Source organism: Onychomys torridus, chromosome 9 (genome assembly GCF_903995425.1).
Source record: "Onychomys torridus chromosome 9, mOncTor1.1, whole genome shotgun sequence".
In the NCBI taxonomy this organism is placed as follows: Eukaryota; Metazoa; Chordata; class Mammalia; order Rodentia; family Cricetidae; genus Onychomys; species Onychomys torridus.
Window position 1 is genome coordinate 43,179,379 of NC_050451.1, and position 141,400 is coordinate 43,320,778.

At 47.9% G+C, this 141,400-nt stretch overlaps 7 protein-coding genes across 9 annotated transcripts in view; 2 read left to right on the plus strand and 5 right to left on the minus strand.

The window, feature by feature from the left end:
• Positions 1 to 1,553: 1,553 nt before the first annotated feature.
• Psmb5 (proteasome 20S subunit beta 5) lies at positions 1,554 to 2,036 on the plus strand (the record flags this gene model as incomplete). The annotated part of the gene is made up of 1 exon (XM_036199708.1): positions 1,554 to 2,036. A coding segment is annotated over one exon (315 nt), but the record flags the coding sequence as incomplete, so codon positions are not given.
• Positions 2,037 to 2,731: 695 nt separating this feature from the next.
• Positions 2,732 to 11,764, minus strand: Cdh24 (cadherin 24). Its single transcript, XM_036198497.1, has 12 exons — positions 11,265 to 11,764; positions 9,500 to 9,817; positions 9,031 to 9,325; positions 8,728 to 8,847; positions 8,487 to 8,654; positions 8,128 to 8,315; positions 7,397 to 7,650; positions 6,435 to 6,571; positions 4,016 to 4,137; positions 3,823 to 3,934; positions 3,219 to 3,467; positions 2,732 to 2,790 (listed from the first exon to the last, which is right to left on the minus strand). Exons 2-12 carry the CDS (start codon positions 9,698 to 9,700, stop codon positions 2,732 to 2,734), a joined length of 1,905 nt encoding a protein of 634 aa, XP_036054390.1. The 5' UTR covers positions 9,701 to 9,817; positions 11,265 to 11,764.
• A 460-nt stretch (positions 11,765 to 12,224) lies between these two features.
• Positions 12,225 to 56,655, minus strand: Acin1 (apoptotic chromatin condensation inducer 1). Its single transcript, XM_036199754.1, is given in 19 exon segments — positions 12,225 to 13,074; positions 13,666 to 13,766; positions 13,852 to 14,176; positions 14,310 to 14,417; positions 14,514 to 14,621; positions 14,907 to 15,052; positions 15,369 to 15,507; positions 16,369 to 16,521; positions 16,619 to 16,752; positions 17,791 to 17,833; positions 21,221 to 21,362; positions 28,996 to 29,111; positions 32,975 to 33,193; positions 33,759 to 35,033; positions 37,508 to 37,596; positions 48,432 to 48,551; positions 48,935 to 49,046; positions 54,870 to 54,935; positions 56,344 to 56,655. Coding segments are annotated over 19 exon segments (4,032 nt in total). The 3' UTR covers positions 12,225 to 12,750.
• C9H14orf119 (chromosome 9 C14orf119 homolog) lies at positions 56,093 to 60,830 on the plus strand. 2 transcript variants are annotated; one of them, XM_036199756.1, is made up of 2 exons: positions 56,093 to 56,528; positions 59,973 to 60,830. In XM_036199756.1, the coding sequence occupies exon 2, from the start codon at positions 59,974 to 59,976 to the stop codon at positions 60,400 to 60,402; it is 429 nt and encodes a 142-aa protein (XP_036055649.1). In that variant the 5' UTR covers positions 56,093 to 56,528; position 59,973; the 3' UTR covers positions 60,403 to 60,830. The 2 variants fall into 2 exon arrangements, with proteins under 2 accessions (XP_036055649.1, XP_036055648.1); XM_036199755.1 differs by lacking the exon at positions 56,093 to 56,528 and adding an exon at positions 56,725 to 56,993.
• A 215-nt stretch (positions 60,831 to 61,045) lies between these two features.
• On the minus strand, positions 61,046 to 66,849 carry Lmln2 (leishmanolysin like peptidase 2). Its single transcript, XM_036198498.1, is given in 14 exon segments — positions 61,046 to 61,238; positions 62,377 to 62,553; positions 62,716 to 62,945; positions 63,525 to 63,776; positions 63,863 to 63,959; positions 64,037 to 64,106; positions 64,424 to 64,595; positions 64,677 to 64,825; positions 64,923 to 65,007; positions 65,179 to 65,430; positions 65,536 to 65,745; positions 66,184 to 66,235; positions 66,312 to 66,405; positions 66,528 to 66,849. Coding segments are annotated over 14 exon segments (2,328 nt in total). The 5' UTR covers positions 66,823 to 66,849.
• Positions 66,850 to 78,381: 11,532 nt separating this feature from the next.
• On the minus strand, positions 78,382 to 80,334 carry Cebpe (CCAAT enhancer binding protein epsilon). Its single transcript, XM_036198583.1, has 2 exons — positions 79,608 to 80,334; positions 78,382 to 78,888 (listed from the first exon to the last, which is right to left on the minus strand). The coding sequence occupies exons 1-2, from the start codon at positions 80,115 to 80,117 to the stop codon at positions 78,556 to 78,558; spliced, it is 843 nt and encodes a 280-aa protein (XP_036054476.1). The 5' UTR covers positions 80,118 to 80,334; the 3' UTR covers positions 78,382 to 78,555.
• A 9,928-nt stretch (positions 80,335 to 90,262) lies between these two features.
• Slc7a8 (solute carrier family 7 member 8) overlaps positions 90,263 to 141,400 on the minus strand; it is a 59,573-nt gene continuing 8,435 nt past the window's right edge. The window contains exons 1-11 of one of the 2 annotated variants that reach the window (XM_036199187.1): positions 140,275 to 140,418; positions 128,916 to 129,120; positions 127,761 to 127,912; positions 105,996 to 106,121; positions 103,978 to 104,131; positions 103,129 to 103,252; positions 101,503 to 101,606; positions 96,583 to 96,679; positions 94,034 to 94,183; positions 92,580 to 92,757; positions 90,263 to 92,089 (exon numbers count right to left, since the gene is read on the minus strand). In XM_036199187.1, coding sequence (XP_036055080.1) covers positions 91,926 to 92,089; positions 92,580 to 92,757; positions 94,034 to 94,183; positions 96,583 to 96,679; positions 101,503 to 101,606; positions 103,129 to 103,252; positions 103,978 to 104,131; positions 105,996 to 106,121; positions 127,761 to 127,912; positions 128,916 to 129,120; positions 140,275 to 140,317 — 1,497 coding nt within the window. In that variant the 5' untranslated portion in view covers positions 140,318 to 140,418 and the 3' untranslated portion in view covers positions 90,263 to 91,925. Of the gene's footprint in view, positions 92,090 to 92,579; positions 92,758 to 94,033; positions 94,184 to 96,582; positions 96,680 to 101,502; positions 101,607 to 103,128; positions 103,253 to 103,977; positions 104,132 to 105,995; positions 106,122 to 127,760; positions 127,913 to 128,915; positions 129,121 to 140,274; positions 140,419 to 141,400 lie in introns of those variants that run through there. The other variant, XM_036199186.1, reaches the window with a different exon arrangement.

Consider the following 141,400-nt stretch of genomic DNA (forward strand, 5'->3'; position numbering starts at 1 on the left):
GGTGGCGCACACCTTTAATCCCAGCACTAGAGAGGCAAAGCCAGGCGGATATCTGTGAGTTTGAGGACTACAGAGTGAGTTCCAGGAAAGGTGCAAAGCTACACAGAGAAACCCTGTCTTGAAACCCCCCCAAAAATTTCATGAATATATATATTTTAAACTTTTAAAATTGTTTTAGTTTATGTGCATGGGTGTTTTGTGTGTATATATGTCTGTGCATCATAGTGCATGCCTAGTGCCCAAAGAGGCTAGAAGAGGGTATTGGATCCCCTGATCTATAGTTACAGACAGTTGTGAGCCACCACATGGTTGCTGGGAACCAAACACAGGTCCTCTGCAAGAGCAACCAGTGTCCTCTTACTCATGGAGCCATCTTTCCAGCCCCATTTTTAAAATTTATTTCCTGTGTGTTTGTGAGTTCAAGGAAGCACACATCACAACACATACACTTAGAGTTCAGAGGAGAACTTAAGGGAGTGGGTTCTCTTGTTCTGTGAATCACACTCAGGACACCAGGACTAGTGGTAAGCAACAGTTACGTGCTGAGTCTCCTCTCTGGCACTAATTTTAAAAGCACAGAGAAGCCAAGTGATATACAGCTGTGGTCTTAGCAGTAGGGAGGCTGAAACCGGAGGTCAAGAGTTTAAAGCCAGCCTAACCTATAAAGCAACAGGACAGCCTGCTCCACACAGTGAGAGTGAATCAGAAATAAATAAAGCTAGTGGAATTGGTTTATAGTTAATATAAAATTCCCAAACTGTCTCTCAGGACCTCAGTACCATTTCATCTCTTGTGTTGATAGTAAAGCGCAGCCTTATAGATACCATTTCTGTTTCATTTAGTCTTTGGCCTAGAGGGAGCCATCTCGTGCAGTGCTAGGGCTAGATTTTACGTGGTATCTTCCACCTTGCCCAGAGTCCTGTGCTTGCAGTGTCCAGCATACTTGTCTTTTGGACTTGCCAAGAGGACAGGTGGGGTGGTTTGTGTAATGTGAGGGGAGATGGGTGGTATGAAGTTGTGAAATCTAGATCTCAGCAGTAAGTGTGATCTTGTCTTTCTCCAGTTCTTTAAGAAATTATTTTGTTCCTTTGTGAGTTTTTATGTGTGTGTGTTTGCATGTGTGTATGTTACAGACAGATGTGCGCTAACCTGTGGATACTGAGAACTGAACCTGGGTCCTGGACAAGAGCAACAAGTATTCTTAGCTGCTGAGCAATCTTTCTTGCCCCTGTTTTGTTTGGTTTTGAAACAGGGTTTTAAGTAGCCCAGGTTGGCCTCAAACTCAGTACATGATTAAGGCTAGCCTTTAACTCCTGATCCTCCTGCCTCCACTTCCAAGTGTGCTGAGATTCCATTTGGGTGGTGGTGGTGTGTGGTTGTGGTGGTGGATAGAAATCAAACCTAGGGCCACCTTGCACATGCAAGACATTTTGTATATATATATAAAATATATACACACACACACATTCTTCTGCAGAGCTACATCTCTCTTGAGGAAAATGAGAAATTGCCGTGAAGATGAATAAGCTAGAAAGAACTGATGGTCTTTTTCCTTTTTTCCCTGCTCATGTGCTTTTCCAGGCCTCTACTATGTAGACAGTGAGGGGAACCGGATCTCTGGAACTGCCTTCTCTGTGGGTTCTGGCTCCGTGTATGCTTACGGAGTCATGGACCGAGGCTACTCCTATGACCTAGAAGTGGAGGATGCGTATGATCTGGCTCGCCGAGCCATCTACCAAGCCACCTACAGAGACGCCTACTCTGGAGGTGCCGTCAACCTCTACCACGTGCGGGAGAATGGCTGGATCCGAGTCTCCAGTGACAATGTAGCTGATTTGCACGACAAGTATACGGCACCTGTCTCCTGAAGGAAAATGACTGGCTGTTGGCACCTGTTTGGGTGGCTCTCCTTGATTATAATAAATAATAGCACCCCATCCCATAGTGAAGGCCACAGTTCCTTCAGTACCTTTGGTAAAGCTCTGTCTAAAACATTGGTGCGTGTGTTAGCAGATGATGAGCTCCTGGCTCATTAGCTGTTTCTTCTACTGCAGATGTTAAAATCTACCGCAGCCTCATCTAACTGTACTCGTGTTCTGTCTACCGCACCTCAGCCTCATGTTGCTAGCTATTATCTGTCGCACACAATGGTCCCTGCGCCCTTCCTCAAGTCAACTCTAGCGCAGTCCTAGTGTAATGCCCGGCAGCTGAGTCGGTAACAATTCTGATTGAGACAAGTATACTCGGCACTAGTGTATATTACACGTGGTCCTCTTACAAGGACCAGTCACGCCGCACGCTTCGTTTTGGTAGTATTAATACGTGACTTCAATGGCGCACTCTGTCAGGGCTGAACTTTCTGTCATGTTGCTAGCATGTCCTTCACTCAGATTGACTGAACGCTTGAATTATATCGCCACTAGCTAGTGCACGTGATCGATCTGACCGGTCAACGCGTGGGTCGATGGACTGAGACGGAAGCTTCCTGTCATCATCTAGTTCCTGCCATAGATGTATATGTAGTCAGTGCTCGGAGATAGATGAACCAGGAGCGTTCCAAGCCAGGGCTGCAGAGGGAAAAGCTCCTACCTTCTGTTGGGAGGGGGAGGAGGAGGCTATCTGCAGTGTAAAATGATAAACAGTAAATCTGGAACCTCCCCCACCCTCACCCCGAGAGACAGGGTTCAGATCTGTTCTGTATACGACGGTCACAGTTCGCTGGCTTAGCCTCTTAGACACTCGTTCTAGAGTCCAGGCTGGCCCTCAGGGCCACGAAGAGCACCACCAGGGCTGCAGAGGGACACACAGGCCACCGAGCCAGCTGGTTCCCATGAGGGGCCAGATGAAGGCCCAGGCAGTGTGGCCAGGGGTTGCAAGCCCTGGATCTGACACTGGGCAAACCTTGCTTTGATTTCTGCCTTGGCCCTCTGCTTTGTGTGAATTTATGTGGGAAAAAGTTTGATCTCCTTAGGTGTTTGAAAGACTTAAGACAAAACATTCGTGATGTGCCCAGCACCACAGCTGACACAGAGTCAGAGCTCTTTACCTATATAAGGCTAGTGACTATCATGGATTTGCAGGTCCACTGTATGAGACCAAATGCTTTCTCTTGGACCCATCAGGTAGTGGAAAATCCAGGCCGAAGCGGGTCAGTCATGCCCTGTGTCTAGACCCGCTTCCTCCCTCCCCACATCTTGTCCCACTGTGGCCTGACTCACCAAGCAGGGTGCCCATACAGGTGACAACGGCAAGCAGGGCCCCAGTGCTGAGACCGGTGGGTGAGAGCTGAGCCTCAGGCCAGCAGGATGCCATGGAGCCATCGGGCCGGCAGCGGCACACGCTGACAGTCACCGTGGCAGTACTGCTCAGAACTGGCTGTCCCCAGTCCCAAAGTTCTATAGGAACCAAGTAGGGAGCCTGGCGTGGTGGAGCAGGACGGGAGGGTAGCAGCAGGCTGGCAGAGCCATCTGTGGAGAAAGGGGGGTTGGTTGGGGCACTGTGGTGATATATTGTGTACTCTAATAAACTTGCCTGAGGACCAGAGGACAGAGCCAGCCACTAGATTAGACACAGCGGTCAGGCAGTGGTGGCACACACCCTTAATCCTATCACTCGGGAGGCAGAGATCTGTCTGGATCTCTGTGAGTTCAAGGTCACGCCCAGGACGTAATATGGCTGGGCAGAGAAAGGTATATAGGGCTTGAGGAAACAGGAACTCACTCTCTTTAGGCCGAGGATTTCATAGAGGTAAGAACCAGTGGCTGGGTCTGTCCTCTGATCAGGGATGTGGGAGGAAGAGGAGGGAGACAGGAGGCCACCCACCTCGGTTATCCCGGACTGTAAAGTTGGCATCAGGGCCCACAGGACCTTGAAGGGAGACTTGGCTACTGTTACCAACTTCATCTCTGTCTAGAGCCCGGATGACCTGAATCAACTGGGTAAGATGGCGGAAGACCTTTCAGTGGGATGGCTGCCAGAGGCCTTGAGAGTGCACCCCTCTACCTCAGCTGCTTACCTGGCCAGGGGCTGCAGAATCACACACAAAAATGTCATAGGGCTCAGCCAGCTGGGGAGCATTGTCATTTTCATCCAGGGTCTGGATGGCCACTTGCACACGGGAGGACTGCGCAGAGCTATCTGAAGCCAGAATACCAACATATGTACACCATACACGTACATACACCATACATGGTCCAGAGGCATAGATACCACACAGCATGCACACAGAACAACATGAGGTAGCCTGTAATACACAAGCAGCAAACCATGTTTTAAATTAAAGTGGGTGGAATTATACCAAGTGCATATGTGTTCACATAGTACTTAAGTTTTTATATATATACAATATATATATATATATATATATATATATATATATATATATATATATTACAATACACATGCAACAACAAATATATCGAACTGATGATGTACACACACAGCAAACCCATGCAAGATAAACACAGCATATACATAAATGAAAGGTAAGTAGAAGGCACACACAAGGTGTGCAGATATAAACCAAGAAATAAATAAAGTCATACTATACATATAACATGTGAGTGTGGAAAGCAAATCAAACTCACACAGAGCAGAGATGAATAGTGAGTGAAGCATTAACCCCCATCTTACCCTGGCCTAGAGAATGAGTTTTCATGCACAAGTAGAATGGACACACACACACACACATACACACACACACCATCAAAGGTCTGGGAAGCTGTAATACAGAGTAATCTGTATCACTGAGCGTTGACCTTGTACAGGGAAGAGCCCCTCACAGGGTGTAAGCCTAGGCCCCACCCTATGTGGCTCTCTAGCATTTTCTTACTTTGTCATTCTCTGCGGCATTCAAGAGGGAATGCTAAGTGTACTGAGCTGCCCGACTCCTTGAGTCTTTTCTCTAGGCTGAGGGAGAGCTGGCTGGCCCTAGTGAAAGGGGCTGAGTTCACCGCTTGGGGCAGGGCAGGCTGTACCGGGCTGCCTGGCCCTAAGGTCGGAAATATCGAGACAGAATGAATGAGTCTTTCATTGCGGTAGGGGCCAGGAGCCACTAGCCAGTATCAGGGTGGGGTAAGAACAGGATTTGGCAAGAGTTCGAGAAAACAGTGGGGCACACTCACACACACACACACACACATACACACACACACACACACACACAGAGCTACAGATAAACAAGCAACCAGACACAGTGTAGTAATGTATGTGATACACACTCATACACATAAAGTCATTTCTACAGATATGCTTGCAGCTACAGAGCCACACTGCTGCCGGAGAGAACACAGCCACCCAGACAGATACAGAGCAGGAAGGCAGAGGAGACAAGAGCTCACTCTAACTGACTGGGTCAGACACCTCTGCCATTTATTTTCTGTGTGACTTCGGGAGGTCACTTAACTTCTCTTTATGAGTTTCCTCACTTGAAAGCAGGGGAATCATCATATCTCCCTCATCAAGTTGTAATAATTGAATGAGTCAGTCCATTTTTGGTACTTAAAATAGTACTTAATACACATAAGCCATAACTCATCTGTCCACAAATACTCACACATACGAAGTATTACCTATAGCTACTCATGTACACCACTATTCAATCACATGCACAAATACCACAAATATAATTCTATGCAAACACTCAAGTGTGAACACATATTTCATTATAGACCTATGTCACAAGTATATGTGTACACATATATATTTATGTATAAGATAGGGTCTCTTGTACCTCAGGCTGTCCTTGAACTGATTCTTCTGTCTTAGCCTCCCTAGTGCTGAGATTACAGGTGTGTGCCACACAGCTGTATACTTCGCACATATGAATTATATCCATTCCTGAGTACACGTCCATATGTCCATACACATACAGCTCTTTGGTGACATGTACTGACATCTATACACACAGCCATAACGCTGATGTACCATTTAAAGACAGCAGGAACGTGAGGAGGGGGCATAAGGTGCTACTTACAGAAGAATTTCCCTGTCTCTCCAGGGCAGAGAACTGAATGAACCAGGTGCTGGTGTTGGTGGGAGGCACCAGAGAGGCTCCATACGTGGGAGCCGGCCCACACGCCCTAATTTTCAGCGTGTGGGGGCAAGTCCTTGCAAACGTCCTAGAAGGGCTCCCTTTTGGGGGCTGCTGACACACACTCCCACCTAGTCCTTTTCTGGCCCTGAGCAGTTTGTTAACACACAGGTTGGGAGGTACAGTCCTGGGTCGAGCCAATCAGCTGAGGCATGAGTGTTAGGTAGGGAGTCTGCTTAGGCAGACCCTCTCTGCCTGTTTCATGGTGAGGCTCCAGGCTGCGGGCCAGGAACTGAGCAGACGTGGGGGCCACGGCTGTCACTTCCCCTTCCCCACCCACATTCAGGGACGGCATCTCCGCCAGAACGCCGCCGCTGTCTCCCGAGGGCCCGGGACGCCTCACCCAGCTCTGTGGCTAGCACGGTGAGGTTGTGCCAGACCCGAGCTTCACGGTCCAGGAGCACTGCTGTTCGGATGGTGCCATCTTCGGGCTCGATGGAGAAGCAACGCTCTGGATCCGAATAGGGGAGGATGGAATATCTAGAGAAAACGGGACTGATCTGGGAGCCGCCACCTCTCGGGCTCCCCTTTCCTCCCCTTGGGGCTCATCTTGAGCAGAGCCTTACTCAGAGCCACTGGTCGGGCTGGAGTTCCCCGGGAGGCCCTCCGAGTCAGGGGGACTGGATGGGATAGGAGTTGGTAGATGAGGAGAAACACTACCTGTGTTTCAGACTTGGAGGCTCTGTTCTGGGAGCCTAGGGACCTGTGTTTCATCCCTGCTCTGCCTCAGACCAACTGTGTGACCTTGGGGAAATCATTTGACCTTGTTTAATCAACTGCAAAATGGGAATGATACCAGCACCTCCCTCCGGGAGCTGTGTCGGGGATGCTGGGCTGGAAGGTGGAGGAGCCGTGGTTCCGCAAGGTAGACCACGCCAAAGCTGGAAACTGGCTCTGTCACTCGCAGTGGGCACGCCACTTAGCCACTCACGGTTGGCCTCTAAAACAGCCGGCGATGGTGGCCCTACCTCATAGGGACATTGTGAGAATTAAATGTTAAGGAGTGGGTAAAAGAGTTAGGGTATGGTCCACAGAGAACCATTCAGCCGACCAGAGTCCATTTGCTTGTACCGCCACTAGGAGGCGCCACTCTCGACTACCCAGGGAAGGAGGTGGAGGGCTGGGCTGTGGTCGGTCAGGCCCTCCAGCGTTCCTCTAGCACCTAGGCCCTGCCGACCAGCATAGGAAGTGAGACCTCGGCCAAAGAGAAATGATTTGCCGCAAAGACGGCACACCCTATGCATAGCCAGCCTCTGTGATCCTCTAAGGAAGCCTTGTCCTTCCCCAGCTCACAGTCCAGCTAACCTGATTGGGCTGGCCGGGGAGTCCAGGTCACTGGCTGAGATCTGGCCCACCAGGGTCCCAGGAGCCTTGTTTTCAGGGACTCTCAGGTGGTAGGTGGCCTGGGTGAAGGCAGGTGGCTCTGGGGCATCCTGCACAGCCACTCGCACGGAGGCCACGTCCTTGAAGGGACCTCGCCGCAGGTAGGCGGGGTCGATGAGTGTGTTGGTAGCTTCTACCCGGAAGGTGTAAGAGCGGCGGGTCTCGAAGTCCAGGGCCTATGAGGAGGGGAGACAGAGAGCGATGGATTGGAAATGGGTGGGCCCAGCTCACAGATGCAAAGTCTCTACCACTATGTGCACCTAGTGCCGAGGAGGGGGGACACTGGAGAGGTGTGGCCTCAGTGGTCACAGTGGGTGAACACTGCAGAGCTGGAGACTTAAATAACCTTGAGACGCTCACACCCCACTTCTAGCTTTCAGAACCTCATCTAAAAGGTACGACGGTCACTGTGACCTCCAAGTTCTAACACAGGGGTCCTAAGTGTGGTTCTAGGAAACTAGTTGAAAGTATGGCCAGTAGGTGGGGTAGAGTGAGGTACAGCGAGCCTCTGGTGCAGGAGCTCTATTGTTTTTTTTTTTTTTTTCTTGGTGCTAGGGATGAAATCTCAGCCTTTGGGCATGTTAGGCAAGCTCCTACCACTGAGCTTTCCGCCCCGAGCTGAGTCTGCGGGTGTGAATGGCTGGAAGACTAACCTTCCGGACAGTAAGGAGCCCGTCCTGACCCTGGGAGTCTGTGCTGATGCTGAAGGCCTCTGATCCTTCCCCATCCAGGATGCTGTACGCCATTAGGGCGTTGTCCCCCAGGTCTGGGTCCTGGGCCTTGAACCGGCCCACCAGGGTTCCCGGGACAGCTGTCTCCACCACAGAGAACTGGTACAGACCTTAGGGGGACAAGGAGGGAAGATGTGTTCTTAGAGGTGTCTCCAGCCCTCCCCTGCCAGCACTTCCTTTTTCCAGGGTCTGGCTGGGGTGGGACTGAGGAGGGGTGGCTTCTCTAGAAGCTGTGGGGTAGGGCAATCAAAGGGGTGTATGGGCACAGACTGCCCTCTTACTCTGAGGGAACTTGGGGGGGTTGTCGTTGACGTCACTGAGGGTGACTGTGACTGTGGTACTGCCTGACAGCCCCCCCATGTGGCCACCCATATCCTTGGCTTGGATCACCACCAAGAACTCCTCTTGGGTCTCCCGGTCCATGTTGGGGATGGCCGTACGAACCACTCCTAAGGGAGAGACACTGGGTCAGGGGTGTTTGTCCCCACGGCTGCCCCACAAGGTTCCCGGGTCCATTCTCACCCGTCTGAGGGTCCACAGAGAAGAAAGGCAGTCCATCCAGCACAGTGTATACCAGTTTGGCGCTGTTCCCATAGCTGGGGTCATCAGCGTCGTGAGCTGTCACTTGGATTACAGATGTCCCTGCCGGGGGATTCCCGTATCCCATTCAGCGGTGGGCAGCCAGGCCAGAAAAGAAGAGTCGATTGAGGGACCCCCAATGTGAAGAAGGCTGAGTTAAGGGGTACTTCTGGGGTAGACAACAAAAGGGGCAGGAAGGGCGAAAGAGCTCCGGGAAGCTAGGGCATCCAGAGCTGGGGTGCTCACCCACGTTAGACATCTCGGGCACCGTGGCATGGTAGGGCCCAAGGGGAAACACAGGCGGATTGTCATTGATGTCCTGCACTTTGATGATGAACTCTGAAGGAGGCTCCAGCGGCCGGTTAGAGGCTCGGTCCACAGCTTGGGCCAGCAGCACGTACTGCGCTTTCTCCTCCCGGTCCAGACTCTTGGTCACGTGGATATTGCCCGTGGCCTCATCAATCACAAACACAGTGCCTGCCCCCTCCCCGGTCAGCAGGTACTTGGTGCGGCCCTCACCCCGGTCCACATCTGAGTGCAGCTGTAAGAGTCAGGGGAAACAGCAGGACGCTCCAAGCGCAGAGCCACGGGTTAGAGACTAGGTTTGGGTTGTTAGGAATGCCAGGGGACCAAGGTCATTGCAGAGTGATGGAGTTGCAGGGTCTAAGGGCCGGACAGACCAGGCAGAGAAGCCATGGGAAGGCTTGATTCTTACCTTGCCAATAAGGACAGGCTCTGGACCAGAATATTCCTCAATGACAAAGAACTGGTTCCAGACCCAGCTCCTTCGGGTCCGCAGCAGGGTAGGACCTGAGTGTCCCCGGGACCCGGCCCAGGCTGGAACCGGAGCTGCCAGGCGCCCCATGCAGCCCCAGCCACCCAGCCAGGCCAACAGGAGCCTCACAAGGCCCCACATGCTTGTAATCCAGCCAGGGCTCTTGTTCACTGGCCCCAGGTGCTGAGGCCGGGCAGGGCTAGGGGGCCCATGAGCTGGTTGGGGAAGATGCGTTGAGGCTACCCCATGGATCCACACCTGTAGGACAGGTAGCGGCTCAGGATCAAGGCAAGTCTAAATCCTACTCTTCTCCCAAATTAGATACTGAAGCCTAGATCTCTAAGAAAGCAGACACCCACCGCCCAGAACCCAGTCCAAGGCAGACAGTTGGATCCTTCCACCCAGCTCTGCCTGGATTCACCTCCAGCCCTCCAAGCCCATAAATCTCAGGGCAGTCAACTCTGGAAAGCTGAGGAGGAAGAAGCAAAGCGGACGGATGCTGCAGGGACTTGGAATTTCAAATGCTGTCCTGTCCTTCTACCTTGGGCACAGAACTAGGAGGGTGCCAGGGAGGGAAGGTGGGCTGACAGAGAAGGGCTGAAAATTAAGAGGTTGGATTCACTGACACGTAGCCGCCGTCCTTATCCACAGGGTCAGGTTGGGACTTAGAAGAGCCCCCCACCCCCCCCCCCAGGAACCTCACCTATCCAGACTGTCCCCAGCCCATTCTGCTAGCTGCAGTCTTTAAGGGGAATTGGTCTAACGGAGCAGAGTGAGCTGGGAGAATCGGGAGCAAGGGTTGCAGGCAGTGCAAGGAGACTGAGGGGAGCCGAAGTGGAGGCTGATCCAGGGGCCAGAGACAGTGGTTGAGGGCTCTGGGTCGAGAATCGGGAATGAGAACCTGGCACACAGGGAGAGCAGATGAGAAAGACAGATCACAGAGAGAGAAGGGCCGGCAAGAGGGCAGCAAAGACACCAGGGAAGCAGCCTGGGTATCTGGTAGGAAAGAGTCTTAGGTACTAGGCATGGGAACTGGTAGGGGCAGAGGAGCGGTCAGGCTGCGTGTGTGTGTGTGTGTGTGTGTGTTTGTGTGTGTGTGTGTGTGTGTGATCAGGCCTCGGGAACTTCATTCTGGTAGAGTAAGCTACCAGGAGCAGTAGAGGTAGGGAGGGGCTGCGGGAAAGGAGCTAGAGAGAGGACCCTTCCCCTTTCTCTCCCTTCTCCTGAAGGGGCCCACGGTCAGGTAGCTGCGCCCCTCCTCCTTCCCCAGAGCAGACGTACACACCTGACAGGCCATTTGCTCCCCAGAGAGAAGAAGCCAGAGGGCAGCAGGGGACCAGGGAGACAGGCTCGGGACGAAGAGCAGAGAAGGAAGGAAACGGGAGCGGGGACCAGGAGAGCAGGAGGAGGAGAGGAGAGGAAGGCAATGGGAGAGGGAAGGAGAGCGGGAAAGGGGAAAGGGGAGGAAGGTGGAAGAAGAAAAGGGCCGAAGAGATGGGAAGAGACAGGACAAGAGGGACAGAGAAGGGCCAGAGAGGCGGAAGGGTGAAGAGAAATCAGGAGAGGCAAAAGGGAGAGGTGTGTAGGAAGGGAGAGAGCAGAGCGCGGGAGAACCGAGCCGGTACGGCTCGCAGCCAGAGCGCACCGCAAGCTGCGGGCCCCCGCTGCCCCCGCGAGGATTCCCGACCCGGGCAGGCGCCCTTACCTGGCACTGCCAAGGGGCTCGGGACTGCGATCAGCGCCCCGCCCGCCTCCGTCGCCGGCTCCCGGGGGCGCAGCCCCGAGCGGCTCCAAGCCGGCGCCGCGGCTCCGCTGCAGGTCTGAGCGGCCCCGGCGAGAACAAGGGAGCGAGACGGAGGGGGCGGGGGAAGGAGGCTCCGCCTGCGGAGGAGAGGCGGCTCGCGCGGGAGAGGAGAGCCCTGCCTCCGACCCTCCCCGGCCAGTCCCCGCCCCCGCGGCTCCGGGGCCGCCGGGCGCATACAGATGCGAGGCCCCTCCCGGGCCGGCCCGCAGCGCGGCAGGGTGCACGGGCAGGACGGCCGGCCGTTCGAGGGCCCCCGCAGGCCCCAAGCACGCACGGCCAGCACGGCACCTGCGGAGGCACACCGTGAGGTGGGGCCCCGGGAGGGAGCACTGCGGAGACCCCGCTTCGCGCTTTGGGGCTGGGGTACGGCTGCGAGGCTGAGCACAACAGCGAGTTGAGTCGGCTAGGGTGAGCTTAAGGGGGGCAGGGGAAGCGGGGGTCTAGGGAGCTCGCCAGAGACAGGGGCACGACATCGGTGGGGAGAGAATCTTTTAGGGAAGCTCTTTGCAAGGATCTATTCTAGAGTGCTTGCGCCCCCTGGTGGCAGTTGTGGGATGAATCTTGTGGGTGCCCAAATGCCTAATTGGGCAAGGGACTGGGAGGCCGACCCTGCCAGCTGTTGGGGTTCTACAAAGTAAGACAGGACACACTATTTCCCAGAGTGAAGAAGACATCCAGCTTTGGGTTGGTTAGAGCCAAGTGGGGATGAGGATCCCTGAGGGAGGCGGCTGCTCCAGAAGAATGCAGAGGCCCACCATGCTCATGGCCATTCAACTTGTCCCTTTCACCCCAAACCCTTCCCAAAGAAAGGCACTCAAATACTAGTTAAAACTAAGTCAGATTTTTATTTTTTTCCATAGACCACATCATTTAATAATAAAAAAAATAAAAATAAAAATTGAACAAAAGGAAAAGGTGGATATAAAGTGGAACCAGAGGGCAAGAGGCCGCAGGACAGAAGAGGCTGGGAACTGCAGGGGCCCTGGGACTCAGGAGGAGAGGCTGATTCAGCTCATAGGTGACCCAGTCCCGGCCCCGGCTGTTCCCAAAAGGCTGTGTGTGAGTACCCAAGGGAGGTGGAAAGCAGGATGGAGGGGAAATGAGAGGTCTGGGGCACTTGGCTATTCCTTCCCACGTCTGGCCAAACCTTCCCTCCATAACCTAGCTCTTCCCCCTCAGACTGAATAGGAAGAAAGGAGGAGGGCTAAGTTCCAAGAGTTAGGTTGGGGGGAGATCGCCACTGCTCCATTTGGTATGTGGGGTGGGTGGCAGTTACAGTTCAGCAATGGTTCCAGGGCGGTGGTGATTGTACCTATCCCTCTGTGGCCTTTAACCTCCCGGGGCAGAGTGGCAGGTCCCTGCAGCTCTCCCAGGGCTCTCCTCTGTGCTAGCGGCGCCCACCCCGGTCCCGTACAGGTGTGCTTCGACTCCGGCTTCTGCTGTGGCGCTTGGCGTCTCTGCGATCCCTCTCCCTGCCCCGGTCTCGGTCTCGCTCCCTCTCGCGGTCTCGGTCCCCCCTCTCCCTGTCCCTCTCCCTGTCCCTCTCCCTGTCCCTGCTATGATTCTCTCTCCGCTTCTCCCGTTCCAGCTGTCGGTTGCGTTCCCGCTCAGCCTCCTTCTCCCGCTCCTTCTGCTCTTCCTCTTCTCGTTCCTTCCTCCTCTTCTCCCGCTCCTTGGCCCGTTCAGCCTGCTCTGCCTCCTTCTGCACAATCTGCAGAGGGCAGAGAGAGAAAGCCCATCAGTCCATACCCGGAACGCCTAGCTCACAAGGAAAGGGCAGGCAGGGGGGAGGGGTTGTGCCTTTTATACACGGCAGGGGCTGCCACCATCCATGTGCAGCCTCTTCGGTATCTCCCTACCTTTCACCACTCTAGATGCAAACAGATCTGAGTAGCATTAAGCCCAAAATCCCCCCAAATTTTAATTCCCAAAATTTAAGGGGCCAGCAAGATGGCGGACTGTATGAAAGCCCTTGCTGCAAAAGCCTGACAACTTTCACCCCGGAAATCCACAGGACTGCCCCGACCTCCACAGGAGCACCATGGCAAGCACACCCCTTCCAACAGCTACACTAAGAAAATGCTTTAACATTCCCCCGAAAGAGCAATTCTAGACTTAAGAAGCAGAGAAGACTTGTATAAAGACTTTGTAAAACATGCATTTCTTAGCTAATAAGTCAAGTTTCAAGAATATCCTTCGGCCAAGGCCAGGGCCCACTCACTTCCACAGTCACATTCATCTGGGTGCAGTGAGCACTTCTGTAGTAGTGCTGTGCCACTGCTCAGCAAAGGACAGTACTCACCTGGCTCTCGGTCAGTGGGAGCCAGTAGATGCAGGGAGCTGCCTTAGTCTTTCGGAAAAGGTCATCCAGCAGTTTAGCAGGAGGCTCCTCCTGAGCCTTTTCTGTGGTGGGAGGAAATCACCATCAGATGCACCAAGCCCCGACCAGGAGGCCCGAACACCCTCCCTCCTCCACACAGCTGGGTACCTTTCTTCTCACTCTTCTTCTCTTTAGACTTGGCACGCTCTCTGCGGCGGCGGTCCCGGGACCGGGAGCGGGAGCGGGGCCCCTCTCGAACTTTGTCCCGGTCCCACTCCCGCTCAGACCGCGTTCTCTCCCGCCGCTCCATCTCTCGCTCCCGCTCTGCCCACTGCTCCCGGACAGCGCGTTCCTGCTCCCGCTGCTCTGCCCGGGGGTGGGGTGGGGGCTGGACTGGGGGGGGGGGGGGGGGGTGCAGGGGCCTTGGTGCTCCCGGGTCCTCTGTCTTAGTCTCAGAGGGCCGATCAACCAAGAGTCCCCGGTGATAGTCGAGCTGTGGGCAGAGGGACAAGGACAGTCACGACAGGGAGGACCCCATCCCCAATGCAGCAGCCCAGGTACAATCTTAGTGACTGAGTGTGGGGACCGGCTCCGAACCCACCCCTCCTTTCCCTTAGCTTCCTCACCTCGTCTTGCTCAGCATAGTCAGCACAGAGGAATTTGGGGTTGGACTGGGGCCACTTGACTCCGTGGAGAGCTGTCCGGGTGGCCACGGCTTCCTCTACTGTCGAGTACTGGCGAGGAAGAAGCAGAGGCACAGGTACCTTTAGTGGTCTCCACTCCTACAGTGCTCTCCCACCTGCCACACACCAGACAGTGCTCGGCCTCACCGTTACAAAGCAATGAGATTTGATCTTGTCAATCCAGAAGGCCTCTTCTACCAAGGTTCCTGTCCGCCCCAGTAACTCCTTCAGTTGGCCTAACGTGAAGGGACGCACCTGCCAATGGAAATGAACTTTCAGGGTCTTGAAGGTTAGCACCACCTAGACATCTAGCATTGAGATTTCCCAAACGGGGCTGGAGAGATGGTTCAGTGGTCATGAACACTAGTCTTTTCCAGAGGACCCAGGCTTGAGTCCCAGCATTCACACGCAGCGGCCGAGAACTGAACTCAAGCCCTCTGGAGAGCACTACACTCTTAAGTGCCGAGATCTCTCTCTAGCTCCCACCCAAAGTGTAAACCCTAAAGAAAAGGAGCCCACACTATGGGAACCATGACTTACCAAGTTGGAGATATGGACAATGTTACTGATCTTGCCCCTGGGTGGGGAGGGCACCTGTGCGGTCCGGACTGGGTCATCAATTGTAATGGAAACTCCAGACTTCTGCTGGCTAATGGACCTCCGGGTTAAGGTATCTCCTAATGTTACTGGAGAGAGAGCACAAGAGCAGCTTTCGGAAGGCAGCCCTGCTGGCTCACTGCCCAGGGATCTCATGGCTCCCTTCCCGATATCCTCTACTCAGCAGCCCCTCTCCCATTGAGCCGTGCCAAGGTGCAAGGGCAGACTAGTCTCCTCATCGTGGAGATTTGAACACTCTAAGACTCAAACCCAGTCCAAAGCAGTACCAGGAGATGTCAGGCCCAGAAAAACATTTGCCAGGTAAGGCAGAGGGCATCAAGTGCCCAAATGGTCCACATGTGGTTGGTCCTTAGACAATTCAGACGGCAGTTACACCTCACCCACCTTTCTTTACTTCATGCTCCACAGGTGGGGGCAAGGCCACCTCTACTGACACCTGGGGAGGTCCAGGGGGTTCTGCTTCAGGCTCCTTCTCTTCTTCCTCTTCCCTCTGCCCATTCTCCTGGCCCTCTGCAGGTACCACCTGTCAAGACAGCAGGAAACAGAGGTGGTCTGTCACCACGCTGGCATATTCTCTTCAGACTCTGGCTCCCAAAGAGACAGTAGTAGTATCAACCTCACACATTCCTTCCATTGAGGGAGGTTATTCTCGGTAACTCTCAACTCTTGTTTTATGTGTGTTCTGAGACAGGGTCTAAGGAGTCCTAGAGAGGCGTATGTAGACCAGACTGGTCTTGAATTCAGAGAGCTCCTTGCCTCTGCCTCCCTGGAATTAAAGCTGTGTGCCACCATGCCTGGCTAAAACACTTTCACTGAAAACAAAAATAAACATTGAATTATTTGTGTGCCTAAATACACAATAGCCTCTGTGGAAGTCAGGACAACTTTAGGAGCTGGATCTCTCACATGGGTCCTGCAGAGGGCTGTTAAGGCCCCTTTACCCACTGAACAATCCCGCTGGCCTGGACTTTTTTTTTCTGCATGAGGCAAGAAGTTCAACTATTTTAGTCTTTAGTTTTAGAGTAAATGAATTGGTGTGGTTGTGTTCTAATAAAATGTTCTTTGGGCCGGGCAGTCGTGGTGCACACCTTTAATCCCAGCACTCGGGAGGCAGAAGCAGGTGGATCTCTGTGAGTTCGAGGCCAGCCTGGTCTCCAGGAAAGGCGCAAAGCTACACAGAGAAACCCTGTCTCGAAAAACCAAAACCAAAACCAAACAAAAACGTTCTTTGCAACTGGCAATGTCTGGCATAGCCCTAGCCCAGAATGTGTATCAATTAACCCAGGCCTCAGCACAGGAGTCACCTTCTAGGACTTTACCTTAGCTCCTCAGTGGTGCTTTTACCTACTGCCTCACTCCTGATGCTGGGGTGCAGTACTTTTACCTGAGTGACTGTCCGGCATATTTTCAGTCCTTTGTCGTGCGTTCCATCATCACCATTACGCTCTGTCTCATCCTCAGAGATTCGGGAGTCGTCAGCATGAAGATCCACAACAGCCTCCTGCCCCGCCAGGGGTTTGATGTCGGGGATGAGGCTCTGGGACACAGACATCCCCGCCACCCCGTTACACTGGGCCCGTGTCTACTCCCATCTCCAGGTCTTCTCCTCCCTTCCCTGGCCCCTCCCACCTCACCTTGAGTGACTCAGTTGTGATGCTGATGGAAGGCTTCTTCTGGGTGGTGGCTGTGCTGGCTCCCCAACGTCGTTTTCGACCAGGCTGGCCCCCCTCTGTGTCACTGTTTCCAGCTTGCACCCCCTTGGTAGCTGCTGTCCCCAAGAAATAGGACCCAACAGTTAAGTTAGATGGCCTCAGGCTCCCTGCTAGCTCAAACCATAACACTTATTGCTTTTGGCTGGAGTTTTAGTAAAAGGTTAAGAAAATATTTTTTCTTGGGGGCTAGGGGCCTAAGGCTAAAGAGTAAATAAAAATGTTTCTTCCTTATAGATGAAAAGGATTTGTCTGTAAAAGAGAAGGGGGTAACTAGTTGGATGAACACTCAGACAAGAGCACATTGTAAAACTAGGAGCTTCTATGACCGTCTAATAAACTTTTGCAATAGAGTTCCTTAGGGGGTGAGAGGTGGAGAGTGGGGGCTTGGGTTGGGTATGGTGACAAACACCTTTAATCCCACCACTTGAAAATAGAGAGGAATATCTGAATTCAATCAAGACTAGCCTAGTCTATACAGCAACTCTCAGGCCAACCAGAAAACACTACCTACTTACCACCACCACTCGGGGCAGTCATTCCCTAGATGCGTGTTAGAATAAAGTATAAAACGGTAAGCATTACCCGGGAGAGCCTGACAAATTCAAGACCAGAACCCGAAAGAACAACAGTCCTCTAAGAGTCGGGAATAGAAGCAGATACCAGTAATCCCAGCTCCTTGAGAGGATGTGGCTGGCCCAGTCTGCAGCCGGCCTGGTCTACAGAGCAAAGACCTTGTCTCAAACCTAAGTAGCAGAAGAGGATAGACTACAGCTGGTCTGAGGCACAGCACTTTCCTTAAATGTGGTCGGAGCTGAGGAAACTGCTGTGGTATTGCTTGCCTAGCATGTGCAAGGTCCTGGATTCGATCCTCGGTAACACACACACCTACACACGCACAAGCGCACACACAGGTAGCTGGGGAAACAACAGGATTGGTTCAAGGGGAAGAGGAGCCTACATGTGTAGGGAAGGCTTGGTAGGTGGAGGGCAGGGGAGAACTGCCCCCACCAAGAACACTACAGGGTAGAAATGGGATTCTATCTGTCTGTGAACAGTTTGTATAACTCTTGCCAGGGATTTGGGGCCAGACTTACAGACAACGGAGATTTTCCTCTTGAATGATTTGGGCATCGAACTCTGTATGGAGAAGATAAGGAGAAAGAGAGAGAGACACCCCACAGAGAGGGGGAAGGAGGTTAAATGGGGCAATCTTAGCATAAATGCCAAAGACACACAGAGACAGAGAGAGAGACACCAACAGATAGAGACCAAAACAGAAGCAGCAAACGGCAAAAAACGAAGCAGAGTCAATGCAAGTTAGAGGGAAAAATGAAAACCAAACACCATAGGGAGCTTGTCTATTCCATTTCACATCAGAGTATTAGCTTTACCAGAAATAAGCCGGAAGAGGAACTCCACAACCTCCCAGCTATTTAATTTTGGGGTTCTTCTTTTTTGAGACAGGGTCTCACTCTGTAGCCTAGGCTGGCTTCAAACTCACAGAGATCCTCCTGTCTCAGCCTCCCAAGAGCTGGGATTATAGGCATGAGCCACCATGCCCGGCTCCCTCGCAGCCCTTTAAAGCTGCTGATTATGCCCCCTTCAACTGTATCTAAGGGATGAGGCACCAAACCCAACGAGCTATGCTCAGACAGAAAATCAACTCCTGAAATGGCAACTTCAACAACTTTCCTTTACTCCATGCCCAGTTTGACATCTTGACAGGATCTGGGATGCTTGAAGGCCACTCAGACCACCACCACCATGGAAAAGACTTTATTAGGTTTACTAAAGATGAAATTCCTGAGCCAACAGCTAGCAGAGAACTGAAAAGAACCTCCTGTGTAAGGAGGTTCTGGTCAAGGCAGGCAACCTCAGCGAAAGCTTCAGCACCTCCAGCTACCATCCTCCTCACTACAGCACAGCCTAATGTTATCCTTCCTATAAGACTCAAACCCCGGGGCTCAGACCAAGGACCAAAACCAAAACCGACCCCAGGAGACAGATTTGGGCAAACCTCTTCTCAGACACTCAGTGGGGGCAATATTACAGACAGAGCAAAAGTGTGTGGGTGTGGGGGCGGGGAGGCACACTTTTAGAGTTAGGTGCTTATTTCTGGAAAAACTAAGACCTTCCTACTCCCACCCTTCTAAAGGGCAGGGCAGAATCCTCTTAACCGTTCCCACCCACCCCAGCCCCGCCTGTGTCATCTAACCAAGTCTCCTTGGTTTGTTAAGGGCCAGCCTGATCCCTAGCTGGGCTGCTCATGATGGGTAAGTTAGTGAGAAAAGGGGGAAAAAAAAAGTCTTAATTAAAACAAGAAAAACACGAACCAAATAAATAAACCCAACAAAGAAATCAGAAAAATAAAGAAAAAATTAAAATAATAGATTAAAGAAGAAGTAGAAAATAAAGAATAAACTAGGAATATGACAAATGTTCCAGGTACCATCTCACACCTGGGATCTTCAGTTCAGCCAATCGCACCTCACTGTGTACTGTATCTAGTCAACCGCCGGTCCAATCAGAATGAGCCCTCCCTGCTAGGCGTTGTGCAATTGGTGGGGGGTTGGGTTGGCAAAAAAGGTGGGCGCACAGGCGTGGTAGTCAGCGCGGCACTGCCAGAGTCCTCCCAGGGGCGCAGGGGGGGCGGGAGGGAAACGTGTGGGGGGACGCTGCCCAGTTTCCAAGATGTCAAGACAGTTCACTGGCGATGGCCAGCCTCAGCGAGGGGCAGAGGGGGATGGGGGCAGAACATCAGTCCTGGCCCTGTGGGGCATCGTCTTGTAGTCCCTGATGACATGGCCTGAGTAGCAGGAATGCTCCTTGCCTTTTATGAGGCAGGCAGGACCCTAGTCCACCAGTGGCAAGCTGCAGCAATACCACCACCCAATACTTGGAATCCAGGTGATGACTCCAGTCCCTTCCTCCTCTGAATGTAACTGGGGAGGGGTCCTTTCACCGAGAAGGATCATGGAGCCTCTGATGAAGGTAGCCTGGGGCAGTAGTAGATGAACTTCCCCAGCACCTGGCACACATTCAGCAGCAAGATCAGAATATGTGTCTTCTGGGTTGTGGTTGGCATCTCCTCAGGGACTCCAGCTGAGACAGTGGTTCCAGTCAGGTGGATGGATGAATGAGTCCCTGCCTCCAGGGATGGAGGAGAAGTTGGAGCAACCAACGTGCTGCTGCCCTTCACCATGGACAACAGGGACCAAAATAAAGTCCATCTGATGAGCAGTAGTGACACATGGGTTGGGCTGTCATCAGCTTTAAATCCCTGGGGTACAGAGCCTAGACTTCTCTGCAGGGTTCCTAGTCGGCACAGCTTAAGCCATGGGTCCCACTCAGTGTTTACAGCATGGCACTGTTATCACAAACACTGACCCTCTTAGGTTTCTTGGTCCCTAGATGGGGATCCCAACAGTTTGTAGCAAACAAGGCAACCCAGTCTTTGACAGGTAAGGGCATGTGGGCAGGCGCCCCAGCACTGGCACAAACTCTTCTTGGGGTGTCCCAAGTAGGGAGATGATTCAAGTCCACCCCCTTCCACATGCTTTTGTTTTCTCAGTATGAGTCTCTCCAGAACAGTGCTCTTCTTAGCCCCCTGATGTAAGCAAGACAGGGAGGCAAAGGGGCCCATCACAGGAGCCCATACACATGCCCCCTCTGGCCAAGACACCTGGATAGCAGACTCGGCTCTGATTGGGCGGCTCAGTAGCAGCGGGTGGGTCCAGAGGTAGAGGCGGCATCAGCGATTGGCCAGTTGGGCAGGGTTATATTTTACGGGCGGATTACCGTACATGAGGTACTTGGACAAAGTTTTACGGGGAAGAAGGACCTTGTAATAAATAATATTCTGCACATCAAATCACTTTCACCGGCCCCCACCCCCGCAACACACACCAGAGAAAGGCTACACACACAACAGCCCCTCCCACCCTGTAATAATACCGCTCCCAAACCCAGCTATTCTATTTCTTCAAGAGCCAAGAAGACTTCGCTGGCTCCAATGGGGGACACCTCTTGAACTGGGTACAGGAAAAAAGGTAAAATACACGCCAAAAAAGGAGACGGGCCTTCTGGATCGCCCCAGTGCTGGCTTATGACAAGTGTACCCCTGCCATGAGGCCACTGGGGGCAGAAGAGCAACAAAAATTCCTCAGCGCGGCTGATCTGGTAAGAGCCTCCAAAGCCCACTAGGTGGCGTGGAGTGCCATCAGGCCTTTTTAAAAGGAGGGAAAGCTCAAGTAGTTAGTTAGCTTCTTCACACAGGCAGGCTTCAGAGAAAGGACCTTTAACAGACTTCCAAATTAGGAGCCTGGTCTGCCTGGAAATCCTAGGGCCCTGTCCCCATCATAAGGGGTATCCCTTGCTAAACCAGCGACTTCTCCTGCTCCAAGGCCCTGCCTTGTCCCCTTGTAAGTCATCCCACTATGTAAGAGGGATCACCAGGATGGTCTAGTCTCCCTAGGCCCACGTGCTGCCCACCCACCCATGCCATCAGGTGGCTTGGCTAGTTACCTCTTTCTTCTCCTCTTCTTCAGCATTGCCCTCTGGGCGGTCATCATTGCTGCCGTGGTCTGCGATGGGCACAGGAGGCTCTGGAACCTCATTGTCAGGTCTGTTCTCACTTGTGTCCATGGTCACTTCCTCCTTCTCTTCACTGACAGTTTGGAAGAGGTTGAAGGAAAGGGCAGGAGAGAATGAAGGGGAGAGAGAGCAAGATGTCAGCTTCGGGGCCATAAGATCCCACTGTCTCCTTACTTGGGTGGGATTATAATAGCTACCTTTTAGATCAGACTAGAACTCTGTCACCACAGGAAAGTGGGAATGTTTTCCTTGGGGAAAAAGCATGGATTACAGTGATCATGGCCACCGAGTACCTAGACAGGGCAACATTGCTCTGTCCATGTGGGCACCCAGAACTGACAAGAGTTCTTAGGTGCTAACTCCACAGTTCCCTTTCAGGAAGCAAACATCCTCCTCTAAAAAGGCTTTCAAAAGTGACCTCGAGTTGTCCATCAGTCTGTGGCCTCCCTATCCCCTGGCTGCAGGTACCTTTACTTTACATCAGAATCTAAAGGAGGCGGCTTCCTTTATTAAACACAAGACAAGACAAGAGGGCATGCTGTAACAGACGATCCCAACCTTGTGTTTAATCAACTGTTTAATAAGCAAGGGCCCAATGAGCCCCCCCCCCCCAATCTGGGGACAGCAGAATAGGGGAGAGTGAGGGCTCAGGGAGAGTCTAGGGTTGGTGAGCATGCCCACTTCTAACACTGCTCCAGTAGGAAAGCTTAAAGGGTCAGGCCACTTTCACCTGCTCAGTCAACCTTCTTACATTCGACTCTTACCCAGTCTCTCCCACTCCCTCATCCCAACTTTTAAGAGATAGAGAGCAGTCCTCCCAAGTCAGTACATACCCTCCCCCACACCACACAACTCCCCCCAAACATGGAACCCACTCTCCCACAAGTTAGCACCCACTTCAGACAAAGAAATCCAGAGATTCCACTAGATAAAATATCTTCCTACCTTTTTGTCACCATCCCTAACTTCTAATCCCACCCCACCCCCATACTAGGTTTTAAAAAAAATAAAATCAAGATGGTCAGGGCCCGAGTGACAGAGAAGGGAACCAAGCCTCCCCAGGCCAACCAGCACCAGAAAATCCGGCCTTCCCAACAGGCTGTCTGACCCACAAGGGGTCAGAAAAGCCTCCCTAGGGAGCAAGGGCAGATGCAAAACTGAGGGGGAGGGGAATCAGGACGGGGCCCCCAGCTCACAGGCCCCCACACGAACACGTGATTTGTCTGCTTAAATCGTGAGAAAGGCTTATCAAAAACCAAACCCAAACAAACGACCTATTTCTCAGACAGGGCAACTGGGGCCAATTAGGAACCGAGCAGGAAGGACAAAGGGAGAAAGCGGAATGCCTGCAAACAGCAAAATGAAAGACAGTGAAAGCCATGAGGAAGCTGGGAAAGACGACGAGGCGGGCTAGAGGTGGGAAGGGACACATGGAAATGTGTGCTCTCACCCTTCTTTGCTGTCTGATAACATCATTTTTTTCTCCCCCTGGAAGTGCTGTTTATCCCTTTCTGGAATGGAAGAAATAACAAAAACCAAACAAAAAAATCCTAAAAAAATCAAAACAAAAAACCAAAACCCCAAACCAAACAAACCACCTTCCTTGTCCCGAGATCCCACCACCTCCTCCCAGCCACCCGATCCAGAGAGAGAAAATCAAGATGCAGCAACTGGGGATCCAAAAAAAATGGTAAATGGAAGGGGAGGTGGTGGTGGAGCGGGGAGGCTAAAATAGATCTGGCTTTTAAGAGATAAGCGTTTAAGTCCTCACGGCAAACCCTGAGTTCGGCTGGATTGGTCTCTCTGGAGGAAGAGGAGGAAGAAGGCCAGGCTGCTGGTAATAGCTGGCTCTATTGTATTGGCGAAGCGGCAGCGATCAGCCGGAGACATGCAGGGGAGCCATCTTGCCACTTACCCAGCAGCCCGTGTGTGCGGATGGGGGAGGGCCCTGATGCAGCAGGGGAGGGGAAAGAGGGAGGGAGCTGAGTGAGCAAGGTTCTTATCCTCTGGCAGGCCACAGGGAGTCAACTGGCTCCAGAAGCTAGGCCTTTTCCCTTCTTTTCTCAGGTTACAACAGCTACAGAGAGAGGGCTAGAGCCACAGGGCCAGGGTGCTTTCTCCCAGACTTCCCAGGGGGCAAAGAAGGGGCCGGGTGGGGAGAACACACAGTTAGAACTGCCTAACTGGAAGACATAAATTTAGTGAAGTAAACAGCAGAGCTGGGAATGAGAAATGATTAAAAGTCAAAGTGGGAAGATTTTAAAGATGGCCAGTTTCTACTCTACCTTCAGAACACCGAGACACAAACACATTTTTTATGTGCCCACCACTCTCCAACCCAAGAGAACTCCCCTGCTGCTCACCCCTGGCAATGGCCACATGTAACCTGTGTCTCCAATGAATGGTGCAGGGGAGTGGATCAGCCTGGGACAGAGCTCCTCTCCAAAAGAGAAAAGGTGGGTGTCTCTGGAGGGTTAACAGATGAGTGCGCCCAGTCTTCAACAAGGCCACTCAGCCCCCGGTTGCCTACAACTCGTAAGGGAAAGGCCAGGAGGCCTTGCAGAGCCTCGGAGGCAGACAAGACACTGGAGGTGAGAGGTGTCACTTGAGGCAAGGAAGAATGACTGAGCAAAATGAGACTGGGAGATGAGCAAAACAGTAATTATGGGCATCTTCACGAGATTAAATATGGAGTCGGAAACAGACCTGAACAAAAGGTGCATTCCTGCCAGACATGGTGGCTCATGACTACAACCCCAGTACTAGAAAGACTGAGGCAAGACGATTGTTATAGATTTGAGAACAGCCTGTCAACAACAACAAAACAACAAAATACCCCTCCCCCCCAGTAACAGCACACAACACTGAAGAGACTCAACAAGCTCATCTGCCGATTAAAATGTACTCAACTCCTTTCCCTAACAGCAAACCCAACTGTAACACCAGGACAAGCCTCAAAACTTGTCTGCAAGTTTACACTCTGGAGGAAAGGGGGGGGGGGGGCAGGCAAACTGGCCTTGAACTCAAGACATCAGTCTGCCTCTGATTGCAGAGTGCTGGGATAAAAGGTGTGTGCTACCACACCCAATCTCAGTATTTCATTTTGATCAGAGCTTTTAGATAGGAATGGAATTTTCTACATGCTGTTTAAAAATCCCAAACTTACATGCTAAAAAAATGCATGCTAAAGTGATGCTTATACATTTCTTTAAATGTTTCCTTTTACATAGTGATCCTTGTCTGCTCAGAAGGTAAGGCAAGATCCTGTATGGGGTCTGAACCCAGGAATCAGACTGGCCCTACCTTTAACAAATTGTGTGATAGCGGCCAAATTTCTGAACTTCTCCTATTATCCTCTAGGTGTTGCTAATAATAATACCCAGCTCAGTGTGAGCTCTGTGGGCTCTGTCTTGGCAGCTGCAAGCAAATCTAGATAGAAGTATATAGGAAACATAGGCCGAGGTGGCGAAGTCACTGGAGGGGCCCCATCTGAAGCTTTATTTTTTATTTTATTTTTTAAATTCAAAGGGTGGATACTTTCTCTGATGCTAAACATTCAGTGATGGGGATGACAAGTTTTGACACTCTGAACAATAACTAATCATTAGGTCCCTGGCCACCTAACCCCACCCTGCGAGGCTCCTCAGGGGATGGACTGTGTGCTTTGGCCCCTAGCTCAGAGCCTAACACAAACACCCAGATAAGTACTTCTTAATTACAGTGTAAAGATGGGTAACAAGTGAATAGACACACCTCACAAGCATATGTTGATCTAAAAGTTTTTTTCTCTTTGTTTCATGTATATGTGAGGTGTGGGTCCCATGTATGTACTTGTTTGAGCCTGCATGTGGAGACAAGAGTTAGTTGGGAATCATTTTCCTCTTTACATTAGTCATTAAAACAGGGCCTCTGTGAGTTCAAGGCCAGCCTGGTCTACAAACTGTCTCAAAACAAAACAAAAAACACATACACACACAAAAACCCAAACAAAAACAGGGGTCTTTCACTGGGCAGTGGTGGCGCACACCTTTGATCCTAACACTGGAACTGACTATGTAGTCCTTGAACTCACAGAAAAAGGACAGAATTACTTAAATATTAACATCACATTACAATATCAATAACCCAAGAGAAACTAATGGAAAAGGCCAATTCTATAAGCATGTATGTTTAACTTTAGTTATAGAAAATCCTAAGATGCTAAGGACCTGATATGAAAACTTAATAATACTGAAACCTGATCGTATAATTGGAAGGTTTATGCTTTATATAATGAACTTCTCAGTAAGTAAGCACACGCTGATAACAAATTATGCTATTTTGTTTTGAAAAATGTACTATTTGGGACACTGGCACTCTAAGTCTCCTGAGGAGCACCAGACGGTCACACTGGTTTCAAGTACAAGTATCCCCTTCCTTTTCTCAGGGCACAAGGTCCTCGCACAGCACCACCAGTCTGAGGCTGCTACAGCTACGGAAGGCTGTATTTAGAAAAGGTCCGTGGATGGACTCACTGCTACCCAACCTTTTATTGTACCCTCTGAAAAATGGTTTTCTCTTTAGACTTGGTCTCAGTTATGAGCCAGGGCCAGCTTTCAATGCAAGATCTGGGATGGCAGGTGTGCATCCCCCCCCCCCCCCCCCCCCCCCCCCGCCATCCCCTTTCTCTCTCAAACGAGTGCGCACACTAACCCTCTACTGTTTAATATAAAAGGAGAGCATTATTTTTTGCTCTATGAGGAGATTTTTGTTCTATCTACTGCAGGCAGAGGACTAGACTTGTAACACAGCTTGACCGAATTTGAAGTGAGGATTCACAAATTCTTGCCCTGGGAAGGAAAAAAAAGACACTCTACCACTCTACCACTACTCTGTCTCCTTAGACAGTCTCCCTCTACAGCCCTGGATGACCAGGCTGTGCTCACATTCACAGAAGAACATCTGCCCCCCACTCTGTGGGCTGGGATTAAAGGGATGTACCACAGCACCTGGCTCACTTCTTACATTTCAAGCACCTCACATACAATCAAAACAACCAATAGAGAATGGTCTTTAAAGCTGATGGCACAGGCCTTTAATCCCAGCACTCGGGAGGCAGAAGCAGGCAGATCTCTCTGAGTTTGAGGCCAGCCTGGTCTTCAAAGCGAGTTATAGGAAAGGCACAAAGCTACACGGAGAAACCCTGTCTCGAAAAACCAAACAAAAAGAATGGTCCTTGAAGTAAATTCTAATGTTGGCCTAACACTTTACTGCTGTTTTGTGGTCAGATGATACCCAAGAGTTAAGCCATCAATGTTCTTTGCTATTTAGTATTTTTAAATGCTCCCACTTTTTAAGTTGGCAAGGACTCTAGAAGATCAAGCTGCTAGACCAGGAGTGCTGTCAATCAATCAGTTGAAATATAGGAAACACACAAAATTTATGTACCAAATTCTATGTCAGAACAGTTATATGGGCTTCAGCCTGTGAAACATCTTAGGTTGCTGAACAGACTGCCTACCACAGATCAAGACAATGGACAACTTCTTTTGCCCAAGCTATCACCTTCTCAGAATTAACAGGACTGGATTATCTTAGCCATAAAATGAAGGTCAAAATCACCTCTAGCACAGTGAAAACTCTGTATATAACCCTAAGCTTCACAGGCCCTGGAAGTGAATGGAAAAATCCAGAAACAAAGGCATTTCAACAACAAAACAGCTCCTCTTGTTCTTGCTCCAGTCTTAGGCTGACCACCCAACGGGGTGCAAGGAGCGCTGCACACCACTCCTTCTCAAGGTGCACAGCGGGCACTTCCTCAAGGTGTGCACAGCCACTTCCAAACTGCCGGTGTGCAAGAGCACGCTGCACCATCGCCTGGGAAGACCACGTTATGTTTGAGTGACATACAAAGGGGGACTCCGCCCCACTTTGTCACAGATGGTGTGAACTAGAGTTCTGAATGCCTTCCAGAGTCCTAAAAGAAAAAAAACCCTTTTCCCACAGGATAATGAATCCTGTCTTACAATAGAAAAACTAAACCTTTCCAAAAGGAGCAAGCTTCTGGTTTCTGAGTCAAAAAAATAATGGCCACAAGATGGCAGCAGAGGCAAGAGTGTGAGCAAAAAGAGCAGAGCACAAAACCCATTAATCACAGAAAAGAAGATTCTCACACCGATTGCCCACCACCCTCCAAATTAGAGCTAACAGACAGCTGGAAGCTCTCCTAAGTGTGTAAATGATCAGACTACTATGTATAAAGATAATATTGGTAGCAGAATTAAAAACACAAATATGGAACAATAGGACATTTTACTATTTTAAAACTACATTTTTCAGGAGATGTTGAAATCAGGAATTCTGAGTAAATAAACACATAAAAATTTAAAGACAGGATTTCTCACCGTAGCAGGTTGACATCCGATCTTCCTGCCTCCACCTCCAGAGTGTGCTCCACCATGCCCTTTTCTTTCCTTTTCTTTTGTGAGGCAGAGTCTTGGTACTTATCCCAGGCTAGCCTTGAGCTTTCAATTGTTCTGCCTCAGCCTCCCCAAAACTGACTGGGATTGTAGGAGAGCACTGGGGTTACGGGTATGTGCATGATACCTGTCTCACTTCAATAACTTAATTTACAATACAAAGCTCAGAATAATGAACATCTATTCAACTACAAAATTACACATGAATATTTCTTTTACAATTTAAGTACTAAAAAAAAAAGCTCACATTAGCTGTAAGAACGAAGTGTCTAGAGAGGGCCTCCTGTCTGCTGTGCTGTACTTTTAAGGAACCAACTGGTACAGGCTGCTTACTAGTTAGTGACAGGCAGAGATCAGGGAATGCCATGCTCCTATGTGGTTAATCTGCTTTTTGTTTATGAGTCAGGGTATTGCTATGTAGTCAAGGTTGGCCCTAACCTCACAATCTTCCTGCTCCAGTCTCCAAATGTCCAGGTTTGTGTGGCACTCCTTTTTTTTTTTTTTTGAGAAAAGATCTTTCTATGCTGCTCTAGCTGTCCTGTAATTTGTTATATAGACCAGACCAACCTCCAACTCAGTAATCTGCCTATCTCTGCCTCCCTCGTCTGAGATTAAAGGTGTGTGCCATTATGCCCAGCCTAGACATGGGCCTGATATGCAGTACTGGCCTGGAACTTGCTAAATCGACTAGTCTGACCTGGAACTCGTGGTTCCCCGTCTCATGCTTCTGAGCACTCTGTGTACTTATTTATTTCTTTTGCAACAGAGTTTCATCTAAGCGCCTGTCAAATTTGCCATAGGTCCATGAGTTTAACCCTCTTTTGCCTACCTCAGAAATGGGATTACAGGTACAAACCACGACACCTACCTTTTAGACCTTTCTTTATTACACCAAGTTCTTAGGCTCAGATATAGGAGCCTAGTGAATGTGATTAGAACACTGAGTTAGGATTCCTTAATTCCCTTACTCTGTCTTAACCAGAGGGTTACTTACAATCAGGTGTTTATTGCTTAAAGGAGTTGCCTATTTCAGCTCAGAGATCCCAGATGTTTTTCTAATGCCCTGATCACTATTTTCCAAACCACGTTAGTGTTTTGGGAGTTGAGGCCCTACCATAGTGTCTGGCCTTTGTCCATTAAAACTCTGCTTTTATGTTTTAAAAGGAATCCAGAACCGCCGAGTCAAAGAAACCCTAGTAAGTAAAGAATGATCCCACACTTGTCGTTCCTTGTTATATCCTTACTTACACAATGTGATGAATCCTTTCTGATTCTGGTAGATGAGAGATCTGAGTCTCTGAGGTTTGAGGCTGTGTGGCAGCTGGTGGCTCTGCCTCTCCAGCTTCACACTTCTTTGGGCTCCCCTGTTAATGGAAAGCAAAAACAAACAAAATAAAGGATTTTATCCTGCCTGGTTCCTTTTCTTTAACCTAGAGCTAGTAAGACAGGGCAGGACATATATAGTACAGGCAGGACAGACATTCACATATGGCTGTCTTTGTTATTTTAGAATGTGGAATGGGGCTTAAAGACAGGTACTTAAATTTTTGTGGGGTAGGGAGGTTCTACTGCACAAATTGTAAATGGTATTATCGTACAAGCCCTGAGCCAGATTATCAGGGTGAAAGTTGAAAGATCAGAGAAGCAGGGCAAGCCACAGCTACCAACTCTTACCTCACCAACTCCTCAGCCTGACAGAGCCTCTGCAAGAGAGCAAATTCCTGTCTCCTCCCTCCTTATATTCCTTTCTCTGCCCAGCCATATCACTTCCTGTCTCAATCTTCCTAGTGCTAGGATTAAAGGTGAGTGATCCTAAGTGCAGAATTAAAGGTGTGTTGTAGTGGGTAGCCATTCCAGCTTTAATCTGGAAGTTCCAACCCCCACTGAGGCTTTGGTAACTGTCACGCCTACAAGGCAGGGCTGAGAGAGGACCCTGAAGACCCGAGATCCAGATGGGCCGGGCTCTCTTGGTTCCTGGACCCTGGAGGTAGACCAAGCGGAGTTCTCCACAGAACACCACTGGACTGCGCTACACCTTTCCCAGACCCTGCAACCTACCTATCCCTTCACCTGTAAGTTACCCCACAGAATAAACTTCCCTTTTAACTACGTGGAGTGGCCTTAATAATTTCATCAACAGTGTGTACCATCACTGCCTGACCTCTGTGGCTAACTCTGGCTGGTTCTGTCCTCTGATTTTCAGGCAAATAAAAAAAAAATTTTTATTTGGTGCAGGTTCTCATTTTGTAGCTCTGGATGGCTTGGAACTCACCATGTAGACTAGCTTTGCAACTCACAGATACCCACATGCTTCTGAGTGCTGGGATTGAAAATGTGAGCCTCTATGCCTGGCTAAAGGTAGGTACTTAAAGACTTTCCAACTGGGCCAGTGGCTGAGGCCTGGAGCCTCAACACTCAGAAGGCTAAGGCATGAGGACTGCAAGGTATGGACTACATAGGAAGACTCCGTCTCAAAATAAAAAGTAAAAAGAAGTCTGAGGGATATGCAATACTACTACTTTCCTAGTATGTGTATGGCCAGGAGCACTATCTTTAATACTAGGGAAGGCTTTCTACTGGGGCTGGAGAAATAGCTGACATGTACAAGGCCCCAAGCCTCAACACTGCAACAACAACAGAGTGTGAGTGACAAACAGACAGACATTCTGCTCTAGCAATTGTTTTATTATATTAGGGGTGAGGTGCTGCTGTTTGGGGTTTTTTTTTTTTGGTTCTTTTAGAGGCCTGCCACCCAGCTCCCAAATAAATCACACACAGAGGCGTACTCTCAATTATGAATGCCTGGCTCAATTATGAATGCCTGGCCTCAGCTTGGCTTAGTTTCTAGCCAGCTTTTTTATTTTAGATTACCCTGTCTACCTTTTGCCTCTGGGCTTTTTCTGTTTTCCTACTTCTGTAAATCTTACTCTTACTCTGTGGCTTGCTGTGTAGCTCCATCTTTTCTTCCTCTCTTTCCCAGAGTTTTCCTATATATCCTCTCTGCCCGTCCATCAGTCCTACTTATCCTTTCTCCTGCCTTGCTATTGGCCATTTAGCTTGTTATTAGACCGTCAGGTGTTTTAAGACAGGCACAGTAACACAGCTTCACAGAGTTAAACAAATGCAATGTAAACAAAAGTAACACAGCTTAAAATAATATTCTACTATAGTGAGGTACTTAGGATTAAACCTAAGGAAGTATGCACTCAACCACTGAGTAAACACTTCCAAACTTCTGTAGCCCACAGCCCCTTTTTTGAGACAGGGTCTCACTATGTAGCTCAGATTGGATATGAATTGAAAACAATCCTCCTTAGTACTAAGACTATAGATCTGTACCATTATGCCTGGCTCTAGTCTAGAATCTTCGTTGTTGTTGAGACAGGGTCTCTCAGTCAGCAGCGGTGGTGCACATTTTTATTCTCAGCACTTGGGAGGCAAAGGCAGGTGGACCTCTGAGTTTGAGACCAGCCAGGGCTACACAGAGAAGTTCTGTTTTGGGGAAAACGCGCGCGCATGCGCGCGCGCATACACACACACACACACACACACACACACACAGCCTCCTATTGTAGAACACTATTTTAAGATGTATTACATCTGTTTATTCTATGGAACATTTGTTTAATGATGCAAGGATATGTTGCATTCGTTTATGTTGCATTTGTTTAACTCTGTGAAGCTGTGTGGCTTTGCCTGTCTAAAACACCTGATGGTTTAATAAAGAACTGAATGTCAATAGCGAGGCAGGAGGAAGGACAGGTGGGACTGGCAGGCAGAGAGGATAAATAGGAGGAGAAATCTGGGAGAAGAAAGAGGAAGAGAACAAGGAAAGGAGGACGCCAGGGGCCAGTCACCCAGCCAGCCAGAGTAAGAAGTAAAGAAAGGTATACAGAAATAGAGAAAAGGAAAAAGTCCAGAAGCAAAAGGTAGACAAGATAATTTAAGAAAAGCTGGTTAAAAACAAGCCAAGCTAAGGCCAGGCATTTATAAGTAAGAATAAGCCTCTGTGTGATTTATTTGGGAGCTGGGTGGTGCCCTACAACCCTCCCAAAAGAGTAAGAATAAAAAAACAGACAAAGCCGGGCGGTGGTGGCTCATGCCTGTAATCCCAGCACTCGGGAGGCAGAGTCAGGCAGATCTCTGTGAGTTCCAGGCTAGCCTGGTCTCCAAAGTGAGTTTCAGGAAAGGAGCAAAGCTACACAGAGAAACCCTGTCTCGAAAAGCAAAAAACCCAAAACCAAAACCAACAATAGCCTCTTTTGGGGAAGCTATCTAGAGATTAAAATTGCTGTTCAACTTTACACAGAGCTTTGACTAACCATGGAGGTTAAGAAGGTGTATATGCACACTATGGTGTGTACACCTATATACACAAAAAACAAGTATGTTACGAAGAAAGGGCAAAGCAAGATGGAGGGAGCTGAAGAGATAAAAAAAAAAAAAAAAAGTGGTTAAAAACACTTGCTGCTCTTGCAGAGGGTGAGCGTTCAGTTCCCAGCACCCACATGCAGCTCACAATCATCCTTAGTTGCAGTTCCAGAGGATTGGATGCCCTCATTTATTTGCTTTCAGTCTGAATACATTCATGCAGGCAAAATACACACACACATAAAACAAATCTTAGAAAAGGTCAGCAAGATGACTCAGTTGCTGATGACCTGAGCTCTGTCCCTGAAAACCACAGTGGAAGCACCAAAACTTGTCCTCTGACTTTCACATGTATGCCATGGCACACATGCAAACCCCTAATCAATCAATCAGTAAATGGTTTGAAACAAAAAAACCCAAACCAAAAAAAAAAAAAAAAAAAAAAAAAACCCCACAATTAAGAAGTGTCCTCAATGCTCTGCATTTCTTGACTCTTGTTTAGAGAGAATTTAAAAGTTTTTTTTTTCTTTTTTTGGTTTTTTGAGACAGGGTTTCTCTGTAGCTTTGGAGGCTGTCCTGGAACTCGCTTTGTAGATCAGGCTGGCCTCGAACTCATAGAGATCCACCTGCCAAGTGCTGGGATTACAGGTGTGTGCCACCACTGCCCGGCGAGAATTTTAAATTTTATAGTGAAGACAAATGTGCTGGGTACAATGAATGGCACACACCTGTAATCCTAACACTTGGGAGGCCAAGGCAGGACCTTGAATTTGAGGCTGGCCTGGGCTATAAATTGGGATGCTGTGTCAAACACCAAACAATGGGAACTGAAGCCTAAAGGACTGTAGCAGCCTACCTGCTCAGGCTGTAACCTCTGGATCACATGCTTCTGCTCTGGCTCCGTTTGGCTCAGCTGCCTTCCCCGGATAGAGGCTGAGGACGTGGGAGTCTTCTCCTTTGGTTCAAGGACCTGCAGCTGTGGCACTGGTGGAGCTGCAGCTTCCTGACCACAGGAGGGATCTTTGGTTTCAGTGTAGCTGGTGTTGCTGTCTCTGGAGACTCCAGGGCTCAGAGACTATAAACACAAGATAAAACATAAAGGAAAGTCACTTTCTATGGCAAATACTTGGGAGGGATATGAATGAATGACGGATATTCAGGAGACCACTGACTTTTCTAGCTTTTGCTCACCCAATACTCTGGTCTTTTTTATTTTTTTGATAAAGAGACTTAAGTCGCCAAAACAGGCATTGAATTTGATATGTAGCCTAGGATGACCTCTACCTCCCAAGTGCTAGCATAGTCATGGATACTTAACTTTCCTCTAGATCATTTTGTCTTGTGTCTACTCCTATTTAAGTGAATGATATCCAATTACTTATCCAAAAAATTTACTTAGTTTCATCCAGGGGCCTATGCTCTTCTCAAGTAGCTTGTGTTAATGAAAGAGACATGTATTCAACATGCTTTGTACTCAAAGGGTTTAGAATGGACAGGGATCCCAGTGACTCATGCACCGACTCTGTAATGAAGGGAGGGGACAGTGGTGACTAAAGGAGGACTTTTCCATCCCTGTTAGAAATCATTACAGGTTAATTCTGGGTTTCAAACCCGTTAGAGACAGGATTCTCCATACTCACTTTTCTGCTGCTGCTTGAAGCTGAACGGGAACGGGATCGGGACCGTGACCTGGACTCTGATGTTGACCTGGAGTCCATCTTGGGTCTACCATGAGGGTTGGCATGTACTCGCGCTTGGGCTACATCTCTCTGTTTGGATCTTGGTGAGGACTGTGGGTGGGAGGCTGAACTATCAGGAGATCTGGATCTGGATCTGGAGCTGGAGCTGGAGGAGGGTGAGGAGGACCCGCTCGAGGAAGAGCCGGCTGACCGCTTCAAACTACGGTCTGGGAGAAGAGTGTGGGACACTCTTCTGCCCCCCTGGTCTAAGGACTGCTGGTTCACAGGTTCCTCAGGGGTCCCTGTGGGGGGTGCTAATTCCTCTACTGCTGGAGGGAGGGAGGGAGCAGATTTTTCAGGCTCAGTTTCAAGACCCTTCTGGGCTGAGGATTCAAACAGTGCCCTTTTCTGAGCCAGAGGCAGGACACTTTCATCTGACACTTTCTCTGCTGGAGATTCTGCTTTGGTGTCTGGAGTACTGGGCAAAGGAGACAGGCCTCTCACCAACTGGACAGGATGGGGAGACATGACCAGCTCCCTACTCACAGGATCTGTATTACGAGGCGATAACTGAATGAGGACGGGGGGTGCCGGGCCTTCCACTGGCTCTATCTCTCCCTCGTCCTGGAGTTGCATATGAGTTGGAGGAGATGATGCTTCCTTAGTAAGTAAAGGTGGGGGAGTTTCCTCTTCACTGACTGTTTGCTCAGGCTGCAGCACAACAAGGGCCTTCCCTAGGTCTTCAGTGAGTGGAGGTGGGGAAGGAGACTGTGATCTTTCTTCCAAGCCTTGTGAAGACTTTACTTCATTAGCTTCCTGAAGAACAGAAACGACTTGTGTGTCTTTTTCTTGCTGCTGTCTGGCCAGGTGACTTCTTCTAGCTTCTTCCTGGGATCTTGTAACTCGCCCTCCTTTCTCTAACCCATCCCCTTCCTGGGACGTTATGATATGGGGCTTCTCATCTACCACCTTTTCTGGTTTTGCTCTGGGCATCTCTTCTTCTCCCTCTTCATCCTTAAACTGTTTCAGGATTGGTGCCTCTGCCTCTCTAGATTTCTGTCCCTCATCTACCTCCTCATCTTCTTCCTCCTCCTCCTCCTCTTCTTCCTCTTCTTCTTCTTCCTCCTCTATTTTTAAATTTCGATCTACTCTGACTCTCAGGTTTCTAGATGGTGTTTCTTGATCTTCTTCCTCCTCAGCAGCCTGGCTGTATTCAGAGAGTTTAGCTGCTCTTGCCTGAAAGAAAAGATATACAATGACTTCAAATGTACTTGTTCACAAAGAACAGAGGAAAGAGAGCATCTCTTAAGGTACTGTCAGGAAGGAGAAACTGAGTGACACACTTTCAGCAACAACAGCTAACAGGGGCTCCTTAGGGAAATCAAAGTAGAGGAAACAAAAGGAGCTCCACAAAGAAGCTGCTTCTGGTTTGGTTTTTTAGTTCTTGATCTCTTTTTATGTATTTTAAAAAGATTACTTTATTATTTTTTTATGTAAGTGTACATTAACTGCGTGAGCACAAGTGCTCCAGAGGCCCACAGAGGGATTGGGAACTAGAGCTTCAGATGGTTGTGAGTTCCTACATGGTGCTGGCACCACAACTCCAATCCTCGGGAGAGCAGACAAGGGCTCTTCACTGCTGAGCCATCTCTCCACCGCCAGCTTCAACTTTTTGTTGTTGTTTTGAGACAGGTTTCTAAGTGTAGCTTTGGCTGTCCTGGAACTCACTCTGTAGACCAGGCTGGCCTCAAACTCACAGAGATCTACCTGATTCTGCCTCCCAAGTGCTGGGATCAAAGGCATGCGCCACCACTGCCCATTCCTAGCTTTAAAATTTTAAAGGTTTATTTTATGTGTATGAATATTTTGCTCACATGTATATAGTTACACCATGTATGTGCCCAGTACCTGAGGAGGTCAGAAGAGGGTGTCTGATCCCCTAGAACTGGAGTTAAGGATGGTGGTGAGCTACCATTCGTGTGCTGGGACGTGAACTCAGGTCCTCCACAAGAATAACCAGCGCTCTTAACCACTGAAGCAGTTCTCTTCAGACCTGACTTTTTAACTTCTAAATCTGGACAGAATATCTTAGAAAGCAGAGGGGAGAACTAACGTACTGTTATTTAGTAGTATTTATCACTTTGACATTTTTTTTTCCTTTCTTTTCTCTCTGAGATACAATACCACATCCTGCTTCTCACCTTCCTTCTCTTTCTCTCTAGCTTTTTTTTTTTAAGGTGTGGAGGCCAGAGTCTGGCCTTCTTTTTTTAAAAATAATTTATTTGTATTTTGTGTACATTGATGTTTGCCTACATATATGTCTGTGTAAGACATACAGAAATTACAGACAGTTGTGAGCTGCCATGTAGGTGCTGGGAATTGAACCTAGGTCCTCTGGAAGAGCAGCCAGTGCTCTTAACCTCTGAGCCATCTCTCCAGCCCTCTCTCGCTTTTGAGACAGGTCTCATTATGTTACCCAGGGTGGCCTCAAACTCAGAGCAACTGTTTGTCTCGCAAGTGTTAAAAATACAAGTGATTACTGCCCTCCACTGTCATATCTTTGCACAGTCAATTACATTATGCCTACACTTCCCCACTATTCTTCCTTAACATTACTTCATATATTTTTCAACCGTTCTATGTATTTATTAGCTACAGTTAATACCGTAATATAGTTTTAATTGAATAATTATACCATATCTTGCCTTAAGTATACATTTAAGAATATAGTCTAGCCTATTAACTTTAAATATTTAATTTTTTTATTTTTAAAAATTACATTATTTATGTGTGTGGAGCTAAAGAGGACAACTGGATGGGAATTGGTATTCTCTTTCTATTATAAGGCTCTCAGAGACTAAAGTCAGGTTAGTTACTCACTGAGCCCTCACATTTAAGGTTTTTTTTTTCTGAGACAGGGTTTCTCTGTGTAGCTTTGCGCCTTTCCTGGAACTTGCTTGATAGCCCAGGCTGGCCTCGAACTCACAGAGATCCGCCTGGCTCTGCCTCCCGAGTGCTGGGATAAAAGGCATTCGCCACCACTGCCCGGTATTTTTTTTTTTTTTTTTTTAAAGAATCATTTACTTATTATGTATACAGTGTTCTGCTTGCATGCCAGAAGAAGGCACCAAATCTCATTATAGATGGTTGTGAGCCACCATGTGGTTGCTGGGAATTGAACTCAGGACCTCTGCAGCCAGTGCTCTTAACCTCTGAGCCATCTCTCTAGCCCCACATTTAAGTTTTTAAAAACCACATATTAGTATGTTCACGTCAAGCACAGTAGTAACATGTCTCTAACTCCAGCACTTGGGAAAATCAGATAGCAGGTTCCAGGCAGACTCTATCTCAAAAAAGAAAAAAGTTGAGCCACCGGGCATTGGTGGCGCATGCCTTTAATCCTAGCACTCAGGAGGCAGAGGCAAGCGGATCTCTGTGAGTTCGAGGCCAGCCTGGTCTACAGAGTGAGATCCAGGAAAGGCGCAAAAGCTACATAGAGAAACCCTGTGTTGAAAAACCAAAAAAAAAGTTAAAAATGTACATATTTGCTCAGAAGTCAGAAGGCCAGAGCACATCTAAATCATGAAACACCAGGAGTAACATTAGATGGCTACACAGCCGTCTAGAGACATCAACTCTAGAATCACCTGTGATGGCCAAGGATCCAAAGCACTGTGGGAGCAGCAACTGTGATATAGGGCCTGGATTACCTGTCTGACCCTGGATGAACGCCTTTCTCCTTTCCTTGGTTTCTCATCATCTGATTCACCTTTTTCTTCAGAAAAAGAGGAGCTCTTTCCTATCAAATGAAAGAAAATCAAGTCACATTCATGATATTTCTAGAATCACGACTTTCTAAAATCCAACCAATCATCACCTACAAGCTGTTTAGTAATATATTTCCACACTTCTTTCACATATACGCTTATGACTACACAAGTCCCGAGGGTTCTTTTAATAGTGGATGTTTAGGAATATTTCAACACCTCAAATAACTCTAAAGTAACTTCCAGGAATTTTAAACTGCCCAGCAGGGGTACAGAAACACACATTTTTTAAATGTCTTTTGGTATTCTGAAGCAGAACTTGAGACTTTACCATTCTGAAGCCTAGAATAGTCACTCACACCTACAATGTCAGCCCTTCAGACATTGAGGCAGGAGAAATGCCCTGAGTTCAAGGCCAGCATGAGCTGCTACATGTTGAGTTCCAGGTCAGCCTGGACTACAATGTGAGACTCTGTCTCAAAAACATAAAGCCAAGAAGTCTTCATTGCTTTGTATCCACTTTAAAAATTAATTTATGTGTGTAGGTGTTTTGCCTGCATGTACATGTGTGCAGGTTTTCATCTTGTGTCTTCAGAGGCCAGAAGAGTGCATCAGATACCCTGAAACCAGAGTTAGAGATGGTTGTGACCACTCTGCAGGTGCTGGGTATCAAACCCAGGCCCTTTGGAAGAGCAGCCAGTGCCCTCTACTGCAGAGGTATCTTTCCAGCCCCTATCATCCGTCACTGTTGAAAAATGTGCCTGGTACTATTATTTGTTAGTACCTGCCCCCCTTTACCCCAAACACTGAGAATGAAGCTCAGGACTTTGAGTACCCTGAACAAGCACTCGAGGGGGCTGGAGAGATGCTCAGCAGTTAAGAGTGCTGGCTGCTCTTCCAGGGGTCCTGGGTTTGACTTCCTGCATCTGCATTGTGGCTCACAGCCATCTGTAACTCCATTTTCAGGAGGTCTGATACCCTCTTCTGGCCTTCCTGGGCACCAGGCATTCATGAAGTACACACACACACACACACACACACACACACACACACTCACTCACTCACTCACTCACGCTGGCAGGCAAAATATCTACACATATAAAAAGTGAAAACAAACACTCTACCTTTAAGTATACCCTCAACCCCTCCTTCTGGCTCAAGATGAGGTATTTCTGCGTAGCCTAAGCCAGTCTGGATCCTTCTGCCTTGGATTCCTGAATGCTAGATTTTATATGTGTGAGCCATGCTAGCGCTACTAAGTGTGACCAAAATATTACGAGTAAATATGTCAGTCAATCTGTACAAGCATAAACTCAAAAAATGAGTAAGACAGTTTTCTTTTCTAAAAAGAAGTTAGGGATACAGCTCAGTAGTATGGAGCGCTTACTTAGCCAAGTGTCAAAGACCTGGCCAAAGCTCCCAGGGATTAAAACAGAAAAGATGTCAACAGACAAATTAATTCCAGATAAATGAACAGGGCTTTAGAACTGGGTCCTCTTGACTACGTTTTACACATTGGAGTTCAAGGTAGAAATTTTTCTTTCTTGCTTTAAAAAAAAAAAGAAGTTTGAAAACTACCAATCTAGCCAGGTGGTGGTGGCACACTCCTTTAATCCCAGCACTCAGGAGGCAGGCGAACCTCAGTGAATTTGAGGTCAGCCTGGTCTACAAAGTGAGTTCCAGAGAAACCTTATTTTGAAAAACAAAACAAAACAAAAAGAGAGAAAGGAAGGAAGGAAGAAAATTACCAATTTAGACCATCCAAGGAAATCCACATAAAACTGAAAAAAAATTTTTTTCACATTCTACAAATGAAATTATGGAAAAATCACTTAAGTAATTAGAGTCTCAATATCTCGACTAAGAAAGAGAAAGGCGTGAACTGGACAGTTCTTATTTCTTACCAACATTGTAATACTATATGAGAAGCATAGCTCAGTGGAGAGTGAAAACTTATAGCTCACATGTGGTACTGGGTTGAATCCTCAATGTGAGGAAAGGAGGTATGGGTAAGAACTAGTTTAGAAAATAACATGGTGGCTGGAGAGATGGCTCAGCGGTTAAGAGTACTGGTTGCTCTTCCAGACAACCTGGGTTAGATTTCCAACTGTCAAATGGTAGGTAGCTCACAACCAGCAACTCCAGTTCCAGGTATCTGATGATGCCCTCTTCTGGCCTCCACAGGCACTGCAATGTGGTGCAGACACATAGGCAGACAAAATACCCATACAGACAAAATAAAATTCACAAAACAGTGTAAGGGGGTTGGGGACTTAGCTCAGTGGTAGAGCGCTTGCCTAGGGGGGAACCAGCGTAAGGACAGGGGTGGGAGTATGCATTAGAAGAGTGAGCGGTGTACGAGGAGAGTGTTCGTCCTGCTCAAAGACTGGGTCTGATGTCCAATAGGAAGGAGAGCAATGAGGGTAATCATATCCCAAATACTTAATTAGTTAACACGGGCTTAACTTCAGTTTTTGTGTTTTCTTTTTCTTCAACACAGGTTTCTCTGTAGCCCTGGCTCTCCTGGATCTCAATCTACAGACCAAGTTGGACTTGAACTCACAGAGATCCACCTGCCTCTGTGTCCAGAGTGCTGGGATTAAAGGTGTGCCCCACCACTGCCCAGCTTGGGTTTAACTTTAATATAGTATAAAAGGCATAATTTGGGCCAGAGATAAAGCTCAGCTGTTAAGCAGGCACAAGGCCCTAGGTTCAGTCCTGAGCACCAAGACACCTAAAAAAAGAAAGTTCAAACCACACACAAAGCATAACCTACATGAATAGTACTTAAACTAGGGTTAAAGGATCTCTGAAATGATACAATTTCATGCCTGAGTAAATAATCACTTGCATTAAGGTGTTTTTTGTTGTTGTTTTTACACGATCTATGTGACATACAGTGATAGTCTAGACTCTTGCAAACATTTGAGGCATCCTAAGATGCTATTGGCTGGACTATATAATTCATAATTCAATGATCTCGAATAGGTTAATTTATAAAGTAGACAAAGCTAAAAGAAGAGATGACTGTTTTTCATGCATGTCAAAGCAAACCTCTCACTGGGTGTGGTGCTAATGTCCTTAATCTCAGCACTAAAAGGCAGAGACAGGTGGGTCTGTGGATTTAAGGCCAGTCAGGGCTACAGAATGAGTTCAGGACAGGTGGAATCACTTAATAAAGAGATCCTGTCTCAAAAAGAAAAAGAAAAAAGAGAAGAAAGAAAAAAAGCAAAGCTCCTTTGACAGAAGAAAAGAAACTAATTTATCTTTTAAGCAAAAACAAGGCCAGGTATGGTAATACATGTTTATTATCCATACATGAGAAAAGGAAGGAGGATAAAGAATTCAAGGCCACCCTGGACTTCATGGTGACTTAAGGTCATCTGAGATGGTAAGATAACATCTAAAAAACACAAGGACCTAAGCACTTGTGTGACGTGGCACAGGCTCTGGGCTCAATCCCCAGCACTGTTAGAAACACCAAAGCAAAACAAACCACCACTAACAACAGCAAAGAAAGGCAATAAAGTTGTGTATAAAGTTGGCCAGAGATAAAATGTCTTCAGAGCCAAAGGCAAGTTTTATTAAGTTGTAATTTACAAATTAAACATACACAAGTTTAACAAATTCATTCTCCACCTACTGTAAACTGTAGGTTGGTCTACTGTACATTATTTTGGATACCATACCATAAAACCTCAGTAACAGGATTCTGGTTTTTTTTTTAATCTCTTTGGAAGTACTAAGGGGTCAAAGAGATCTGGGAAAATAGGTAAGCTGATCGGTTCTGACCATCACTGTTTTATAAAGTCATGAAAACTGGAAGGGCCTCAGAATGAAACAAGGAATCACTAACAATACGAAGCACTGTACGGAGATGAAGGCTAGCTTCCTGATTAATGGAAGGTGTTACCATGTGATGCATGCCTGGGACAGGTGATATCTTTCATTATCAATACCTGATCACATGAATGTTTAAAGTCAGATGTTAATACATGTAGACATTGAGCACTCTCCCTAAAGGCAAACCCAATGCTACCAAGAGGCTAATAATGGAAATTCAGGGCTTGAAAAAAAGCTTTTCATTTCCAAGATGTCCAATGCCAGAAACCTTCAGAAGAAAGGGAAAGGTGGCTGCTAGACAGTGAAGGAGGCATTAAAATGAAGACTACATAAGGGCATTTAGGAGAGTAGTTTGGGGACTTTTTTGGATACAGAGATTGGCTATGTATCTCAGGCTGACTCCAAACTCTCCAAATTCCTGTTTTAGCCTCCTAAGTGCTGGGATTATAGAAATGTGCTACCCCACTTAGCTGCAAATTAGTTTGTTTTTATCATCATCATCATCATCATCATCATCATCATCATCATTTAAACTCAGACAACAAATCCCTGGAGAGGATTTACAGGACCCAAATTAGTTACCTATGGCTCACAAAAAATACTACCAAGGTGCCCTTATACATACATAAGCAGCAACAACAGAGACCAAGCAACGATACCAAACCTAAATATTACTCAGCCTTCTAAGGAAATCTGTTGGCCAAATCCCCTCAATTCTCAGCATCCAGAGTGAGAAAAAGGAGCAGGGCTACAAATTCTCTAAGACAAAGACTGGGTGAGAGCACTGGGGCTCTGTTAGAGATGTATGATGGAGGGTGGAGGGAAAACACCAACATTCTCAGCATACATTTGAAGAGGTTTTCACCAGGCGGTGGCGGTGGCGGTGGTGGTGGTGGTGCCACACGCCTTTAATCCCAGCACTCAGGAAGCCGAGGCAGGCGGATCTCTGTGAATTTGAGGCCAGCCTGGTTTACAAAGCAAGTTCCAGGACAGTCAGAACTGTTACACAGAGAAATCCTGTCTTGAAAAATCAAAAAAATAAATGTTTTTCTATTTTTTCCTAGACTGAGTTCTTTAAAAAAAAAACCAAACATCTAATGGGGCTGGAGAGATGGCTCATCAGTGAAGAGCACTTGTTCTTCCAGAGGACCCTGGTTTAGTTCCCAGCACCTACATGGTGGCTCACAACCATCTGTAACTCCAGTTCTAGGAGATCTGATGCCCTCTTCTGACCTCCACAGGCACCAGGCACACATGGACAAATACATGCATGCAGACAAAACACATACCCTTATAAATCTTAAAAACACAACAATCTTTCTGTAGGGTTTTCTTTACAGCATATAAGGAAGAGTTTACTAGGCTACAAGAAGCCACAGGTCCCAATAAAACACAACACCAGGAAACTACTCTTCTGGTTAAGTCATTCATCATACATCAGATTAGTCAAGGAAATTAATTGGGAGATTAAGAAGAAGAAGAAGGAAAAAAAAAAAAAAAAAAAAAAAGCAGAGTCCCAGGACTCACACTCCCCAAGATTCACAGAGCAGGACCGGAATTCATGGTCTTAAACATTTCACAAAAACAAGTAAGTGCCGGGCAGTGGAGGCATAATCCCAGTACTCAAGAGGCAGGCGGGTGGGTGGATCTCTCAGTTAAAGGCTAGCCTGGTCTACAGAGCAAATTCCAGGACAACCAAGACTATTACAAGAGAACCCTGTCTTGAAAAACCAAACAAATGAGCAAACAAAACACATTTAAGTGTTACTAGTGATTAACCAAATGTGTTACTAGAGAACTTATTTCAACCAAAATCTTACTACTATAGAGTAAAATAGAAGAGGTCTGTGGCATTTCTTCAGGTACCTATTAGGTGAGGTGGTACAGCTGAGCTCTCTCAGCCCTAACTCCTGGTGTTCATTGTTTTGGGGATAGAGCATGTCCATCTATCATAGGCCAGTAGACCATGACAGCTTGCTGTTGACCAGAGCCTACTGCCCTGCTACTTAGCACACAGTACAGGGTGGCCTGGAACTTAGGCAATCCTCCTCTGCCCAGCCTTCCTAGCATGAAGTTACAGACCATCACCACTATGTGTCCTGACTTCTTACATGTATTTGTGTGGGTGTGAGCATGCACATAATGGCAGGTGTGTGGAGATCAGAGGACAGCTTATGGGAGTTGGCTCTCCTTCCATCATCTGGGTTCTAGGGACTTAACTTAGTGAACTCAAGGCCTGGCAGCAAGTGTTCTCCCACACTGAGCTCATCGTCTCCCTCCCTTACCCCCACATCTTCTTTGCAATGTTTGTGACTGAACCCAGGACCTGATGATACTAGACAAGTGCTCTGTTGCTGAGCTACATCCCCAGCCCTTACCATATTTTCATCTTTTTTTAATTGTTGAAAATTAGATTTTACTGGCCAGCCTTGTCTAGATAGCAAGTTCCAGTTCAGCTAGGAATTATGTTTTACTTTTTGTGTGTATGTTTAAGTATGTGGGCATGTATATGCCACATGAATGTAGAGGTCAGAAAACAACCTTTGGACATTCTTTCCTTCCATTTCACGGGGTTCAGGAAATTGAACTCAGGTTATCAAGTTTGGTAACAATCCTCTTTACCCACTGAGCGATCCCATGGGCATCACTGAGACTGAGGCTCTCTACTAGCCCTGGTTGTTCTCAAACGTGCTGTGTAGATCACATTGGCCCTGCACTAAAGAGACCATCCTGCCTCTATCCCCTAGGTACTGGGATTAAAGGTGTGAGCTACCACACCCAACCTTATGTTTTGTAATATGAGGTCTTGATAAAGTGGCCAAACCGGCCACAACTCAAGAGTCCTCCTGAGTAGTTGGGATTGATAAGTGCCAACATAACTGGCTGTATCACATCTCCAAGATTAGGAGAAAAGTCTCTGGCATAAACACAGTGAAGAACACTGAAGGCAACTGTTGGCTGTCCTATACTCAGTTCCTGGTTTTTGACTGACTCTTCACCTCTCCCTTCCCTCTGGGTATTCTTTTCCTCTATCAATTATAATCACAGGTAAAGTCCTGCTGAGGATCTAAAACACCCGAACCCGTTATCCTCTCAAAATATTTGCTTTTGAAGCCTCTTCTATTTAAGGATACACTGTTTATTTTTCATTTCAAATTACATTTAGAATGGAGAAGATGTATGTGTGTGTGTGCGGCTGTTTGAGTGCTATCCATTTTGTTTTTCAAGAAAGGATTACTAACTGGCCAAGAGCTTGCTGAGCAGGCTGCTCTGGTTGGCCAATGAGCCTCAGGGATACCAGTCTGCACTCTCTAGTGCTGGGATCACAAGTACACCATGCATTCAACTTTTTTCAGCTGAGTTCTGGGACCCAACCTCGGGTTCTCAAGCACTTTATTGACTGAGCTGTCTCCTAGTACCCCAGAAGATCTTCCGCATAAAACACAGTGAGAAATTTCAGAAGTTCCCTACTTACCTAGATAATTTTGAAAGTTCATATTTACTGGCTTGGCACTTGGAAGACTTTTGTAATATTATTTCAATCTTTTAAAAATTGGTTTTCTAAGTATCTTTGAAAACTAATAACTTTACTCTGGTGGTATTAGTCTAAGTCTGTTGTCCCTCCTTTGAAAATATCACAGGGTGGGGGGAGGGGGAACAAGAGAGGGAGGGCTGGAAACATGGGTCAGCCGTTCAGACCACTAGCTACTCTTCCGAGGACCTGAGTTTGGTTCCCAGCATGCACACTGGGAGGCTCATAATCACCTACAGTTCCAGAATATGACTCCCTCTTCTGGCTTTCTCAGAAACCCAAACACATCTGGAATATACTCACACACACACTAAAAAATTGCAGTACTCCTATCTTTATGTTTTTATACCATCTTAAAAACAATTCTCTTGTCTCTGGGCCAATTTAAACTGTACTGATTTCTAAGGATCGTCTCAAATCTAGACCTCTGCCATGAGGCAATCTCTAATTACTCCAGTCCTGAAATTGCTCCTTTCTTTCTTTAAAGATCTATTTAAAAAAAAAAGATTTATTTATTTATTTATGTATACAGTATTCTGCCTGCATGTGTCCCTGCCAACCAGAAGAGAGCACCAGATCTCATTTCAGGTGGTTGTCAGCCACCATGTGGTTGCTGGGAACTGAACTCAGGACCTTTGGAAGAGCAGACAGTGCTCTTAACCGCTGGGCCATCTCTCCAGCCCCCTCACTTTTTTTTTTTTTTTTAATTTTATGTATATAAATATTTTTGCCTGCATGTATGTCTGTATGCCTGATGCCTGCGGAGGTCAGAAGAAGGTATCAGATCCCCTGGAAAAGCAGCCCCATATCTCTCACTCTTATGATGCGGTTGTATATACCTAAAATATTAAAACTTGAGAGACAGCTGGGCGGTGGTGGTGCACGCCTTTAATCCCAGCACTCGGGAGGCAGAGGCAGGCAGATCTCTGTGAGTTCAAGGCCAGCCTGGTCTACAGAGCAAGTTCCAGGACAGCCAAGGCTACAGAGAGAAACCTTGTCTCAAAAAACAAACAAAGAACAGAATGAACCAAGTGACAGTCAGCTATTTCCCTATTTGGGGGAAAAAGAGGTCCCTGGAGAACTTTTCAATCACTCCAAAATTGTCAGTGTTAAATTTATTAAAAAATTTCCAGGGGCTGCAACACACACATACACATGCATGCATACACACAGGAAGAGAAGTGACTGGCCAGCAAGGTGACGAAAGGTAAAGGCACTGAGACTAAGCCTAATGACTTGAGTTCCATTTCCAGAATCCACACGGTAGAGAGAACAAACTTCTACAAGCTGTCCTATGACCTCCACACATGTTCTGTGGCATGTCCCCCAACTCCCACATACCCCAAATGTAGCAAGGGAGGGGTGGACTACAGAGATGGTTGAGCTGTTAAGAGCACTGGCTACTCTTCTGGGTTCAATTCCAACACCCATACTGGTAGCTCACAACTGTCTATAACTCCAGTTCCACGGGATCTGATCCCCTCTTCTGGCCTTGTGGAGCACAGACATACACAAAAGCAAAACACTCATACACATATTTCAAAGCGACAGAACACTTGCCTAGCATATGCTAGGCTCTAGATTTGGTCCATAAACAAAGTGGGGGGGGGATAAAAAATACATTATCAGAATTTTCAGCTAGGGCTATAGCTCAGTTGGTAGAGTACTTACCCATCATGCACCAAGCCCTGGTTTGATCTTTAGCACTGAATAAAGCAGGATGTGATGGAGCACACCATAACCCACATCTTGGGCAGCTGATGTCCAAGGGTAACTCTTGGCTACTAGTGAACTGGAAGCCAGACTAGACTACATGAGGCTCAAAAAAGGGGCAAGAGGGGGAGTTGGGAGGTGGTGGCGCATGCCTTTAATCACAGCACTCGGGAGGCAGAGCAGGTGGATCTCTGTGAGTTCGAGGCCAGCTGGTCTACAGAGTGAGATCCAGGACAGGCACCAAAACTACACAGAGAAACTCTGTCTCGGGGGTGAAAAACTGAAAACAAAACAGGCATTGTGGTGGCTCAGTGGTTAAGAACACTGACTACTCTTGCAGAGGAGCCAGGTTCAGTTCCTGGCACTCACACGAGCTCACAACTACCTATCACTCCAATTCCAGGGCATCTAATGCCCTCTTCTAGCTCCCCTGGGTACCAGGCATACATGTGATGCACATAAACACATGCAGACAAACTACTACTCATACACATAAAATAAAATAATTTCCAAGATTTCCCTCAAGCACTCAGACTAGGATCAAGAAATATATGGGTTGGGGATTTAGCTCAGTGGTAGAGAGCTTGCCTAGTAAGCACAAGGCCCTGGGTTCGATCCTCAGCTCAAAAAAAAAAAAAAAAAGAAAAAGAAAAAAAGAAATATAGACATTAAGACCTTACTTAAAATTAGCCTCAAAGGTCCTTCATTTTCTTTTAAAAACCTTACATGAAATTTCTCTAATAAATATTTCCGAAAAAATTTATCCTTTTCAAGGAATTCTATGCTAATCAGAAGAGCTGAAAACACATATATCCTAACAGTGTTAAATATGGAGGGACTGTCCATATTTAACAATCCTGATAACCATTAACTGTACTAAGAGCTGAAATATTTGTTCATTTATGCATTGGCTTACTACACCTATCTAACGTCCACCATCACACATACACACTGCCTTGAAAATCCTAATTTTTGCTGGGCCCTCAGGAGGCTAAGGTAGGTGGATACGTGTTTGAGGCCAGCCTTGTCTATATTAATTAGTAAGTTTCAGGACAGCTAGGGCTACATATCAAGACCTATCATAAACAAACAAAATAAAATTAAAATCTTTCCAAAAGACAAAGGTTGTATTTATAGTCTTTTTTACATGAGATAATAGGAAAAATTAGGTACCTAATATTACTATCATGTGAAAAAAATTAATCTTGCTCGAACCAATTACACAAATTAGGTTAAGCTCTTTATAATATGTTCACAAAACAGTGCTTTGCCTTTAATAGCATTTAGCATAACTGTGATTACATAATGATTTTATCAATACCCATCTACTTACTAGACTATAAATTTCCTTAGAGCAGACATCTTTTCCTCTATTATATCCTGGGGTCTAGCACATGCCTGGGATATAACAGGCAGGTAATAAAAAAGTGTTGAATAATAACCAGTAGATGTCAAATCTGAGAGTGGGGGTGACTAGATGTATACATACAACAAAGAGATGAAAGTCAGTTTTGACTGTTGCTACATTTGGAGATATATAAAAGACTGAAAAGGTACAGAGAAAAATCATACTAACTGATAAGACACCGAGTAGTTAACATGTAGGCAAAAATCACATTTCAAAAAAGACATCATTTCTCTCAAAACAGACGTCAAATATCAGCTTTACAGAACTCTCCTCAGGCTTTCATGGAGGCTTTTCATGAAAGGAGGCATCACTACCTCCCCCACCAACTACGCAGGATGGACAAACAGCGCAGTGGGGAGGGAGATACGTACTGGGCGAATGTCTGCTGAGCTCCAGCTCTGGTCTCTCCAGGCTGCTCTGAAAGTCAGGAGGCAGCAGGGAAGCCACTCCCTCAGGATGGATCATCTCGTCCTCCGACTCAGCTGAAGCTTCTGCAAAGTACACAGTGGGTCGGGGCAGGGAGGGAGTGAAGGGCTCAGCATGTGGGATATGTAGGCGTGAAGGACGGCAGGCAAAGTCATAGATACAGACACACACACCAAAAAAAGAAAGAGCACTGAACAAAGAGAAAACACCTTCCTGGTGCTAAGCTCCACCTCACTGATATGGTGCATGACTTCTTTCCACCTCCTCTTCTACTCAGTCCAACTGAGCATCTCTTTCCCTAACACAGTCCAACTGTAACTCATCTGGCATCACAAAACACTGAAAGCAGATGAGCAGCAGTCTCATCTGACTTACTCCTGCCATTAGTTAGACCCATCTACCTGGTGACAGAGACCAAAGACCTTGTTAGAAGTGACAGCGGGCTTACCTTCAAGCTCTGCAGCCTCTCGAGCTTCCCGTTCTAGACGCTGCCTCAGAAGCTCCTGCTGCTTTTCCAGGTACTGCTTTATGAAACTGTTCTGGCTCATTTCCTCCCCAATCTGTGTAGAGATGGGATAAGAGTGTCTAAGGGAAGCGGCTATTAAGTGACTAGGAAGGTCTGAGTGCAGGTAACAGTTACCTGAGTCATGAAGTAAGAGGCAAAGCTAACTGTTTTTCTAGTTCCAACCCTGCCATAGGTTCTTAGTTGTATTCTTTTGTTCTTGTCATGGATAAGTACATAAAAATATATTTAGACAGACAAAGCCTAAGTCCAATGTGGAGCTCCATAGCTTCAGAATGGCTATTCTAACTGCAGAGAATCATGTGCTCATGGCGATGTACATACTTTTGAGTCTGGTTAATTTAGGGTTTCTCTGTAGCTTTGGAGCCTGTCCTAGACTAGGTCTGTAGACCAGGCTGGCCTCGAACTCACAGAGATCTGCCTGCCTCTGCCTCCCGAGTGCTGGAATTACAGGTGTGCGCCACCACCACCTGGAGCTTCATAATATTTTTATAATGAATTCTGTTCTAATGAATGAAAACTTTTAAAAATTTACTTTATGTGTTTTGGCTGTTTGTGTACAGTCTGTACAGCACATGTGTGAAGTGCCCAGGGAGTTCAGAAGAAGGAATCGATGCCCTAGGACTGGCTACAAACATCTAACTCTGAGCTGTCACACGGATTCTGAGAATTAAACCTGGGACTTCTAGAAGAATAGCTAACACTCTTAATTACTGAACCACTGCTCTAACCGAACCTGCCCCCCACCCTAAAAAAAAGAACGCTTTAAAATGCTTATCACAAATTTAAGTTTGATATGTTAAAATGTTTTAAAGTAATTATGGGGATGGGAGAGATGGCTAAGTGGATAAGAACACTGACTAACCTTCCAGAGGACTTGGATTCAATTCCAGCATCCATATGGCAGCTTTAAAAGGTCTGCAACTCTAGTCCCAGGGGATCCCACACCCTCACAAAGCCACATTCAGTCAAAACACCAATGCACATAAAATAAAATTAAATCACTAAAAAAATAAAGATAATTATGAAACATTTTACTAAAAGTAACAAAGGCAAATTACCTTATAAAGAAACATGAATTTAAATAATTTCTATAAGCAATAAAATCTGATGGTTTCTAAACATGTAAGAACTTTTTTAATCTTATGTGCACTGGTGTTTTGCCTGCATGTTTATGTCTGTGTGAGGGTGTCACATCTGGGAGTTACAGGCAGTTGTGAGTTGCCATGTGGGTGCTGGGAATTAAACTGAGGTCCTCTGGCAGAACAGCCAGTGCTCTTAACTGCTGAGTCATCTCTCCAGCCCCCAAGACTTTTTTCTTTTAGTTACATTTAAAAAAAAGAAAACAGGGTGCTAGAGAGATGGCTCAGCAGTTAAGAAACTGATTACTCTTCCAGAGGACCTGGGTTCAATTCCCAGCACCCACATGGCAGCTAACAACTGTCTATAACTCCAAGATCTGACACCCTCATATAGACATAAATGCAGGCAAACACCAATGCTAATAAAAAAAAAAAAAAAAAAAAAGTCTAAGAAAGTATACCAGGGAAATGCAAAGAAACTCCACAGAGCAAGTCTACTCTATGTATCTGGGATCCAAGAAATAGAACTCTCAGAAGGCTCTCATCTCCTTCTTCTTTTAGATTTTTTCAATACAGAGTTTCTCTGTGTAGCCCTGGCTGTCCTCTAATTCACTATGTAGCTCAGGCTGGCCTCGAACTCACAGAGATCCACCTGCCTCTGCCTCCCGAGTGCTGGGACTAAAGATGTGCACCGCCACCACCCAGCTGGAAGGCTTTTTCTATTAAAGATAAGAATAAACAGCACTATGGCAAAAAAAGAAAACTATGTTAACATTTTATTTAAAAATTTCAGTCCAAAGAGTGACGTTAATGCACAAATAACTTAAAAAGAAATAAGAATTCTAGGACTATGCTCCTTCTGGAAACAAGGTCTCACTACACAGTCCAGACTGGCTTTAAACGTGAAATGCTTAGGCATCAGCACCCTCAGTTTACGTAGTATAGGTGCGCTACCACAATGTAGCTGTTGTTGGTGCTTCCCCCCACCCCGTGTGTGTGTATGTGTGTGTATATGTGTGTGTGTGTGTGTGTGTGTGTGTGTGTGTGTGTGTTAGGGATCATACCTAGAGCTCTACCAGTAATCTATATCCTTAGCCTGAATTATGCCTTTTCATCTAAACTTTTATGTAAACTAGAATTTATCTAAAAACAATCTACTATTTATCTTCAAACTGAGAAGAATAGGCATGATGCATGTCTTTAATCCCAGCACTCGAAAGGCAGAAGCAGGCCGATCTCTGGGAGTTCCAGGCCAGTCTGGTCTACGCAGTGAGTTCTCATCTCAAAAAGATAAATGCCAGGCTGGAGAGATGGCTCAGCAGTTAGAAGCAACTGGTGTCCTTGCAGAGCACTCAGGTTTGGTTCCCAGAACCCACACTGCAGCTCACAACCATCTGTAATTCCAGTTCCAGGGAACCTGACTCTCTCTTCCGACCTCTACAAACACCAGGCACAGATAATGCACATGCACAGAAACAAAACAAAATAAATAAACTTTCTACAGAGTGAGTTCCAGGAAGTCAGGGCTGTTACACAGAGAAACCTTGTCTTGAAAAACCAAAATAAATAAATAAATCTCAAACAAATTAAAAAAAAAAAAAAAAAGTAAATCTGAGAAGAAAAAAAGTCCTAGTCCAAAAGATCAAGCTCCACCAACCCAGGAAAACATTTTGTCATATATCTCAAAAGTTCAAGTGCAGGGCTAGAGAGATGGCTCAGCAGTTTGCACTAGCTGCTCTTGTAGAGGACCTGGGTTCAAATCCTAGTGCATGGTGGCTCACAATCATCTGTTAACTACAGTTCCAGTCTCCAATGTCCTCTTCTGACCCCCAACAGCACCAGGCATGGACATGGTATACATACACAAATGGAGGCATAACACCCATACACACAAAATATAAAAAAAATATAGTGTTTAAATGAGTGAAATTAAGAGACGGGGAAAGGAATATACATTCAATCCTTGAGACGCTTGTACTCCACTTCCATTAAAAGACAAAATAAACCACAGAAAGGGGAGTGCAATCATACCTACTACGAGAAGCCGAGGCTGGAGAACTGCCAGTTTGAGGCCAGTCTGACCTACAGAGTAAGTCCCTGCCTCAAAAACTCCAACCCAACCAACAGCTTTGTTTTGAGTAAAAAGAAGTCTTTGGCACACCATGCATTGTGGCGCACACCTTTAATCCCAGCACTAGAGGGGCAGAGGCAGATGGATCTTTGGGAATTCCAGAGTAACCAAGGTTATGTAGAGAGACCTTGTTTCAAAACAAAAAATATCCATGCCCCCCCTCCCAAAAAAAGGGCTAGCAAGCCCAGGGTTAATCCCTTTCCCCCTTTCTGTAACACTCCCAATCATTCTTTCTGTCCTCCAGTCCTTCTTACCTGTTTACAGACCTCCAAAAAACCAAGTCAACCCCAATACTTCCTTGTTTTCTGTCATATTTTCTAACACTAAATACTTATTTTCACCTAAGGTAAAGGAGTCTCTTAGTACTCAATGGACATCGAAGAACTGTGGATTCCAAGTATAAGAAAACAATGTTTGCTGCAAAACCTTTGTTAATAAAAGTAAGGCTTCAAAGTCTAAAATGCAATGATTCAAAATTACAACTGTAATTTGACTTTTTAGTTTCTTTTTTAAATTTTCTTAAAGATTTATTTATTCTCATATATTTAACATCTATGACTTTTAACTGCATAGATGTATGTGCATATGTGTGCTTGGTGTTCAAAGCCAGAAGAGGATATGGGATGCCCTGGAACTGGAGTTATGGATGAGCCCCCATGTGGGTGCAGGGAATAGAACCTGGGTCCTCTAAAAAGCAACAAGTACAGCCGGGAGGTGGTGGCGCACGCCTGTAATCCCAGCACTCTGGAGGCAGAGGCAAGTGGATCTCTGTGAGTTCAAGGCTGGCCTGGTCTACAAAGCGAGTTCCAGGACAGCCTCCAAAGCTACAGAGAAACCCTGTTTCAAAAAAAAAAAAAAAAAAAAAAAAAAAAAAAAAAAAAAACCAAACAAACAAATAAAAAAAAAAAGAGAGAGCAACAAGTACTCTTAACTACTGAGCCATCGATCTCTTCAGTTTTCATTTATGTGTGTATGTACACGTACCTTAAAAAAAAAAAGATTTATTTATTAATTATGTATACAATGTTCTGTCTGCATGAATCCCTGCACGCCAGAAGAGGGCACCAGATCTCATTACAGATGGTTGTGAGCCACCATATGGTTGCTGGGAATTGAACTCAGGACCTCTGGAAAAGCAGTCAGTGCTCTTAACCTCTGAGCCATCTCTCCAGCCCAGCCCTGTGTGTACATGTACCTCTGTGTGTGTGTGTGTGTGTGTGTGTGTGTGTGTGTGTGTGTATGTGTGTGTGTGTCCTTGGAGGCCAGAAGAGGGCATTAGATCCCTTGGAACTGGAGTTACAGATGTTTGCAAGCCGCCTAACATAGGTGCTGGGATCTACTCCAGTTTGAATCAATGAGTGACCACCACTCTTGACTGGTGAGCTACCTCTCCAGCCCCTTAGGTAGTTGTTTTTTGTTTGTTTGTTTGTTTTTTAACGCTTGTTAACCTCAGAAAGCTTAGTATTAACAAGGGAACAGAAAGATTTTCCACAGTATCCTGGGACTTCATCTACTCCTGGGCCCAGACACTACTGCATTTTCCTTCACGTGTATAACACATTAAATGAAGGGATTTTTAAAAAAAGTTGAAAAGCACCCTAAGAGATGATATGGTCAAAATTTATATTTTGTTTTTAATGACAAAATAATGTCTTCAAAATAAAGCACATGCTGAAAGCTAGGGGCAGGAGTACAAGCCTGTGATCCCAGCACTAAGGAAGATGGGCAGTAGTATTCCCCTGACAGTACAGGTTACATCATGAGCTCCAAGCCATCATGGCTACACGGAGAGATTCTGTCTCAATCCTCAAAAAAAGTCTTCTCTGAGCTATCCCAGAAGAACAGCTACATAACTAGGAGCTGAGTCCAAGCACCTTTCTATTGAAGGTGAGGGACTACGGCCTCAAATGTGAAGTGCCTTGTCCTAAGTAGCAAAGGCTCCAGGGCTATTCGAGAGCCCCTGAATATAGCTAAGCAGCCAGTACTAGGAATAAGGGTTATTAATAAAGGATCAGATTCTTAAACAATCTGTGTCAATGAAAGAGTTGTTGGTAAACAATTATTTTATTTCACATCTATATTCAATCCAACTTTCCCCCAAACTAATGGCAAATAATTGACTTCAGATCCTTGTGGCACGCTTAATCAGAGCCATACCTTTTGGCACACTCCACTGCAAGGATCCAAAATTAACTTAGAGCTCCTCTGATATGTTTTTTTAACTCCAGGTCTTTATGCAAAATTAGTCTTGATTAGAATTCAGCTGTCTGAGAGCTGCAGCAATAGCTCAGCAGTTAAGAGGACTGTCTGCTCTTGTAGAGGACCCAGGTTCAAGTCAATACCCATATGGTGGCTCACAGCTGTCTATAACTCCAGTTCCAGAGGATTCAACATCCTCTTCTGGCCTCTGTGGGCACCAGGCACACACATGATACACAGATAGATATGCAGGCAAATCATACCTACACATAAAATAAAAATGAACCTTTAAAAACAAAGACAGCAACTGTCTAATGTGAGAACACTTGTAATAAAAATAATTTAAGAAAATACTGCCTTTGATAAGCACGGAAGACACAACACCAAGTCCTTCCATTTACATTTTCTCCAAACAGCACATTCTATCTAAACAAATCTTTTTTCTTACCTGTGAATTTGGCTGGAATGCAGCATGGGGTGTTGAGTGTTTCTGTAAATTTTCTAGCATTAGAGCCTGGTATAAAGAAGAGCAAAAATCAGAAACCAGGAGGGGAAACCAAAAAGCAGGCCAGATCTCTACCTCTCCCACAGCCTTATCATTAAATTAAACTACTCAAATATACATCTATACCATACTCCTTTCATGGAGCTTAAAAGCCCTTTTATGAATACTGTTCTCATTCAACTTCAGGAGACCCTTAAAGGTAGCCATGGTTACTGCTCCCAAATATACAGATATAAAATACAGGCACACAAAGAATCAGTGACCTGGCTATGTCATAAAAATCTGCAAAAGTGACAGAATCAGTACTAGAGTCCCGACTGCAATTTTGACTAGGAGCCACTTTTAAATCTGGTAATGGGGGGGGGGCACTTTTAAATCTGGTAATGGGGCGCGGGGGGGGGGGGTCCTCCAAATACTCAAGCAAGCTTTAAATTACACAAAACTGCTGATTAGGATCTGACTATTACTTGGTTAGTTATTCAGAACCAAAACTAAGCGAACTGGCACAATTTTCAGCAGAGTGTCATCCAGACTAATCAAATGTATTAAAATTTCCAAGAGAAACTGACCACAGACCTTGTAATCCGTGGTTTGACTTAATCCACACCCACCCACAAACTGTCAGCTCCGGGATAAGCGACGGTCTGTCAACTCAAACCCTGAACTAACCTACTCCCAGCCCGCACTATCAGCCACATACCCTAATGAACTCTTAATTAACTAGCCCATCTCACCTTCCCACACAGTATGTACACCTCAGGACGAACCCATTCTCATCTACTCAGGCCGACACGAAATGCCCCGCCTAAAGTCACCTGTCTCACCTCTCGCACTCGTTAGTATTCACCAAATTCTTATCCAGGCTGCTTCTCGACTCCCTATAAATTAGACACCCGTCTTTCACCGAGTCCTGCTCCTACCACGGTTTCCCTTCATCTAAGGTCTTCATCTAATCAAGCGGACATGTTGCCCTAACCCAAATGTACTACTGCAGCCAGAGACACCCACCCCATCCGCCCCACTGTACCCCTAACTCGGACCCTGCCCTACTCGCCCCCCGTAAGGCCAGCCACACCGGTGGTTGTAGAGGGATTTAACTCCTTCTGCAGCGCATGCGCCGAAAACACAGACACAAACAAGGAGGGGGTGGGGGAAGAAGGAAGGAGCTTAAGACACTCCGGGAGAGTAGCGCGCACCCTCCCATTTTGGGCTCGCGCCGCTGCCGTTAAGGCGGGAACCGGCGTTATCTCCACTCCAGCGCAAGCCACACCAACCACCGTGCGCGTGGGTCCGCAGGCTCGCGCTGGCGGCCTGCGAGAGCTCGCGCCGAGCCCGGACACTGCGCCTGCGCCGCGGCGGAGACTCGTCTCTACCGGGTCCGCTCCCCTCCGACACCTCGGCAACGCTGACTTCTCACCCCTTTGAGCCGCTTGACCAGGGCACTCTTCTGCCCGCTCTTGGCTAGGCCTCGCTGCTCCAGTGCGGCCTTCAGGTCGGTCACCCGCAGAGCCTGAAGAGGCTTCCCGTCCAGAGTCACCTCCTCCAGCTCCGCCATCTTGCGTGAGGTACTCGGGTCCGTCCCGACGGCTTCGGGCATCTTCGGTAATTTCCGCTAACGCCCTTCGAACGTACCGAGTTGGCCCCGCCCCCTGCCATAGTCTGCCCCTCTATTACTGCTCAGAATTCCCCGGGTTCCTCCGGAACTGTTCGGTCGTTTCCGTCTCCACATCGGTACCAATCGGCTCTTTCCATTTGCCCAGCCGCCGCCCCCTCCCTGTTTGCGTTCAGACTCGTTTGTTTTCGTCTTGCCGAGGCTTTGAATCGAATCTATTCGGAAGCCCTCGAATCGGGCATAACCATAATCGGAATTACTCGGCTATCTTCGGACCTGGGGCTGAGGCGCTGGGGCACTTGGGTGTTTGGGGCTGGTTTAGGGCCGGAAGTGCGTGGGTTATTGGGCTTGCTCTGCTTAGGGTTTTCAGGAAACATGGAAGAGACTACGGGAGCTGGAGCTGGAGGACTCTTGTGATCTCTGGGCGCCCTTTGAGAGGAAAGGGGAGGTAACAGGTAAAGAAGCCCCTCCTTGTCCAGATAAGATGTGGTGTCTGCAGGTTTCCTTTTGGGAAACCCTCCTGCTCCCGTGGTGAAACCTCTGTGGTCCCCAACCTTCTACATCCTGGTCACTGGATCTGAGGAATGCTTGGGGGGCTTAAGACTCGTGCGGCTTCCAAACGTGGGGGAAAAAGAGCTTCTTGTCTTTGATCCTAGGCAGTCAGTTTTGTCAGTGACATTGAGTTTAAGTTTACCGTTGAAGCCGTGTGGCGAGACCCTGTGGGAAAAGTCCCTTTCCCCGAAAAAGAAGTTTTAGGAGGAACTTCTCCATGTATTGTTACTCTGAAAATGGCAGTCACCCTGAACCGGAACTCGAACTGATCTTAATGATCAGTTCAAATACAAATACAAATCTTCAACATGGAGCAGAAGGAACAGACGTAGTGATTTAAGTCCTAGAGGGTTGAACCTAACCTGAAGTAGGTTAGATAAGTAGATAAGGAGAGATAGAACAAACATTTTTGTTTGTTTTGGTTTTTCAAAACAGGGTTTTATCTGTGTAGTCCTGGCTGTCCTGGAACTCACTCTGTAGACCAGGCTGGCAGGGAACTCAGAGATCCGCCTGCCGGTGCCTCTCAGGTACTGGGATTAAAGGCGTGCTCCACCACCGCCCGGCTTGCTTTTATTATTTTTAATTGTGTATCTGGGTGCCTGTCTGTGGGTATGTGCATGTCCTACAGACAGTATAGGCAGTGCTCTGGAAGTACAGGAAGTGACCTTCGATACCGAGCAGTCTTTCCCCAGCCCCTCAGTTGGTTGTTTTAAGATCGTTTATAGAGGTGGCCGAGGACACAGCTCGACCAGTGGAGCGCTCTTTTAGTTCTGCCCTTAGAGGCACAAAAAGTATGGTGGCATGTCACCGTTCAAGGCCGTCCTCAGCTACATGTCCAACCTAGGATTCATGAAAATTAAAAGGAATGTGAGGAAAGAGGCTAAGTGTGGTGATATCTTGTTTGTACTCTAACAAATAAAATTTGCCTGAAGATCAGAGGACAGAGATTAAACGCTAGTTTAAACATAGAGGCCAGGCAGTGGTGACACATACCATTAATAGTTCAGAGCCACCCTGGACTACACGAGATGAATCCAGTCTAAAAGAGAAACAGAGCCAGGCAGTGGTGGCACACACCTTTAATCCCAGCACTAGGAAGGTTGAGACAGGAAGTGATATGGCTGGGCAGAGAAAAGAATGTAAGGCAGGGGCTAGAGAGATGGCTCAGAGGTTAAGAGCACTGGCTGTTCTTCCAGAGGTCCTGAGTTCAATTCCCAGCAACCACATGGTGGCTCACAACCATCTGTAATGAGATCTGGCGCCCTCTTCTGGCTTGCAGGGATACATGCAAACAGAACACTGTATACATGATAAATAAATAAATCTTTAAAAAAAAAAAAGAACGTAAGGCAGGAGGAGACAGGAGTTTCGTCACATTTTGGCAGAGGACTCAGAGGCATTCAGTCTGAGGATTTGAGGAGACAGGATCTTCTCTTTTTCGCTGAGGAGTTGGTGAGGTGAGAAGTAGCTGTGGCTTATTTCCTCTGATCCTTCAGCATTTACCCCAATATCTGGCTCTGGGTTTTTGTTATAAGACCGAATAGGATTCGTGCAACAGCCAAGGGTGGATATGTAATCTTTAACACCGACACTTGGAAGGCTGAGGCAGGAGGCTCTTGAATTTGAGGCCAGCAAGATTTTTTCTAAGACTTGAGGTAACCTGTGAGTACGATTACTCTCCTTTTGACCCAGATACCTCTCCCTCCAAATCATTTAAACCAAGAGGTTCAGATGTCTGTGTTCACTTTAGAACATGTGTGAAATTGCCCAGGCTATCAAGGCTTTATGTACCTGAAGAGCCACCCAGTATCTGAAAGGTGTCCCCTTAAAGAAACAGTGTGTGCTTTTAGGCGGTATTCAGTAGTGTTGGTAAGTGTGCTGACGACAGACATTGTGGCTACTGTGTGATCAGTGGTCCCAGAAGAGCTGGACTTTTGCTGTACGTGCTTGAAAAGTTCTGAAGCTGTGATCACTGACAGTATCCAGAACAATGCACCCAAAATACCATCAGATTAACCCATAGGTGCGCTTGCCTGTCGAATTGAAGTGATCCTCACTGAAAAGGAACTGTTCCTAAGCCGGAAGAGAACATTATAAAGAACAAAAAACATCTCACGAGAAACTGACACCAACAGAAACTTCCAGCATGTGAATAAATTTAGCAGCAATAAAATGTTAATGAAATACAATGAAGGCAGTAAGAGACAGTGGTTAGATAGGTTGTTTCCTTTTTATTGTTTGTTTGTGTGACCCAGAGTTTCTTGTAGTTTAGGCTGGTCTGGAACTCCCATGTAACTGAGGATCCTCTTTTAACTTGTAATCTTCCTGCCTCTACCATGTGAGCCCTGTGTGCCACCATGCCTGGTATGTGTTGTTCTTTTATTGTTGTTTTGAGATAGGGCCTCACTCTGTAGGTTAAACTGACTGGAACTTACTATGTACCTATGTAGTCCAAGCTGGCCATTGATTCCAGGCAGTCCCCAACTCTGCTTTCTAAGTGCTGGGATTGTAGGTGTGAGCCACTGCGCCTGGCTTAGGTCAGTGGGAAGGAAAGAAGGTGGCACACACCAAGTGGAGTTGTTCTTGTGTGCCTTCTCCAAGGTAATTGTAGAAACATAAAAATAAAGGTTCTTGTTGCCTGTGGAATAGCTATGTGCATTTGTAATCCCAGTACTCAAGAAGCTGAGGCAGGAGGATCAAATTCCTGGCCGTTCTGGAGCTACACGTATACGGTGAAGACCTACCATAAGAAAGGACCTGTTGTTTTCCTCCTGATTGAATTGGTGGATATTGATGTGGTGCAGTAGGGTTTGTTGCACAGGAGGTTATGTTTAGGTTGCTCTCTGCCAACGACGGTATTAACAGAGCTTTGTTTGTTTCAGGATGCCACTGGAATCACCTTCCTCGTCAATGCCACCATCCTGCCCTTCCCTGTTCCCTTCAGTGCCAGATGACACTGCCAGCTCCTCCCCACCTCCAGTGTCTTACATCACCTCCCAGGAGATGAAGTGTATTCTCCACTGGTTTGCCGGCTGGTCAGGTCCCCAGCGGGAACGTTTCCTACAAGACCTGGTTGCTAAGGCGGTGCCTGGGAAGCTCCAGCCGCTGCTGGATGGTCTGGGGCAGCTCAGTGTGTCTGGGACTAGCCGACCACCTTGCATCTTTGAGTGTCAGCTACGTCTTTGGGATCAGTGGTTTCGAGGTTGGGCCGAGCAGGAGCGCAATGAATTCGTCAGACAGCTGGAGGTCAGTGAACCAGACTTCGTGGCAAAGTTTTACCAAGCAGTGGCTGCCACTGCTGGGAAAGACTGATAGGCATTTAGATGGAGAAGATAACTACATGTGATCTAGCCAAAGACCATGACTGTAGAGAAGATTCGGTGCAGCTGCTGGGGTAGTGGTGTGCCTTTTCTCCCAGCACCTGGAGGCAGAGGCAGCCTGGTCTACATATCAAGTTCCAGGCCAGTCAGTGCTACAAAATGAGACCCTACCTTAGGGGAGAAAATTGCTTGAACTTTGTGATGAGTGCCAGCACTGTTTTTAACTTTGTAATATGTCACCTGAACGCTGTGAATGTGATCCGTTTAAACAAATCTGATTATGTCAGGCACCTGCTTTATTTACAGGAGATGTCTAAATCTCAAGAATTTAATGACTTGTTACTGTAACTAAAAAGAACTTATGTCTCATCGCCAGGCAGTGGTGGTGTACTCCTTTAATCCTAGCACTTGGGAGGTAGAGGCAGGCAGATCTCAGTGAGTTCGAGGCCAGCCTGGTCTACAAAGCAAATTCTAGGACAGCCAGGACTGTTACACAGAGAAACCCTGTCTCAAAAAAGAAAAAAAAAAAAAAGATTTTGGTTTTCTCTGTCTACTTTGTGGCTCCTCAGGAATCAAAAATAAATGACCTTACCCATTGGAGCCATCTTGTTGGCTGACATCACACTTGTCTTATTTTAAAGTGATCTCCTGTGCCATACATGTATCTCTCATGATAGTTAAGTGGTGGATGGTCCCACTTGGAGTGTAGCTCGTTTCTGATAAGCCAAAGTTCCCAATGCTCCCAGCAGAATTAGCAACAGTAGACAAAATCCCATGGATAGAAGTCGGTCAGTCAGAGAGAGGTTATGGTCCGAGGAAGTCAGGAGCCTAGGAACATGAAAGGCGGATGTTTGTTATGCAGTAGTGTTAGCTGTTAGTGGGATAAAAACCTGTTTGGGTCAGGTACTAGGGCAAACAGCCAATAAAAGCCAATGTTGAACCCAAAATGTGGGGATGAAACCAAGGTCCAAGTCTCCAGCAGCTTCAAGTATGGAAAGGAGACCCAGTGGTAAGGACCACTAGCTTATGGGAAGACACTGTTGATAGTTAGATTTACAGACACTACTTAAGAGAGGTGTGGTGTGATGGCACATGTTTACAGATGACCCCAGTACTCCTGAGGCAGGAAGATCAGAGTTCAGGATCATCCTTAGTCATATAGTAAGTTTGAGGCCACCCTGATGCTAAATGAGACTTTGTTCCTCTCCCCCCAAAAAAAGAAAGAAAGAAAAAAGAAAAGAAAGACACCAAATCTACAGCTGGGGAAGCAGAAGCAGATGGATCTGTGAGTTCAAGGCTACCCCACAAAGACCAGCCAGGGCTTCACAGTGAAACCCGCCTCACCCTCTCCTGTCCCCATCCCGCCCCCCCCCAAAAAAAACAAAGAAGACAACTGAAATCCCTAAGTTCTAGGGATGGGGCCCTATTGCTGTTTTGGTTTTTTTTTTTTTTTTTTTTGGTTTTTTTCCAGATAGGGTTTCTCTGTGTAGCTTTGCGCCTTTCCTGGAACTCGCTTTGGAGACCAGGCTGGCCTCAAACTCACAGAGATCCGCCTGCCTCTGCCTCCCCAGTGCTGGGATTAAAGGCGTGCGCTACCACCGCCCGGCTCCTATTACTGTTTGATGGGCCAAAGTTGATGTTGGGCATCTTTTTACTGATCTACATAACCTTGTTTAGAAAAAGGTACACATGAATACATGTTTAACAAATGTAATTTCAGGGGCTGGAGAGATGGCTCAGATGTTAAGAGCACTGCTTGCTCTTCCAGAGGTCTTCAGTTCAATTCCCAGCAACCACATAGTGGCTCCCAACCACCTGTAGTGGGATCAGATTGCCCTCTTCTGGCATAAAATTGCACATGCAGATAGAGCACTCATACATAAAAATAAATAAATCTTAAAACAAATGTGGTTTCAAGTGTCTGACAGCAGGGATGCAGAGCTTACTACCGGGGACACAATTTTACTTGCTGTCTTGTGTGGTAAAAGTGGCTTCTCCATGGTGTACTTGGAGGGGTTTCTCCTGAAAAGTCAGAGGCAGGGTCCTGTGCAGTGTAGCAGTGGAAGACCCTCGGCAGCCTGGAGACTTCCGAATACTCACAGTGAACACTAAACTTGTGATAGATGGGCTGTGGAAATAGCACCTGAACAGACAGGGAGAGCTCTTTATGGAGGAAGAGTGCTTGAGAGAAGATCTAAAGAGGTTAGTAGGTTTCAAAGTGTGATGAACAGCGTAGCGGGAGCGTGAAAGAGAGGACCTGGGCACTCTATGGTCCATTGTCAAATAGGTAGAACCGTCTCTTTACCTGTTAGTGCCAGCTCTTGTCACCACAGCCTGCAGAAGTAGCTCAGCCAGCTCTTCTCTCTGTTCTTTCCCCAGAGAGTGGCCTGGGGTCCCAGTTAATCCTAAAGACAGCTGGAATAGCTGGTCTTGGGTTGAGAACCTCATCGGTGGAGAAGTGACGGCATTGGTACCTTTGTTGCTCAGGCATAGCCGGTCTTGGGGACAGTAGAGGAGACCGTAGTATCCAGGTATCTGCAAAGACATAGCAGGGTCTAAGTTACAGCTTCAGTTAGTTGTGTAGGGATGTCTGGTAAGGAAAACAGCACATTATAGATCAGTCATGGGCTAAGGGAGTATTTAGGGGGGAAGAAAAAGGTAGGTTGGCCAGGGGCTGAGGGTGAAGCTCAGTAAGTGCATTGCCCCAGATTTAACCCCCAGCACTGCTAAGTAAATGCAGAAATAAAGTAGAAATTCAAAATTTCAAAAAATCAAGCTGAACTTTAGGCTTGGTGGCTCATGTCTGTAATCTCAGTCTATGAGAGGCTAAGGCAGGAGGATTGTCACAAGTTTGAGGTTAGCCTGGGCAATATAGCTAGTTCTGGGCCAGCCTGGACTCTTAAGAAGCTGGACAGTAATGCCAGTGAAGCATTTCCCAAAATTTCTGCCTGTGTGCTCTGACTACTCCCCACTAATTATCTCCTAGGCTGGGGGTGGTGGTGGTGGTGGTGGTGGTGGTGGTAGTGGAGGAGGAGGTGGAGGTGGTAGTGGAAACCCTGTCTCAAAAACAAACAAAACAAAAACAAAACAAAAAAGAAAAGAAAAAATTCTCACCTGAACAGCCTTTCCCGGAGGGCAGGGGACCCACGGTGACCCCTCAGCTTGCACCTCATATGCTCCCCTGTGTGTGCACTGGTGTAAATAGCAACGGCCTGTGGGAGTGATGGAGGGTTGGCTGACCTTGTCTGTGGCAAGCACTTGGGAGGTAAGGTTGGCAAGGAAGCAACGGCTATGCAGATGGTAGATCTCCCCATGGGGGTTCTCTGCTCTGGTGGGGAGCCCATTTTCCTCCTTCCAGCATTCACTCTACAGGGGAGGGAAATGGTAGACTAGTGTAATGGGGCAGAGGTCGACTCCTCCAGGGCCTGCTTCCTGTTTTGTAGTCCACTCACCCCACTGGCTAGGGGTTTGTACATGCGGCAGCCTTCTAGCCTTGGGTCCGAGGAGCAGCTCCCCTTGTCCAGGTGCAGGTAGTGGCAGCCCAGCCCACTGTGTGGAGGGGAGAGCAGAGAGATGATGCTGGGATCACGGACAGTTGTATAGTCCCCTGCCCACTCGGCACACACCTGTGGGTGCAGAAGAAGTCTGAGGATCCATTCCTGCATGTGCTCACCAGGCCAAATTCTAGCCCAGAGCCTGCTTGTGCCATAAGAAAAGAAAGTACTCAAAGATGAAGCCTCAGGCTGGGCATAGTGACTGACGGACGACCTTGATCCTAGCACTTGAGAGTAAGAGCCAGGAGGGACTCTGTGAGTTGGAGGCCAGCCTGGTCTACATAGTGAGTTCCAGGACCAGAGCTACAGAGCCAGACCCTGTCTTGTCCCCTCCCCCCAAAAAAGAAAAGAAACCCCAGACATCCCTCAGTACCAACTCTACTTACAGTTTGAATTACACCTTAGTAGCAACTCACTCCAAACTAAAGCCTCCCACAAAGCCCTGCAGATCTTTCTTACCCTGACCCCACAATAGCTCCTCGGCAGCACTGTAGTTGACTTGATACCAGCCTGAATCTTCAAAGGCAGCAAGAGTTACCGGGTCAAGTCGCGTGTACCGGGCACCATCAAAGGTAGCAGCCATTATGGAGCCCTGGAACAATCTGGACTCCCAGTGTGAAGACAAAGACCCCTGTTGGATAAGGCAGCAAATAGTTGGTTGCTATCTGGCAGACTCCCTGTCTCTTTCATCGTCCCAAGGTGTTATTCTCACCTCCTCTTCCAAAGGAACACCCTGCAAAGGCCCTGGCACACCCAAGTGTCTGGCTAGACGGTGGCTAGCTGCTGGAGTGGTGAGGAGCAGCTGTCCCCACTCATCCCGATTCATCACTTGTTCCCTCCTGGAACAATTCTCTCTAGTGGCTTCAAAGGGAAGAAGTCAGAAAGGGCGAAATAGAAGGTGGTAGACTCCCTCTGGCTGACATTCTAGGAAGCCCACTCCCCCACCCCTTCCGTTTACCACTGAGTCCCGAGGGGCAGTCCCGCCATCTCTTGAAGAGCTGTCCGGAAAAACCCAGGGCATGGAGCAGTTCATGCAGTGTGGCCTAAGAGCAAACGGCTGCGGAGTGAGGGCTGGCTCCAGAGTCCAGCCCCTTTGCATAACCAGCTCTCCGTAGAGCTTCAGGTACCCCCTGACCCTTCCCCAGTCGGTTCTTCCGCTTCCTGGGAGACTGCCGGCCCCCAGCCCCAGCCCACATCCATCATGCAGTCGTCACCATGACGATATCGCTGTGGCTGAGTCTGGGGCTGGTGAGATGTTGGGCACAGTAGACAATGGTACCAGCGAGGGGTCTGTCTTCTGAATCCAGCTGGCAGCAGGCAGCATAAGCTATGGCAGCCGGCTGCACACAGGCCAAGAGAAGGTAGGGTAGAAAGGAGGGAAGTGAGGTAATAGAGACAGATGGAGTCTTTCCTGAGAAGAGAGGAAGCCGGGGCTCTGTAGAGCTCTGCTGGGGTGGTGCCCATAGCTACCCTGGAAGGTTCTTAGCCCCTACACAATTCAAGCTTTATCAGCACACTCCAAACTGCCCCCGAAGAAGCACAACTCAATAAAACAGTTTCTATGTCCATACCCCTCCTTACAAAGTTTCAGACCAAGAGAGGCAGCAGGGAAAAGGGGTGGGCTTTGAACCTCTCACCTCTTGGTGACACTTGGAAGTGTGGGCAACCCGCACATACAGGAGAAAATCAGTGTTTGGGACTCCAGCGCCATCTGGTTGGATTAGTTGGGGCAGACCGTGTTCTGGCCACAAGGAATAACCACGTAGGTGGGCATCAGGCATCTGTCAGGGAAGGAAATGGAGGCTAAGCCTAGCAGCTGGATGGAACTGGATGCTAGAAGGAAGGAGCTATCTTCGGGCTGTCTCAATACCATCCAGGTAGCCAGTTGGAATCGGATTCCTAGCTGAGCATATATAACTTCACAGCATGTGCAAGGCCTAGGTTCAAATTGAGGCGTGTGTGTGTGTGTGTGTGTGTGTGTGTGTGTGTGTGTGTTTAAAGCAGAGTTGTACCCCCAGCTACCCAGATCTCTGCTTTAACATATGTGAGGAGCATGGGTGGAAAGAGACACTAAGGAATGTACATTGTTATGAAGACTGAGACAAGAGGACAATTTCACACACCTGAGATCAGGTCCTTGTAAGTAAGTGCTGAAGTATTAGGGAAGTCTAAATAGGTTAGAGAACTTCAGATACCTGAGGCTGGTGACTTGCTCTCACCTTTACCCCAAGGCAACTCTCTCCTTTGTATGTGGGGTTCAAGAGGCTACACCTGTCAAAAAATGTGAAGTGAGCTGGAGGCATTTTCTAGACGTCTTTGGAGAAGACATTAACAGTGGCAGACTCACCTGTGGTAGTTTGGGGACTCTGGGTCTCCCCAGACAGCACGGCAGTATTGTGTAGGGTCTCGACTCAGAAGCAGAGGTCCTTGTTCTGGGGTGACTTAAGGCAAGGGGACAATTTCACCTCACCATCTGCGTTCAATTCTTTTTCTGTGATGGCCTCTTTCTCTTAGACCTCCTGTGCCCCTGTCTGTTCGTGATAATTCCTGTCTTTGCACTTACCTGCTAGGATACCCTGAATTCTTCGGGTGGTCTCTCTCAGTGCAGCCAGGGCTCGAGATTCCCCTCTCTTTCTGTCTTCATCAGGATCCCAAGCTTCGTTGGCTACAGGATCTCTTGTATAGTAGGTCTGGATTCTAAGGGGTTGAGGATCATGGGAGCCAGGGAGAGGAAGGATTGAGGAGCGGAAGCGTGCAGGCATTTGGGAGAAATGGGGCCTGAGAAGGCGCACAGACTTCTGGGTCTCGTCATGCAGACATCTGCTTGTGGCCACCGCAAGGACCAGTAGCAGCCACATCTTCACTCTGTGTCTCCCACAGGCTGCCCTGGGTCCTGTCCGCTGTGGCCAGGTCACTTATTCCTGCCCTTTCTGTAGTCTCTCTCCACACCCCTGGCACCTTCTTGCCCGTTCTTAGAAGAGTTGAAAGCTGTTGACTAAATCTAGTTTCCTACTAGGAGGTAGGATATGAACCACAGGGCTGGAGCCACCTGCTCTAGGGTGCCAGAGGCTGGGGAGGGGTGTGATTCTGAGCCTTCAGTTTACTTTTCCAGAGAGGGGCTACCCCACATTCCTGCCCCCTCTTTCTCAGTGGGAAGCCTGGAAGTCTCCCCCAAAACAACAACGGAAAAGTGGAGGCAATGTGGTGGAGGAGGAATGTGAGGGGGCAGTCGTTTTTGGTTTTGTTTGGTTTTGTTGTTTTTCATGGCTGCCTGCCCATCTCCTTGGAGGTGAGCAAACAGGTCCTGCCCTTTGCTGGGCCAGCCTCTAACTAAGCTGTGAGACTTTTCAGGAATGTTCTGCACCTGTGTGTCAGCTGGTACACAACAAACACACTTGAGTTGACCGATCTCTCCTTCGAGAGGCTGTGGGCTAGGCCCGGGACGCTTCACAGCCCCTGCTCACTGGCTGGCAGGAAAGGGGAAATAAACTTTAAAGAGGGGTGTAACAGAAGTTCAAAGATGCTCTTTGGGAACCGCTGGGGCCCTTTGTTTTCCTTGCTCCTACTGTGCTTTGCTGAACTGTTTCCCGCTTGGCCACCCGCCCTTCCTCCCCAGCCAGGCTAACTCCCACCTTTCCTGTAGTTACTCTGGGAAGCCTTTCTTAACATCCCCAGCCCAAATTTCACACCCATCAGAGGTGGGAGGGAACCTTTACAGGAGGTCCCTGACCTTGCTGCTCCTCACCTGCTTTTCTCCGAGATAAAGTACAGGCTCAGGCTCTTCCGGCTCTCGCAAACTCCTAGAAGAAGCCTACTTCCTGTCAGGTCTTCAGTGTGGGGACGAATCCCTAGCTATTATTTTCACTTCTTGTCTCTTGTTCTGTAGCTCAGGCCTTGAACTTGTGACCCTCTCGCCTCTGCTTCCCAAGTGCTGAGATTACAGCCATGCACTGTCTGTCTGCTCCACTAATTTACTTGAAGGCAAGGGATAAAGGCCCACGTGTTAAAGCAGAGTATCTAGTTAATGACAGGTAAGGACTAGAGTCTATTCTTCTTTTTAGTTTTTGAGGGGGCAGGATCTCACTGTGTAGCTTTGCCTGGCCTGAAACTCTCCGTGCACACCAGGCTAGCCTGGAGCTCACTGAGATACCTGCTTCTACCTCCTGAGTACTGGAGTACTGAGATCAAAGGTGTGAACCATCACAACTAGCTCAGGACAAGAGTATAAAGGGACCTTCTGGCTTCTCGGGGGAAAAAAAAAAAAAATATATATATATATATATATATACAGTTTTTTTCGAGGCAGGGTTTCTCTGTGTAGCCCAGGCTGTCCTAGAACTTGAGCTGTAGACCAGCCTGGCCTTGAACTCAGAGATTCTCTTGCTTCTGCCTCCCAAATGCTGGGATTAAAGGTGTGTGCCACCTCCCAGCAACAACTCTGTTTTTACACATGACAAGGGAAACACTCCACTCTGGAGCCAAACCACTCTGGCGTTTTCTATTTATGTCATCTTGACCAAGTGCTATGGGCTTTCCCATTTTAAAGGATTGCTGTGAGGAGTGAGTATTTGTAAAGCGCTAACTGCCCAGAGCATGGAGAGACAGCTCAGCAGTTAAGACAGTGATTCTCAACCTTCCTAATACTGAGACCCTTTAATACAGCCCCTCATGCTGTGGTGACCGCCACCATGAAATTATTTCATTGCTACTTCACAACTGTGATTTTGCCACTGTTATGAACTGTAATATCCACTTCTGGTAGGCAGGATTTCTGATATGTGATCCCGAGCTGCATTCCTGCCACTCATGACCATCTGGAACCCCAGCTCTAAGGGAATCCGGTGTCTCTGGCCTCCACTGGCACTCATGTGCAAGAAAAGAATATGTATTATGAGGCGAGGCAATGGTTGGGATGTAAAATAAAAAATTAATTAATTAATTTTAAAAAAAGAATGCATATGCCAGGTGGTGGTGGCACACGCCTTTAATCCCAGCACTCAGGAGGCAGAGGCAGGCAGATCTCTGTGAGTTCGAGGCCAGCCTGGTCTACAGAGCAAGTTCCAGGACAGGCACCAAAGCTACACAGAGAAACCCTGTCTCGGGGAAAACAAAACAAAACAAAACAAAACAAAAACCAAAAAACCCAAAGAACCCCCAAGAATATATATTATACAGGCTGGGGCAAGGTCTTGTTTTCACTTTCACCAGAAGAAAAAAAAAAACCACACACACTGTAGTTAGAGAATTTAGAATTAAAAATTTTGCCGGGCAGAGGTGGCGCACACCTGTAATCCCAGCACTCGGGAGGCAGAAGCAGGTGGATCTCTGTGAGTTCAAGGCCAGCCTGGTCTACAGAGCTAGTCTAGGACAGGCCCCAAAGCTACAGAGAAACCCTGTCTCAAAAAACAAAACAAAACAAAAAAATTATTATTATCAGGTGTACGAGCTCGAAGGGGACTCTTGTTCTTTCTCTAAGCTCTATAGCTGTCTGAACACCTTTTTTCCTGGGAAAGAAAAAAGGCCCAATAAGTACGTACTATTTATGTGATGAGTTCGGCGGGCCTGGCTCTCCCGGTTTCTGGCCCTCTCTGCAGCCGCTCCTGTCCTTTGCTGCCCCCGTGTGGCCATGCTGAAGAGCCCTGACCCTGCTGGAGTAGGGGCTGTTCGTAACAAGGGTTGTGGGAGTGCAGGGTGGAAATGCCCCACACCAGCAGGAGAAACGCAGGGACACCACTGCTTGCCTGGAAGTAGTTTCTATGACACCTCTTAGAACAGACACAGCCTGCTGCAGGAAGTCACAGTCAACTAAAGCGTATTTGTTTAGGACCTGCTGTCAGCTCTGCACAGGAAACGCCTGGAAGAAATAAATACCTTGCCCCTGCTTTGTTCCAGATCCAAGTTATCTGCCCATTCTTTATTCCACAGATAGAAGAGAACATTCATTTGTATATACTGTCCTCCAACAGCAATTTTTTCTCATCTTTAAAACATTTTGTTTGTTTGTTTGTTTTTTCAAGACAAGGCTTCTCTGTATAACAGTCCTGGATGTCCTGGAATTCCCTTTGTAGACCACGCTGGTCTTGAACTCACAGAGATAGATCTGCCTGCCACTGCCTCCCAAATGCTGGGATTAAAGACGTTCACCACCACTGCCCTGCCTCAGTTTGTTGTTGTTGTTGTTTGTTTGTTTATTTATTTATTTATTTATTTTTTTTAAAGAAGGTTTCACTTGAACTCAGGATCCTCCTGACCCCTTTCCTCTACTGAAATCCAGTGCTGAGATCATGGAAATGTATTACTATGCCCAATTCTATCTTTAAAACAATTTTTTTTTTTTTTTACTTATTTAGTCTTTATGTGTAAGCTTTATTTATATTATATGTGTAAGTGTTTTACCTGCATGTGTGATACATGTGTGCCTGGCATCCGATCTCCTGGGACTGGAGTTACAGGTAGTTGTAAGCCATCATGTGAGTGTGGAGAACCGAACTCGGGTTCCCCCCCAAGAGGTACAAATGCTCTTCACCCCTGGACCTCTCCCCATTGCCCCCAGCTCCATGTTGACTTGTGTGACTGTGGTTCTCTACCAGACTTCAGACAGAGATTGTCTTACTCATCTCTTTAAGATGTATGAAAAAGGGCTGGAGAGATGGCTCAGAGGTTAAGAGCACTGACTGCTCTTCTAGAGGTCCTGAGTTCAATTCCCAGCACCCACATGGTGGCTCACAACCATCTGTAATGAGATCTGGTGCCCTCTCCTGGCCTGCAAGCATACATTCTATATAATAGATAAATAAATCTTTAAAAAAAAAAAGAAAAAAAAGATGTGTGAAGTAACTATGAAAGGGTGGTGGTGGGAAATGGAGATGAAGGAGATGAGGAGTCATATTAATAGCCATTGTCATATCCAGCATGCTTTTGTGTCCTGACACTGTTCCAAACATTTTATACTCCTAGGAGCCTTCCAGAAACCTTGGGAGACTTAGGTATTATTGTTATTATCCCAATTTTTACGACTGAGGCACAGCAAAATTAGGCAATAAAATATTGTGTAGGATTTCAACCCTCATAGATTCCTCATCACACCCACTATATGGTGTGGCTTCTCAAATTCACCCAGGGATGCGGAAGTTACGTTAGGATGAAACGAGAAACTGGAGAGATGGAGGGCATAGGAGGTGAGGAGAGAGCATGTGGATAAAGACGGGGCTGAGAAACCGGAGAAGTGGAGGATTACTCTGTGGAGACCCGAAGTTGGAGGAGAATGAGTGAAAATAGGAGGAAGGGTGGCCTGAGGTCCAGTCACCCCAGGTGGTGGCATTGCAGCTTTGATGACATCACTGTCTGCTCTGTCCAGCATGCTCCTCTCTCAGGCCCTTAGCCCTTCCACCTCTAACACTCTCGTCCTCCATTCCACTCAAGTGAGATAGTCCCAGGGCTGTGCCCAGAGCCTTATCATCACTAGACACTGAAACATCTATGAAATAACGGAATCCAACACCCCTCTCTGATATGATCTCTTTTCCTTATGGTTCGTTGCTAGGCTGGCTCACTGCAGCTGTTGGACAAGGGGGCTGAGGAACTGTGACCCTTCTTTACCTAGTCTTCCCTTCTCTGCTTTAGGCTGTAGACTCCCAGATGAAATTCTTTCCTGAATCCCTTCAGCTCCCCTTCACTATCTATCCTTTCCACCTGACCTCCCTAGTTAAGCACCACCCTTAGACTGATGCAGCATTTGCCTGCATTTGTAGGTGAGCAGCTAAGGACCAACAGAGTTCCAGAAGACAGGCTACCACCACTCTAAAACGCTTATTTATCATCAACTCCGACTGTATGCTCCCAAGTCAGAAATCTCAACAACCAGCTCTCTTCCCACACTTAGCAACTGGGATTTTTTGTTGGTTTTTGTTTGTCTTTTTGACACAGGGTTTCTCTGTGTAGTCCTGGCTGTCCTGGAACTCACTCTGTAGACCAGGCTTCCTGGGTGCTGGGATTAAAGACATGCATACCACTGCCTGGCTGCAACTGGGATTTTATACCTTCAAGGCTAAAGCCTCCCCTGCAGCTCAGCCACTTTCAGGAGCCTCTTCTTTCACAGTGAAAAATAAAAGCTTTGTAAGATGGGAACAGACGCTGTCTGCTACAAACCTTTTTATTAGTTGAAGATGGGATCTTGCTCTGTAGCCAAGGCTGACAGACTGGCCTCAAACTTATTATTGTCCTCTCTTAGCCCACTGAGTGTTAGGATGGCAAGGCTGCTTCACTAAGCCCAGCCAAACCTATTAAAACATTATCACTATTTTTGGTGTTTTGAGACAAGGTCTCAACTATGCATCATCCCTGACCTTGAACTCACTATGCTGGCCTCAAACTCCGGGAGAGATCCTCCTACCTCTGCCTCTCAAATGCCGGGCTTAAAGGCATGTGTCACCATGCCCAATTCAACACTATGTATTTTAAATTCTTTGCTATATGTTATATGTTTAAAAAAAAAAAACATTTATTTTGAAGGCCAGAGAGTTGGCTCAGCAGTTAAGAGCACTTGCTACTCTTGCAGAGGACCTGGGTTCAATTCCCAACACCCACATAATGGCTCACAACCATCCAGGACTCCAGTTCTGGGGTAACTGATACCCTCTTTGGACCTCTTTGGGCACCAGGAATGCATGTGGTGCACACATATGTGCAAGCAAACAATCATACATCTAAAATACAATAAATAAATCAAAAATAAGATTTAAAAAATATTGTGTGTGTGTCTGTCTAACTAGCCATTTGTGCTGTGGTGCATACAGGAGTCTCTTCTCTCCCTTTACCACTAGGTTCTGGGGATCAAACGAGTGTCAGGTTTGACAGTGAGTGCCTTCACCCACTGAGCTGTCTTACCTACTCCCTATTTCTATTTTAATCTGTTCCTACCTTTCCCCTTTCTAAGGGAGAGGGGGGTTTCTCTTCTCTCCGTTATGCTCTAGATCCCACCTGAGGGAGCTTGGGAACTCCAGCCTCAGCCCTGCTGGGCCTCATCTCGGACATCCCTCTCTCCCTCCCAATCTAGCTTGTCCCATTCCGACCAGACTGTGCCTGTGAATGATACAGACTTGCTTCAGAACACTTGTCTCTATGTGGGAAACCCTGCTTTTTGCCAGACTTACCTCTTGAATTCTGCTTCTCTGTTATTCTCTCAAACAAGCCTTTCCTGGCCCTCGCATTTAAAACAGATGCTTTAATTGAAACCTACCACTGGTACCAGGTGTGGCGGTACACCCCTGTAATCCCAGTACCTGACAGGCTGAAGCCGGAGGATTACCAGTTCAAGTCCAGCCCGACGGTGGTGGTGGTGGTGGTGCACACCTTTAATCAAAGCACTTGGGAGGCAGAGGCAGGTGGATCTCTGAGTGCAAGGCCAGCTGGGTCTACAGAGTGAGTTCCAGGACAGCCAGGGCTACCCAGAGAAACCCTGTCTCAGAAAACAAAAAAAGACCAACTTACCAAACAAACAAACAGACAAACAGACAAACAGACAAAGAGTTCATGTCCAGGATGGACTACCACAGTGAGACCTTGTCTCACAACAATCGAAAATGATCACAGGTCATCTCTATTTCAGCCCACAGCAGTGCTCCCAATTTAGAGTTCTGTATTTGTGGTACTATGCTGGTCTGTCACCCTTATTAACTGTAAACTCTATGAGAGCAGAGACTACTCTCATGTAGCCTGCATTTCCTACAGTAAGTAACGTGCTTGGCCAAGGGTCCATGTTCCATAGGCCTTTCTAAAAACAAACAAAACGTTGAATGTGGCGTGAAGGGAGGTGAGGGAGGACAAAAGCTAGGGAAAGAAGTTGAGTGTGGCGGATTGTGCCTGAAATCTCAGCAGTCAGGAGACTGAGGCGGGAGATCTGCTTTGCATTCTAGGCTAGTCTGGGCTTCAGTACAAGACCCTGTCTCAACCAACAAAAACGAAACCAGAAAGGGAGGGCTTTGCACATCAAGGTACAGATTAGGAGCTCTCTGGGCTAGCCTGAGAAGGCTTCCAGATTCCGAGTGGGCTCCTAGGAGCACTTACTCTTGGGGCCATGATACTTTGGAGGTTTGAAGACAGGGCGGTGGGTGGAGCTAGCCTTTATCTTGGAGTGCAGCCCTAGCTAGCCTCAGATGTTGACAGCTGGAGCTAGCTGGGGTTTTGCAAACCTTCCCAGTTGCAGAAGGCCAGCCGTCTGTGGGACAGGTGGGTGGGGCCCTAGCTTATCTCCCAAGTACAGTCCTAACCTCAGATGGTAACTAAAGAGGAGCTGGTAGGAGTTTTGCAAACCGTCCCGATTGCAGCAGGGTTTGGATGCCTTGGCCAGGGTGCCCATGCCACTAGGTGTTGCGGGGATGATAGGGGTTTTGAATTTGAGCCTTTGGGGTGAAGCTTAGCCTTCAGGACACTGGGGTGGAGCCATGCTATAATGGCTGGCCTCGGCCTACATCATGACCTTGCTTTTTAGGACGAGTGAGAAGCCACAGTTCTGCAGGTGGGTCTTTTCCTGCAAGCAAGGCCTTCCCTTGCCAGGGCACAGGACCCTTCCCCTTGCTCCACCAAGCCACAGCTGATGACCATTTTGGTAAAGTCAAGTGGTCCCTTTCCTTCGAATACACCCACCTTCTCTCCCCATGGAGAGCATTTCTCACCTGCCATTGGTTTTCTGAGGTCAGGCTAGGAAGTACTGTCTGGGTTAGGCCACTGCCACTTTGGAGGAGGAGTTTTGGGGACTAGTGAATGTCCAAGGGGAGTACACAGGTCCTCGGCCCTGCTGTCTCATCCCTCTATACCAGAGTCTTCTCACAGACTTGGAGCAGGGCAAGGGGTGGAGGTGAAGAGGCCCCTTCCCACCACAACCCCAACGGGGCTCTTGCAACACCGGGATGGGGGCCCTGGGGGCCCGGGAGTGAGGCAATCTCTGGGGGTTGGGAGGTGTGTACCGAAGGGGGCAGCTTTCACAAGCACCCGCTGACTGACCTTGGCAGACTCACCTTGGGCAGCTTCCTTCCCTCGTGGTATCAGTATCTCCCCACAACCTTCCTCTCACAGGCTTCCCTACAGCCTGAGATCGAGTCTCAGTTCTTGTCCTTTCAAGAAGGAAAAGCAGTGGGAATGGAGGTGGCTGTGGGGGGGGGGGGGGGGTGGGGGCTTGATCTGCTGGTTTTCACAGGTTCTCAACCCTCCTCCCTCTTGGAGACTTTCCAGACTCTGGCAGGAGTTGGCTAGGTACCCCCTGCTTCCACTGTGTCCTTTCCCTATGGACATCCCTGAGAGGTCACTCTCAGGTCAAAGATAAGCCAGCTAGACTCCCAGCTGAGGCATCAGGGTGGAGGGAAGGCAGGAGAGTCATTTGTAGCTCCTTTCTGTAGAGAGGGTATTTTTTTGCAGGACTCAAGTTTGTCCATGCTGGTCATCCGTACTTGGCACTGGCGGTTTGCATTGCTCTTCCTGTGCCCATCATCCCCCTCCAAAGTTTTTACGTTTCAATTTATATGTCACTTTCTCCAAGAGGCCTTTAACTTTCCTGGCTTCGACAATATCTGTTGGTTTAATTCCCCCCAACAGGCACATTCAAATGGGATAATGATATTTAGCATTGATTTTTTTTTTCCCCCACTCTGGAGCTGAGGACTGAACCCAGGGCCTTGCGCTTGCTAGGCAAGCATTCCACCACTAAGCTAAATCCCCAACCCCTTACAAATGGGATAATGAGAATGAAAGCACTTTATATAGCTGTTCCAGGAGGGTCTCGGGAAGCCACAGGAATGGCAAGTACCAGGTTCAATAGCAGGGGGGGTCACTGCCACCCCAGGGCCCTAAGGGCATGCTAAGAGAGGGGCCAGCAGAGAGGTTCTGCCTCCCTCTCCTCCAGCCCGCCCTCTTACACCAGTCCTCCTCACTCCGGGAACGTGCAGATGAAGGAAGGCAGCTCCTTGAGGGCAGAACAGCTAACAGGGACAGAGAATGGAGGGGTGGGTGGAAGGGCCATGGAGACGGGAGACATGTTTGTTTATTAACTTCCCTTCCTATTCCTGCAGCTGAGACATCGTCTCTTTCTCAGCAAAGATGCTTGGCAATATCCGCTGAATAAATTACTTTGGTTGCAGCCAGCTAACATCAGATTGAGAGCCGCCTGCAAGGCGTCTCAGGATCGACTCGGACACGGAATGGAGTGGGGTGTGTGTGGCTGTGCCTGGTCATATCTCACTGGGATCTCTGTGGGGAGATGGCTCTTCTTTAGCTCCAGTGCCAATTAGAAAGATACTCTGCCATTGCAAAGGACCCAAGGTGAATTCTCAGCATGCACATGGAGGCTCACATATGCCTGTAACACCAGTTCCAGGGAATCTGATGCCGTCATCTGGTCTTCCCGACCACCAAGCACGAACATGGTGCACGTACATATAAGGAGGCAAAACACCTATACACATAAAGTAACAATAAAAGTAAACGGAAAAAAAAAAGAGAGAGAAAGAAAGACACTCTGAGGAGTGACAGGTCACTGGGGGGCTGGAAGGAGGCACAGCTCAGCCGTGGGAAAGAAGCTCAGGCAAAGCAGACTCTACCATCTAAGGCCTTCAAAAGGAGTCCAGGGGTGCGTGGGGTGGCCTTAAGCCAAATGGAGGGAATCAGGAGGCTGAGCCACCAGCTGCATTCTGTGCACACACACGCACACACACACACACACACACACACACACACACACACACACATGCATCCCAAGGGCTGAAGGCAAGAGGAGAAGATTTTTCCCAGATGCCATAGAGACGGGCACCTTCACCTCTTACTCAGGTGACATCCGAAGGTTCAAGTCTGTCCACCCTAATCAGAGCTTGGCCGAGGACCCGAGGACACAGGGTAAAGGGAGGGTGCTGGGACAGAAATGGGAAGAGTCTTGGCCAAGGTTAGCCTGGTGCACACAGACGCCTGGGGTGTGTGATAACTTCTACCACTGAGGTCTGAATCGGAAAGGGAAACAGACCTGTGATGATCCATATACACCATGCTCCCCCCCCCCCCCCCCCCCCACGCACACTGTCGTGCTTCCCGTCTAGTCTCTAACATTGTGGGACAAGTCACTGTTAACTTTTTTGTTTGTTGGTTTGTGGCGCTCGTGATGGGACCTAGGGTCTTGTGGGTATCAGGCGAGCACAGCTATCAGTTGATCAGGGGATCAGCTCGGTGCCATCCCCAGCTCTCATCATTCTTGACTGTGGCTCGTGGGCCCCAACTGTGCTGCCTTTCCCCGAGGGGAGGATTCCAGAGTAAAGACCTGCCTGGTGCTGAGGCAGCAAGGGACTGAGTGAGCTCTTATCCCCTTGGGCCCTCCCTGCTTTATCTACAAGATGTGGCTCACACTATCTTGCTTGTCTGAGGGCAAAGCTCACACAGATGATCTCTTGAGGTCTCTCCTAGAACCTCTCGAGATCTGTGATTTCATGGGGCTAATTTTGATTCTGCCTCCTCACAGCTGTGTGATTCTAGGTGTCTCTTCCTTTCTCTGAGGCCCCAGGCTCCTCACCTGCAAAAAGAGAAGTTCGGAGGAGGCGGGACATCTTTTTGTCTCTAAGCAAAATGGAACCAGGACGAGCATTCATGCTCACCACAGGTCAAACCCCATTTGTCTGTGAAAACAGCATGCGGGACAGGTGCTGAGATTCCTTCTGTGCGGATGAGGAGACCGCAGCACAGAAAGGAGAGTAACTGCTTCAAGGTCAGACAGCCTATGCGTAGCAGAGATGCAAACCGAGACTACATGATCAGATTGCTTTGCCTCCTGGCTGCAGTGCTACAGGAAAGAAAACACCCGGAACGTGGGGGTTCACATCCCAACTGATTTCTCCAGGTGTTCACCTTCTCCAGTGTTAGGGAGCCAGTGCCCTTGGAGATGAGAGCTAAAGATTGGAGTGAGGATGTGGAAGAAGAGAAAAGAGATGGCTTTTCTTGGTCCCATAGCTGGATCAAGAGCTATGGGATCACAAATAGGGCCGAGCCATTAGGAAGTGCCCTGGGAGAAGAGCTCCAGACCCTTAAAGTAAGACAGCAGGCCTAGGTCAGAGGGCCTGGCACTGGAGCTGTGTAGTGTTGGGAACCCCACTTTCTTCCAAGACAACCTGCAGAGGCTGCTCCAGGTGCTGGCATGCGCAGTGGTGGTCCCAAGCACCTTACAAAGGACCAGGTGGGTGGATGGAAGGACATGGAGTGAGTGATGGAAAGAGCTGTGGGCAGCGTTTACTAGAAGATGCTAGGTAGTGTTTACTAGATGTTTATCTGGACATGGAGACAAGAGTATGTGGACCTAGCCACATGCATTCCTGCCCTTGGGGGTCTTCCACGAGTATACACACAGCACTCCCGCCAGGCCCAGGCCCCAGACCCAGTGAACAGCTCCAGCATCAAGTCACAGTGCCGTTTATTCAGCCACAGAATCATTACGGTCCCGACCTTCCCAGCTACTGGCTGCCACCGTCCATGATCGCTGTTTCAGGCTTGGCCTGTTCAGGACTCTGGGGACCTAGGAGGGTGGGGGTCCTCAGGGTCTGGTGTCCACAGTCTGCCAGGCAGGCTCAGCTGCAGCCCCCGACCCCCTTGATAAGGCTGGCGGCCTCAGGGATCTGGCGGAAGAGGTTACGAAGGGTGTCTAGCTCCTGGGTGAGCTGCTCCACGCGGCTGCGCAGACGATCGTTTTCGGCCATGTACTCCAGCACCTTCTGCTGCGTCTCCATGATGCGCCGCTTGGCCTTGTCCCGGCTCTTGCGCACTGCAATGTTGTTGCGTTCCCGTCGCAGCCGGTACTCGAGACTGTCTTTGTTCACCGCCTTCTTGCCCTTGTGGGAGGGCCCAGCTGGCGAGGGTGCCTTGAGGAGGGGGCTGCACGGAGGGGCAGCCGCCACAGGGGCCTGGAGGGTAAGGCAGAGGGACAGAGAAGTGAGGGTCCACCAGGAGGCAGAGCAGAGGCTGAGCGGGAATCTCAGCAGCAAGGACATAGCTGGGGTCTCCAAAGACTAGAGGGCTCCCAGGCATCACCCTGTCTCTGCGAAGGACCGCAACCCAGATAGATGCACATGGTCCTTGGTCTGAGACCAAAGCTTGCTTGCTTTCTTTCTTTTTTTGAGACAGGGTTTCTCCATTTAGTTTTGGAGCCTGTCCTGGAACTCACTCTGTAGCCCAGGCTGGCCTCGAGCTCACAGAGATCCGCCTGCCTCTGTCTCCCCAGTGCTGGGATTAAAGGCGTGCGCCACCACCACCCGGCTCAAAGCTTTCTTTCATGCGCTCATATTCTCCGAGGACCCCTTCCCTTGGTTTATCTGTTGTAAGTCTCCTGTTCTACAATTCTACACCCAGCAGCATTTCCTCTTCCAGAAGCAGGCAGCAGAGAAACAAGAGAAGGGGTATAGTGGACAAGCAGAGAGGCTGGTCCAGCCCAAGATCAGAGCGGAGCAGCTATACAAGGTCTTCAGGACGCAGTGGAGTTTGGAGAAGTGAATTCGTAGAGTGGGGAAACACGGCCTTGAGGTGGGCCGTTTCCCCAGCAGCACCAAACACAGCCTCGTTAGGTAAGCCCCCTAAGTCCAACCGGGGGAGGACACAGGGAGAGTTGCCTTGGTCTGAGTCTTACCTTGAGGACGCGGAGGGGCTGGCCAGGTGCTGCCAGCGTCGGGGGAAGGTGCACCGCTGTCTGCCCACAGTGTGCCACTTGGTACTGGAGGGGATTGTAGCCTCCTCGGCTGGTGCCCCGGCTGCCCTCTGGCCCACGAGGCTCCTCCTTCACGGCCACGGCCCTGGGGTCGTAGCTCCCCGGGTTACCATAAATGCCAGGCCCCAAAGCCTTCCTATCTGGGCCAAATGTATGTGAGGGATAAGCAAATGGCCGAGGGTCAGCCGGCAGGTAGTGGGGAAATGAAGGGGTTCCTGGACCTTTGAGGCTTCGGGTTTCAGGCGCTGGCTTCATGGCAAAGAGGTCAGAGAGCAGCTGTTCTTCCCCGGACTCGATGTAGGCAGAGAGATCGATGGAGGCCTCATGCTCACACATGTCCCCCAGCTCCCCGGGTCCAGCTCGACCCCCTGAGAACTCGAGTGACTGCTGGCCACCCCGAGGCTCACACTCATAGTAGGTCCCGTGGGACATAGCCGGCCCGCCCCCTTGGCTCCCCGCCCCTGGGTCCTCTGCTGGGGCACTCCTTGGGATGCTCAGCCTGCCCTCTCTTGATCTCCCCCCGGCCCTAGAGTTGCCCTAGGTCTGACCTCTCTGGTCTTTTCTGTCACCCACTCCTACGTGGCTTCTCTCCTCCTCCTCTGCTTCCTTTTCCTTCCGTAGTCAGTGAGTGCCTCTCCTCTCTTCCCTTTTCCCCTCTCTCCTTGGGGTGAGTCAGGGAGGGGCAGGGCACACCCCAGAGGGAGGGGTGCTTAGCAGTTAGGGCGCTCTTTGGTGAGGCCCCAGCCACAGTCCAGAAGTTGCTGTTTGGGGGAAAAAACGTCCCCTCTTGTCCTGTGAGCTCAAGGGATTCCAACCCCTTGCCCAGGGCAGCTCCTCTGAATGTCCATCTTCCTCCGACTTCCAAAGAGATCTGTGCAGATGAGGCGCCAAGCCAGAACCCACAGAGAAAGCCCTCCTTTAGTGCCAACTTGGTCTAAACTCCTCCCTTAAGACATCTTCCTCCCTGTCCCCCCAAGTTCTGAACTCCACCTACCCTGGGGTAAGTCAGTTCCTTGTGTAGCCCCACCTCCCACAACATTCTCTTGGGTGTAGGCCATCATTGTTGGAAGGGTTTGGGAAGTGATAATAGGTTCTAGGACCAGGCCACACCTGGCCTAGCACAGGGTAAGCTCATGTGCTAGTTTTTAGATGGGGTCTCACTATGTAGATCAGGCTGACCTTGAACTCACAGAGTCCTGCCTGCCTTTGCCTCCGAGTGCTGCTTTATTAAAGGTCTTTGTCTAGGATTTTGCAAAGGGTTTGTGCACACGTTTCCCAACCTGGCTACCTCTAGCAGCCTGCCACAGGCTGCCTGGACATAGCTGAGGATTCTGTACCTCAGGCCCAGGCAGGCTGCTGCCCCAGAACCAACAGACAGGATCCGCTGAGGCCCTAGTTGCTGAAAGAGGCTGACCCCACCCCACACGGGCTGGAGGCTGAGCCTCCAACTTCCTGTGCCCCGGGGTGCATGCAGGCTCTGCAGCTCACTGTAGCTCGCTGCTCTCTTTCCTTCTACATGACTGTTTTCTGACCTCTAGTGTGTCTCTCGGGTCCACTTCCTCTTGTAAGCTAAAGAAGTCTTCTCTCTTGTCCTCACCTCTTCCTGGGGCTGTTTCTGGGTCCAGAGAAGTTCATAGCTGCCTGACTACACTTCTTGATTGCCTCCTAACCCCCAAACTTCACTTTCCCCTCTGAGAACGCCCTGCTCCCTCCAGTCAGAGGTATCTGATGTGGCTCCACTTTTGTCAAGCTTCAGGCAGGGCTCTAGGCTTAGTGGCAAGAAAGAACACGCAGAAATGAGAAATGTGTTACTTTTCTTTTTTTAGGCTGAGGCTCCCTGTTTGCCTAGGCTGGCCTTGAACTCTCAATCTTCCTGCTTCAGCCTCTACCTAGAGCTGAGTGGACAGGTATGTCATCATACGCTCCTGGCTTTTATCACTAACAGATGTTCTGGGGAGAGAGACAGAATTTTTTAAAAATGAATTTATTTTTATTATTTTAAATGGTGTGTTTGTGTGCGCACACGTGGTGTGGGGGTGGGGGTGCGCCTGTGGGTTTTGTGCACACTTCCGAGTGCCCAGAAGATATCAGAAAGATATCTGGCCTCTCACGGAAGCCAGAGATATTAGATCTTCTGGAGCTGAAATTACAGGCACCAATATGGGTGGCTGGAGCCAAACTCTGGTCCTCTGGAAGAGCAGTCAGTGCTCTTAACTACTAAGCCACCTCTCCAGCCCTAAGAACCAGAACATTTTCTGAGTTGAGTATTCCAAGGACCAGGTGTGAGGGGCCACAGAGGGGGTGGGGTGTGGGGGTAGGGGTCAGCTTGGGGAGCATACATATGTCATTGAACATTAAAATAAAACTGCAAGTGTAACTTACCCACAAGTCAAACACTGTATCCTTGATAGAACTCTCCACCCCATACCCTCTAATGCCACAACTTGCCCCACATGCTCTGATCACGGCCTGAAGTATGGCCAGATATGCTTCCTCCAAAAGCCCTGGCCAAGCAAGGGGCCAGCCACCCGTATCCTGGACGCAGAGCACCGGAAGTAGTGGGGTAATTTCTGCTCTTCATTCTGCAGGTCCCCGCCAAATAGGTACCAAAGCCAAGAGATTTCCGTTTGGCGGCCTTCGCTTTCAGCCACTAGGTGGCGATATTGGTTCTTAAATTCTATACTTTCGGTACCGCAATGGTTTGGAACCAAGTGGACAGCAGGGGGCAGCCTTTCTCAACCCTGCCACCAGCCCTGACCGCTCAGCCCTGGAAAGCAGGAAGAGGAAGTTTAGGATTGGGGATTCGCTGTCAGGTGGCAGACAGTGTGGGAAGGCTAGGGGCTTGGTGCCTGGACCTGTCTCAAAAGAAAAATTCTTTCCCCTCCTTGACTGTGGAATTACGATAATGGGTGGGCCTTGTGTCATCCGACAAATTGATGCTTTCTTTCAGTCGATGGAACATGCACTTTTTCCATGCTGACCATTTTGCTATGAGCAAAGAAGTGGAGGCAAAGCAGCATTTTTATCCTAATGTTATCGACAGGGAAAATAAGGAGGAGAGGCTGAGCTGCACAAGAGCACCAGAGGACGTCTTGTTGACCTCTGAAAGGGCTGCAAGCTTGTTCTTGAACCGACCCTGGGGACGGAGGGATGGACTCCCCCCCGACCGTATGACTCAGGGAATCTCCTTCCGCCTAGCTGGCTGCCAAGAGTGAGGGGAGAGCTTCAGGAAAGCGCCGAATAACCCGCGGAGGTGCACAGATAAAGCCCGCAGGAAACGAGGAGGTCTGCAGCTCGCGTCCCAGCGAAATAAGCGATGCAGGTGTCTGGACCGCAGCCGGCAGGCTGATATTAGCGTCTCCGAGTCTCCTAGTAACCTAAGTACTAGGTAGGGGTCTAGATAGGGCTGCAGGAGAGGGGGTTGGGAAAGGAAGGAGCGAGGTGGGGAGGCAGTGCTACCTAGAGACTGGGAGGTCCTAGCTGGGGGAGGGGGCTTCCCAGCTCCGCGGGGTCCTTTTCCTGTTGCTACCGCGGTTGCTACCTGTTTGCATTAACTAAAACAATGGGTGTCTATTATCTCAGTGACTCGTGACAGGCGGCTCTCCAGGACTCCCTCCAGGGCTTCCCCGTAGGGCAGGGGCTGAATGGGCTCAAATCTGGCCTCCGTCACTCACCAGCTCTGACCCTGGTCAAGCTGCTTGATCGTGCGGTGGTAATGCCTGCCTCACAAGATTGTTTAAACTTTGAAAAATGTTAACGTGTGTAAAGCAACGGACTGAGTGAACGCCGTCTCCTTCCCCTTTCCTGACCTCTCCGCTGCTTTTACCCCTGTCCCCAGAGCAGACACTCCTGCTGCCTTGGAGGTTACATTGACAAGCATTTAAAAAATCCGGGGTTTAAATATCAGAAAACCCATGCGGGCGTGGTGGTGCATGCTTCTAATTCTAGCACTTGGAGAGGCCCAAGCAGGTGGATCTCTGAATTTGAGGCCAGCCTGGTTTACATAGTGAGTTCCAGGCCAGTCCAGGCTACATAGAGAGAAAACCCTGTCTCAAAAAGCCAAAACAACAGCAATAACAAAACCGAATAAATTTGTATTTTTTAGCTTATTATTTATTTATTATTATTTTGTCCATAAAGAGCATCCAGTGCTCTCTTTAGTTGTGTTTTTTTAAAGATGTATTTATCATGTGCCTGCATGTGCACCTACAGGCCAGAAGAGGGCGCCAGATCTCATTACAGATGGTTGTGAGCCACCATGTGGGTGCTGGGAATTGAACTCAGGACCTCTGGAAGAGCAGCCAGTGCTCTTAACCTCTGAGCCATCTCTCCAGCCCCCCCCCTTTAAAATTTTTCCCCACCTCTGGAGCTGAGGACCAAACCCAGGGCCTTGCACTTACTAAGCAAGCGCTCTACCACTGAGCTAAATCCCCAACCCAGTATTTTTTTAATAAATATTTTAATTTAAATTTAAAACTTTAAAATTTATTTATTTATTTTTTGTATTTTTAAATTTTTTTTTGGAATTTAAGGCATTTTTGAAAGAAGTTAATGTGCCATCTCAAGTTTTCCTCATAACTCAAAGCACTATCTTTGACTATAATGAGTATTTTTTTTTACAAACGAGTTACTGCAACTGCATTTGTCAAGTTAATTTCAGAGGCAGACAGCATATAAGTCACATAGATAATATTTCCTTTCAAAACAGGTGTACACTTGGTATTGCCTGCCTACAGGTCCACCATCTAGATCGAGGTGGTCTGTGGTATGCCAGTGTGCTACTCACCTCCTGTAAAACTATGTAAGGATAATGAGTTGAGATGGTACTACACTGGTAGATAATGAGATCCCCCCCTCATTTTTGTGAGACAGGGTTTCTCTTTGTAGCCCTGGAACTCACTCTGTAGCCCAGGCTGGCCTCGAACTCACAGAGATTCAACTGCCTCTGCCTCCCGAGTGCTGGGATTAAAGACTTATGCCACCACCACCTGGCTTACATCTCTCCTAAAAAAATTTTTTTTGAGATTATACTGGTATCATTTCCCTCCTTCCCCTTTCTCTCTCCTCCTTTCCCATACACCCTTCTCCTGTTGTCATTCACGGCCTCTTTTTCCTTAATTATTGATCTGTATATTCCTGAATGCATGACTGCGACCTACTTAGTCTGTATAATGTTGGTATGTATGTATTTTCAGGGCTGACCATGTGATATTAGATAACTATTGGTGTGCTCTTCCCCAGGGAAGACTGTTTCTCCAGTCTCAGAATTCCCGAGTTGCCTACAGTTCTTTGTCTAGGGTTGAAGCTTCATGAGCTCCCCCCAAACGTTACCATGTCTATTGGTGCCCTCATTGTTCAGGTCGTGTTTAGGCAGCCATGTTGGTGAGACTTCAAAGGTGCAGCCTCTCTGACGTTTCTAGGAGATACAGTCTCACAGCCAACTTCCTGGTCCTCTGGCTCTTGCCATCTTTTCTGTCCCACCATGATCCCTGAATCTCAGGTGCAGGAATTATATTGTAGATGTACCAGTCGGGAGTGGGCTCCAGAAGTCCTCATTTTGATTGGTTGTGGCTTTCTGGAATGCCTTATAAAAAGAAATTCCCCCGGTGGAGGGTGAGGTATAGGGAGACAAATATTTAGAATGTAGTTAGGGATTGTGCTGGCTTTGTAAGTGGTGGTTGTAGCTTCTCTCCCAAGATCTAGGTAGCTGGCTAGGTTTCCAGTACCAGGAATGATTTCTTTCTTGCTGAGTGGGAATTATTTTTTCATTTTAGATCTTAAAATTTGATCTTAGATGTCTAGGTATTTTGCCTGCATGTATGTTTGTGTACCATGTGTTTGCCTAGTGCTCATGAAGGTCAGAAGAGGGGTCTGATCCCTTGGAACTGGAGTGAGGGATGATTGAACCACCATGTGGGAGCTGGGAACTGAAGCTAGGTTCTCTGCAAGAGCAAGTGCTCCTCCACGGAGGCGTCTCTCCTGTCCCACGTTTATTTCAGAGGACAATTTGTGGGAGTCAGTTCTCCTTCAGTCGTGTGAATCTCAGGGAGTAAACATCAACTGCCAGGCTCGGAGGCAAGGACCTTTATCGATGGAGTCATCTCACTAGCTCTTGTTTTATCTTTAAAAAAAACAAAACAAAACAAAACAAAACAGGATCTCGGGCTGGAGAGCTGGCTCAGAGGTTAAGAGCTGCACTTCCAGAAGTCCTGACTTCAATTCCGAGCAACCACATGGTGGCTCACAACCATCTATATAGTAAGATCTAGCGCCCTCTTCTGGCCTGCAGGTAGAATACTGTATACATAATAAATAAATAAAAATCTTAAAACAAAGCAAAACAAAACAGGATCTCATGTAGCCTAGACTGGCCCCAAATTCACTATGTAGCTGAAAATGACTTTGAACTCATTGGGCCTCCTGCCTCTCTCTTCCAGGCAGGGATTATAAGCATGTGCCACCATGATTATAATCGGCTTGATAACTTTTCTCCTTTTTTTGGAGACAGGGTTTCTCTGTTTCGCCCTGGCTGTGCTGAAACTTGCTCAGTAGACCAGGCTGGCCTCGGACTCAGAGATCTCCCTGCCTCTGCCTCTGCCTCCCAAATGGTGGGATTAAAGGTGTGCACCATCTCCCCCTACCCTACCTCAGTAAGATTTATTTTTATTTCATGTGTATGGTGTCTTGCCTGCATTTATGTTTGTGTAACACACTCATGCCTTCTACTCTCAGAGACCGGAAGGAGGTGCCAGATCTCCTAGAATTGTGGATGGTTGTAAGTTTGCCATATGTGAGCTGGGAATTGAACTTATGGTGCCTTTAACTGCTGAGCCATCTCTCCAGCCTGGACTTAACTTTTGATTCACCTTCCAAATGCTGGGATTCAGCCACCATGACTTTCTTTCCTTCCTTTCTTTTCTTTTTCCCCATGGTGCTGCCAGGGATTGAACCCAGGACATCATGCATGCGTGGCAAGCATTTTACCAATGGGGCTACATCCCTAGCCCCATTTGCTCTTTGAGAACTGGCTGAAATACTTCTTTTTAATCTTTTCTATGATGGTGACTGTCTTAGTTTCTTGGTTTCTACTGCTGTGATGAAACATCATGACCAAAAGCAGTTGGGGAGGGAAGGGTTTATCTGGCTTACACTTCCAAATCTTAGTCCATCACTGAAGGAAGTCAGGACAAGAACTCAAGCAGGGCAGGAACCTGGAGGCGGGAGCGGATGCAGAGGCCATGGAGGGGAGCTGCTTACTGGCTTGCTCCTTATGACTTGCTCAGCCTGCTTTCTTATAGAGCCCAGAACCACCAGCCCAAGTGTGGCACCACCCATAATAGGTTGGGCCCTTTCCACCAATTACCAATTGAGAAATTGCCCTATAGGCTTGTTTATAGCCCCATCTTAAGGAGGCATTTTTAAAATTGAGGTTTCCTCCTCTCAAGTGACTTTAGCTTGCGCCAAGTTGACATAAATCTGTTCAGCACAATGACCATATCTCCTGAATTAAAATTAAGGATGAGCATATTGTCTCATACTTGTAATAGTATCGTACTCAGTCAGTATTTGAAAGGTTGAGGCAGGGGGATTGCTATGAGGTCAGCCTAAGTTACAGAGTGGGACTCTTTCTCAAAAACAAATCCATTAGCTGGATGTAGTGGTACATGCCTTTCTTCCCAGAACTTAGGGGGCAGAGGCAGGCAGATCTCCGTGCATTTGAAGGCAGACTGGTCTATAGAGAGAGTTATAGGTTGGCCATGGCTATCCCCTGTCTTAAAAAACAGAGAGAGAGACTGGAGAGATAAGGTTAAGAGTGTTTGTTGTTCTAGTGGAGGGCTTGGGTTTGATCCCTAGGCCTTCCACGGTGGTTCACAACCATCTGTAACTTCAGCCTCAGGGGATCCAATGCCCCCTTCTGAATTCTGTGACCACCAGGAACATACATGCTGTACTGTAGACACACATGCAGGCAAAAGACAGACATAAAATAAATGCATCGAAAAGCCCCAACCACAGCAGGAGAAGGATGCAAAGAGAACAATAAAAGGATTGACGAGTCTGAACACTCTGTTTTTTTGAGACAGGGTTTCACTATGCAGCACTTGGCTGGCCCAGAACTCACTTCATTATGTAGCCCTAGGCTGTCCTGGAACTCACTCTGTAGACCAGGCTGGCCTCACACTCAGAGATCTGCTGCCTCTGCTTCCTGAGTGCCTGGACTAAAGGCGTGCTGAAGGCATGAGCCACTACACATCTGAATACTCTTCAGGAGACAACGATTATTTGGAATCTGTGATAACTTGCAAAATTCAGTGATAAACTTGTTATTTCCACAACATATGGTGAGGCGTTTGGACACAAGAACTGCAAAGGCCTGTTGGGTGAGTATATTAATAAATGAAGGTGGGCTAGTGAGATGGCTAAGAGTACTTGCCACCACGTCTGTGGACTGGAAGTCTTGAGTCCCAAGAACAACTCCAGGAAAAGTGAGAAAAGACATCTGACTTTGATACCTATATGAGCACACAAACACACAGAATAAAGGCACAGGCAAAAAAATAAACACATAAGCAGCTGTGACTTGAGGACTTCTTAAAGGCTCCCAAAGCATCTAAAGAAGAAATAGTGTCTAACCTCAAAACATCGGGACGTCCTAGCACTAAAAGCCAGCACCAGGACTAAGACAGAAGGGCTCAGGCTGGGAAGAAATGTGTACTGCTCCAGAGACCCACAGCTGCCGTTGGACCAGGCTGAAGACCATCAGTGTCACTTTATATGGGGAGAGGCAATCCATTGACATTGTCTCCATTTACATAAGAGGGAGCTGGGGAGGACTGACCACACCAGAACAAGGGGTAACATGGAGGAGCGTTGGTGAGGCCAGAGAAGAGAAATGGGGGTTCAAAAGGGTGACGTGAGGTTTAGAGGGTGGCCACCTTTAGAGGACTGTCATCCTCTGCTTTTGAGATAACTAAGAGCTAGAAGATTGAGAAACTGAGATCAAGTCCAATCCTACCCAAATGCTAGTCCAAAAACATTAAACAGGTGAAGTGATTTGTCCAAGGGTACCCTCAGCCCAGCACCTGCACATCCTGGCTTCGTGCCTCTGAGGATGACAAACCTCCAGCCTGTCTGGAGGAAGGACAGCCGCAAGCAGGAGTGTTGATACCAGGCTAAAACTTGGAGTGGAGGTGCCTGTGCCTCAGTTTCCCGGGTGGTGAAGGGTAGGGTCTTGCTGTTCACTCTCCTCCTTCCTATAGCTCCTAAGTCTGCCAGCAGAGCTGGCTCTGGAATAATGATGGTGCCCCAGGAGAGGCTGCTGGAGGGCTGTCCAGAGATGAAGGGAAAAGCAAGGACTAGGTCTAGTCCAGTCAGCTTTCCAAAGCACCAGGAGATCCCTGGCTGTCCTGGAACTCCCAGAGATCAGCCAGCCTTTGCCTCCTGAGTGCTAGAATTAGAGGCATATGCCCCCATGACTGGCCAATGTGGTTTTTGTTTTTTGTTTGTTTGTTTTCTTAAACTAATTCTAAAAAAAAAATTTCTAGGGGCCAGCAAAATGGCACTTGGTGCCAACCCTAACTCAAGTTAGATCCCTCAGACCTGCATGGTGGAAAGAGAGAACCAACTCCTGTAAGTTGTTTGTTGACCTCCACACATGTGCTGTGTGGCGCATGCGCATACACACACACACACACACACACACACACACACACACACACACACGTAAAAACAAATTCCCAAGTAAGCACCCAAGGTGACCTTAACTCCTCCTTCCCGCCCCCCCTTGTTCCTGGCCCAATAGTCCTCCTCATCCTCCTCCTCACTCCTCCTCCTCATCCTCCTCCCAACAACTACTCTGGAAGGTGCTTCTGCTTAGCTGGTGAACAAGCCTCATCTTCCAAGAGACCCTTGGACCCCCGGGGTTCTCTCACCAGTGCACAAAGCCTTTACTGCCAGGCTTGGGGTCCGCCTCCATCACTGCCTGGTGCTGTTCCCCGGCCTGTGTCTGGACCACGGTGGAGAGTGACTACTTTCTACTTTGTCTGCAGGATTTCAGGATGGTACACAGAGAGGGATCTCGGCGCCCTTCAGGACTCCACAGAAGGGAATAGGAGGTAGTTCTTAGAAGGAACAGGCTCCACATCCCTGGGCCAGCTGAAAGGCCTAGCAATCAGGCTTTTAGGAACGAGGTCCGACTTCGGGATTAAGTAAAAATGTCCATTTGTGCTGATTCAGAAGTCATCTGATTTTTTTTTTTTTTTTTCTTTTTTGAGACAGGGTTTCTCTGTGTAGCCCTGGCTGTTCCTGGAACTCACTCTGTAGACCAGGCTGGCCTCGAACTCATAGAGATCTGCCTGACTCTGCCTACTGAGTGCTGGGATTACAGGCGTCACCAGATTATTAACATCATCGCTTCATTTCCATTTAAAATTTTATTACTTGAAAAGAAAACACTCCACAAAACAAACCAATAAAACTTAACCGAACCCAGTGACAGATTATTAAGGGTCTAGCTCTGCCCCCAAAACCACCATACATTAAAAAAATCCAAAAGAAATAGAAACGCCAGCTTCAAAAATATTTATCCAAAAAGTAAGGCATCCACTTTAAAAAAAAAAAAGATAATAATCCAAGGACAGGGTGCGTAGAGACCAGAGGAATGAGAAGAAAGGGGTAGAGGGATGGTCCCTGGTCCCCCAGAGGCCCCATAGCCTGCCTGAACTGCACTCTGAAGGGCCATAATTCAGCCCAAACCCAGCCTCTCACCTGTTAGGGGTTAGGTGAGGTAGGTGGGAAGTTGGGAGACCTGACAGGGGCCAGGAAAAGGCCCAGGGGTATTCCAGTTTAAGTAGATGGAATGGAGGTTGGGGTTCTGCTTTGTGACCTAAGGATCCTGTCCTTAGAGCAGGTACAGAGGCTTCCAGGACAAGGCAAACACTGTGACCTTCCTGTAGAGCACAGGTCAGCGGCTCTCACGGAAGGGGCTTTTCTGAGGTCTCCAAAGGGAGTGCCATCTGCCACTGTCTTTCCATCTTGTCTCAATGGGATGGCAGGACGGTGGTAGGATCATTTGAGTCAGGGGAGGGGAGAGGAACTAGCCTTCAACCCCCTCCCCCTCCTCAATATGGTCTCCCCAGGGTGAGGGCTGAACACCTCTGGGGCAGGGAAAACACCCTTCCTTCCGGGGAAAGCATTTAACACCTGGTCTGACCTGAAGGGTAGAACAAGGGAGCATTTTTAGGCCCAGTTCTTGGATGGGAGATGACTTAAGGCTAGTTTGACTCTTTATTTCAGGCCTGAAGGGCTTGGGGATCCTTCCTGCCTGGTTCTTGAGCCAAGGTCCAGGGGCGTCAAGGGGTGATGGTGGCTGGCAGTGTTGTGGGTGGGAAGAGCTGCTGGGATGATAAGAGGGCCACTGCTCTTTCACACAGTGGTTGGGGGAGTAGTTGAGTTGCTTTGCCCTTGAGAGAGAGAGAGAGAGAGAGAGAGAGAGAGAGAGAGAGAGAGAGAGAGAGGTGTCTATTATGTCTATTAGACTGAACATAAGAAGCCTTTCTGGCTGCAGGGAGCTTTGGCACCATGAGGGGACAGGATGCAGGAGCAGGAGCAGGGATAGCACTCTGAGCCTTCCCCTATGTATTCCACAAGCTTGGCTTAGAGCTGGGGGTGGGGTGGTCCTCCTTCTTGGTCCTTAGCTCAGCGGGGAGGAAGCATCCTGAAAGGGAAAGTTTCTGGGCAGGGGGCCTAGGCTGGGCAGTGGAGTGGTAGTGACACAGGATGGAGATGTGAACCCTCTGTCTTTTGGGTCCCGGTGAATGAGGAGGCATTTGAGCATCTCCAGCTGACGGTGGGTGGTGTTGTCCTGCCCAACCACCTCCCCGGGGCTGCTACCTCCTTCCTAGCTGAAGTTTCACCTGGGCTCAGAACTAGGGAGGAGAAGCGGCCGTGACCCCTAAAAGGGCATGAGTTTTGGTAGGGTACCCATGGCACCTCCACTCTCCTCAAACCCTTGGAGTGTGCGCGGGCCCCGGTGCCCTGTGGGTCTTGGTGTTAGAAGCAGGTTCTTTGGGTACAAAGGTCAGTGTTTAGAATTTGTCATCATGGACACCCGGGTCTCGCCGCTGCCTGGCAGGAGTATAGGCAGGTGTGTGTGTGTTGGAGGGACCTAGGCAGGGATGCAGGGCAGGAAGGATGGGGGAGGGAGGGAGTGGTCAGTGAAAGGGATGGCAGTCCTCAGGGCTAGGGCTGTTCCTCTGAGTCCTGGTCCTTGACAGGAATGGGCTGGAACATGGGCTTCTGCTGTTCCTCCTCCACGTCATCAGCGTCTTCCTCTGTCCCTGAGTCCCCCTCCATCTGGGGATACACGACCACACACATCTTCTGACTCACTAGGGTTAGCAACTCTGTGGAAGGAAACAATACAGAAATCAGGTCATTGCTTAGTGAGCCGCTGACCCCATCAGTTGGACCAGCTCTGGCCAGCTCTTCCACCTCCGCTTTTACCTCAGAATAACCAGTGACTTTTGGAGACCAGCTTGGTCAATCATGCCCTGCATTTTTTCATGGCTACCTCTCATTCACCAAGGCTCTAGCCTTTCACTAGACTCCCTGACTCCCACTGACTCCCTGCCCCCATTTCCAGGGTCTCTACTGGTCTCTAGTTAGCCTGTAGTGGAGCTGGAGGATGGCTGGTAGGCTCGCCCGGGTCTGTGTGGGGGTACCAGCTGGTCTTCTCTCCTTAGAGGTCTTTGGAAGACATCTGTCATTCTTGGCCCTGAATCAGGAGCCCTAGGGACTCAAGTGAAGTAAACCTTGGCTTCCTGTTCTGGTAGGGCTCCCCCATTAGACTGCTATGTATCTTCCCAAGAGGCCCTCTCCCTAGGCGCCACTTACCAATGAAATCATTGAAACACTTGGGTTTGTGCTGCCAGTAGACGCCCAGGAAGTAGACAGGTACTCCCGTCAACATGATAGCCAGGCCAATGCCACACACTACCGGCTCTGACCACAGGCTGAAGATCAGCAGGAAGGCCCAGAACAGCAAGTAGATGATGGGAAACAGCAGACTGATCTGTGGGACAGAAGGGCTCTTAGTGTCCCTCAGGATGAGGGTACCCTCTCTCTTTTTCATCCTCATCCTTGAGGGTAGTGGCTGAGCTTCATTCAGCCCGGTGTGCCACACTTCAGGCTCTTAGAGCTGCTGTATTAAGAGATGTTGGGCAGTGGAACAGGGAAGTAAGGATCTTTATTGTTCAGGTCCCTTCCAGGGGAGGTCAGATAAGACCTCATGACTCATCTAAGTGCCCATGGCCGCCAGAGAAGCCCAGGGGATGAGAAGCTGGTTAGGACGCGAGTGTGCACTTGCAGAGGTCTTCGGGAGGGGGAGAGGTGGAAAGAAAACGACCTGGATCTGGTTTTGGCCCCTATCTTCTCATCTGCTTCCAAGCCAGGCCTCATCTGGATGCACCATGGCCATGCTCATCCCTCACAGTAGGACCAGCCTCAATTTGTTTCTCAAGCAATCAGAGAAGAGAAAACTGCTTAGTCCCAGGAGATCAGGGAAGCCAACAGGGCACAAAGCAGGCTAGGACCTGGGCTGTATTTTGTTCAGAAGGAAGCATCAGCTCCTCAGGCTCGGCTTCTTGCTCATCACAGGTGAGGGGTACCTTGGTCTTCCTGATCTAGGGGCAGCTACTTCAGCTGCCTAACTCCCTGTGTGCTCCTCTCAGAATGGGGAGATGCCTTTCTCTCTCCATTCCGCTAGGAGGTTTTCTCATGTGAGTGAAAATGTCAGTGGGGAACTGAGAGATCCGGCGAGTCCTTCCTTCTCAGACAGAAGAATCTTCTAGAAGTATCTTGTCTGTTTTTAAACAGGGTTCTCAAATAGCTCCAGGTTCTAATCAGTTGCAAGAGAACTCTGCACTCGGTCTATCTTGTTCTGAGCAGTCTCAGAACAGACAATATGAGGGTTTCTTGGGTTTGTTTTCAGTAGCAATCACTAAGTTCATGGAGCCTACTACTGTGTGTGGTCTTGGGAGTTTGAAAAGCAAGGACTGTAGACATGGACTGGATAGCCTCAAGAAAGAGGAGGTGCTTGAGACCCGTTTGACAAGCTGACAGAGGAGGCCCACTTTGGGATAGAGACATAGTATAGTGAACCCTGATCCTGGAGGAGCAGGGCAGATAGGAGAAACCTGAAAACCACCCAGAAGCTAAGATTTAGGAGTGAAGAAAGAAAGGAAGTGACTGTCCCACGCACACATGGCCAAGAGCTACAAAGATCCAAACATCTGCATTGCCCTAGATGCAGGAGAAAAAGGGAAGGGACTCAAGGCAGATCCTCTCACCTTGATGGGGCGGGGGATGTCTGGCTTCTTCCAGCGAAGGACTATCTGTCCTGCAACTGTAACCCCATAGAAGAGATAGTTGATGAAGCCCACGTAGTTGATGAGGGTGTACATGTCACTGGTGACCAGCATCAGCAGCGTGGAGAGACACTAGGGAGGCGAGAGCAAAGGAAGGAGACTGGAGGGGATGTTCCCAGGTGAGGGGACGTTCTGCCCCTCCAGGCCAGGTGTGCTATTTTGTAGTGGACATTTCAAGAGGGGACTTCACAGCGACCTTGAGTAATCTAGGATGGGCAACACCTTTATTGCCAGGAACTTCTTTCTGGTTTTTTTTGAGATAAGGTCTCTCTATGTAGCCCTGGCTGTCCTAGAACTTGCTCTGTACACCAGGCTGGCCTCAAACTCAGAGATCTGCCTGCCTCTGCCTGCTGGGTGCTGGGATTAAAGGTGTGGGCCACCATGTCTGACTAAGAACGTCTTTCTTATTACCGGGCTAAAATCAAAGTATGTAAGCACTGTTATGGAGTGGGGAGTAATCATTCAGAATGGGTACCTGGGTTGGCAGGCTGTTACCACTCTGCTCTGGCCAGCCCATCATATCTCATCATATCTCATCATATCTCACTTTCCATTATGGCTCAAGCTATGTTTTTCTTTCCATTCTCTTGACCACCTAGAGAGATCATTAACTGCTAAGTTAAGGTTTGTTCTTCTTAATATCATTTTCTCTTGACTGAGTGATCTAATTAATTTTCCTCATTAAAAAATGATTAGACAGCTGGGTGGTGGTGTACACCTTCAGTTCTAGAATGCAGGAGGTAGAGGCAGAAGGATCTCTATAAATTCTGAGGCCAGCCTGGTCTATAGAGTGAGTTCCAGGACAGCTAGGGCTATACAGAGAAAACCCTGTCTTGAAAACCCGGGGTGGTGGGGTAGGGGGAGATTAAACAGTAACATACAGTAACAATAGCCAGATCCTTAGCATTCTACAAATAGAAATTCATTTAAATCTATAAGATCTCTATGAGATTTTCTTGATGGAAGTCATCTTGGTGTCTCTCTTGGAATGAACTGGTGGGGAGAGGCGCTGTGCATTCCTGGAGTGCACTTTGAGCACTCCACACACCTGACAGCTGATATGGCCGCAGATACCGTCAGCCTAGCGTCTGTCAGGCTGATGTGAGAACCACCCACTACTAATTATGCACTAGACTCCTACCCTCCGATACTCTGTGAAGGCCAATGAAAGGCTTACTTCTCCCCTGGGATCTGGTGGTGACAGGATTTCAGTAGGTAAACAGGCCAGAGTCTCACTGTACCTGCTTTGTAGGCACAGAACTGCAACTCACAGCTGAGAAAAAGCCATGGGACTTATGAAGGATGAATACTCTTCCATCTCTGCAACTGTCCAATCAAGATGACCCTCATCCTGCATCTGAACACTCTGGAATTCTCCCAGTGAGCTCTCTTACCTTGACTTCTTCTGACCCCCTCTCTTGGGGATCAAAATAAGTTTTTGTTTTGTTTTGTTGTTGTTTTGAGACAAGATCTCTCTACTTAACCCTGGTTGGCCTGTGGATCTGGCTTCAAACTCAGAAATCTGACTGCCTCTGCCTCCCGAGTGTTAGGGTTAAAGGTGTGTGCCACCATGTCTGGCTCAAAGTAATTCAGAATGTTTTTATCCAAGATTCAGAAGGAAAATACAATTAATTAAAAAAATCTAATGAGGACAAGTTTTTGTTTCTTCCTTTAAAGCTCTAGAGCAGTGGTTCTCAACCTTCCTAACGCTGCGCCCCTTTATACAGTTCCTCATGTTGTGGTGACCCCCCCCACCACTGCTACTTTATAACTGTAATTTTGTTACTGTTATGTATTGTAATGTAACTATCTGATATGCAGGATATCCCATATGTGACCGTATGGGGGTCACGACACATGGGGGTCACGACCCACAGGTTGAGAACTCCTGCTCTAAATGATTCTGTTCTTTTTTTTTTTTTGCTCCATTTCTTCCCCCATTCAAAGCTGTCTTCCCCCCACCTTCAATTCATGGGTTTCCCTCTGTCTTTTCTTATCGTATGTGCCCTGAACTAGATTTATTTTGATGGCGTCTTCCAAGAGGCTGACAGGGTACCCTAGGGCAGGAAGTGTTGGTGGGGGAGAAGGGTGCGCATGTGCAGTGAGCAGCTAATGGACAGGCTCAGCGCTGTACCCCTGTGGCAGCAGGTGCCAGGAAGACAGGAACAGAGGCACGATTTTGTGAGGCTGTGGCATCCCGAGTCTTTCCACTCTGACTCTATAGGACAGGAGAATAAAACTGAGCCAGCCTGAGAGTTGTGGGTGTTTTAGACTCCGGATCTTTTCTAATTATATCCCTTGACATTCACAAAGCCAATGGCCACATGCGCTAGCTTAGCTAGGGTCTACTGAAATGCAGAGCTAGACCGGAAGGGGGACAGGTATGTGTGCAGGTAGTGTGAATCCCAGTGAAGCAGACACAAAGTGAGGGAAGGATCTGAGCAAGGCCCGCAGCCGCAGGGGGTCCTTACTGTGAAGAGCAGTGCTGGGATTGGGGTGCAGCGCTTCACATGGATCATGGCCAACACGCTGGGAAGGTGGCCTTCTCTGGCTCCAGCAAAGAACAGCCTGGCAAGGAGAAAAGCAGGTCAGCCTGGGATAGCCTGTGAACCACTAAGCCAAGGCTCTCTCATCCATGCCCACCTTTGGCTCACAGAGTAGCACCCTCCACCAGCCAGGACCTGCCTTTGTGTGCACACTTTCCAGCCCACTAGTCCAGGACCTATGTTCACAAACGCGGGCACAGGCAGACCAGAGGCAGCCAATGGATAAGTGGATGGATACTGGGCACGTGGACACTGAGAGTATGATCTGGCTGGCTCAGGGCACTGTACTGCCACTGTACAAACCACTTCCATGTTTCAAGGCAATGGGAACAGCTTCTCTGCCCTTCTATTTTATTTTTGGTTCTTTGAGATACATTCTTGTGCAGCCTATGTGGCCCTGAACTTCTCTGTAGCTAAGACAGACCTTGAATTCCTGATCCCCCTGCCTCCATTTCCTGAATATTGGAATTAAAGTCTGTCCCTTTGCCTGGCTGCATTTGTCCTTTAAATAAGAACCTTCTCACCTGAAGAGGCTGCTGATTCCCTGGCACACAGCTCTGAGCTACCTGTGCAACGCTTTAAAAAGTATTCTCATTATATTCAGAGGAGCTGTTCCTGTGGGAATGGGGAGGGGCCGTGGACTGGGGAAGGACAGGTGGGGCCTGTGGGAGTCAGCAGAAGTTCTGAGCTCATCTTCTTTGCTGTCTATAACTGTCCCAGCTTAACAATCACACTTAAAGTTTGTGCATTCTACTGTTTATACACTGCCCATAGAACTACTCATTCGATTCCCAATAGAGAGGTGCTGAAAGGTCCATCCACAAAAAGCTTCTGGCAGTGAGTCAAACTGGAAATGTCCTGAATGCTTAAAATGTGAGATTGCCTAAAGAAATTAGGATATACCTGTTAGATGGAAAATTGTGAAGTAAAAATTTTAGATTTTTATTTATTTTGACTTCATGTGTCTGGGTGTTTGTCTGAATGTCTGTCTGTGTACCATGTGCATGCAGTGTTGGTGGGAGCCAGAGGAAGGAGGCAGATCGTTACAGATGGTTGAGCCGCCGTGTGGGTGCTGGGAGTTGAATCTGGGCCATCTCTTCAGCCCTCAAAATCACGTTTCTGAAGAAAATGATTCCATGAGAACATGCTCACAATATAACATCACACAAAAACGCAGACTACAAAAGTGTGCTCCTAAGCTGGCCACGGTGGCACAGGCCTGCAAACCAAGCCTGAGGGAGGGGACTTCCAGTTTGAGGCTAGCCTTATATGAGACCCTGTTTCACAAATGGGGAGGGAGCTGGAGGGCTGACCCTCGGTTAAGAGCACTTGTTGCTCTTTCAGAGGAACGGGGTTCAATCCCAGCACCCACATGGTGGCTCACAAACAACTGTAATTCCAGTTCCAAGGGGACCCAACACCCTCTTCTGACTCTGTAGGTGCCAGGCACGCACTCAGTGCACAGACACACATGCAGGTGAAAGTCATATACATTTAAAGGTAATTAAACAAATCTGAAAAATGAGAAGGGGGTTATACACCCTTGGGAGGGGAAGGACATAGTGGGGAAGACAGACAGAGAGACGCACAGACTCACGGAAAGAATAACATCAAAGCAGCCCCTTTCCTTTCTCTTTATGCCTCTTCCAAACAAAACAAAACAAAACACCACCAAAAAACAACCGTGTGACTGTCCGCAGTCCTTCACATCTTAGCATTCATAATCTGTTTTCTTTAAAAGTTAAAATTAAAATTTCGATTATTTACTCGTGTGTGTGTGTGTGTGTGTGTGTGTGTGTATGTATGTGTGTATGTGTGTGTGTGTGTGTGTGTGTGTGTGTGTATACACTATCTATGGCACACTTGTGCAGGTCAAACACAACTTGTGGGAGTCAGTTCTCTGCTGTGGGATGATCTGTATGTCAAATGTGTTGCTCCAATTGGTTAAAATAAATAAAGTGCTGATTGGCCAGTAGCCAGGCAGGAAGGATAGGGCAGGCAGGACAAGGAAGAGGAGAAGGCTGGAAACAGGAAGGCGGAGAGGAGACACTGCCAGCCGCTGCCATGAGAAGCAACATGTAAAGACACCGGTAAGCCACAAGCCATGTGGCAAAGTATAGACTAACAGAAATGGGTTAATTTAAGATAGAAGAAGTAGATAACAAGAAGCCTGCCATGGCCATACAGTTTGTAAGCAATATAAGTCTCTGTGTGTTTACTTGGTTGGTTCTGAGCGTCTATGGGCCTGGCAGGTGAGAGAGATTTGTCCCGACTGTGGGCCAGGCAGGAAAACTCTAACTACACTTCTCCATTTCCACCATGGAACTTGTGTTCCCGGAGTTAAAGGCAGAACATGAGGCTTGGCAGTAAGTGCCTTGACCTGCTGAGCCATCTACTTTTACTTTTCTCTAGGGCATGTGGCCCCTAATGGGTGAGAGGAAGGTGACAGTGTGACGGTGTGACAGTGCACAGGCTTGGACATATGTAGCCCAGGCTGGCCTGTAAGTCCTGGCCTTCTTGATTTAGCCTTCTGAGGGCTGAGATCAGAGGTGTGTGCACTGTACCCTGCAGACTAGGGATTCTAAGAGAACTGGCGCGCCATGCCTTGTATATAGGGCAGAACGGTGCTAACAGAAGCAGCTCAGAAGTGTGGGAGCTGACTGTGACTCCAAGAACCCACTAGCAATTGTCACCACGGACTACTCAGGGCAGCCTCCCTAATGTCATGCAGACACATGCAGCCCTCCCTTCCTCCATGCTACGGTCTTTCCAGTCTCATGCACTACATGAAGCCTAGGGGGCTCCGTGGGCTTCGTCATGCACATAGCCAGCCAGGCTCTCCTTCAGATCCTCCTCCACACACAGCCAGGACCAAGTGTAACTGTCCAGGTCTGACAGCCCCATGTCAGGTTCACAAGCTAGGGGACAGTGGAGGAATGATGGTACCAAGAAACACACACACATACACACACACACACACACACACACACACACACACATACACACACATACACATACACACGCACACACATACATACACACACGCGCACATACACACACGCACATACATACACACACACACACACACATACACATACACACATACATACACACATACACACGCACACACATACACACGCGCACATACACACACATACACACACACGCACACACATACACACACGCACATACACACACATACACACACACGCACACACATACACACACGCACATACACACACGCACATACATACATACACACGCACACACATACACACACACACACATACACACACGCACATACACACACATACACACACGCACATACATACATACACACATACACACACACGCACATACATACATACACACATACACACACACGCACATACATACATATACACACATACACACATACACACACATACACACACATACACACACATACACATACACACACACACACACATACACACATACATACACACACCACAGCGCGTGCACACACACACACACACACACACACACACACACACACACACACACTGCTTGCTCAGCAAGGACCATCCAATGCAAACTAAGACATAAAAGGATGAGAGAGGAGGGAGGAAGAAGAGGAGAAGAGTGGTAGGTGAGCAGAGGTGGCCTAGGAAGGGAGGCCACGCCTCCGGCATCTCCTGCATGCACGTGACTATGCTGCATGCATGCAGACCACTGTGTGGCCTGCCTCAGGGACAAACCCCCGCACTAACGACTGTCGCCAGCCACTCTCCTCCAGCAGATCGCAGGGAGCCTTATGGGGCACCGCTCTTCCACTGCGTGCCCTCTGCCAGGGCCTCCAGGTGGCCGCGGCTCCAGTGTAACATGCACACGAGGTTGCTAGGCATGAGTGTGCGTCCTCCTCAGGCACAGGTGATACCCAGACTCCCTCTTTATTGCTCTGGATCCTGAAAACATGGGCACCTCTGTCACCTCTCAGGAACTTCTCTGTGATGTGATAGGTGGCTTGGGAAACAGCTGAGCCCAGGCTCATCTTTTGAATAGGACTGTGCTCCCAGGGCACAGAAACCCTATGGGCCACATAAATGGTAACTCTTCGACTTCTGTACACCCAGCGGTCCATTCTAGAGCTGGCAAGAAGGGACATAAGAGAGGGGACTGAGCCGGGCAGCGGTGGCTCACGCCTTTAATCCCAGCACTCAGGAGGCAGGGCCAGGCGGATCTCTGTGAGTTCGAGGCCAGCCTGATCTACAGAGTGAGATCCAGGACAGGCAAGATTCCAGGGCCCACTCATGTTTCTGGCTTCCCAAGGAATTCTGGGTTGGGGGGTTGTGGCTACCGGCTCTCTCATTGACAAAAGTTCCTTTTTCTTCTCTACCCAGCCTTGTGGCTTCTCACAACACCTGCCTCCTGAGTAGGGAGTAGTCCTACATCCTCAGGACACTCAGAGGGATCTCACCCCATGTGGATTCTGGCTCCAGACATTCATGGGAAGCCAAATCTAGAGGCTTCAAGCATAAGAATCCTTCTGGTCCCTTTCAAAGTAGGGTTTTTTTTCTGGACAGTAGCAGCCTGTGTCTAGACAAGGAGGGAAGGACTCTAGGAATGTAGTCAAGATACTCTCCTGCTGCCAAAGCAAGGTGGGCTGCCACCTGCACATCACATATCACAGGTCACCCCGTGAGCAGCAGACTCCCTCCTCAGCACACACACTGACATGCACACTCCTGCAAAGCCGCCACTCAGGAGGTTGCCCAGACGCCTGCTGACAGACAAATCCATCAAATACACACAGAGCAACAGACACAGAGAAGTGGCCCAGGAGGGGCTCAGGCGAGCACTCACCGGGAGGAGGTGAAGAGTGAGCCGTTGACTCCTCCGAATGTGGACAGGGCAACAGAAATGGGCATGATCCAGGCCATGACCCCCAGAAGCTTCTCTCCAAAAGTCTGGGAAAGAAAACAAGAAGTGAGCGGCGGCGAGAAAGAGGTAAGACCCCATTCCAGCTTGCTCCTCACTTCCGGGGTGCCTGTCTCTCATCTACCCTGCTGATCCTCTCTGGCTAGAGCCCGGGTGCGGACTACCATGCCGCTGTAGGAACAGCTACAGGTCACACATGCTGTGGGCCAGGGTACGGAGGTGATAACAGTAATGAACTAACACTTCTCCTTCCTTACGAATGAGAAACTGAGGCACTTAGTGATCTACAGCTTACCTCAGATCATACACTGGGGGAATGGAGGGGCCAAGATCGGAAGTCAGGTGCTCTAAGTCTACCTTGTGTACACTATGGATTTCTCCGTACATGGAGGGACATAGACTTCAGAGTCAGATCTAGTTTCAAATCTTAGGACCACCTTGAACAAGGTTTATACTTTTATTTATTATTATTTTATTATTATTATTATTATTATTATTATTATTATTATTATTATTATTTCTAGGGCTGGGGATCAAGCATGGGGTCTTGCTTGTGCTGGGCAAGTGCTCTACCACTGAGCTATTCTCTCTCAGCCCTCAGTTTGTTATTCTTGAGCCTCAGTTTCCCAGGTATAAAATAGGGATGAACCCCAGTCCAAGTCTCTAAATTCACAGAAGCAGATTCTGTTGGTACGTAAAGACTGGCTAGTTTCTTTAGCTGAGAAAGAAATGGTTGTGAATTTATAGATGAGTCTTCATGTACATATCCATGTATACATACAGAGACTTTGCTAGAGTCTCTGAGCCAGGCTTACAGGATGAGCCTGGGAGGTGGTACCTAGAATCGATGTCCTGTTGTGTGTGGGAGGCTGCTGGATTTAGGAGCAGGGCATCTTTATTTTCAAAGATGAGACAAGCGATGCCAGTGTTTGGTTTGAAGCTGGGTGAAGGTATAGCATGGCTCCTAGGCCTACCTCAGACATCAGGGGTGTGTGTGTGTGTGTGTGTGTGTGTGTGTGTGTGTGTGTGTGTGTTGCTGGGGATGGAACACAGGGCCTTGCACATGCTAGGCAAGCATTCCACTACTGAATTACATCCTCGGCCATTCAATACCCACTTTCCCCTGATGAGAGCAATCAGTTTGTATGATCCCCAGAGAAAGAAAGGGCAGAGAATCAGTATGTCTTGTGCAAGCATATGTCTCTGTGAAGAGCGGTCTGTCTGTCTTCTTACATAGCCTGCATGCTTAGAGTGCCCTAGACCAGGAGTCAGTGAACTTGTTCTGTAAAACAGTACTCAGTACCAAAAGCCATATAGACTCGGTGGCAACTTCTCAGGAAGCCATGGTAGCTGTTTTGGAACCAACCCAGCCATTGGTTTGCTCGTGGGCACTTGAAGATACCCTGTTGAGGGAGGACACATGTAGATTTGACCCTGAGGAGGTGGGATGACTTCCAATGCCATGAGGCGCTGGATCAGGGAAAAGCAAGTGGTCTAAGCAGGCAGATCTACATCAGCATTCCAGGCCTGGGAGCCAGAGTGATGTCTTACCACAGCGACTGCATTGGAGGCCAGCAGCTCCTGGGGGGACATTGCAGTGACATACGCGACATTGGCAAAGACATACACAAATGTGACCAGTGGGATGGAGATGAAGATGGCTCTAGGAAGGTTCCTGTAGAGGGAGAGGAGGTGAGAGGGAAGCCTGTACAGGGGTGTGTTCTGCCAGGGGACCACATGGGCCTAGACTTGCAGCTCCTTGGCTTGTCCTCTCTCTGGGAGGCAGGTTTTGACTCAGGTAAGGCAGGATAATTAAGAGGAAGTGGGACAGCTAAGGCTAGAAACGTGTTTCACTCCTCCTTACCACGTCTTGACTCACATCTGGACCATGCACCCTTTCTGCAGCCTTAAGACAGAAGGCAGGGCCTGGCCCCAGACCGATAAAATGCTGAGATGTCCAGAACTGTTCCTTCTCTACAGAGGCCACACTGTCCTGCACAGCTTTCTGATTATTATTTTTGTTTTGTTTCGAGACAGGGTTTCTCTGCGTAGTTCTGGCTGTCCTGGATCTCTCACCCTGTAGACTAGGCTGGTGTTGAACTCACAGAGATCCACCTGCTTCTGCCTCCTGAGTGCTGGGGTTAAAGGGGTGTGTGCCACCACTGCCCGGCCCAGCTTTCTGACTTTTTTAATTGCCCTGGGATAGTCCTAGGATCCTTTCTCTCCTCTTAGCAAGGTGGATAGTAAGTGGTTCAAATTCCTGGGGAGTGAACTGTTGCTTCATGAAAGATCAGGACACGTCCAGAATTGGGGCAACAAGTGGATCTACGCTCCCTTTCCCCAGCCGTGGGCACCGTGTGACCTAAGAGTGACAAGAAGAGCTGGGTTCGTTTGACTCACTTGTAGGGATCCACAAGTTCCTCAGTCACGTAATTAAGAAAGTTCCAGCCTCCATAGGCAAAGGAGCCCTGGAGGAAAGCCAGAGCAACGAGGCCGATGTCAGGTTCTTGGAAATTCTCAAATGCGTTCTTCGGCTCCAGCCAAAAGAATTCTCCTGTGGACACAACAGGCAGGTGGCTAGCTCAGAGACAGGAGCCCAGGCTCAGCAGCCCCTGGCCACCCCACACATTGTCTCGCCCTCCCCTGCGGTGATATGCCAGCTCCTTGTCGGCTCTTCAGTGAAGCCACTGTGTGAGAGAGGGAGAGCTAACGGGAATGGGAAACCCAGGTCCAGAACTTCTCAGACCCCAGAAGCTCAGAACCATGGGTCCAAACAAGGGTTCAGGTTCAAAGCACATCTCAGAATGACCTTTCTCATTTTTACTTATTTATTTATTTTTTTCTGAGACAGGGCTTCTGTGTGTAGGCCTGGCTGTCCTGGCACTCACTCTGTAGATCAGACTGGCCTCAAACTCACAGAGATCTACCTGCCTCTGCCTCCTGAGTGCTGGGATTAAAGGTATGAGCTACCATGCCTGGCAGGACATCCTTTTAGGAAAGACAATATTATCTGAAGTAAAGTTCATGTAAGTGGAGAGGCTGACTTCAATGGCCAGCTTTTGACAGCTTTCCTCAATATATGATTTGTATTTTCATGAGGAAAGTGTAAGGAACAACCACCACTCCAATGCAAGCTTACACAGAGCTCCAGGATCCTGTCTGTTCAGTGTATTTTGCTTGCTTTGCCAATAGCCCATACCTTCCTAAGGGATATCTGGTCTCCTTCCGGGTCCTTTAATAAAGAGCCTTTTACCTGCCCTCTCAGGAGCGATGGCTCAGCAGTCAGAATACTTGCTGTACCTGCACAGGACCCAGGTTTGATTGCCAGCAGCCACATTGTGGCTCACACCCCTCTGAAACTCCACTTTGAGATGGTCCAATGCCCTCCTCCAGCTTTACAGGCACGAGGCATGTACATGGCACACATATTCACATGCAGGCAAAACACTCATACATATAAAATAAAATAATTTCTTTTTCTGGGCTGAAGATGTAGCTTTGTAGTAGAGTGTTTGCCCAGCATGTGCAAAACCCTGGGTTTGAGTACACACACACACACACTCACTCACACTCACACTCACACACACACCACAGATACCCACAGCTGTTGACTAAAAAAGGTTGGGATAAAACAGAGTAACTGGCTGTGTTGTTTAGACATCTGTAACCCAGCATTAGGACAGGAAATCAGGAGATTTGAGTGAGCAGGAGAAAGACTTGAGATCAGGTTAGGAAGGGTTCATTATCTTTGAAAAGACAGGATAATGTTTCCTAAGCCTAGGGACTCCTGAAAACAATATCACCACGGCTCCCCTGCCCAGCCCCCACACAAAGGGCTTAATCCCGCTGATGAAAACCATCAAGGGCAGTATCCAGCACAGACTCTTGTCTGCAGGCTCTCCCCTCTGCCTTCAGAGCTTGTGGGCAGACAGGAAGGAGGTGTTCCTGTTTGTCATTTCATTTTCTCCAAGAGCCCAGCGGTGCTGCGGGTCCCATGGAAACCAAATACAGATCAAATCCAATGGGGAATGTTGGCAGAGGCCTCAAGAATGTAGAGCTCTCCCTCCGCCACCCCGGGAGATTATGAGTAATATCGAAATATATAAAATTCTCCTCTTCGCTTCTTCATTTTAAGAAATTAACAAAGTACAGCAGAAAATGTAAGGAACTACTTCCCTAGGGTTGTGGCAAAATAACCACCCCAGTTCAGCACCCTGGGGCCCTTGCTTAGCTGTGTTAGTCCTGAGGCAAGTGTGGAGAGATGGATCTTTGCAAGATGGAGTATGGGAGTGGAGGTGGGGCATCCCTAACACCGAGGAAATGGACAGCAGAAGTCAGTCTAAGTCACACCAGGGAAATCTCAGGATGTGTCGCGAGGGGTGAAGAGCTGTGCGGAGTCCTGTGGCTCCCACATTTACCTTTGCATATTTGCACAACACCCATGATGATGATCAGGGCCAGGGCCAGGAGCTTCCCAGCTGTGAAGATGTCTTGAACCCGGGTGGCCCATCGGACACTGGAGCAGTTGACCCACGTGAGCAGTACTGAAAGAAGAGCAGACAAGCCCTCAGAGGCTGCAGGACACACTGCTCCTGCCTCCCAATCACACCCACAGCCCCAGTGACCAGAAACTTTGGCTCGCTTGATAGGTTACAATGGGGATTACATGCCCCAAATTAGAGCTTGGTTAGAGCATGCATTCCTTTTCCAGGGCCAGAAGCCAGACAGGCAGGGACGTGTGGGCACTGACTCAGGAGGCTAATTCATGATCAGTACAGAACGGACTTAGGATTCCAGTTAGGATCTGTTCAGGGGGAACCCTGAGCCGCTAGTATAATCTTGGATATTGCCTTACTGAGCCTGGTTCTGGGGCAACAAAGGGTTAGGGACTCTTTTAAAGTATAAAATTCATGCCAGGCGCTGGTGGCGCATGCCTTTAATCCCAGCACTCGGGAGGCAGAGCCAGGTGGATCTCTGTGAGTTTGAGGCCAGCCTGGGCTACCAAGTGAGATCCAGGAAAGGCGCAAAGCTGCACAGAGAAACCCTGTCTCGAAAAACAAAACAATAAATAAATAAATAGATAGATAAATAAATAAATAAACAAACAAATAAGTAAATAATTCACCTTCAAGCAACAAGCAACAAAAACAAAAACCTTGTGCCCTCCCGCCTCAGCCTCTTCCTGAAGTGTCTGAATTACAGATTTGTGCCACCACAGCCAGCTCAAAATTAGCCTTCTTAAAGAGTACGTTTTGTTGAGATTTGACAGTGAATTGTGATAAGGGTTATTATGACACTCGATATTCCCAACGTTCTAAAACTGCGCCCGTGTTTTCTGCTTCTTGGAACCCATTCATCCTCTTCCCCCATCACTGGTAACCACTAATGCGGTTTTTATTCCAAAATGTCACACAAACAGAATTATAGAACCGGTAGGCTTTTGGATCTGACTTCTTACACTGAGATGCACTCATTTTGTTCTGTGTTAACCGTTTTTTTCATTGTTAGGTACTATTTATTTCATTATATAGATACAAGGTTGCTTTCCCATTCCGATGGATACTCAGGTACTGCCAGTTTGTGGTTATTATGTATCTAAAACTACTTACAGAGAAACCAGGTATGGAGGCCAGGCCTATAATCCCAACAGATGATGCAGAATCGCTCAGAGTTCAAGGTCAGCCTGGGTGGCATAATGAGTTTGGGCTAACCTAGGCTATAGTGTGATACCCTGTCTCAAAACACTAAACTCTGATGACCCTCCCAAGGCCCCCAAACTTGCAAACAGCTGGACAAGGTAGCCGACAATTTTTATATATGTATAAAAGAATACAATGCTAACCAAACAGAAAGGTAAGCTCTAGACATCTGTCATCTTTCTGCCTAAAAATTAGAAAACAAGCTGGGTGGTGGTAGCACATGCCTTTAATCCCAGCACTAGGGGAGGCAGAGCCAGCCTGGTCTGCAGAGTGAGTTCCAGGACAGGCTCCAAAGTTACACAAAGAAACCCTGTCTCGGCAAAAAAAAAAAAAAAGAATTAGAAAACAGCAGAGACAAACGGTTGACAAAACAGGCAGTTTCCCTGCACTGTGATGAAAACATTAAACATTATATGGAAGTTTTCACTGTATCTCCATCATCTCTCTCTTTGTTTTGTTTCTGGAGACAGGGTTTCTCTGTATAACAGCCCTGGCTATCCTAGAACTCACTCTCTTTTTCCTGAAATAGTGATCAGGGCACACTCTCTAGTACTCAAAAGTTACACACAACACTGTGAAAACCCGGGACTACTCCCGTCTTGCATGCCTCCCAAGGGCTCTGACTTCACTTGAATGTTAATTACAGCAACACCTTATCCTTAAGTGGACTCCCATTTTCCGAGTGTTTCCCAACCCTGCTAGATCCTGGGGACACGTCAACGGAGCAGGAAGGTCCTGCAGGCCCAGCTAGCTGTCTGTGATCTGGCGTGTCTGGAGCCGGCAAGCCCCTCCCACCTTTCCAGACCTACCCATTCCATGAAGCTTTGTAATTTTACTGATTCCCAACAACATGCCTGCAAGGTAAGCTGTATCAGTCACATTTTATAGACTGTTCCTGGATGGAGCCGTCCCACACCATTTTGCTTATATCTCATTGTGGTACCTATTCATATTGCAGTTATTTGAGGCAGGGGGACTGCTCTGAGCTCAAGGCTACCCTAGAGTACATATCAAGTACTGAGTTAGCTAGGCCTGCCACTGCTTCTTTTTATCTTTTTCACGTCTTTAGCTCCCAAGCCTACCTATCATTGGTGCTTACAAATAGCAGATGCACAAGAAGTATTTAATAAAGGAAGAAATGCCATAATGCATTAGCTCTCTGATCTCATTCCGAATTCCACAGCGCATACCATTCTTCCCTGTTCCCTTAGAATTTCATTAACCGAGACAACCCCTAGTTGTTTTTATAGCACTGAAAGAGTTACTGGAAGTCTGACTTTGTAGAGTAGAAACTCTTGATTCCTCATGCAAGAGCTGTTAGCCAGCCTGCCACCATAGCAGGGGAATCAAAACATGTTCCTGGAAGATCTTAAGTGCCTGAACAGGGAGAACATTTTGTAAATACTAGAATGTTCCAGATGGTCCGAGATCTTGATAAATACACATTTGGTTATCTTACTCAATTCAGTAAGGATTTCAGAGTCACGTGCCTGGTGACAATCCAACCCAAATCACTCTAAACAACTTGACCGTGACCTCATCTTCTCCCCGGGGCCCTGAGATACGCTGGGTCCAAGGCCAGGTGTCCCATACCCAGAAACCCAAGCAGCAACAGCAGTGACGAACCAGGGCTGAAGGAGACAGACTTATAAAAAGAAGGCGAGAAAACAAACTCCACGTGGCTTAGGGATGGGTAAGTGGGCTTGTGTCTTGATCCCTCAACCTCCCCAGAACAAAAGCATCTTCCAGCAAGGGGAGGCGAAGGCAAGGCGGAGGGGTGACCGGAAGGCACTCGAGGGAAGGCAGAGCAGGACAGACTCACAGCATCGCCTCCTCCCCGAGTGCTGGGACAGAAAACATAAAATCCTCTTTACAAGACTTGATGTGACCGAGGCGACCAAAGGACAGGTGTCTGGTCGTGTCTTCTTGTTGTTGGTGTCTTCTGTCACCGCCAGTTCTTCACAAGAACTCAGACACTGACTAATAGTTAACCTTTCGGTGTCAAAGAGATCGTTCTGAAGTAAGACAAATGCCAAGGAGTAGGTTTGGGCAGATTGCCCGTGCCCCCTAATCTCTCAGAACAATGCCCCAGGTCCAAGGCTTACCCTTCACCCTACGGTTGGGCCATCGCTGCACGTGACTGAGAGGAGAGAGGGGACTTTGCGTCTCCTGGTGCAGCAGAACAGCTTCCCTCACAGGAGCTGAAACTTGAGCCTCCAACCAGAGAGGAAAGGTCAGAAAGTGAAGGCAATACTTGCTGGGTGTTTGCCAAGGCTTCCTGCGTAGGAGGCTTGGTGCCGCCCATCTGCCACCCAGCACCCCGTTCTGCAGCCGATGACTAGGTTCTCTCTGTCTCTGTGTAGCTAGACCCCGAATTCCGAACACCTGGAATATAGTGACTTCAGGAAAGCCACATGGAGATGGGGACCAGGGGCTCTATAGCTCCAAATGTAACGGTTTCTAGCCACCCATCATCACCTGGCCACACAGGGTCTACCAGGGCCAGGCACACTGGTATATGGGTGAATTGAGAGACAACTGAAAGCTAGACATTATGGTACAAGCCAGTAATCCCTGCCCTCGGGAGGCTGAGGTTGGAGGGCTGACATGAGTTTGAGGCCAGCCTTGGCAGCTACAGAGACTTTGCCTTAGCTACCCCTCAACACTTCTCCCAAATCCAAAAGAAAACAAAGAAGGTAAGCACAAAACAACGTGTTGAGAGCAGAGCCAGCACGAGAGTCAGCAAGCGCAGGGCGTCCTGGGGAAGGGGCCCCAGCAATGTAAGCTTCACAGCTTCGGCCTAGCTAGAAAAAGGAATGGAAAACTCTAGTTCTTGTCCATGGTAACCTATGCCCAGTGCTCGCTGGTCTCTGGAGTTCTGTGGAACTCCAAGCTTATCTGATTCTCTTGGGCATCTCTCTCTCTCTCTCTCTCTCTCTCTCTCTCTCTCTCTCTCTCTCTCTCGTTTCCTGAATTAAAAAATACCAAAGGAAAAAGATGAAAACACCACCAAGAAGACCTGCTGAGCTAGTGAATCCTGAGTTCAAGGCCAGCTTGGGTGACTTAATAAGGTCCTCTCTGAGAGGGAGAAAGGAAGAGGGAGGTGGGGGAGGGAGAAAGGGAGTCTCTAGACCAGTGGTTCTCAACCTTCCTTACGCTGCAACCCTTTAATACAGTTCCTCATGTTCTGGTTACCCCCCACCCCCACCATAAAATTATTTTCATTGCTACTTCATCACTGCAGTTTTGCTACTGATATGAATCATAATGTAAATATCTCATATGTAGGATGTAAATATCTGATGTGACCCCCAAAGGGGTTGTGACCCACATGTTGAGAACCACTGCTCTAGGGGATATAGCTCAGTGAAAGAGTGCTTGACCAGCATTCCCAAAGTTCTAAAGTTCAATTCCCAGTGCTGGTAAGAAAAACAAACCAATCGCAGCAAACAACCATCTTGTTCCCGGCAGAGAGAGTGTGCCCAGCCTCACCTCAGACTTGATTCTCAAACTTTGACCCTTAGGGAGCACAGAGGTCATTCCTTTACTTCCTTTGTGCTGAAGTGGTAACATTACGCTTCTCTTAGGAAGTCAGAAGGATGGCCATCCAAAAGATGCCAAAGTTCTAATCCTCAGGATTTGTAAATATTGAAAATGAACTTTGTAAATATGATCTAGTTAAGGATCTGGAAACACAGAGCTTATTTTGGATTATCTGAATAATATTATTATCCCAAATGTAATTATAAGAGACAACAAGAGGGAGACAAGAACCATAAAAAAAGAGTTGATGATGGAAATGGGGAGGGATGGGAATAGGGAGAGAGGGAGAGAAGGAGAGAGCATTGGAGATGCTGCTGTTGACTCTGAAGACAAAAGGGTCCATGAGTCAAGGAATGTAGAAGGACCCTAGAAACTAGAAAAACTCCTTAGAGTCTCTAGAAGCATACAGCCTCGCTGACACTTGAGTTTAGGACTTCTGACCTCTAAGACTGTAAAGCGACAAGTTGTGTTGTGGGATATTTGTACACTGTGTGAAGGTGGATTGCTGTGATTGGTGTGACAAAAAGCTAAAGGGCCAATAGCTAGGCAGGAGGTATAGGTGGGACTTCCCAGGAGAGAAAGGAAGAGGAGGAGAATCTAGGGACATGGGAGAAGCCAGGAGACATGGATGGGAGGTGCCAGGTGAAGGAGAGGTAACACCACGTGAACGCACATAGATTTAAAATATGGGTTAATTTAGTTATCAGAGCTAGTTGAGACAAGCCTAAGCTAAAGGCCGAACTTTCATAATCAATAACAAGTCTCCAGGCCATTATTTGCAGGCTGGTGGCTAATGAAAAACTTCTACTACAAAGTTGTACAGTTTTTTGTTTGTTTTGTTTTGTTTTTGTTTTTTTCCGAGACAGGGTTTCTCTGTAGCTTTGGAGTCCTGTCCTGGACTAGCTAGCTCTGTAGATCCGCCTGCCTCTGCCTCCCGAGTGCTGGGATTACAGGCGTGCTCTGCCGCCCGGCAGTTGTACAGTTTTAAGCCACTGAGACTGTGATAATTTGACACAACTGCAGCAAAAGAGGAACACAGGGACAGACACCGCAGAGACAGCAGAAAGCAGGACCTGGCTCCCAAGAGGAAGGTTTTGAAGAGTGAGCAATTGGGTGGAGCTGGAGTGTGGCTGAGTGGTAGAGTATCGCGTGCCCTGGGGTCAAACCCCAGTACCAAAACAGTGGGGCAACATATACCCAGACTCCAGGGCCCAGCAGGAAGAGGAGAGCTCTCTGGAAGTGGCTCGTGAAGCTGAGGTCAGCAGTGTGCTAATGCAGTGGGCACACTTTCATACTGCAAGATGACATTTCAACTCTCCAGTTGCCCAAGCAAGCTGGGACCCCACAGCTAGTAGGACAAGGCCTGATCTTCCTCTCTGGGTAACTGTCCCATAGTGGACAGCAGTAGCTTCCTTCTTCTTTTAGGAAGTCTAGGAAACAATAGAGTCCTTCTCCACCTAATCCCATGGGCTCCTCCAAATCTCTCCATATTCCGATGGCTTCAGGCTCACATGGACAACCTTGTCATCCCCCAAACAAACCAAAACCAAAACCAAAACCACGGGTCCCACTTCTAGCGAGGCAGGTGGGTGCTGGGTGCCAAGACGTTCACAGGCATGACCCCTTTGTTCTGTATCCCTTGCTTGTCTGGTTTGGAGACAGGGTTCATACATCCTTGGCCACCCTCCAACTCTATATGTAGTTGTGGGTGAATTTGAACTGCTGATCCCCCTGCCTCCATCTCCCAGGAGCTGGGATTACAAGTGTGCCCCTCCATGCCCAGATCGCTCCCATTGTTTTGTGGGTCTCCTTATTTTATTAACCTGAAGTTATAATCAAAGGTCAGGACAGCAGTTAAGAGAGAAAGCCAGGAGGCTGAGGCTGGGGTTCAACCGCAGAGTGGTGCTTTGCCTGTGTGAGGCCCTGGGTTCAGTCCCCAATGCTGAGGAAATTAAACAAAGAGTCCTGTGACTGATTTCATTCTTCGAGTCAGAGCTAGAAAGAGGTCACACGGATGTACTGTGTTGTTGTAGACACTAGACACACTTTGATGGAACCCATTCTGTGATTTCTCCCGGCTAAATTCCGTAAGTGGAAAGTCACATGAGGTTAAGGACAGACAAGGAGCATGGTAGGGGGGTGGAGTCATTTATGATTATAAACTATAGATAAAAGAGGCAATTTAAAATTCAGCCCCTGAGACCATTTGAAACAAAACACCAATGGTGAGTAGTATAAACAAATCTTCCTTTAGAATGTTCTAAAACTGGGTTAGGGAGCTGAAACGTTGCTTAGGATTCCTCAGAACGTACAGTCAGGGCTATGCCTGCCACTCTTGCTCCTGGTCAGAGGAAGACCAAGTGAGTTTTGAGTGTCAGTTGAGGGCATAGCTAGGAGGTAGAATTCAGAAAGGCTAGTGTAAGGAGAGAAGTGGTCAGGAGGCGGGGCGTGGGGGGGGGTGGGGGCGTGGGGAGGGAAGGAGACTTCCTCAGAGGGACTTGGCAGTTTTAACCCCGGTAGGACTTCATAACTTGAAGTACGCACAGCCATGGTACCCCCTCTGCATCTAGAACAGTCCATCACACCCTAGAAAGATACCTTGTCATCTGTGTGTCGCTGTCTAAAACTTTAGATGGTTAATTAAAAAAAAATTTATAAACATAAACTCAAAAAGAGAACATGAGCCAGACTTGGTGGTACAGGTCTGTAATCCCAAGCTACTTGGGAGACTGAGGCAGAGGATGCAAGTTCAAAGCCTGCATGGACTACAAGAATGGGTTCAAGGCAACTTGGTAAGACTCTATCTCAAAAAAGTAAAGAGAGCGATCGCTAGAATTCACGGCAGAGTGTTTGCCTCCCACACACAAAGCCCTGGGTCCAATCCCCCACTGAAAATGAAGGCTGGTGCAGTGTGGTTTTCTCAGGCTCATCCTGGCAGAGCAGCCAAAGGCCAACTTAAACAGCTGGAGAAGGGGAAGGTACAGGAAGCTGCGGGCTGCCTGACATGGGAGAGAGGAATCTAATCCAGGTGCCATCTCTTCAGCCCCATGAGGTTGTATCAGGCCGGTGAGATGGATGAATGGATAAAGGTACAGACACTTGTTTGAAAATATCACACGCCAGGCCAAGCTACGGTCACAGCTGCCTTGTTTGACTGACCCCTGGTCCTTCTTCCTGTATTCCCAAGTCTTCTCCCTTCACTCCCGTTTCTTCTCAGTTTCCAATGGGCTTCTTTTTTCCATGCTGGTCCTCTACAAAGCACCCACTCTGGGGTCCTTGAGCCGAAGCTATCTAGAAATGTGGGACCCAGAGACCCCGGGAGGGGGCAGGGACTGTGGGGCTAGTGAACATAAGACTGGGCAGAAGCCAAGATGGCCAACTGTGCCTCAGCCTCCAGAAATGGGAACACAATGGAACAAATGGCTACTTCTTCTGCTTCCAGCTGCTAAGAGGGGATGTCCCACAGAAAGTAGCTGCTGCTGACCTCCTCAGGGCCAGTAGAGAAGCCATCCATCCACACACAGCCATGCCCGACCCTGCTAGGCAGTAGTAGCCAATGAGATCCTGGAACACGTTCTGAGTGAAGTTTTTTTGGTTTTCCGAGACAAGGTTTCTTTGTGTAGCCTTGGCTGTCCTGAAACTAGCTCTGTAGACTAGGCTAGCCTCAAACTCACAGAGATCTACCTGCCTCTGCCTCCTGAGTGCTGGGATTAAAGGTGTATGCCACCACTGCCCAGCCAAGTGAAGTTTCTTTGTACTTAGTGATCATTGGTGTTTTGTTTCAAAATGCAGACATACAATTGGTGTCTAAAGCCCATTGACCAGAGGACAGATAAATCTACACAAGAAATATTCGGGAGCTTTCCACAGGCTTCACTATGCTGCTCCAGGGAGTGTCTGTTTTCTGCATGAAGGAACAATCCTATGAAACAGAGTAGGTGATGGCCTGCAATGCTGAGCAGATCTGGGTGTGTGTAGGGTGGCTACTTCTCCTCCCAGAAGAAAGCCCACAGAGTACAGGCCATCCTCACCCTGTACTAAGAAACGGTTTTCAAGTGTGCCATGCCTCTGGATGTGGGACTCTGGCTTCTGGTTGAGGAAAGGGTCATTTTGCACTGTTCTCAGGGAGCCACGAACACTTTCCTCCCTCTTCATCCTGCCAAACCAGCTGCTGGCCCTGAAGCTCTGGATTCTGGTTGACAGTGAAAACTGGGATAAGGCTATTTGGAGAGAGGGCTAGATTGCTTGTTTTGAGATAAATGGACCAGATATGTAGCCAATGCTTTACTCTAGGGGTAGATATGCAGGCCTGTGCCCTATTCCCCAGATGCATATTTCTAGCCTCCAGAGAATTATGGAACTCAGAACCTCACCTTATATGAGTAAATAAAACCCAGCTATTTAGTGGCAAAGGCATGATGGGATGGCTCCTCCACCCTCCGGCCAAAGCCCAGCCTTGGTGTCTCATTGTCTACTAAGCAACCCTTTCCTGTCACTCACCTCCTCAGCTCCTGTTGACCACTGCGATAGTACCTCTTAGAACTGAGTCTGTCACCCAAAGACTGGCCTGGCCCCAATCCAGGTGGCACTCAGAGCAGCAGGAAGTAACATGCTGACACGCAAGAGTAGCCAAGCAGGGGACAACCAGGCTGATCCTCAGAAGCTGTTTGCCATGGATGACTAGAATTTCTGCTCTGACATCACAGTCTCACATTCCCTCTGAGCTTGGGAAACCCCATTTGCATTTTTGTGTGTATGTGTGTGTTTTGAGATAGGGTCTCGTGTAGCCTAGGCTGGTTCTGAACCGCTGATCCTCTTGTCTGCACCTCCCAAGTGCAGAGATTACAGATGTGCTCCACCACAGCTGGTCTCTCTCTATGTCTGCACATGTGTGGGACTGTACATACGCATGCACACACGTGAGGGCCAGGGGTCAACGTCAGGTGACGTCTTTATTGCTTCCCACCTGTTTTCTGGGATAGTGTCTCTTACTGAAACTGGAGCTCACCAATTGGCTAGACTGGCCAGCCAGGCAAGCCCCCAGATCCTCCTGTCTCTGCCTCCAGTGCCAGGATCACGCATTTGCCCCTGGCTTTTCACATGAGTGCTGTTGTGATGGGAACTCAGGTTCTCATGCTTCCACAGCAAGCACTTTCCTCACAGAGCCGTTCCTAGACCTCCGTGATGTTTTTTTTTCAATGACAGAATATTCCTATGTAGTTGGAATTGCCAGAAGTAGGCTTCTCCTCCTGATCTTTTTAGGGAAGTAAAAACAGTATGTAGAAAGGGGAGAGAGGATGACTGGGTAAGGTGGTACACACCTGTAATCCTAGCACTTAGGAGGCAGAGGCGGAGGCAAATCTGAGGCCAGACCATTTTACATACGGCATTCTAGGGTAGTTAGGATTATATAAAGAGACCTTGTCTTAAGGAAAGAAAGAAAGAGAGAAAGGAAGAGAGGGAGGGAGAGAGAGAGAGAAAGAGAGAGAGAGAGAGAGAGAGAGAGAGAGAGGAGGGAGGGAGGTGGTGGAGGATGTGTGGATGTACCAGAGTCAGGAATGAAAGATGGTGAAGAAGAGAGAGTATGAGAAATGGTGTAGGAAGCCAATGAGACAGAAAAGGTGGTAGGGAGGAGCAGAAGGCAGAGAAAGTGAAGGCCAGGCCAGGAAAAAGAAAGATGCAGGGCAACAAGCAAACAGCTGCTGAAAAAGGGAAGCAGTGGCGCCACTTTGTAGAAACCAGAACACCCTGTTCCTCTCCCGAACTTCAAAATAAGCACCTTTCCGGGATGAAGCATCCCGCCGTCTGAACTAGCTATAAATTCCACCTGGCCCGGTTGAGTAGGGTGCCGGAAAGGTTGGTGTCATGGTCTCACCTTAGGCCGGGGCATGCACTTTTCTGCCATGCTCTGGCCAACAACGCCTGCCCCTGTGGCTCTGGGCCCACAGCAGAAGGACAAGGTGTCTGTGTGCACAGCCCTGCAGGGTGCCCATGAGGCTGCTGGGGCACTGGCCCAGTGGCTGGAGAGGGTGTGACCACGCTCAGCTCTGTGATAGGCTGGACAAGGGCTCCTTGGCCGCTTCCACCACTCAGAGGAGGAACTGGGCACGTGTTTCTAATCTTGGAAACACTGGGCATGCCTAACCCCATCCCTTTCCAGATCCAGGAGGTAACTGGTGCTGGCTGCCAAAAGGCACTGATAGGCAAAGAAAATAGTGCCTCGAGTTCTAAGGCACATAACCTGGGCCTGAGATAAGGTCTGGTGCTGCCCAGAAAGCTGCAGGACTGAGCAACTGTTCTTCCTCAATGAGGCTGAAGCAGATGGTTGGGTGCAGGGTAGGAGTGGAAGGCAAGGAATTAGCTTCCAAGAACTACTCCAATATCTTCCCCAGTGAGACTTTTTTTCTTCTCTCTCTCTCTCTCTCTCCCTCCCTCTCTCTCTCCTCTCTCTCTCTCTCTCTCTCTCTCTCTCTCTCTCTCTCTCTCTCTTTTTAAGGCAGGGTCTCATGGAGCTGAAGCAGGCCTCAGACTCTCTGTGCCGCTGAACAGTTCCTGGCTGGGAACACCTGATTCTCCCGCCTCTGCCTTCCCAGTGTTGGGAATGCCAGTGTGCACCACCACCAGAGACAGTTCTCATATGGGGTGAGGAGCCACACGGTAAAGCCTCCAGGCACCCTGCTTACCTACAACAAACGTTGGCATTGTTGAACATGTGATACAGCATGGCTGCAGGAAGTTATAGAAGTAAATAACCCAACCGCCAAAGACAAAGCATCGAAACAGAGCCACGACATCCCAACCATCAAAGCAGCCTTTCTTCATAAGCGGCGCTTTGATCCTGAGAAGTGCTATGAAGTATACAGTGGTGCTTTGGTTTTGAAATAGATCTTGCCCACTGTAGCAGAGTATATGTTCCTTCCCCAGCGCCTTTCATCTTGACGCACTGGTAATTTAGAAACCTCAGAACTCCCTTGTATAGGAAGAGGTTCTCTGAGCATTTCCTCTCTGCTTCAAGGACAAGCCCTCGCAGGAGGAGGAGGAGGGTGGTTAGCGGACAGCCAGCGTTTCTGGAGGTCATGCCTGGCACAGCTTCTCCAGGACACTTTGAGCCCGGGACCGCGCCACCTCCTCCTCTCTTCCCCTTCCTTCATCTCCTCTCCTCTCCAGTGCCAGAGGCGAGACCTGGAGTTTCTGCTGAATCACCATTCAGTACTTAGTTTAGCCAAGAAGTCTGAACACCTCGCTCAGCGTTTTCCAAGAGCCAAGTACTTCTTTCTTCAGTGCTGGTTAAACATGGCTCTGAGCTGGGCAGGGTGGTAGAGAAAGCAGGAATGCCATGCCATGCCATGCCACCCCGCCCACGGAGCCTCATTTTAACCCTGCTCCTCACTTTGCAACTATGAAGTTTCTTGTCTCATTTCCCAGCTCTCAGAGCTGATGCCTCGGAGTCAGGGCAAGGTTGATGGCTGCTTCTGCTGGGTGGGAGCGCTCAGCAGGCTTTGACTGGCTCTTTATCATATTCAAACTTGGGGGAGCCAGCGGGTGTGGGTCCTGGGAGGTCTGGTAGGTCCTCAGATTGGGAGGCTTGTGGACTTGTGCACCAAGGCCTATAGACCTGGACTGTGCTGTAAGCTCCCCACATAGTTCAGCTATACCCCAACTGTGAGGGCGGCTAGCATTCAGACTTGTTTAACTAATCTTGCCCTTTTCACTCAGTAGCAGTCGGGCCTCACCCTCATAATCCCATAAGTCCCCTGAGTTCATGGTCTCGGGCATGTGATGTAAATCGGGCATATAATGTTAATCCTGAAAAGTTCACCAGACTACTAACAGACGATTTCATAAATTACAGCCCTGGGTTCCCCTGGGAAAAACTAAGTGATCCTTGAGGATGGTAACAGAAGGGCAGAGGGGCACCCAAGCTTCTGTGTTGGCACAAGTAAGTCAGGGGGATCTTCCTGGTGGAAGCTGAACTCCTGGAAAACTGGCATCAGGCACTCTGAGCTTCTTCCTTGTTTCCCCAAACAGGGTAGAAGCAGTCACAGAAACAAGCCCTACACTCCACCGTGTTCAGAGAGGGAGCTTTAGCAAAACTCCAGTCAAAGAGCGGAAAGAAGCCAGAAGCTAGGAGAGATGCTAATGGAGGCGGAAAAAGGAGGCAATCCGGGTCAGACAGCCAAGCATAGTGAAGCTAGAAAGAGTTCTTTCAGGTCGGTGGAGAGGACAGGCAGGACACTAACCTGTGGCTCCAAGTGTCTGGAATCAATGGGTTTCTGGGGAACATGGCCACTGAGTTCTCTGTGATATACCCGATTGCTTACCATGTTGTATACAATATAGAGCCCCATGCCATTAGCTGTTCTTTTTACTGGAGGTCAAGACTGAGTGTCTGCTAGATGTAGATGGTGAGTAGGACTGAGACACCCCCATTGTCAGGGCAACGGGAAACAGAAGCACCCCAGAGGCCTGACAGGAAAGGAAGGCGAAATGGCACCAAGAGGTGGGCATTTATTCTGGCCCTGTAGTCATGGAGCCCAAAGGTGCAGAGGATGTCTCCTTCAAGTCCTGGAAATGGCTCTCGGGAGGGAGGGGTGGGAGAGAGGCAGCCAACCACCCACAGCAGGGAGGAAACATTAGAATAAGCTCTAGTGCGGGGTGATTTATTTACATAGATCCCCCTTGAACGAAAAATGTGCCTTCTTTGACTCTCCCATCCAATCCTGGCAACCGTTCTTGTTTTTGGTTTTCGAGACAGGGTTTCTCTGTGTAGCTTTGTGCCTTTCCTGGAACTCACTCTGTAGACCAGGCTGGCCTTGAACTCATAGAGATACACCGGCCTCTGCCTCCCGAGTGCTGGGATTACAGATGTGCGCCACCACCGCCTGGCTCATTTTTGGATTTTTTAGACAGGGTCTCACTATATAGTCCTGGCTAAGCTGGAACTAGTGATGTACACTTGGTGGGCCTTGAACTCACAGAGATCACCCCACTTCTGCCTCCTGAGTGCTAGTATTAAAGGCAAGAACCACTACATTTGGCAATCCTGGCAATTTTATTTCCTAAACACCAAATACATTAACTTCTTTCTATACCTGTCCCCGAGTCACCTCACGGACATTTCTAACCTAGGTTGCTGGAACTACAGTGCACTCAGTTTCCTTGTCCCTGGCCTTTTCCCCAAGGGCCACCCATCCTTTTCCGTGCAGCAGAGTCCTCTGAATGCAACTCCGATAGTGTTACTCCTCTGTTTTGAAATCCTTCAATGCCTTCTTATTACCTTGGGGTAAAGCTGATCTCTTCATAATGGGGTCCTCTATTTTGTTGTATTTCTTTGTTTTGTTTTTAGACAGAGTCTTTCTATGTAGCCCTGGATATCCCAGGTCTTGCTATGTAGACCAGGTTGGCCTTGAACTCACAGAGATCCTCCTGCCTCTGCCTCCTCAGTACAGGGATTAAAGGCATGCACCACCCAGCTTGGTTTTCAGTTCTATTTTTCTACTGTTTATTCTGTAATGTGGTTATATTAAACAACCGATAGTTGTTAGGATCCTGTATGTGCGCAGCTTGGAGTTTTGTGTCTCGCTGTCTTACATCATCAGCGGGTTCTGGTGACTACGTACCTGGCCGCATGGTCACGCAATCCCCGCCACTCTCTCTGTGTTCTTTCTCTGCTCTCTGCTCTGCTCTCCCCCTGCTTCCCTCCCCCACCAGGCCTGGCTCCCCTCTTTCCCTTTCCCTCCTAATAAAGCTCTAAAAGTACCCCTGGGTTCTGTCGTGACCGTGACCTCTCTATGCGGTAACCAGTGCCGATTTACTATCAATAGTCCCATCAAAAGAACTACATTTAAGAACATTTTCCTGCCCCAGCCCATTGGGTTTCCCATTCTGTGTGGACATTGCCTGGTTGTCTCCAAACGGTCAGTTTTAGAGTCTCACTCTGTAGCCCAGGTTAGTCTAGAGCTCACTATGTAGTCCAGGCTCGTCTCAAACTTGTGGCAATTCTCCTGTCTCAGCCTATGAATGCTGGGATTGCATGTGTAGATCACGATGCCTGGCAAAATGATTTTTTTTTTCTGTTTCTATATCATGCCTATTGAGAACAGTGTGTGGTGTGTTACAGGTATTTAGTGACTGTTGGACATTGTTGTGATTCTCCTCTAGTACTTCCCAAGAGGGAAGTCTTTTCTGAGTTAACTAATGTTTTCTTTCTCTCTCACTTTGTCCCGGTGCTGGCGATCAAACCAAGACCTTTGTGCCTGCTAGGCAAGTGTCCTGTCACGGAGCCACATCCCCACCCCTTGTTACACAGCTTTACAGCCGTCCTTTTTGCAGAACCTGGAAGGAATAGCCACCCCGAGGAAGACTTCTAAGCAGAAACCTGCTCAGCACCCATCAGGACTCTGGGAGGACCTGGAAGGCAGAGAGAATACATTCCAACAGCTCCTTCCCCAGCACCCGCATGGCTACCTTGCACACTTCATTCTGACTTACAAGGCACCCCAGATTCTTCCTACTCCTCAGTGGTCAAAAGGGTCGACATGCCGGTTGCTCCCACCCCTAAGATTTCCTGCTTCTCACAACAGAGCATCTTTGTGAGACCAGTTTCATTTTAGGCCACCACCACCACCTTCTCAGCCTGGACAAATGCTTACCTTGTTTCAAGTTTCACCGTCTTACATCAAATGTGGACTTTATCACATGCTATTCCTCAACAAATCATGTGTTACCGCTCAAATGCCTTTAGGAGGTCCCCTTCTTTATGTATATATAATCTGTTCTTCCTTTCCTATTATAAGACATCCTTCAAGCTCTGCTTTTTTGCCTACTGGCCAAAGAAGTCTTCTGGGACAAGGGAAAGGCAAGAAGGAAGCGCCATCCAGACATCTGAGCAATGTTTAATGTTTGAGGATGAGAAGTTTGAGTCTAGAGAACATGAAGGCTCAAGAGAAGATGAACGGGAGATCAGGGGATTTAGAGGCTGCTGAAGCGTCTGTTGTCAAGGGATTAATTTGCAGGAGGCTTGCAAAACAGGGCAGCGTCCTGCTCCAGGCAGCCAGAGCCTCTGCAGAGGGATTGAGTGTGACCCAGGGCTAGAAGAAATGCCTGAAGTTCTTTCCCCTCCAAATAGCTCAAGGAATGGGGAGAACTCTGCCGCCTTGGAACAGCAATCTCTTAGGAATCTCTGCGGAGAGATGGAGCCCAAGATAAAAAGCATTTCCCCTCTGCTATGCAGGCTGGGCTGTGTGCTCCTTTCTCTGAAGGGCGAGGAAGAAGGAATTTCTTTAGGGAAAGATCTACAAGAAGTCTATGTGAATGACAACACTGTCATTACAATGCTGGGTCGTGACTTTAGTCCCAAAAGGAAAGGAATGGAGCCAGGAACTATCTTAAATGCATGCCGATCTCCAAAAGAAGAAAGAGAGGCAGAAACCAAAAAGTTGGGAAACATGATTCTTAGAGGAGGGCTAGGGTGTGGCTTGGTGGAAGAAAACTTGCATAGCATGTGTTTAAGACCTTGGGTTCATCCCCAGCACACCCCCAGCCCCTGGCCAAGACTCACGACAGACTATGAGAGGGCACCCCTTACGGCCAGCACCCACTGCAGCTACCCTATTTAGAACAGTTGTTAAATGGAAGTTTCGGGAGGCCATGTTTGTGCTAAGCCCCTGTACTGGGCTGAACCTCAAAAGGAAGTCATCCATGCTACCAAAGCCATCAGTAAACTTTACCCGACCTTCTGAGGCTCAGGATTAGAGAGATAAGGGCCACAATTTCCAAAGATGTCACATTCAATCAGTATGACAGATTCCCTCTGCTCTAACCCGTAGACAGAGAAATAATCTGAAATGACTTGATGTTAGCTCATCATCTGGTGACCATGTCTCCCTTGCCTTCATTTACAAGCACAGTAGCTTGGAAATTACTGGTCTGCTTTCTCGGCTTTTGTCTCTTTAAGCCCTTCTCTGCCTGTAAACCAACCTTACCTGCTACAGCATTAGAAATCTTACTCTTTTCTTTTTCCAGAGTAAAACAAAAATATTTGCTTATATGAGTGTGTTGCACATTTTTGTGTGCATGGGCATGAGGGTTCCAGGAGGCCAGAAGAGGGTGTTTGATCCCCTGGAGCTAGAGTTATTACAGATGGCTGTGAATCACCAAAGTGATGTGGTTCCTGGGAAGTGAACTCTGGTTCTCTCTAAGAGCAGCAAGAGCTCTTAACTGCTGAGCTGTTTGTCCAGACCCTCAAACACTTATTCTGTTAGTAGAAAGAGTTGTTTCCTGGCTGTAGAAGAAAAATCAAACTTAATTGGGATTTCTAAGTTGGGCATGGTGGTGTGCACCAGTAGGTATTTGGGAGGCTTGAGGCAGGAGAACTGCTTGAGTCCTAGACCAAAGGGACCACAGGACAAAAGGAATGAGCTTGGGAGGCAGCAGCCAACACCTACATCTATGTGCCTCACTTACACCTCACTAGATGGATTAAAGCGTAAGAGTATCTGCCCCCCACTACCATAAGCACCGTGCGGGGGGCAGGGTGGGGGCAAGTGTGAGGTGTGTCACTAAGACCCCTTTAATGTTCTATTTCATTGTTCTACTGGAGACCACAGCCACTGAATTTCTAGATCATCAAGAGAAACAAGTCACAAGAGCCGGCGCGTCAAGCCCGAGTTTTAACACTTCCCAGTCCCTCCCACCCCTCCCCCACTAATATGCTCGCTCTGGAGACCAGAGAGAAAGGCTTTTCATCAAATTAAGAGGTAAAACGTTTGCTTTTATTACTGCCTGGTGACCAGGGATATTCTGCTGACTCAGCAGCGAGTAATCAGCTTTGACCTAAATAATAGAATAATAACTCACAGCGCCGCGGTGGTTGCACAAGCGGGTCCAATTCTTCAGTTCCTTCTTCTCCTCTTGTCCTCCCTCCCCACCCCCTCCAGGCTCTGAGCAGGCAAGCCAGTTACATCAGGTCTTTTTCGGCCTCTCCACCCTCATCTGGCTTGTCCCAACTTTACTTCTCTTGAGATAGCTTCCAAAAATGATCCCACCACAGCACTAGGCCCGGCCTCTTCTCCTTCTCCTAGCAAACCCTAGCCCCGGGCTTTGCCACACCCACTCTCCTCACTGTACCCCGAATTATAGGCCAGTGATTGCCCCACCAAGGGTGGCCTTCCTTCAAACCTCTTATGACTCAATGGTCCAGTCAATCATCAGCCAAATGAGACAGTGAAAAGCAGAGTTTCCTGTGTAAATGCCCTCCCCGTTCCTTATCCATGCTCCCTGTACCGGCTGGTTTTGTATGTCAACTTGACACAAGCTAGAGTCATCAGAGGAAGGAGCCTCAGTTGAGGAGATGTCTCCTTGAGATCCAGCTGTGAGGCATTTTCTCAGTTAGTGATCAATGGGGAAGGGGCCAGCCCATGATGGGTGGTGCTATCTCTGGGCTGTTGGCCCTGGGTTCTATAAGAAAGCAAGGTGAGCAAGCCATGGGAAGCAAGTCAGTAAGCAGCTCCCCTTCATGGCCTCTGCATCAGCTCCTGCCTCTGGGATCCTGCCCTGTTTGAGTTCCTGTCCTGACTTCCTTCAATGATGAACAGCAATGCTGAAGTGTAAGTTATATAAACCCTTTCCTCCCCAACTTGCTTTTTGGTCATGGGGTTTTGTCTCAGCAATAGAAACCCTGACTAAGACACTCTCTGCTGCTTCTCTTGAAAGTATGTTGAGGCTTGGTGTCTTCCTGCCTCCATCTCCAAAGTACACTGAGACAGACTATTTCCCATAGCTGGCTTACTTGGTACCTGCTAAGAGTTGGGCTATGCTGGATGATGGTGGCTGTGGTGGGAAAAGGGAATACTGGAATAAAAGATATTGTAACAGGGTGTTTGTGGCACCCTCACCCAAGGTACCTGAGGCAGGAGAATGACATGTTCAAAACTAGGCTACATAGTCAATTCAAGGGTAGCTTGGGTTACATGGTAGAGCCCTGTCACAGAGCAGGGAGTGGCGTTGATCAGATGTGACAGGGGAAAGCCACAAGTTCAAGGTTTTGAGGCCAGCCTGGTCAATACAGTGAGTTTCAGGGTAGCCTGATCTATAAATTGAGTTTCAGGCCAGCCAGGGCTACATGCTAGATAGCAAAATCTTGTCTCAAAAGCTCTCTTGCCCCAAAGATGACAGCATTGTGAAGCATGGCATCAACACATTGTTTTCAACACAGGCTACCATGAGAGACTATTTGAAGAAGGTTTTTAACTAAAGTGGGAGAGGTGACTTGTGATCTCAGCATCAGAGAGGCTGAGGCAGGAAGACTGACACACGTTTGAGGCCAGCCTGGTCTACATAGCAAATTCAAAGCTAACTTGGGCTCCAGAGCGAGATCACCTCCCCCCATCTCCCAAAACAAAACATTCTACAAACTAGAAAACTGAATCTCCGTACACACACTCAAAGCATCTGGGGCCCGTCCTCCGCCTCCACTAGTCCCCCGATGGAAGCAGGAGGAATAAATGTGGGTTTAAGATTTTTTTTTCTGCTGGAATAATACCTAGATTCATGTCTCAAGGATAGTGAAAACTTATATTCCCAGAGGACAGGACTGGATCTGTTCCCTTGGAGGTGATTTCATCACAGTTCTAGTCAGGAGGCAGAGGAGGGCCACAGCGACTTTATTAGATCTTTGACAGCAAGAGAGGGAGACAGCAAGTGTCTCCAGTTCTTCTTGACTTGTCTGGGCAGTGTCCAGGGAGGGTAGGCATGGGGTGTACTGTATGCAGCCTGCCTCTCTGGAGCTGGCTAGAGAGACAGAAGCTCATCTTACCATCTGGAAGGGCTGGGGCCATTCTGGACTGGGCAGGGTGTGAGTGTGCACAGACCTTACAACTCCAGAGTCATTGTGCAAAGTGTCAAAACCTGGGGCAGCTCTGTGGTAAAGGAAGCGCATACTTTGTTAAGTCTGGCTCCTCTCCTAGGGGAGGGACCACACAGTCGTGGAGTTCTGGATTTCTAGTAGAGGGCCAGAGGAGCCCTCTTGTCTGAGACTTTCCTAGCATCAGCAGAAAGGAGGAAGCCGACTGTGTTCACAAGCCACCGAAACAGCAGCAGCTGGCACTCATGTGCTTCCTTCTTCCTCCTCGTGTTAGCTTGTCTGAAGGCAGAAACAGCAAGTTTTCCTGCATTCCCACACTGCCCCCAGTTCCAGTTCCAGAGCAAGTCAGTGACCCTAAAACCCATATACTCCAACTCCCCTTCAGGCTGACTCGGGGTGCAGAAAGATCCATGCTCCTAACAGACACCCTCCTGACGCCATCACTGGGTTGGTTACAATCCATGATCCGAGGCAGCAATATGTCCAAGCAATCAGGATGTGTGGAGTAGAGTTGGGGGTGCTAGAAGCGTGAATCTGGGGCACACACTCCTTTACCCCTGGGTCTGTAAGCAGCCCAGACCAAACATGTGACTGATGCCCCCAAACAAGGGATTTGGCCTCACCCTTCACCTTGCCTAGGTGTAGAGTCTCCTCAGGGCTGGTCTCCACGGCAAAACAAAGCCCTCTTGCTAAGGTCTCAGATACCAGTCCTGGGAGGTTGTCTAGAGTGGTGGGTCGTCTAGAGTGGTGGGTCACCCCTCCCTCATCACACCAGCAAGACAGAAGGACAATGGCTGGACTTGTCCCTACACTGTCAGAGCTGTGTAGGGAAGACAGGCCCCGAGTCAACTCTGAGACAGACAAGCAGCTGCTTGAGAAGTTAGTATTTGAGCAAAGACATGGCGGTATCCCAGCCCACTGAGATCATTGCTATCAGAGCCTAGAGCTGGGAATGCCTAGAAGTCAGCTCTGCAGAACCTTTTTCTCAAGGATCTGCTGAGTCCACGGAGCAGGCAGCTTCCCATCCTGAGTTTACGCTACAGCCAATTAGATCCTAACCACGTCTACAAGGCTTTTTCTCCACTTAAACAATGAAACAAAGTAACTCATCCAAGGCAGGCATGGAGGTGCACACCTTTAATCCCGGCACTCAGGAGGCAGAGGCAGGCTCTGTCAGTTGGAGGCCAGCCTGACCTACATATCCAACTCTAGGACAGCCAGGGCTATACAGAGAAACCCTGGTCTCAAAAACAAACAAGGGCTGGGGATTTAGCTCAGTGGTAGAGCACTTGCCTAGAAAGCGCAAGGCCCTGGGTTCAATCCTCAGCTAAAAAAACAAAAAACAAAAAAACCCCAAAACAAACAAACAAACAAACAAACAAAAAAAAACCAAAGCCAAAAACAAAAAAAACCTATCCAGGGCATGGACAAGGGATAAACTCTCCTCTAACACACTTCAAAATGTGTGAGAGTTGGCAGTTGCTAATCCCCACAACTGCCTGCCATGAGCTTATCAGGGCCTTCTCAGCCTTAGAAGACAGCACCATTGTTCTGGAAGGCCAAGGACTCAAAAGCCCTGGCCTCCATGCAGGGCCTGTCTCCTAGAAAGTCACTTGCTCTCTTAGGGCCCTTAGTCTACTGATCTATCCTAGGAAGAATATGGCCCAGCTCACCTCACGGGTTGGTCACGAGGCTCAACTGAGAAACCGGATATCGGAGGTGGGGGTGCTAACATGAAACATCCTGGCATCGAAAGCTACCGTGTCCCTGAGGAGTTATTTCTACTTCTAGTCTGTGATAGGCTTTCTCTCTATAGCCTAGGCTGGCCTCCAGCTCAATATCCTTCTACCTTTGCCTTCCAAGTTCTGGGATTACAAGCGTATGCCACATACTTGGCTTTCTATGCAACACTAGGTAACTCTATGGCGAATCCACTCATCCAAAAAACGTTTATATGGAATGGGAAGTAGTGAGGGAGAGAGAGAGAGAGAGAAAGAGAAGAAAGGAAAGAGAAACCGAGACATGAAGGTCATCAGGAAAACTGAGGGAGGTTGAAATGAGGTCCAGATGCCACTTACGCAAGCAGATGGCAGCCAGGAGTCGCAGGCCAGACTCCGGGGGGAAGCAGGTAGGGAAGAGCGGCTGTAGCACGTAGTTGGAGAAGGTGAGGGCGATGACAGCTTGGTTGGTGGGGTAGATCACCAGCACAGCAATCCATAGCCTCAGGAACCTGAAGGAAGGACAGGAAAATCTTCAGCTGGCATGGCACGGAGCCAGAGTCATCAGCAGAAAATTCAGGCAAGGGGCAGGGATGGGGAGAAGTCTTGAGCAAATACCAGTGGGTTAAAGGCACCATTTCCCCTTTTGTTTCCAGAGATACTGAAGAGGCCAGCTCCCACCCTACCCTAAATAAGACCCCAAGCCCTCTGTAATGCCAATGACATGTTATAACAGCCAAGACCTACATACATTTCAGCTAGTGTTGACACACATCCTGGTGTTTGGGCTTTCTCCTTTCCCTTTTAATCCTCTCTGAACTTTAGCCCTCTATATCCACTGGTTGAAAAATTTAATATGCAGCCCCCGGATCCTGACAGCAAATCCTAAAGGTGTGGCTACCTAAGCAATCACCAGGGAGGCATCAAATAGGAATTTGCAGGGTAAGCGCCTTGCACACACTTTGGCCCTTTAGTGATGGATGATTTCCTCAGTCAGGGTTAGAGAAGCTAAGAAAATTCAAGGTCAGGGCTTGACTCTGGAGGGAGGCCATCATCCTTGGCAATGTGAGGAGGGGGGATGCTTCATCTCAGGATGCTCTGACTGGGTACAAGTGTTCTGCTAAGGAAGTCACCCTCATGTGTCACAGCCCAGGGCTTTCTTCTTGTGATTGCTTTTCCTAGAATTCTGTGGTCAGTGTTGCCATCTACTTTGTTTATAGAATCTCATGCATCTAGTTCAATGATAAGAATTGTGACATGGCTCATCTGCTGGTTCCACGATGGCAGCACACCTGAGACTAGAAACTCCTGTCCTTGGCCTCTTTTGATCTGACCCTTCTGTCCCAGATTTCTCCTTTTCCTCTACCAGTGGCACCAAACTACAGCCCGTGGGCCACATGTATCCCAGGACAGCTATGTGTGTGACAAAAATACATTTTTAGATGACAACGTCATACTGGTATGTAAAAGGTTGGACATCCATGTTGGGCCATTCAGGCCTCCAGATTTGCTCACCCAGCCAGTCCTCCGAAGATGTCCTTGACGTAGGAGTAGTCACCTCCAGATTTAGGGATGGTGACACCCAGCTCAGCGTAGCAGAGGGCTCCTACAGCTGTGATGATACCTGTCACGATCCAGACGATGAGAGCAAGGCCCACAGAGCCAGCGTTCTCCAGCACACCCTTTGGTGAGACAAAGATCCCAGAGCCGATGATGTTCCCTGCACAAAGCACAAAGACTCAGTGAGGTCAGGACAGTTTGGCTTTTGTAGAGCCATCTCATCTTTGGTCTGATTCTGAAGGGTCTTTGAAATGGGGGACATGTCATCCAGCAATGATTTGACTAAGCTCTCATCTCTGATCTAGTTCTAAAACATCTCCACGATCTTCCACGATCTCTGGGCAGGTATGTCCAGGAACAGTTCTTCCTAGAGTAAGGTAAAGGGCAGAGAACTGACATGTAGTCACCAGGAACTTACAAACCTCATTATTCCCTTGAAAAATCCTGCGGAGTCAGATAACATTGCTCATATTTTCAGTGGAGGAAAACAAGTCTCAGAGAAGCAAGTGGGTTATGTGAGGCCACATGGTAGTGACTGTGGTAGAAAATACTGAATCTCGGAATGTTCTGACTGGGTACACAGGTTCTAGCAAAGGTGACGGGCTCTTAGAACTGGCTAAAAAGACAGGACTGGAAACACGCTCTGCTCAGAGACCATCTGCCGACCAGAAAGCTTCGAAAATGAGCCAAAGGGCAAATTCCTTTGGACAGATTGTGGCTACACGCTATGACAACTTTGTGATTATCGGCTGGGTATGGTGACCCATACTTGGAACCCCAACACTTGGGAGGCGGAGGCAGGAGGATGAGGAGCTCAAGGCTAACCTGAGCTATATAGTGAGACCCTGGTTTAAAGCAAAACAAAACATTTATGAGTGGAGATAACAGCCCTGGAAGCTGCTTTCTACACGGACTCAACAGCCCCACCCTTGTTGGAGAACATGAAACAAACCCATAAAACAGTCTCAGTTGCTAGCCACGGCCTGCAGTACGTGCAAAGCCGCAGCGCAGTACTGTATTCCAGAGGCCTCCCTCTCCGTGGTGTCATATGACCCTCAGAATCACCTTGTAGAATCCAGGGAGAGGAATTTCTCTCCACTTTACTGACCAAGAGATGAAGAGACTGTGGGGTTAAGTGGCTTTCTCTAAATTCCTCAGCTACTGATGGGTAAAATTGGATCTTGAAAGCTGTCTCCTGTTGCTTAATCTGGTGCTCTTGTCACTAATCCACTTCTGCATGCTCAAAGTTGGAGTACTCTCAGAGAGAGGCCAGCAGCATAGAAAAGGGGCTCCTGCAGGGGTCATGCGCATTGGGCAGGAGGTGAGCAGGGACAGCCCTGATACAGGTCTTTCTAAATTGACTCCATTCACACCTACATTGAAGGTGGAAATGAGGTCCCTTTGAAAGCTCCCTTCCCATGCCCTTCCCAGCTCCCCACTCAATGCCAGAGAGAAGAGGCAGAGACCAGCGAGATCCATGTGAGAAAGGCAGAGCTGGAGACCTTGCCTCAAAACCACCAGGGAGATAGAAAGTGTAAAGTCTGGGCTAGAGAGTTGGCTCAGTGGTTAAGAGCACTTATTGCTCCTGCAGAAGACCTGGGTTCAATTCCCAGCAACCACATGGGGCTTGCGACCACTACAACTCCAGGCCCAGGGTATCTGAAGCCCTCTTCTGATCTTTGAAGACATTAAGTATGAATAATTTTTTTTCAAAGTGTAAAGTTCGATGTTTCACTTTCCAAAACCAGCCAGAACTCAACCTCAATTCAGTTCTAAGACATTCTCTTCCATGACAAAATTGAACAGTATTTTCTTTTGAGATGAGGTTGTGCAATGCAGTTAGTTAGCTAACCTGGGACTCTGGTATGTAGACTAGTAGACGAGGCTTGCACCGATCCAACTGTCTCTGTTTCACAGGTATGCAACACTATGCCTGGCCCCAAAAATACAATTTGCAATCAGGGCCAGGAATACAGTTATGTATTAAAGGGGAAGAAAAGAAAATTCACATTCTAATCCTCTGTTCCTCTCAGATGTCAAATCTGGTGTTACTTTTCAAACTAAATGTAGTGTGAAGTACTCAGTACATATATGTATGTATGTTTATTTAACTTGTATGGTTGTTTTGCCTATATGTAAGTCTGTAACCACATGTATGCCTGGTGCCTACAGAGTCAGAAGAGGGTGTCAGATCCCCTGAAACTAGAGTTACAGATGTTTATGAGCCACCATGTGGGTACTGGGAATTGAACCCAGGTCTTTGGGAAGAGTAGCCAGTGCTTTCAACAGCTGAGCAGAGGCAGGATTTTGAGTTTGAGGTTAGCCTGGACAAAATAACAAAATAGTAAAATAATAATAAAAAAACCCCACCAAAATAAAATAAAACAAAAACAAACAAGCAAGCAAGCAAACAAACAAAAACCCCCAAACCAAAAAAAAAAAAAAAAAAAAAAAAAAGCCCAAATTAAACTAAAATAAATGTTTTTTATTTTTATTTTTTAAATCAGATTGGGCAGGGTGGTAGCACACATCTTTAACCCCAGCATTCAAGAGGCAAATGCAGGCAGATCTCTGTGAGGTCAAGGCCAGCTTGGTCTATGTAGCAAATTCCAAGCCAGCCAGGGCTGTAAGTGAGACCCTGTTTCAAAATTAAAAAAATAAAATCAAAGCCATAGATGGAAACACGTTCCCTTTCCAACACATTTCCTTCAGAGATAAATACAGAAATCAAGGGCGGAACAGCCCGTCAACTTCAAGCTCAAATGGAAGTATCAGGCCAAGAAGAGGCAGGCAAAAGGGGTCGGCTCTTACGGACATCTTTCTTTCCCCGCTTCTTTACATGGTCTGTAAAGTCCTCTGACAGGACAAGAAGACATCTTTGTCACCCATGTTCTCTATGAACTGCTGTCTTAGTGGAGACTTGGAGACCTTCACCTAGTATTCCGGGCCCCAGGGCATGGTCATCCTGCCAAGTGATCCTTCAAGCTGGGCAGTGTGGCTGGTTCACAGTAAAAGTCCCAGCACTCAGTAGGCCGAGACAGGAGAATTGCCTTGAGTCTGAGACCAGTTCTTGAACTACAGTGTTCAACTCTGTCTCAGAACAAAACAATAAAACAAAAATCCTGTTCGCCTACCAGAGCTAAATGTCATGCTATTCCCTGGAAGACAGGAAGCCCTGGGGAAGGAGAGAACTAGAGTCACAGTTGCTGAAAGAGGACAGTAAAGCCCTTGCCTATCTGAGAATTATCAAAAGAGTCATCTAAAGGACATTTCACAGCCATCTAAGAAGAAAGAAATAGAACTTACCCTAGGAAGCCAGATCCAGGGGAGAAAACCATGCTGGGAGAAAAGCAGGGCTCGACTTTGGCCCTACGGTAGTGAGAAATGGAAGGGGAAATGGCCAGGTATTTCTTGGAACTGGGAATGGCAGTTTTGGTGGAAAGGTGGGCAGGGAGTGTCCTGTTAAAAGCTCTGCCTGCTCAGGAATGACAAGTCAATGTTCCACTAAGGTTTCTGGGCAAACAAACAGCCATAAGGATCAACCAGGATCATGAAAACTTCTGCAGCCTCTGGGACACTGTCAGAGTACACATGAAGTATACGGCACTAGTTGATCTTGGAGGGGTCTGTGGACTAATTATTTCTTGGCGCAAACAAGGGAGTTGTTTATTATTATCCCCATTTTAAGTTGAAGAAATAGAGACCCAGAAAGGTGTTGTGGAATATTTGTACACTGTGAAGATATATTGCTGTGATTGGTGTAATAATAAGCTGATAGAATGCAGATTAATGTAAATGGGTTAATTTAAGTTGTTAGAGCTAGTTAGGAACAAGTCTAAGCTATTGGCCAAAGTTTCATAATTAATAAGAAGTCTCTGTGTCATTTTTTGGGAGCTGGCTGGTTGGACAGAAAAAGACTTGTTTCAAATGGCACCTCATGTAGGACATGCACACAGAGCCCATTGCTCACGACACAGAGGTGCAGCTCTTTTCAGAGAGCCCGCTATGCAGCAGAGCACTTGCAGGAGACTAGATAGAAATGTCTGCCACAGCACAGACACAGCAGCTTCCCAGAGCTGGGGTGGTTAGGCAGACCCAAAGCTGGTGGCAGAAGGCCTAACAGGTTAAGCTTTGGCTCATGTGGTCAGAGAAGGCTACAGATACACATAAAGTCAGGTCCAGACCAAGAAAACTTCTGAACAGATATAATATGCTTAAAAATGTGCTTAGATGCTAAAGAAAGTGGATATAGACAGTCATAAAAATCTTAATAGTTTAAAAATTATAAAGTCTTTAAAGAAAGAATAAAGTAATATAAAAAGAATAAACCATGTAAAGATGGGAAATGCACAGGGTGTCTGGATCCTTGTATGGCATTTTGTTCATTTTGAATTTTTTAAATGATAATATAAAAAAAAAGCTGCTGAGAGACATTGGATTATAGAAACTGCTAAATTAAACCAACCTATATATTTTAAGAATGTCTTAACTTCAAAATGGAAGTCAGAAAATATGTTATATTGGGGGAGAGATTATGCCTTTGTTTCCACAGGAAACAAAAAGTTGTGGTTCTCTTCAAAATTAATAAAGATCAGATTTGACTGGGAAAGACCTCCTGAAAATCTTGGCTATAGAAATAAAGGGAAACAAACAAACAAACAAAAACCCAACCAAATAAAAAAGCTACAAGACAGGTGACATATATACTGATCCCTCTGTATGGGAACAGTTCTTAGACCAAATGAGACATGATAAATCTTGTTGGCTACAGAGTCCTCATCACTTATTATTACATACCATACTTTCATATGGCATGGATAAAGGTTTGGTTATACAGTCCAAGTGAACTTACAAAGTTGACAGATGCCTTTTACCTGCTCAAACATAAAACAAAAAATCATCTTTAGCTGACTTATATACACCACACATTCCATATTTGTGTTAATACACACACACACACACACACACACACACACACATCCTTTAAAAGCTTGTGTATTCAGAAAAAAGAACTAGATACCAATAAAGACAAAGTAGCCCAGGTGATCCAGCCTCAAAATGCCTCTGTTATTGTTTCCTCAAAATTTTGTATCCAGAACAACTTCAAAGCTGCTAGCTGAGATGGTCCAGCTACTGAGACTACTCCAGCCAAGACTTCAGATAAGCTCTACACTTTCCCATCACAAAGAGACTAAACAAAAAATAATACAGTTAGCTCTCTGAGGATGTGACCATTATCTCAATTTTCTCAGGATCCCCTAAACATGCCATCACCCCCAGATAACAGGGAGCAGTCTAGAGACCACAATGCTCACATTCCCAAGAGGTGGGGTTGATGGTTTTTGGTCATTCAATGGCTTATGGATGCTTGTCATCATTTAGGGGGGTTGGTTACAAGTTGTTATTGGTCATGGTCAAGAAAAAAGCGAAACAAAGGAGGTTAGATTCAGGGATCTCTTTCTGAAGGGAAAAAGGGAGGATATAGTACAGAAATGATGGGACAAAAGGGTGAATTGCTGAGGCTACTTTTGAACAACCACTAGTCTCAAATATTTTACATTGGTATGGATTTTTGTATATTGATACAAATTTAAGATTATTTTTGTTTTACTGTATATATATATATATATATATATATATATATATATATATATTTCTACTCTTCTTTAAGATATTGTACCTATACGGCTCATTTAAAAATACAATGTAAAGTTTTAGTCCTTGAAAGTTATTTATGATAATAAAGATTAATAGTCATCTATAACAATCAAACTTATAGCCATGTTAAATATTTTTTCAAGGTCAAATAGAGATGTATTTTAAATAGACAGATGGTCTTCAAACTCTTCAGAGGCCTACAGAATATTGCCATTAGGATGTTTTGATAACATAGGGCTTGTCTTGGCAGTAAGACACGTCTGCTCCTCACAGCACCAATCCACTTCAAAAAAGAATGATGGGCATTGAAGAACCTCCATATGGAGTTTGCTTTTATTGTGGCAGAGTTAGCCATTTGGGCAAGAAACTACCCTTGCCTCAACTGCTGACAGTATGCTGTCCAAATTGGACAAGCAGGATACAAAAGAAGGCAAGTGCCAAACTTTGCCAAGACAAGGAGGGACAGTCCTTTTAAAATGTCCTTCTTCACAGAAAAGTCAGATTCTAGGCCTGTAGGCTGAAGATGGATGCCCCAATGTTGCAGACGAACCTTGGAAGTTGCTTGTTCTGTACTTCTGGTTTCCTCAGGTACTATTATATCCTTCTTGGGTCTTTGATGGGGTTGAAGACCAGGTAGTTATAGTTATAGTTTTCCTTGTTACCAAATTCAGAAAATAAATTTACATAAGAGATGTAAAGTTTATAAGGTTGAGGAACATAAAAGCATAAGTTGTTTATCTAAAAAGATGTTTTAAGGTCTAAAAAGATACTTTTTAGGATGGTAATACAAGTTATGATAGAAAGTGGTTTAGGTATAAGACTCTGGACTCACTAAGATAGGATAGATAATACAGTACTTTCTCTGAATTTGCCAAATACAAATAGACTGGACATTGTGCCAAGATGCCTGAGGTCAGGGCCTTAATCCTGCTCCCACCCACGCTGGTTAACACAGCAGTCATCACCAGATCTTCAGTGAAAGCTGGAGTTTAGGATGCCTGGACAATGAGGCTTAGCTTGACTTGTTCTGTCAAAGAAAAGCCATGCAACCATTTCATTAAAAAAGATGCCAAGTTGCATCAGTGGGCAAGTCTTCATCGGAAATCTGCCAGAACTGAGAATATCCACATTTGCTGGGAATAATCACTAACTTCCCCTCCTGTGTGCCAACACTCATGTGACCTCCATTATGGCATTACTCACACCCAGGCTTGTTCACACTAGAATGCTGTAGCCCTCAAAGAATTTCCTAAGGAGAAAAATTACAGACGTGTGATGCCCAGTAGACTTAGATCCAAAGACCTTACTCATGCTAGTCTTCAAGTCTAGCCACAGCTTCCTGCAGGGTGTTAGAGGCAGAGGCCATTGCCACGATTACAGAGAAAGCTGAAGTGAATGTGATTTGTACTTCTCCAATGGGTGAGGAGGAGAACATCAGCGCTTTAGGACCTGGGGGATGGTGTGGAAGCAGGCTCAGGCTTTGATCCTCTCTCACATACTGTGAGCTCTGTACACACCTTCCCATCAGGACTGTAGACAGCTTCTATGGGGGTGGGAGCAGGCCAAGACCCCCAACACATGCCCTGGTCAGTTGCATCCTGAAGACTAGAGATGCAGATGCTCTCTATGACTCTGCTGGTCTGGATTCCTTACTACAATGGACACTAGATTCAAGTTTAAAGGAGCCACAGCGCTCACCACTCAGAGGCCACGAGACTCTAGCTTTTCATTTCCTTTGTGTTCACACTGGGAGTAATGGCTCTTGCCCCATTGACTCTGCTGAGGGGATCAAAGCAGCTTACAACTATGTAAAATACTCTCTAATCTGTGAAATGCTGAAAGAAAATAATGACTAGTGTTTTAGCAGTAGAGACAGAGTCCAGCCAGAGATGAATGCAGTAGCCTGGCTTTGGAGGCTTGGCTACCAAACAGCACTGTACAGCCAAGACCCTGAAGAATCCTCTGATTCATTTGTCTGCTTGTCCAGGTATAATTTTTAGATGCTGCAGGGGGGCGGGCAGCAGGTAATTGCATCTTAAGTGGTATTTATTGATCGCCCACTCTCTACATGCTTGCTTTGAAAGGTAATTGGGAAGTACTTGTTCATACATGGTCTTTTAATGGATGGAGCGGATCACCACCCACCAGTTACTGAAAGACAAGCAGTGTGGCCCCAGGGGCTACAGAACCTAGCTCTCACCAGTTCCTGTCAGGGACCCATGCACCACCTCCAGCATCTCTGCCTTCCTTGGTGGGTTTCCACCAGGGAAAATTTTGCTCCTGCCTCCAGGGACAGCTGGTAATGTGTGGAATCACCTCTAGTCTCCCTACTGGAGTAAAGGCACTCCTGACACTGAGGGTATAATGGCTGACAGTGCTGCTAAGGATCCCACAATGACCAGAGACTCTCCCATAACGAAGAAAGATCTGGTTGAAAAACTCTCATCTTTCTTCAAACTTAAAAAAAAAAGAATTTATTACCTTAGCAATTTAAATATTTTAAATTGCATGTATTTATCTACCTTTCCTCTGTGTGTATGTATATAGCTGTGCATTTGCTGTGGTATACATGTAGAGGTCAGAGGACAACTTTCAGGGGGTGCTTCTCCCCTTCCAACATGTGAGTTTGGGGACTGAACTTGGGTTGTCAGACTTCGAGGCAGGTACCTTTACCCACTGGAGTATTTTGCCAGCCTTATCTTAACTATTTTTTTTTTAAACAGAGTCTTATGTAAGCCAAGCCTTGAACTCAATTTGTGGCCAAGGACATAAGTTCCCATTCTCTTGTATCTACTTCTTTTTTGTTTGTTATTGGTTTTTGGTTGTTTGCTTTGAGTCAGGGTCTCAATAAATAGCCCTAGCTGTCCTGGATCACTCAGTAGACTAGGCTGGCCTCACACACACAGAGGTGCACCTGCCTCTGCCTTCTAAGTATTGGGATCAAATGTGTGTGCCACCACGCCTGGCCTGACTCCACTTCTTAAGTGCTTAAGGTATTAGAGGTGTGTGACACCATGCTCTGCTATCTTAACCACCTACAGCTCAGCAGTATCAAATAATTTCTCCCCAGTGGTAGAGGTCAAGTCTATGGCTTTATGCATGTCGGGCAAGGCTCTACCACAGAGTTCTCAATCTCCCATTGATTTTCTTTTCTTTTTTTTTTTTACTGACTGCTAATAGTTAGTAAATACTCCAAGAACATATGACATGCTAAACCTGGGGGACCGTGAAAGTGCGATTCAATTTCTGCTCTCAAGAACTGAACAAAGCCTGGATGTAGTGTCACATGCTTTAATCCCAGCACCCAGGAGGCAGAGGCAGGTGGATCTCTCAGTTAAAGACTAGCCTGGTTTACAAAGTGAGTTCTAGGACAGCCAGAGCTACACAGAGAAACCCTGTCTCACCCCTGGGAGAGAGGGGGGAGAATTGAATGAAGAAGCCAAGTGTGGTGGCCTATAATTCCAGCTCTAGAGAGGCAAAGGCAGGCAGATCTCCATGAGTTCGAGGCCAGCCTCATCCACACAGTGAGTTCCAGGCCAGCCAAGGCTACATAGTAAAACCCTATCTCAAAACAAAAAGGACTAAATTTTACATTCAGGTAAAAATAGAGCTGACCACATCAGGCTGAACAGAAGCTGTGTCTGTGTGATTATGATGATACATTAGAATGGGTGGCTGGCTACCCAGGAAAAGCTGAGGCAGAAGGATCTCAAGTTCCAGGCCAGCTTTCATGGTTTAAGAAGAACAAGACTCCCTGGGCGGTGGTGGTGCACGCCTTTAATCCCAGCACTCAGGAGGCAGAGCCAGACAGATCTCTGTGAGTTCGAGGCCAGCCTGGTCTACAGACCGAGATCCAGGACAGACACCAAAACTACACAGAGAAACCCTGTCTTGAACCCCGCCCCCCCCCAAAAAAAAGAGAACGAGACTCAAAACAAACAAAAATCCAAAAGCATGGGACTGGAGAGATGGTTCAGTAGTTAAGAGTACTTGTTCTTGCAAAAGACCCAGGTTCAAGTCTCAGCACCCACCTGTAGGCAACACACACACATTTTTTTTAAAAAGACTGCTTTGAAAAAGAAAAAGCAAAGCAAAAGAAAAGGTGCATGAAGAAAAGAGAATGATCCCCACACCTCTGTGGAAGCCATTCAAACCCATAAAAACAAAACAAAACAAAACAACAAAAACCCAGAAAGGCTGGATGCTAAGCAGTTGGAGCCTGAGCCGAGCTGGCCCAGACTAATGAAAGGCACGTTTTGGAACTCGCGTTAGTAAACGGGCTATGTGGGAGTGAGAATTGAAGTGGAGTGGTAGGAGATGATCCCAAAGGGAGAAGAAAAACTTTCACTGAACACAGACCAGAGTGAAGGTCTGTTTTAGTACTCTGCCTGCAAGGAACCTCTGCTAAGCCAGGCTTGGTGGCGCACACATGTAAACCCAGCGTTTGGGAGGTAGAGGCAGGAAGATCAGGAGTTCAAGGCCAGCTTTGGCTACTTAGTAAGTTCAAGGTAGCCTAGGCACAATAACAAAACAAAAGAAAGGAACTTCCACTTTACAGCTAAATAAACAAGTAGCATATTTAAAAAAGGGGGCTGAGGATGTAGCTCTGTTGGTAGAGTGCTTGTACATTTTTAAGTTTGGTCTTCAGTACCACATAAACCAGGCATGGGAGTACCCACCTATAATTCCAACCTTGGGGACGCAGAGGCAGGAGAGTCAGAATTAAGCAGTATATTTGAGGCACAGCTTGGAATAGCTGAGGCCCTGTTTCATGGTCCCCACCACTTAGGTATATAAAAAGGTTACAAAGATGGTGCATAGGAGGTGGAAGAGATGGCTTCGTGGGGAAAATACTAGCCACAAAAACATAAAGGCCTGGGTTCAAGTCCCCAGAACCTATGTAAAGCTAGTCTGTAATCTTAGTGCTGCAGTGGAAGGTGGAGACAAGAAACTCCCCAGAAGTTCGAGGAGCCAGTGAGCCTGGTATATGAGATGGCGAACAAGAGAGACACCATTGAAAAAGGTGAAGAGCAGATTAGCACCCAAGACTGTCCTCTGACCTCCACACATGTACTGTGGCATGCACATGCCCACAGTCACACTCCTGAATGCACTTGTGCTCACACAGTCACACACACACATACACACACACACACACACACACACACACACACACACACACACCCCACACCACGCCCACACATCATGCATACAGAAGCATTTTGCAAACTCAAGACTATGTCTAAAAGCCCGTCCTTTTCCGACGGATCTCTAACGTTCTTTGATCTCTTCAACACACTCTTCTGAATCATGGACGTTTTTTGGTTTAAGCTTTCTATTTCCAGAGCCTGGGCTCAAAGACTTTTAAAACTGTCTTTAAAATATTTTAATTTTGAGGTTGGGGATTTAGCTCAGTGGTAGAGCACTTGCCTAGCAAGCGCAAGGCCCTGGGTTTGATCCTCAGCTTAAAAAAAAAAAAAAAAATTTAATTTTGAGACAGGGTCCTGCTCTATTAGTCCAGGCTGGCCTTATTCTTGCGGCTCAGCCTCCCAAGCGCTAGGATTACAGGTATGTGCCACCCACGCCTGGCTCCCGAATGCCTCCTTAAAGCGGCCTAAAGTTCCTGAATTATTTCTTGCTAACCATACCCCCAGACCTGTACTCCAAAGAAGCGACCGGAGCGTTTGTATGCCTTCCATCCAGGTGCAAGCGAACACCTTCCCGGACACACAGATGAGGACCACACATTGTAACTGCAGCACCGGCTTTAACAATGTGCAGCTCTGCTTGAGATCTGATACAGCTTCAGGCACACTCTGAAGCCTTCTCCCCCAGCTGTGACGTCACTGCCGATGCTGAGGATATTTAAAGCAAGCCAATGGGAAAACCAGTGAGCATGACAAAGGATGAGGGATGGGGTGATCGATAAAGCCTTTCAACTCCAACTTCATCTGTTCTATAAATAGCCCAGCTCAGAATAGACTTGTGAGATTGTTTTATTTTGCTTCTTAGAAATGAAGTTCACGTGTGCTCAGCACCATGCCTAATATATTCAGTCGCTGTTCAAACCCTGAGCAGCCCCCATCTACACCTGGCAGCCCTGGGCTACAGCCTGCATGTTGCGGTTCCCAGGTGTCCAGGGAGATGGGCGTGGTGAAGACAGTTCTCTGTTGGCATGTTGGCCAGTAAGATACAGCTCTTCTTGCTCCAAATGCTCAGCAGGGAATTAGAAATTAGAGAAGGAAGCCAGCCAGTGGATACAGTTCAGTGGGAGAGCACTTGTCTAGGGAGAAGTCGGTCCTGGGTTCAAGCCCTAGAATTGGGCGGGGGTGGAGGGGTAAGGGGGGGGGGGGGGGGGGAGCGATCAGAAGAGAGCAGTTCCTCCCGAGTGGTCCTTGTTTTCTGTAGATCAGAATCTGTTCCTGGAACAGCTTGCTCCTGGCTGCATTTTGAGATCTTGCCCATCATCCCACAGTAACAACAAGAAAACATGAAGAATAACAACAGAAATTCCTAATGTTTTTTTTTTTTTTTTTTTTTTTTTTTTTTTTTAATGTGTGCGTGTGGAGGGGGTGGTGGTGGTAGGTTTGGGAACAGACTGCTGGTTTAAATCTCCAAGGAAAGCAGGAAACCTTGGTAGCCTGGCAACTCGAGAGGGCCCAGTCCTGAAGCCCACTCCTCTACTCCACTTCAGTAAACCGCCTCAAGGGAGGGTCTGTGTGCGGTGCCTCCTCCTCGAAGCAGCCATTTGCTTTGTTTAGTGTTTTGTTTCTGCCTCGTCA

Bases quoted from the DNA above. Each gene is read 5' to 3' on its own strand.
- Cdh24 (XM_036198497.1), bottom strand. From the start codon at position 9,700: ATGTGGGGCCTTGTGAGGCTCCTGTTGGCCTGGCTGGGTGGCTGGGGC. The intron at 9,326-9,499 runs GTAAGAATCAAG...TGACTCTTACAG, and splicing joins AGCCTGTCCTTATTGGCAAG to CTGCACTCAGATGTGGACCG. The intron at 8,316-8,486 runs GTAAGAGGGCAG...TGTCCCCCTAAG, and splicing joins CCCCCCCAAGTTCCCTCAGA to GTCTGTACCAGTTCTCTGTG.
- C9H14orf119 (XM_036199756.1), top strand. From the start codon at position 59,974: ATGCCACTGGAATCACCTTCCTCGTCAATGCCACCATCCTGCCCTTCC.
- Cebpe (XM_036198583.1), bottom strand. From the start codon at position 80,117: ATGTCCCACGGGACCTACTATGAGTGTGAGCCTCGGGGTGGCCAGCAG. The intron at 78,889-79,607 runs GTAAGACTCAGA...CTTACCCTCCAG, and splicing joins AGCCCCTCCGCGTCCTCAAG to GCCCCTGTGGCGGCTGCCCC.